Genomic DNA, 144179 nt, shown 5'->3' on the forward strand with positions numbered 1-144179 from the left:
CTACAACCACCGACTGCTAAACAACCTCCGCCGCCTAGGAAAGCAGTCCTCTTGTCTGTCGTTATCCGTAGCGTCGACCCGATCGACCAAGATTGCGAAGTAGAGGAAGAACTAAAGCTAGAGGGCATTGACATCCATAAACGCATGCGTATTTGCAATAATCAAGGCCCGATCTACATGGTGAGAGTGCAAACCAATTTGCAAGATGCAAGTGACACTCTACTTTCCCATGGCGCATACATCTTTAAGAAACGCCACCGTGTAGAACCTTCCGTAGAAAAACAATGGTTCATTAACTTCATTGATACAAACACGACAGCCATCATTCAACAACTCCCATTGCATACACGACCCATCTCACAAACTACCCCAGATATTGTGATTACCTCTTCCTCTCTTCATAATCGCTGTAATGTTACAGTTCTGAGAAATCTGGGAAGTGATCATTTAGCAATTAAGTTAACAATCACGTGCCCGAAATCTGTTCAAATCCGATTCAATTCCACTGCTCGACGCATTTTTCAGTTTCGATAAAGCGAACTGGGTCGCCTATAGAAATGACATAACTACTGCGTTGGCAGAAACTTCTAGTCCTGAAACCGAAGAGGCACTGTATGATACACTAAATGCTATCAGCACGGCAATTAAAATCGCCGGGGAGAAACACATCCCTACTACCAGGGCTAACTTTCCATGCCGTCCTCCGTTACCTCCGCAATACTTATCTCTCATACGACGTTCGAGAGATCTTTATAATGAATATATACATACCAGAAACGAAGAAGCTCTTTGGCATCATCGGCAGATGCATCGCACAATCTCTAATTGCCTTAAAGCATATAAACTCCGAAACTGCGTAAAAGCCTGTAACTCACTTGCTGAAACAGCTCATCTCCACAATAAGGGAAGCGGTTCCATCAGCTTACAGGGAAAAGCACCCGTACTTCATACTCGTTAATAGATAACGACACTCCACTACAAAATGACAAGGATAAAGCCGATGCATTTGCAGCATACCTCCAGGAAATCTTCACTCCACTTCCGCCTGCATTTTTTCAGAGTCATCAGACGGTTGAGAGACTTAATTTCTACACCTTCCGTCTCCAACCTGACATCCATCATACTATCTCTCACATTACTGAACTTACTAAACCAATTACAGTAACTGATATCACTCTCACTGTCAAGAACAAGTAAAATACAGCACCTGGTTTTAATGAGATTACTTATCGTCATATTAAAGAAACGCCCTATCAGTTGTTTTACCTTCTTGCTATCCTTTATATGTTCATCCTTCGTACAGGCTTTATTCTTCTGAAGTGGAAGACTTCAAAAAATCTCATGTTCCTCAAACCGCACAAACCACCAAATGCTGTTTCCTCTTATAGACCTATTCAACTTACTTCCGTGTATCGTAAAATTCTTGAAGGAATTATTGTCCGACGCCTTCATTCTTATCTATCAGAACGTAACACCATCCCTTTACATCAGGCTGGGTTCCGCCCCGGTTTTAGTATCAATGATCAGTTACTCCGTCTGTCTAATATTATTACCAGTCAGTTTAATAGCAAATTTCCATCTTCTCTAGGGCTCTTCCACGTGGAAAAGGCATTCGATAAGGTATGGCATGCAGCTCACATATATAAACTTATCCGCTTGACACTTCCCATATCATACATCACGTTTATCTATAATTTTCTTCACAACCGTATTGCATATGCCGCTCTTAATGACACTCTCTCACACCCCATATTTATTTTCTCTGGAGTATCACCTTTTCTTTTTCTTCTATATGTAGGAGATATGCCGCCGTTGCCACCTAACATACACATTTTTCAATATGCAGATGATACTGCATTTCTTACATTGGGCCGAAGAATCCATCGCATCAGTACTGAAATTAATGCAGCAATTGAACTTTTTCTCACCTGGTGTACGAAATGGCGTTTGAAACCCAACCCAGATAAAACTCAAGCTATAGTCTTTCTCCCGCCAAAACGCAGATCTCGTGTACATCGAAATCCTTTGCTACTTAACATCCAAGTACATAAGACGCGGGTTCATCCAACTAAACATGTCATATATCTGGGAATTATTTTTGATCAACACCTCACTTGGCGCCGTCACCTTCAGAATGTAATACAGAAAGCATATAATAGTCTTAATCTTCTCAATTGTCTCACAGGTATTGCATGAGGACTACGAGCTAATACTGTTCTTAATACCTACAAAGTATTCCTACGACCAGTCATAACATATGGCTTCACAGCATGGATATCCGCCCTCCAACCCCATTATGAAAATCTGAAAATACTTGAACGGTATGTCATACGACTAGCCTATAGAATAAAGCTCCCGAGTCCTACTCAAGAGCTTTATGAAGTCCTGCCTTTTTCATACCTTCCATTTCATGTTGAAGCTTTACGATCGAAGTATATTACTAGCAGATTTGAGTCCCGACATCCATTACTCCTCTCTATTATGCAAGCATACTTCTGTTTGCACTTTAACGATATACACTCCCGAATGATCATCTGGATTTGGACGCAGTTGCAGCATTATCAATATTCATAGTTTCTCCATATATAGCACCATCATTTACTGCACAGTAAGAACCTCATATCTTAACAGAAAACCCATTTTGTCTTCTTTACGTCCAGAGTCGCCTCATTACGTCCAGAGATAGATCACACTTGTCACACTAACCATTACCTATGTGTTACAATGCACTACATGATTCTCATTCTTCCTTCTCCGTGGCTAAGCGGTTAGCGTACGCGCCTTCGGCGCGGGAGACCCGGGTTCGATTCCCGGCGGGAGCTCATGTGGTTCGGATTCCACGTTAATCAGTCGGTCCACGTCTCATATAGCCTCGCTGCTGAACGGGACGTAAAACTCAACATCAATCAATCAATCAATCTCATTCTTCCTTCTCTTCTCTGCTGTTTCAGATAAAGGATACAAATGAACCAGTCAACCAATAATATACAGCTTAAATCCCTTTTAATGAAATCAAACTATAAACTTCTACTCCAGCTCTACGAACATCCCATAGCATATCGAAAATTATAGACCTCCAATAATACGTTTAAATCAATTACCGCACAGAATGCGCAACCTTCTAACGGTTGCTGGCTGATCGCCAGCATTCGGACAAAAAATGATAAACCTCAGGAACTCTCGATCGATTTTTCATTCGACCCTAACAGCTGTGACGTACCAGACGTCAGTACAGCTACTTTTTTCTTCCTTCCTGTTCCTCATCCCGGATTCTTTCTCTTGCATTACTTTTGAGCGCTGTCCGTCAGACTCATCTAGCCAAGGGTGTCCAGTGCTACGAGTTTGGCAAGTCAACTTATCCAACCTTGACGGCTATCCGAATGGTTCGTATCATCATTTGATCAGAGATTTCATACACAAACACACGCCATTACGGCTTCGTGCCACTAGCCTAGTGTTGGTCTTGGCGCACTATGGCAAAAATTCTAGACCACCTTTAGAATGCAGACACGGAGGTTCACCACCTGTTTTCGCAACTTCCTCTGCTAGCTCCACGAAGGTGGAGAGGCAGAGAGAGCACTGCGAAAGACGTCGCCGAGCCTCAGAACGCTCAACTACAACAGTGTCTAATGCCTCAAACAGGCAACTATATAGATCTCCATTTAGTCAGCCCAGCTATGCCAGCAAAGCACAATCTCCTCCTACTAAGAACCAACATACCGCCAATGACTCCGATATATCCGACATGGACGCTGAAAATTCCGCATCATCACGCCGAGCATCAACTACCATAACACTACATTCACAGTCCTCATCTGTTCATTGCTTCCTATTGCAAAAGTACGATTCTAAGTATTCTAATGAAAAGTTCATTATTCTCCAACTTAGGAAATATCTACCCAGTCTTCCACTCCAGGAAGTTGTCAAAACGCGAAACGGATACATATTGAAGTCCACAGATCCACATTTCCTCACGACAGTACGCAATAAGGCATCCTTCGAAATTTTTGGTAACACCGCCAAAATTACTTCTCTCACTTCTTCTCGACGTAAACAGACACCTCCACCTAGACGACCTCCAATGCTTTGTGTAGTGATTTGAGGAGTTGATCCTACATACTCAGACGAGAAAATCCAAAAAGAATTACAGTATGAAGGTCATACTATTAACAAAGCCGACCGTATTCGTAATAACACTGGCCCAACCAATATGGTTAAAATCCTCACTTCATCGCAGGACAGAATAGATACTCTTGTCACTCAAGGCGCCCTCATATACAAGCGACGACACAGGGTAGAACCCTCCCGGTCGCCTGCACCCTTACCTATTTGAAGTGAGCGGTGCCAAGCGTATAACCGCCACGCCACAGCCGATTGTAAAAATGATACTGTTTGTGGTTACTGTTTTGATCCACGTTGCATTTCAGCTCGTTATCTGTACTTTCTCACGTCAGAGTTATCGCCGTGTCTAGCGCATTATAGGCAGTTGACTAAAATTAACATACATCTTTTTCTATATTCTGTTTGAATGTGCATAAATATGAGTTAACTGAGTAATTTTTGAAATGAACTGCCAACCCTTTTTATTTGACCATTGCAACCCGTACCTTGAGGTTCGGTGCTCAGGGAGTTTGACTCCAGGTCTGGAAGCCGTAACCACGCATCTCGCGTCGAGCTGCAAGTCTGACTTTTTGTTAAGGGGCACAAACTATTTAGCCGGTGAAGGACGTTTTCTTACGGCTAGCCCCAACTAGTGAAATCCCAGGTCCGCAGACCTTGTGCGTACATGTAAGTTATACTCGCGCCCTCCAACATCAGCATTCTACTTTTTCTAATTTGCTGAAGACTCACCTTTGCGCTGCAGGATTGTTAGGGCAGCAACTGGATTCATCGTGGGGCGATCCAGACAACTTTTCCCCAGTGCTAACCCCCCAACTGTGTCAATGGTGTGACAGAAGCATTTAAAGTGAAATCCGAATTATAATCTGATATATTTAAAGGGCTATCGCGCACTGAAACGGCAAAGTGTGATTTCAGTAACGAAAATTATTATACATATTCAGTGTTCAGTGTTGTGTTCGTTTCTCATAGTTACTTTTTTTATATATATAATAGTGTTCTAATAAATAAGTATAGTGTCATTTAATCCAGTGTGTTTTCGTTGTTTGTATGAGTGATGTTTGTGTGCGCTATGATCTGGATGACCGTCTGATCGTCCGTGAGGTTTTAGATACGAGACACCCGAACCTCTGGGCGCCTAATGCTCATCTCATTATTAAGACCAACGAGCGATTTGAGAACAGTTTGTAACTCTTCTTGGAGAGGTCTTTCATCGTCCTGTCCAGGTAAGTTCCAGTCTCAGGAGAATACTTTATGGTAGGACCACGAACCACGAACAACGAACAGAAACGGTTACAAATAAATGACGCCCGATACCAGTTGCTCCACTCAGCACCCTTCAGCATCAACCAACACTGAAAAACATGTGGATGATCCGGTCACTGTCGGTAAACTCCACCCCTTCTTTCGCCAGCACATTCTACAACAACTCACACTTGCCGCTAAATCAACTTTCAATGTCTCACTTTATGCTAGATACTCCAATAACTATGTTCATTTTCATACTGCACGATACGAAACAACTGTTTAACTATTTTTCCTCAAGTTCTCTTCCAGACCCTACTACTCGAAGAACACATTAGACCTTTCCTTCTCAACGAAACCTTTCTGACAATGTCTATCTCTTGCCGATTCCGTAAATACATCTTACTCCGCTGTGATAACCCACTACCGTACTTGCGAGCTAATGGCAGAGCCGCTGTCGGCTTCCTACACAACATACCATACAGGCAGGAACAATGTCCTATTTTACATTTACCAGAGCATGTCATTACTGCTCTGTAATTTAAAAATATAACAATCACTTTGGCTACAATATACATCAGATTAGGCACTGCAATTCCTCTGGATTTCTTCTCTCATATACCAGCTACATACTGCCATTATATCATTCTGGCTGATATAAATTTCCATAGTCGCTACGCTCAAGATCGAACCCGTTTTACTGACCATATCACAACTCATACTACAGGCGTTCTTCTCGATCTTATAACGAACACTCGGCCAATATCAAATACTACTCCGGACATTGCAAATACTTCAAACACGCTTACCACACGCTGCACTGTCACAGTTCTGGATTTACTTGGCAGCGACCATGTGCCGTTAAAACTTACCTATCATACAGGTCTTGCTCCTCACCAGCCTCTACCACCACCACGTCTTTCATCCCGCTACAATAAAGCCGACTGGCCTCGCTACCGTACTTACCTCTCTTCTGCTATTGTACCTTATCAAGCACCAACCACTTCAGATGAACTTAACGCTCAAGTTGATCATATTACTTCTGCTCCCCAACAAGCCTCCGCTCTCTACATACCACAAACAGAATCCACACCATATCGTCCAAAACTACCACCGCATTATCTTCCTTTGATTCGTCAATCACGACAAGCTTATCGTAATATCTCCAGATGAACTTCATCATCACCATCAACTACAGAGAACTGTCCGAAATTACCTTCTAGCATATCGGCAAAGGCAGTGGGTGAAAACTTGCAATAATCTCGCCGATTTGGAAAAAGCGAACGCATTCGCAGACCATCTTCACCTCCTGTACAGGTTACTTCCCGCTCACATCCTGTTGACAATGTAAACACGGTTTCACAGCACTTTCAGCCGGATACCAACCATCCATTGCCACCGCATGTCCTAACTGTTCCCATCCAGTCGGATGAAATAACTGCTGTGGTTCAGCGTAAGAAAAATACTGCTCCCGGCTTGGATGGCATAACTTACCGATACAGCAAGGAAAGCCTGCTGCAACTTCTGGCCCTTATATTTACGTTCATACTACGCACTGGTTTCTACCCCACTAATGGAAAGTTTCCAAATGTCTCATGTTTCCAAAACCTAAACAATCTCCCAGTTCCGTCTCATCTTACAGACCCAACCAGTTAACGTCCACACAGTAAAATATTTGAAAGGATCATCGTTAAGCGATTACATCCATATTTAAACGATCGTCATCTCATCCCGACCCATCAAGCCGCTTTCCGTTCTTGTTACTCTATTAACGACCAATTGCTTCGTCTCACGACATTAATCGCAAACCATTATAACATGATTCAGCCATCTTGTTCTCTCCTATTCGATCTCGAAAAAGCTTTTGATAGGTATGGCATTTAGCGCTCATTTACAAGCTTGTCAGACTCCGGCTTCCTTTGACCTATATTCGGCTCATATATCACTTTCTTGTCTGCCGTCTTACTTACGTTGCCATAGATTCTGCGCTTTCATATCCCATTTTTCTGTTATCTGGCGTTCCACAGGGATCTGCTTTATCACCTCTTTTATATTTACTATTTGTTGCCGACTTTCCAGATCTACCGCGAAACGTCCATCTGTTCCAATATGCCGACACGGCATTTCTTGCCCTCTGTCGCACCATTCCGCTAATCAATCTTGCTCTCCAGGAAGCTATAAATCGCTTTGCACACTGGTGCCGGAAATGGAACTTAAAAATTAATGCTGGAAAAACGCAAGCCATAGTTTTCATCCACACGCCACATCCACACGTAAACGCACAAAAGTCCATCGCAATCCATCACCTCTTTCATTACAAATTAATAACGTACCAATACATCCTTCCAAACTGTCACTTAACTTGGCCTCATTTTCGACCATCACCTCACTTGGATACCTCACCTCAACTCTGTTAAAACTAAGGCATATAATAGACTTAATTTACTCAAAAGACTAACCGGAACTACTTGGGGTCTATCTTCCCAGCATATCCTTAATACATATAAAGTATTCCTTCGCCCAGTGCTTACATATAGTTCGCCAGCCTGGATATCAGCATCACCATCCTACTATTCCAAGCTTGCAGTTTTCGAACGACACGCCTTTCGCATCGCCTATCGCATTTCATTACCCCGTCCCAGCCGTAATTTTTACTGTCGTCTTACATTTCCTGTTCTTAAATTTCACCTAGAAACGCTACGCCGTAAATTTCTCACCGATCGCTACTCTCGTCACCACCCACTACTTTTCGACACTATGCACTACCTTTCACTCCACCCATGCAGACCACGTTATTACTATACCCCTTTACACCTCCTCTTCACGCTATATTGTTATACTTTACCCCCTAATCATCTCAACCTAGAACTTCTGGACGTCCATCGTATTCATGCTCAACTCTCTCACGTATTTCCTTCATATACTGGACAGTGATCTTCCTTTGTTTACTCCCCCAGTCTTCCCCAGTCTTCAGCAGCCTAGCGTCGCCCCTAAGCAGAAAATAACAGCATTCGTTGGTCTAACCTTTCTCTTGTGTTGTGGCGTGCTCGCACTTCATTTCATCCTTCACGTTCATAGCCTATACTTATAATTAATTACCATCCTCTATAATCTGCTTTATGTTTATAGTTTCAGAATTTATTTCCAATCTTCCGATTTCATTTTCTTTATGATTTATCTTATATGTTTATATTATTACTTGTGCATCCACCTGTCAGTATGTTTATGATCGCAAAGATCGTAATGTCCATACAAAATCATATATATGTATAGTGATGTAAATAAATGACAAAATAAAGCAAAATAAATGTTGAGACTGTAACTATGCATCCCTTAGATCCTGTCCCGATATCCTAGTTCAACCATTTCCTTTACACCCCATTCCTAAAAGAAGGCGTACCCCTATAAGAGGTTGCTAGCTTAGGAACTACCTTGTAAAAAAAGATAAACCTCAGAGCTGTGCTCTGAAGCGTCGCTAATTGTATGGTGACGGTTTTTGGAAATACCTTCCTGTTCCACATATTGGAACTGACCTTCTGTCTCTTTCTCACGATCCATCTGTCAGACTTATCTAGCCAAGGGCAGCCGGATCCACAGATCGAGCAAGGGGAGTTTCCCTACCTGGACAACTATCCAAACGGGTTGTCCTACCTTGCTCATTTCATTCATATCTCACTTCATACATCACTGCTACATTGTTTAGGCTAACGGCTCACCATTATGGCTGATTCTCCTGGTACCGCTGGATCCTCGTTGGATGGACGCCATCCTGGCTTTCCTACTGTGTTTGCCGTTCCCTCTGCTTCAGCTGCGAAAGTGACCAAGCGGAAGGATATGAGCAACAGACAGCATACGCAGTCAGGCAGTTCAACTGCCTCAACAAATTCAAACGTATCCACGAGATCCAGATCTCCACGTGGTCAACCACTCTATGCTGAATCTGTTAAGCAGCCTCGCCAGCCGGCGAAAAAACATCGTGGAAATGTTTCAGATATCTCACACATGGAAGCCCAGCATACAAACATAAAAGACTCATCTTCCTCACCAATTATTCCGGTACTTCATTCTTTTAGACTCCAAAAATGTGATACAAAGTATACTAACGAGAAATTCATACCCATTCAGCTCCAAAAGCATCTGCCGAATACCCCACTGTCTTAAGTCATCAAAACACACAACGGGATGATACTCAAATCACCGGATCCTAACCTCGCGATCTTAGTTCGGAATAAAGCATCTTTTAAAATATAAGCTACCCTTACATCCCTTAACTCTGTCAAACGGAAAGAAACGCCTCTACCGAAACGGCCTCCACTTCTTTCTGTTGTAATTCGTGGGTTTGATCAGACGTATACTGATGAGGAGGTTCACAAAGAGCTCCAGTAGGACGGGCGTACTATTCACAAAACTATTGGCATAGAAAACAATGCTGGTGCCACCTAAATGGTGCGTATACTTATGCCCTATCAAGACACAATCAACAATTTGTTATCTAAATTAGTATATATTTGCAAACGTAGAAACCGTGTTGAGCCTTCCCGGTCTTCCGCACTTTTAGCACTCCGCTGTGAAAATTCCAACAGTACAATTCACACCACACAACTGCCTGTAAAAATCCTTTCGTTTGCGGCTTTTGTTCTGGACCTCATTAAACTCGTGCTTGCATAAACATGACTCAGCCTCAGAAATGCCCTACTTTCACCGAGCCCCATCCAGCTTATAGTTAAAAGTGTAAAGGCAAACCTTCTGCTCAAGAATCACATCCCGCACTCGTTGTTCCTTTGAAAACCGCCGAATCATTCACTTGCACTGATCTCTCCGTTGACGATCCCGTCAAAGTTAGTAAGTTACTAGAATTAATTTCTCTTAGTTTGCAAAATATTCACAGTTTTCCACCATATCTTACAAAATATTATTACCGCAGCGACATCTACGTTTCATGTCTCATTATACGCAAGCTCCTCTGACAAATATGTTCACCTTCACACCACTCGCCTCGAAACAACAGTATAATTGTACCGAATATGGAAATAATTTTCTTGTTTCTCAACATCTGATCTCTTTCTAAACACTAAGTAGTTATTGAAACACTCTTACCAGAAGAACAAGTCACAGCTTACCTCCTGAATGAAACCTTTCTCAAACCAACTTCATAATGGTTCACATCACGTTACACATTACTTTGCCACGTTAGCCCTACGCCAGCTCTCAGAGCCAAAGGTGGAGCTGCAGTAGGTTTCCGTCACACCATTCCGTACCGCTCTCAAAACTGTCCCATCTTTAATCTCTCTAAATACCTTATCACCACATTGTATTTCCGTAATATCGCCATCACTCTTGCCACCATCTATGCGCGCCACGGTCTTCCTGTACCTCATGCGTTCTTGTCATACGTCTCAAATACGTACAAACACTTCATTATTTTGGCTGAGTCAACTTCCATAGCTGTTCCAATGCCAATAATGCCAATCAATCCTCTTTTACTGACTACATCACAGTTCATACCACAGATAGTCTTCTCTGTCTCCCTCGCTGTCCTCGCCCTATCACCAATACCACTCCAGATATAGCAATAGCCTCAAATACCATCATTAATCGCTGTACTATTGATGTTTCAGACTTAATGGGCAGTAATAATGCATCCCTCAAGCTAATCTATCATTCAGGTCTGGCTTCTGTCAAATCGTCATTTTCACCACGTATATCACTCCGTTACGATAAAGCCAACTGGCACAATATCGTACGTATCTCGAAAACACCTTCGCCGATTCCGAAGCTCCTACAACACACCAGACGAACTTTCACATTAGGCCAACATCATAACCACTTCCATTCAACATGCATCTGCACTTTATATCCCTCAATCCGAATCAATCCCATACCGTCCAAAACTACCACAACAGTATCAAGCATTAGTCCGTAGATCACGCCAATCCTACTGCGAATTTCTTCGCACCTGAAATCCAGAAGATCTAAGACTTCATCATCAACTTCAATGAACGTGCCACAACTGTGTTTCCGCTTACAAATTACGCCAATGGGTTAAATCTTGTAATCAACTCTCCGATACAACTCGTCCTACTCGCGACTGGAAACGCTTCAATGTTCTATGTGGCATACATTCTAAGACTCCATATTCGATTCGACTATCTCCAAACTATCTACACATCCTCAGAGTCCAACAACATTCCTCATTCAGTCAATCAAGTCGATCGTAACCGTCATTCATTTCCTCATATCTCTCATACAGTCCCCAACCGTGCTCTTACCAATCCCATCACAGTCTCAGTAATCACCAGTGTCATTAAGCACAAACGCAACCCCTAACCAGGCTTCTATTCGATCACCTATCACATATTAAAGAAAGCCCCGTTACATTACTCACTCTTCTGGCACTCATTTATTATTTTATCTTACGCAAAGGGTTTCAAAGACCCTCATGTTTCTTAAACCTGGTAAACCGCAGTCCGATGTTTCTTCATATCGACCTATCCAGTTGATGTCTACTCTGAGCAAAATATTCGAACGCATTCTTGTTAAACGCCTATCCTTATTTACAAGACCACCAACTTCTTCCGACTCATCAAGCAGGTTTCTGTCCCTCATTCTCCATTAATGATCAGCTTCTTCGATTCACCAAACTCCATTCAACCTTCGTGTCTTGTCCTTTTCGACCTTGAGAAAGTCTTTGACAAGGTTTGGCATCTGGCGCTAATCTACAAGCTTATCAAATTTCAGTTTCCGCTGGCATACATTAGCGTCATTTATCATTTTCTTGTCTGTGGTATATCTTATATTTCCATTAACGAACAGCTCTCACATCCCATTTTTCCCGTGTGCGGTGCTCCTCAAGGTTCTACTCTTTCCCCACTATCATATATCCTTTTCGTTGCAGACCTTCCACATCTTCCTGACGTCCATCTGTTTCAGTACGCTGATGATACAGCTTTCCTCGCACTTGGCAAAACTATTCACAACATGACTAACTCATAAAAAATAGCCATCAATTCCTTCACGCACTGGTGTTCTAAATGGAAACTAAAAACTAAGGCCACCAAAATTCAAGCTATTGGATTCATTCCGCCCCGTAAACGTTCCAAGGTCCACCGAAATAATCTCTTCTGATATTCCATATCCATAATACAGTCATCGTTCCAACCCGAACCGTTATATAATTAGGCATATTATTCGATCATCATTTAACGTGGAAACCACATCTCAACCGTGTAAAATACTAAAGCTTACAACTTCCTCAACCTCCTGAAACGGCTAACAGGCACAACCTGGGGTCTCTAATCACACACAGTTCTCAACATATACACGGCCTTCCTCCGCCCAGTTCTTACTTACGGTTTTCCAGCCTGGATTTTCGTTCTTTACTCACATTATCAGAGACATGCTTTCCGCATCGCCTTCCGCATATCTCTCCGAGTCCATCTTTAATATAATTTCCTATACTTACTTACCATCTCACAACTCTCCGTTAAAATTCATTACTCCACGCTATACACAACACCATCCTCTGTTGTTTGAAACTATGCATCATCTTGCACTCCAATCCTCTCCTGCACGGTACTATTATACTCCACTTTTCCTTCTCTTTACTTTATATTGCTACACAGTCCCTCCCGACCATCTCGATCTACAGATTCTCCAAGATTATCGATTGCATATTCATGTACCTCATATCTTTACATCATATACACAGTGATTCAATTTCCCTAACATGGTTCACCACGTCTCCATTGGCCTAGAGCAGCCCCTAGGCAGAGGATAACCGCGTTCGTCTTTCTAACAATTCTTGTGTCGTGTTGTGGCGTCAACCTCAACTCATCTCTCATTTTCGTCATGATTTACATATTTCTTACTTATACCTTCACTTTCCATTTTGTTGTCTGATTTCTCACTCTTGTCATATTGTATATGTTCTTCACCATTCTTGCTATATTCTATATTATATGTAGTCATGCATCTTATATTTCGTATATTATATTACATGTAGTTTTTTGTTCTCCCATATAATCATGATTTATGTTCCAGTTCGCCTACAAGTATTTTATGATCGCAAAGATCATAATGTCCTTCCACTAATAAGTTATATAAGAAAAATAAATAAATAAATAAGTAACAGCCCATAGCCTAACCACCCATACCTTTTTTCCATAATGTTCCTTTGAACTCCCTTCCCTAAAAGAGGGTGTAGCCCACTTAAAGGATGTTAGCCTCCGGCTAGCCGTAAAAAAGATTAACCTTACATACTTTCGTTCGCAAACGTTTTAGCTAGCGACAACCGCAAAGCGTGGCTATTGTGCATTTTCGAAACCTACGTTTTCCATATCCCGGAGGCGTTTCTGTGTCATTCCTATGAGCTCTGCTCTCCAAGAAAGTGCAGAGTTATGGTCTATCCGAAAACTTCCTCCTACGTTGGTGGCTATCAAAACTTATCACCACACCTACATAATTTTTCAACACATCGTTGTGCATGTCTTTGGTTCATATAGTTCGTTCTTTGGTCACATTGTAGATCTCCTTGGCGCATACTCCTAATATCACTGGAGCTTCGATGGGAAGTCGTCATAGAAGATTATCCCCCGTCTTTGTCGACCCTTCGGCTTATTCTACCAAGGTTTAAAAGCGAAAGGACGGAAATGGACATCGCAAAGCCTCAGAGTGCTCCAATGCCTCCACCATCTAAAATGCCTCCCGCTGATCGCGATCACCCATTCACACGGAGAACTACGCTGAGTGTGTCAGAAATTCACTACCAGCTAAGAGACAGCGTTTGTCTGAAACGTCGCCTTCAATGTCTAACGCCATGGACCTGCGAACTGCGGATATATCAACATTGGTCATGTTTGGATGAGATTGTGGTGACCCTCGCTCCTACTATATTTTGTGTATTTCATGGGCATTTTTACAACATGTAAACAAACTACTAGTTGCAGGTACGCAGTAGGTACTTATATGTATTTCTGTAACTAAATGTTTTACAAACATAAAATGAGAAGTGTGTGTTTTAAGTGTGTGTGACTCTGCAAACAAAACAAACAAAAGAAAAACAAAAATATTCAGGGTTGGAAACTTTTTTACACGGAGCATACTAAGGCAACGTCAAGATTCGATCTATCGAAATCAGGATGAGTGCTTGTAGTTACGAGAAATGTCATAAGAACGTATCAAGCCAGGATATAGGCTCTAAAGTCGTGTGTGTAGACTGCAATAACCTGTATCATATAAAGTGTGCTCAACTTACGATAGGAGATGTACAATTTATGAAAGCCGAAAATAGAGAATGTTGGTGAAAAGCGTGTTTAAAAGAAAGGCTGAAAATCATGCAGAATGGAGATGGTTTAACTCGCCAAACAACTAGCTTAACAGATATGTGATAACTTTTGCAGGATTTCAAGTGGAAATTTCTGACTTAAAGAAAGATAACCTTAGAATTGAAAATGTGTTGGGCGAATCCTTTAACCTTGTACATGATAACTTAATGAGAATATTAATTTGGTAAAACAACAATCCGTGAAATTACGGTAGTGTTTAGAGAAGATAGAATAATTAACTTCCGAAAATGTACAACCCATAAAGCAAGTAAGGGAACTGCAAACTCAGATGAACTGGTACAATATGGGAGAAGAAATATGTGGAAATTCGTGATGTACCTGATCAGGCGAAAATTATACTTATGAAATGGTTAAAAATATAGGGAAGCCGTTAGATCAGAGAAGAAAATTTAGAAGCATGCTATAGGTTAAAGAGACGACGCCATGAGAAAACTACAGGCATAATTGTAAAATTTGATCATCGTAAAATTAAGGATGAACTAATGGAAAAACGGAAAGTCAAAAGAGATTTCGACGCATGTCAAATTGGTTATGCGAAAAATGAGGTAATATATATTAATCACTCTCTTATGTCATTTTGCAAACGTCTGTTTGGTCAGGCAACAGAATTGCAGAGAGAAGAACAATATGCATTCTTACGGGTTGACCCAAAGGGGTAATTAAATTGAGGAAAACTAGGATTGATCGGAATGTCTTTGTAATTAAATAAGAGGAAGCACTTCGTCACTGTTGTAAAGAATGTGAAGGTATTTTGATTTCTATTTACTATCAGAATGTTAGAGAGTTGAATAGTAAATGTGATGAATTTAAGGAAGGTCTTTTGGCAGCTAGTGATGAATATAATATAATCATTCTGACGGAATCTTGGTTAACAAAGGTGAATATGATGCAGAATTATTTAATAATCACTACCAGGTGTACCGAAAAGAAGGGCTGCAAAGGGAGGGGGAGGGTTTTGTTACCTTATATATTGGATATTACCCAGTTTAAACATTCAATATAGAACTACAGGACCCGAATATATATATTAGGGATCATAAATTTTGGTGGTCCACCTCGTTCCCTATCTTGGGTAAAAAATTACCAAAAATCAAATTTCGGAGGTTATTGATTGAGGAGGTGTAGTACTAAATGACCCTAATATATGTCACCAAACATTTGAGTCGTCTATTCGTTTCCTTTCATGGATACTAATTTTATAAAAAAATTAAATTTCTCAAATTATTCTCCCATTTTATTATCTATAATGAGGGCTTTATTACTTTATATGAATATATGAATGTGTTCAAGGGTCTATTTTTTATAAGGCTTGAGTACATTGAAACTTTCATCCTAAAATTTGGTAGAGGTACAATGACCCGCCCTTTAAATTAAGAAACTGCTCAATTTGGTATGCTAGTACAGGGCCCTAACAAATATGATTATAAATTTCGTTCCTTTTCGTGTAAAAAATTGTTATAAATGTAAATTTTGGAAAAAAATTGAAGTCTTTTGATAAAGATGAATGTGTGTAGGGATCCACTTCTTTTATACTTTGATGCTCACTTTTTAAAATCTTCTGGGTGCATAGGACCATTTCTTAAATTTTTTAAACGTTTTCTAGTACCATTTGTAAATGATGGTATACACCTTATGGAAAAATATTCAAATTTCGAAGGGTATTGAACTATTTTGTCTTCTTTGATGCGGCTCTATTATTGAATAAGCATAGAATTTATTACATTTTTCATAGAAGAAAGGTATATTTGTGCACCAATCTTAAATTTTGTTTGGGGTACATTTCTTATTGTCAAATCAATAGTTGGTAATTGTTCTTAGAGTTGGGTGGTATCCTATTGTTCGGGTAAATCACTGTCAAATATTAGTATGATCACGTGGTCAGTTATTGTCCTATAGTGGGATTATAGGTTCAGGACATTGGTATATTGATACGATCCTCTTAAACTTTGTAGGATAAATTGAAAATTGTCCAAATTAAATTGTATTATTTGTCTTGAATATTCCAGACTATGGGCCAAAATATAAACGTAAGCAATATGTTGTACCACGTGATTGACCTTGCTGAGGTAGAGTACAGGGTTAGGGAGAGGGTCTTTATTCACAGCTCATAGTCTAAAATCATAAGTGGTGGTTGTTTTTTTTTTGTTTCAGCTGTAGAAATGTGATAGGTAACTCTATTGAAACTTGCGACTGATATTTTAAAGGTAATGTGATATCTGATATGATACAATACTTTGAAATGTAGCCACAGTGTGATGCAAGCTGGTCACTAGCAAGGTTATTGTTAATACAATTTGATCGGCTGATCACTATATTCCGTGCAATCTGATTGGTTGATGATTTTCAAATCTTTGCTGCATTGAGTTTAATGTTTTGTTTAGCATTTGTCGATTACTCTCTAAAAATCTTCGTTTGAACATTTGCGTTCACCGTTTTGCACTCACTGATAAATATGATCAAAACCGTTTATTTGTTAATCGAATTGTTAAAACCGGATAAAATTTGATGGTTAACCGTGAAACGTGAAATTTTTAAGTTTGAAAATTTTGTTTTCAACATCCTAGTTTCAAATATTTTGTTTGAATTTGTTAGTTTGAAGAATTTTTTGTTTCACATTTTTGGGATTTTTTTAAAATTTGGTTTGAAACTTTTTCGTTTGAAATTTTTGTTTGAAAATTTGGATTGAAAAGTTGTTTGAAAATTTTTGCTTGAAAATGTTTTGTTTGAAATTTTGTTTTGAAAATTTTGTGAATATTTTTTCGTTTGAATTCTTTTTTGAAAGTTTTTGTTCCGACATTTCGTTTGAAATCTTTAATGCTGATATATTTTTTTTAAATATTCTTTCATTTTTTTTTCGAAATTTTGTTTGAAATTTTTTGTTTCAAAATTTATTTTGAATTTTTTCTTTCAAATTTTTTGTTTCAATTTTTTTAATTTTGCATTCATTGTTAAAGAACGGTTTCGTAACTGTCTAGAGAAAATATTTGGCAACAATGCTTATCATGATGCAATAGTGCACGTCAGAACATGGGGTTTTACTTGAAATGAAAAACACAAATCATTGAAATGGATTATTGTATTATATGTTGCTCTGGTTAATCACATACATCCATACCAGAGAAAGGATCTGGATATTATCGATACAATGTATTTTGAGCTTCTTGCACTAGTTTGTCTTTAGCGTATACTTTTATTTCCAATTGAAGTAATCTAAAGTATATTGCAATATCAATATTTGGAAACTGAATGCCCATTTGATCACAAATAAAATGTTTATCAATAAAGGCATGAATCCATCAACGGTGGTGACAAGCATCGCACCCTGAAGATACATGTTGTACAGTATGCATAACACATTTTTCAAAATAGTACTTCTTCAGGAATATACTTGTTTTGTTGCACACTTCCACTGAATGTTCTGCACACTGGAATACTTTAATGACTTTCGTCCAATCCCTTTGCGTTAAATACACCATGTTGCGAACCCCATGCAATGGACTCTTTTTACGTAACAGCACCATCTTCCTCTCCAGGACTTCTCAAGCACCACTTCATGATTTGAGCCTAATGATTTGACGATAGTCACATTTACCTCATCACGAAAATAATAATCCATTTGGTCGATACGTGTGCATAATAGCTGCCATTCTTCAAAGTTCAATTGTACGCCAAATTGTTCAGCTTTGCCCAATCATATAACAGTTTCAAATGTTATAGCACGGATACCAACAATCGCATGTTTTGTTTTAGATATATTTATCGGATAATAGCTTGCGAAGAGGAATTTTCTATCGTTAGAAGCAAACATCGTTCCTCCTAAAACGCACTTTATCGAATGATTTCAAGAGTTATAGCTGACCGACTAACACGGATTTTGCTGACGTTTGGACTGATGATTTCATCACAAGTCATGGGATTATTGCTGACCTCATTGGAAAGGAATGTGCTGATGTTTGAATTCATTATTTGATCACAATTGCTGACGTTATGCTGACAAAATCAACTCACAGATGAGGCTGCACTAAATTCAAATTGATGACTTCGACCCAAGAATCCATCGTAGCATAAAGATACAAGTTCAGTGTTTGAGAAACGTAAGAGTTCTTCTTGCTTTGATGATTCCGTGGGTAAATATCCTACTCGTAAGATTATATTCTTATCATTTCCAACTTCACTACAATTCTTAATCCAAACTTTGTAGGATCATTTGGCTAGCTAAGATTCTGTAAGGTACGTTCTGTTGTAAATCAGCAACCTTTGTAAATAATTTCATCACATCACGTGTGTTTAGAAACTGTAGACAAGTAACCATGATGACGTTATCACGAATACTAACTCGAACGATGCATATATATGGTGTAAAGCTGATGACGTGTCATTAACATGTTCTGACGTGTACTATTGCATTATGATAAACATTGTTGTCAAATGTTTTTGTTCTAAACAGTTACGAAACGGACATTCAATTTATCCTCCAAAGTTTAAGAGGAACATACCAAACCAACCCAAAGAAAGGGATACCACCCAATTCTAACAACAATTACTTAGTATTGATTTGACAATAACAAATGTTTCCCACCCGAAATTTAAGGTTTGTTGCGCAAATATACCTTTGTCTTGTGAAAAAAGTAATAAATTCTGGACTCGTTAAATAATAAAGCCGTATCAAGGAGATAAAATAGGTCAATAACACTCGAAATTTGAATGTTTGGCGATGGGAGGGACAGCAACATTTACAAAGGGTATCTAGAAAACGTTTTCTGAATTTTGTTATTTAATAATTCACAAATTTAAGAAAAGGTCCTATGTACCCAACAGATTTTAAAAAGTGAACATCAAAGTGTAAAGGAAATAAATTCCTGTATATATCCATCCTTATTAAAAGGGTTCAATTACCTCCAAAATTTACATTTATAACAATTTTTACCAATGAAATGGTACGAAATTTATAATTATATTTGTTAGGGCCTAGTACTAGTATACAAAATTCGTCAATTTTTAAACTTTAAGGGGTGGGTCAATATATTTTTACCAAATTGTAAGATGAAAGCATCAATATACTCATGCCTTCTATAAAAAATAGACCGCTAAACTCATTGATATGTTCGTATAAAGAACATTAATTGTGTCAATAACCTCCAAATTTATTTTTTTGGCAATCTTTTACCCATGATAGGAAATGAATGGACCACCCAAATTTATGGTGATACATATTAGGGTTCTATAGTAATATATTAAATGTTTAAATTGGGTAATATCCAAGTTACAAGGTAACAAAACCTGATCAATGGGGTCAATAACCTCCGAAATTTATTTTTTGACAATGTTTTAACCATGAAAGGGAACGATGTGAACCATCCAAATTTATAGTGATACATATTGAGGTCCTATACTATTGCACCAAATTTTTAAATTGGAAAATTTCTAAAATTTAAAGGGTAGGCCAAGGTACCCCTCCCCAAAATTTAAATTGGTGCATTAATGTACCGCTGCCTTATAAAAGGGAGTGGATCCCTCTTCTGCAAAACAATATAAGGTATTAACATCTCATCAAAGTTGATAAATTAGGTGAAAAACCTCCGAAATTTAAATTGTTTGCAATTTTTTACCCATAAAACCGAACAAAATGGACCCCCAGTATTGGTAGAGGTACGCACCCTTGTCCTTGACTACAATACCCAACTCTTAGATTTGGCAATTTCCAAAATTTAAGGGGTGTCCTAGTACCCCAAGGTTATTGACCCTGGCGAAGGTCATTGACCTACGACCTATGACGTCACTAAGGGTTGGGTGGTAGCATACGGGGTCATATTTAATTCAGTCAAATACGATTTCCGTTTATTGCAATTGAATGTTAGTTTGAACATAGATTTTAGAGTCATCTACTATCTTAAAAATATACTTAAAACTTAACAACAAAATTTACCCTTCGTCCTTGTTGGCGGGTATGTAACAATATCATAATCTCGTGTGAATTAATTGCATGTAAAAGATTATCATTAAAGTCATATACAATGCCCACTGTTGCCACTGTATAGGAAACGTCTTACCTTGGATTATAATGTGAAATGTACTCCCGTTCGTGTGATTCCGATAAAGAAATTCAGAATCCGTCCTCATATGCTTTCAACTTAAATAAATAGACAAAAATTTCCTTTTAATGTCACATTCTCGTAACAACAAATAGAAAAGTAGAGGACATAGAACCAATCTTTAACATTATTAAAAATATTTCCATAATCATAGTGTTCGAAAATATGGTGGTTATAATTAGTAGGAACGAAATATGAATCTTTTTTAAAAAGTCAGTCAATAGGATAGTAATCGCATTGGAAACAATTGATGACTTTGATCAGTATAAATGTGACACTGAGTTCAGTCATATGATCATTGTTATGAGCTAACGCTTCTCACAAGCTTTGAGGGTCGAGTTTGAGCACACGAGAAGCGAAACCAACATACACGTAGCAAGAAAGAAACACATAACATGTTTTCATTAATCCTTCAAGTGTCAATTCCGAAGTAAAGAAGACATAGCCAAGAAGACAATTAATTTCCTTATATGTCCCGTATATATTGTAAGTATATAACCGACAATGTGATTGTACAAACAACAATAATATTTCTGGAAGCACTTGTACTGAGGAATGCGACAAGTCAATCGTAGAAACGTAGTCAAAATATCCATCTTTAATGTTCGGGCGCTTCGACAGGTACAAACTTAAATAATACCGCAAAATGCATTCACTGTACCACAAATCACTTTTACGAGTGAGTTATATATATATATTATGATGCGTGAGTCTTGAAGAGGATATTCTGATGTTCGTGAACTTGAAACTGTGGTGACACTTTGATTGAGGAGAAAAATACTGAAGATGATTCTCACCACTGCAGACACGCTTTTGTGTTTTAATTCTTGCAAATGTAAACGTTCCAAATCATACAAAAACTGTTCCAACATATTCACGGAAGTTTATCGCAATCAATTTCATATAGATATTGACAACTATGTGCGATACACACCTAAAACAAATTATCAGCAAGAGATCAACGTTAACAGTGAACCACAAAGCTGCACATTTTGAACAGAGAAACAGATGATTATCAGCAATTTGAATGGTAAATCTACTTTGTTTGTACACCAATGATTCAAGGCTACCTTAAAATCAATAATAAACTATATCTATAACGTATTGATTAGATTGTTTAAATCCAAATTCTATAATAGTGTGTAAAGATGGTTTTCACCATGAGATCCATCTCCTCAAATGTCTACGAACACTATCCTCCTTTTCTGAGTGATGAGATGTCAACTTTGGCCATCATTTGAAATGTACATATTACCTCTGTGATTTTTCTTCAAAACTGATAACTGTTCAATTACAAGAATTAAAACTGTTTGATTAAATTGCTACACAATGTTCCTGACATAACACTCCGGTCTGAATCTTATCCTAACCTGGTTATCAAGAGCAACAAATTCAAGTAAATACATTCATATATTCTTAAACATCGGGAAGATTAGTATACGCTGCTTCGCAAAGGCCAAAAAATGTATTTTCATATGATTACATTCACATTTACATGTAACATTAAGAATTCACGGAAGTTTCAAGCAAAGGCGAATAAATCCTCGTTTTTAATTTACATTCTGTCAAGGATATATTTTTATCTTCGCACAATAGTTTGGTTTTAGTATAATTATTTCTAATATTTCGAAAATACATATGATTTGAATTATCATAAATACATAAATAAAGAATTAGTAACACGTCTAAACAAGCAAGGATGACAGTGTTATGTTGGTCTTTAATTCAAACCTACTTTCAGGAACATCGGAAATACGTAACACTTAGTTTATAATGTGCACTTAGCACCTAAGCGGCAAAGTCTCTAGCTCGTAAAACATATACTAACGGTTATATTGAATGGATTATTACCTATCATTATGAGAAGAAACTCATATAAATTAAAAAAACACCAGCCACTTGCCTTAGAAACTGGGAAAAAACCGGGAGAGCCCCGAGATAACCCAGGAATAAGGTGTTTGACAACACCAAAGCCGATTTAGCATGAGGTGGTACTGAACTAGAGACCCCCGAACTAGCGGTAAGCGCTCTACCTCTGAGCCGACGTGGCTCCTTCTCTAAGTTTTCTAATCATACATAAAAACATCTGCTCTCATGTAGTCATTTACATTCTGACATGATAGTCTTGCAACTTTAACAATAGATGTCTTGTGATTGTTTCAGTCAAGAATCTTTTGTCACAGAGGTCAATAATCACATTTGAATAATACGCTATAGGATTTAGTTTAAGCTTTGAATTTGGAATGGGTTACTCTCTATTCGTATTTTCATATGCTGTCACATTTTCAATACATACATACTCTACTATTCATAATAAACTTCAATTACTAAAGTAGAAGTACATTTAATCTTATGTTTACATTAAGATAATATAAACTGCAGTTACCTGCTTGCCTGGAGGTTCCAGCCAATGTTGGAAGATAAATAGTATCACTACTATCTTGAGAATTACAGCCATCAGTTTGACAATCACATACAGAATGCTTTTCAACCAGTAGAATAATATTGACTGTTGCATCCAGTTTTTTAACTGAAAGGAAAAACGAACCAAATAAAAAATTGTGGCATCTTTAAGATTTCAAGGTCAAAATGTACTATAAGCTTCATCGCAATAATTCAATCTAGTGCAGAAGGAATTATTATTAACTAAATTCAACAAACTGAAAAACTATTCGAATATTATTTTACAGAAATAATATACCTTATTGAGAAGTATGACATCATGAAATTTTTCCTTTTTTATTTCCTGAAAGAGCGAAGTATTAATGTATATGGTCAATTAAGACAGTGCTGAAAGTGGTTTAAAGCTTTCAATCCTTATATAAAAACGTGAAAGAAGAAAATTTACGCTTTACGTCCCATGGCTATGCCAGCTAGCCTAAAGGAGAGAAACGTAGAAGAAGAATCGTGGCACAAAATATATAAAAGAATATCTTGAATGATATCGGAGATTTACATTTATTAGGTTGGTGTTAATAATAATTTCGGTGTAAATTCTTGTGTACGTGGTGTATGATTATAATTCTCAGTCTAACCCTTCTCTCCACTACTTTATTTCTGTTATAGTCGTAACGCCTAGCCACGTTGGATAAGTAGACCGAATCTGCCTTCGGACAGTAACGGTAACACAAATCATAATATTTGGTAATACAAAAAATAAAACGAAATATTTCTGTTTTACACCTCATAGTTATGACCTTAGGCGAAAAGAGACAAATTATTAATGAATGTCGATAAATGTGAAAAGAATTGTTGGAATGAAAACGTAGGGGGAAACGGAACAATTCCGAGAAAACTGACGGGCACAGAGGATGGTAAATGTCCACCGTATTCGGAAATGTAGTTAATTTAATTGTCCTGTAGAGTACGTCAAGTGTAGCATCTTTGGATATTGGAATCTCCGATAGCCAATGCGTGCACAGCACACTATTGCCGAACTTGCTGTGAGAAAGTCAGTGGGCATATGTTGTGTGATGACAAGGTATTCACCTTGTTAAGAACAATCAGTATGTTATCACTATACAATATAAGTGACTTTTCAGATCCCAGAATGCGTTTTTAATGACCGCATTAGTTGCTAGAAACGAAGCATAACGAATACACGTATATTTCGTTTCGTTCACATGTTTATACGCAAGGCAAAGTAATATAGGGTTTCCCGACTAATGATATTGATACATTATATATAAGTACAGTACATTCAACCTCAGTTGTTAAGACTCCTAACTACGAGAGAACTTTCCTTCTTCATATATTTCCGCATAATTACAATTGCTAAAGTTTATTAGTTATGTTTAGCAGACTTCTCTTCTCATAGGCTTGTATGATATAAAACATAATGACCCCATGGCAGAGTACTTGTTCCATCTTATAAAACGCATTGTTTATCATCTATACACATAATGCTAACTTATTTGCTCCTTTTCTATATATATCATTCTTATAACTTCTGACTAAATTCATCTTATAATATTTCCTTTGGTTGAATAAACAGTCATTATATTCGCTACATGTAAGATCTTTATATGTAATATTTTCTTAATACCCTAAACTTATTTACATTTTTAATTATCAAACTTGCCTTTAAAGTTTTTACCTGTTATATCCATTTGAAGTGCTTTCATAGAGTTTATCTTACTTCTTAAATCTACAAACTCAGGTAATTGTGCCTCTAAACTCATCCTTCATCTTACCAAATATTTGTTTATTTATCTGTGGTATCTTCTATCTATTATCGTGAGGGTAATTACTTGTGTTGAAGTAATCAATATCATTTTTCATGTCCTTGTATTTATCTTTTGTTTGAATATAGTAAATATATATTGATTGAAAATTACCGACATTAATGTCCAATCCAAAGTTCTCGGGGTCACGGGGATGAAGAGTGACACTTCCGATACCGTTTAAATCCGAAAATATATCCCACTAATGCTCCTAATGGGAGACGGTAACATATAAAGATAGTTGAAATTTCTTCCCTTTGACCTCCCTACGGGCATGAAATCAATTTTTTATCATAAAATTATCAGATGTTTGGGCAGCAAAACGGTTATAATTTGGATAAGACTAGCTACCTATTTATTAACATATTAAAAGTATACGAACACACACAATTTGTACGTATGTAGATATTTTGACCTGTGAACTTTGTAGAAGCCTTATATTGAAAAATTCATCTAAAGTTTGATCCATCCTTTTATAACGACTGTATACGGTCGCGTACCATTTTCCATGCTTTTCGTACTTTCATACTTTGGACTTCAGCCGCCGCTTTCTACAATCGTAAATTTAAATTGTGTTCCTCATGTTTTTCATATTCCAAGTTATCAAGAAAACCTAACATGAAAATTATTAACTGGTAACCATAAAACATCGGAAATATAGAAAACGTTAAAAAATTTTAGTTCGCGTACATTTCACGTGTAGCGTTTCGGTCGGAAACCATAACATATATATTAGACAGCGAACCCATGGTAGCCTTATTATTGCAACCGAAGCGACTGTTTGTACTCTTGCCCGGCTTCCTGAAATGGATTTAATCGGTTCATACGAAGGAACAACGGGAGCCAATTAAAGGTCAACCCGGGCCCACGTGATCTATGATTCTCCCTCTCACTCTCTCTTCCACTGTCTTAGCCCGTGTGTGTGATTTCATTCCACAGCAAGTAGTTGGTTGATAGGTGTTCGTGACGTCATACCATAAAGAATAGATGCTAACGAAAGACACAGGCTTTCCCGACATTTTTAGATTCATTATATATAAGAACTTTCAAGAAAATACTAAACTGATTTCAAAAATTCTTTTTGCTGGAAAGATTGTCTAATTCCAATGATAATACTCTATATATTATTCTGTATAATGTGCCCTAGGTCTCTGGGGCCGTCATTTCTTGGTTTATTATATATATAGTTGTTCATTCAAATGAAATCGGCCAATTCCCAGGTCAAAATCTCTTGACAAAATTTATTCTTTTAACCTAAGATTGTACAAGCTTTAGGAAGTTGAAAACGTGTATACATTATTTTTTGTTTGTTGCAGGTTTGTTTGTGGCGGCCATTTTCTTAGGCACCTGAGCGTATACTGCACTTTTCACAGGATTCCGTTAAACGCTGTAAGTTTTTAGTCTTTAAGGACAATTAGTTCAAACCAAGACTGTGTGAAAGTTAATGAAATGTACAACACTGTGTTTTGTGCTATTGAGACATACTTTAGAACTTCGAAGAAAAAGCTCTAAACATTGACGTTTAAACCGTAGACATTACCATTTCGGAAAGTACATTTTGAAACGAAATAAGTAAAATTCACCTTCAATTCTTTGTCTGCATAGAGACTAGATTGTGTACAACGTTCCAAACAAGTTTCAGACGTGAGTACCTTGCACTTGACCTTTTGGAAGTTTTCAAACTTTGCAAATTTTTGAAAATCGTGTATTTTCACCATCAAATATATCAGTACAACAGAAGTGAAAAATTTACACAAAACAAACAATAGCTGCGAAGTAACAAGTGAATAAAATTGCTGAGACTAGAGTAATTTCTAAGTTATAAATTGTTGTAAAGATGTGAATTCACGATTTTAAAAACTTAACAGATGTGCAGAATGTGTGCTGATATAGTATCTCAGGCATACTATTTATCTATGTTTCATCAAAAGAAGTGCGATCAAATAGCAAGAAATTCGAAGTTTGCTACTTATAAAAGAACTATCAATACCAGATCATATAATAGATTTGTAGCTCTGACAAAAACACGAATCAGATGGTATGAATACTCACGATCAGATGAATTTACTGATTGCAGTATATTAGTACATCCAAAACATAACATGTTGTCATTTGCACCTAATGATACCATAGTCAGTATTTATGACAGAAATGATAAATTGGGGAATTGAAGACATCAGTCAGGGAAATAAGGATCTTTCTGATCACTTTTTTCATCCCCATGGCCCAATAACCTCTTTTAATCTATATACGAATGACAAAGTGGGGGTGTCAATCACTAAGGTTAACCGGAAACTCAGACTCTGTAGACAAATAAGTCAACTATTTACCTCCCTGTCTCAAAGTAGCACTATAGGTACAATAGAAATAACAGACGACTTTTGTTTTTTGTACAATATATGATTTATAAATTATGCATAGTTTACTAATTTAACATTACTGTCGTATTAATGTGACTTTTGCTACGAAGTTTATATTCACTTCATTGGCGCTTCATGACATTAAGTCCCAGGGAGGAATACACTTATAACTCAGAAACTGCTCGAGTCTCAGTGATGCAATTCTACCCACTTGTTGCTGCACAAATATAGTCTATTTTGTGCAAATTTAGGATTTTTCACTTCTGTCCCACCTGATATATTGATGGTGAAAATACACGATTTTCGAAAATTTGCAATGTTTAAAAATTCCCCAAAAAATTCAAGTTTTTCAGATCTGGAACTTATTTATGACGTTGTCTATTACCTATCTCTATGTAGACAAAGAATTGAAGGTGAGTCTCATTTATTGCTTTTCAAAATGTACATTCCAAAATTGCAATCTCTAGGTTTTCAATCTCACTGTTCAAAGCGATTTTACCGACGTTCTGAAGTGCATCTCAATGTGCACAGGACATAAGAATAATTGTCCGTTCCATTATATTTCATATTGTTTTGGTTTACACTCATTATCGTAAAAACAAAAAGATACAGACTTTGACGAAATGCATTACAAAGTTAAAAATGTGTTCAGGCGCCTATACAAAATGATGGCTACGACAAAACGTGCGCGGCTATAAAATAAATGAATTACCGTTTTCGACTCCCTAGATGCTGTTCAAACTGAGGTAAAAACTTAATTTAAAGAAAACTAAATTTTGTCAGCAACTGTCATTGGTTGATTTCATTTCGATTGCCCAATAAGCAAGTTTCAGAATCTACTAAACCCGGTTTCAAAAATTCTTTCCACGTCGGAAGCGTAACTAATGTCAGTGAAGACATGCTATAATGTATTTGGGAAAATCGGTCTTTAGCGTCTTACCCGCATTTTTTGATTTATTATATATAAGAACTATAAAGAAAACACTTAACCCATTTTAAAAGTTCTTTCTGCAATGTTATAGCAGAGCTCTGTAGGTATACTGTATATTGTGTGTTAAAACTTCCTTTCACGACGTATAATTTAACTCAACTATATCTAATAGATAAAAGCAAGTGTCAATATTTTCTTTAGCCATTTGTTTACATTAGGAGGACTATTATTGACTGTAGTTAAGGGTTTAGTCATGGACTACAAATGGCTAGAGGATTTAGCTACATCAAGGGTATTTGATTCAGTAAAAGGCATAGATAGAACAAAGAAAAGTTGACTATAAAAGGAATACATTGCTTGCAAATATTCGTTCCTATTCATACGATCCTGTGCTGCTTCTAATGAATGAAGATAATCCTGTAGTGTTTGCATCGTTTGAAAGAACTCTAATCCATTTCTCAACATTTTTTTTGTCCTAAGGATTGATAATATGTTTTTATCCTCTGACGCTTGCAGCATCGCCTGTCTTTTTGCGTATAATTTTATATAAAGTATTATGGGTTCATTCTCCCCTGTTGTATTTGTTAAAATTCGAATTCCGTCTTGTAGGTTAGCAATTTGGGATAACTGAGTGTTTCCAATTTATTTACTTAACTAATTCATTTCGAGATTTTTACTGAAGAACTAGGTCTAAGGCAATCTCCTGTAAGTACATGGAAAGTAACTTCTCCTCAGATCACGACAGCAGTATCGCCAGATGATCAGAATTCATAGAAAAATCAGGACCTTCAATAACGCGTCCGGAATATTTGCAATTCGAGATATTAAATGGGAAGGAGAGTGTCCAGTCAGTCTGGATAAGTATGACACTTCTACCGTGTAAAATTACTTTAACATGCTGTTAGACATAGCATTTTAACCATGCGATTCAGATTTACCGAAGAAATGAAACTGGTGCAATTGAACACATGGTCTCATGGTTAATACACGGTAACATTGAAACATGATCTCATGGTTAATACACGGTAACAAAGCGTATACTTTTACTCACTTGTTGCTATTTATTCATTTGAAATTAATGGTAATAATGTCTTTATTACTTTATGTAAAATATTACGTTCCTATATTTGGGTATTTACAAAATTTCCTGCAACGAATACTCTCGAGAAATTAAACATTCCCAGATTAGAAATCAAGCAGAGAGCAGTTTAATCCTGAAAAAGAACTACATAAAATATTGCCTGGAAAGAGTCTATATATTAATGGATGAAAAGAGTGAATATTTACATGGATGAAAAGGGCCAATATTTTCAAATTTGTATTTTTACAGTTCTCTAAAGTGATTTCCAGTTAAGGCGAAACCTCACTGTTTAACATTTATACTCCACCGTAAACCATCAGTTTAACATCCTGCAAACAGGGATGGTAATTACTGAGATAATGATGTAAAAATTAAATGAACGTAAATAGAGGAGGAAACGGAAGAACCCGAAAAAAACGCACAGCCGGTGTTTATTAACAACAATACTCAATTGCAAACCCATGGGTAGAACGAAGGAACTTCGGTGATAAAAATAAACGCTTTAGCAAATGCCCCATCGAATCATCCAAGTAAGAGTCAATATGCGAAAAACTACGTGTAGAATCTGAAACACAATCGATCCCTTGAATTAGTTTCCTCCATGCATTGTAACACTTGATAATGAACCGTCAATAAGAAAGAAGCTGTTTAATTGCATAGTTCCCATACCCAGGGATTTTGCCAAGACACAAGATACAGAAGAGCAACATATGAGCAAGATGGAGATTCCATTTACGAGTTCTTTCTCGCTGATGGTTAGAACATGCCGACATGCCGAACAGAACATGCCGAACAGATTTTCTGCCACATTATCAATACCTGTATTCCAATTATAAAATATTTTTACACGACCTGTCTGAAATAATCTTGATCTATATAACATTTGATATTTCCCTTCGACACAAAAGCCTACAAAAAGTTTCCTCGAAGAATGATTGGAGAGAGAGAAATAGAGTGTAAGAAGGAAATTTTCTTTTATACTAATGCGAAGTAAATATGGTCAGGAAACTGCTGTATCATTTTCAATGTCAGAATAATTTTAAATGAAAATAAACAATTTACTTTCTTTCTTATCAAGCGCTTCATCATTAGTAAAACATTTCAAATTTGCAAGTATTATGAACAATGAATATATATGGTGGTATAAAGGTATAACAATAAACATTACTTTCAAGCACAACGTAGAAAGTGCATTTGGTGTATATACCAACACATACTCCATATTTAAGAACAACCTGGTGCATACACGATGTGTAACCTATCAGCTAATTATGTAATCTAATAAACACTTTCGAAATAAGACTTTTTGCGAATTTAAAATACATTACAATGAAAACACGGAAGCTTAAACACCAGTTATTTAAAGCTGGAAGCTTAAATACCAGTATTCCAAACCCCTTTTATTTGTTATAAAATTACTTTCGTCACTTACTGTCAGAAAGAAAAATCCTATAAAATCTAATCTGATATGAAAGAAAAAGAAACAAATTGAAAATATACGTTCTAAATTGCATCGTTGATTCAACTGCATTTAGTGGAAGATTTCCCAATATGATATTCGAATGCACAAGGAGAAAGCAAACCATATCGCGCAAAGCCGTAAGTTTGTTACACAACGTTGGTGGAAAATACACATATAATTTAAGTGTGAAATTGCCAATTATAAAACAAGTACTGAACAACACCTGAAATGATCTTAAAATTTTCACTTTTAAATGTTTTTAAAACTCATTCCTCACAAATCCCAATTCCTGACAATTAGTACAATTCCCGACTTATCCCTGTTTCCTCAGAAATTCTCATATTTTGTTGCTTCCAGGTTTGCCGACACCCTGGATATGATATAACATTTTCTATGTAAGATATTTTTATTTTATAGAAAGTCCTGGAAAACATACTGGGTTTTCTCTATTTACATTATATCTATATGTGCTATATTACATATCTCCTAACATATACTGAAATCGAACAGGCATTCGTTTAGGGCTCATCTACAAAATCAGATTAACATATTTCAACCATTTTGTTTTAAACAAAAGTTTTAGCCTTCTGCATGACACATGTTAACTTAGGTGTGGTACGTGAAGAGCACGTGAAAGGAGGAATGCAGAATTCAGAATGTTTCACCACGCAAAAATGGCTCGATAGGTACGAACAACTATTCGAAATTAATGAAAGCCTTCTATAATATATAATCAGTCATAACAGAACAAGTGTGAACATAGAATGTAGTCACAGTTATTCGGAAGAAATCCTTCCCCTTTATTTTTTCTCATGTGAAGTACTAGTATACCCTGCTCTAACACAATGTATTGCAATTTTTTGTCATTGATTATTTCATTTCACGTCCGTCAAGCTGGCCCGCACAAATTTCATATTCAAACTAAAACGGTACCAAAAATTTGTACCCAATATGTACCAATTTGTACCACTAAAATTAGAATTTGTACCCCCACCAATTTAAAAAAAAATTGAATTTTTGATGGCGGGCCAGCTTGACGTCAACCTGGCCCGTACAATTTATTTTTCTCTCCAATTCGAACAAAAACGGTACCAAAAATTAGTACCCAATATGTACCAATTTGTACCACTAAAATTAGAATTTGTACCTCCAACAATTTCGAAAAAAATGAACTTTTGATGGCGGGCCAGCTTGACGTCAAGCTGGCCCGCACAATTTCTTTTTCTTTCCAATTCGAACAAAAACGGTACCAAAAATTTGTACCCAATATGTACCAATTTGTACCACTAAAATTAGAATTTGTACCCCCACCAATTTCGAAAAAAATGAACTTTTGATGGCGGGCCAGCATGACGTCAAGCTGGCCCGCACAATTTATTTTTCTTTCCAATTCGAACAAAAACGGTACCAAAAATTTGTACCCAATATGTACCAATTTGTACCACTAAAATTAGAATTTGTACTCCCACCAATTTCGAAAAAAATTAATTTTTGATGGCGGGCCAGCATGACGTCAAGCTGGCCCGCACAATTTATTTTTCTTTCCAATTCGAACAAAAACGGTACCAAAAATGTGTACCCAATATGTACCAATTTGTACCACTAAAATTAGAATTTGTACTCCCACCAATTTCGAAAAAAATGAATTTTTGATGGCGGGCCAGCTTGACGTCAAGCTGGTCCGCACAATTTGTTTTTCTTTCCAATTCGAACGAAAACGGTACCAAAAATTTGTACCCAATATGTACCAATTTGTACCACTAAAATTAGAATTTGTACCCCCACCAATTTAAAAAAAAATTAATTTTGGATGGCGGGCCAGCTTGACGTCAAGCTGGTCCGCACAATTTATTTTTCTTTCCAATTCGAACAAAAACGGTACCAAAAATTTGTACCCAATATGTACCAATTTGTACCACTAAAATTAGAATTTGTACTCCCACCAATTTCGAAAAAAATGAATTTCTGATGGCGGGCCAGCTTGACGTCAAGCTGGCCCGCACAATTTATTTTTCTTTCCAATTCGAACCAAAACGTTACCAAAAATTTGTACCCAATATGTACCAATTTTTACCACCAAAATTAGAATTTGTACCCCCACCAATTTTGACAAATTTGAATTTTTCTCTTCAGTGTTTATACATTTAGTTTAAGAACAAAGCATTATTTATTCTTTTTTGTCAATTACTTGTTTAATTTTCCCATCCTGGATTTAATTCCTCATCCGTCTTGAGGAATAATTTTATGGAACTGTGGTTCATTGTGAGATTTCACAATCCGAATATAATTCGTCTATAGTGTAATCTTTAGTTTAGTCTTCCATTTAGTTTAGAGATAAGGTTAAAGCTTTTGATTACTTCTATACATCACATGACTTAGCAAGTGCGTACTTCATCCTCCTCCCTCTGGCCTTTTTTTTTTAATCTTGTATCCAGTTCTTACTTCTGTTTAGAGGAATAAAAATAGATCGACCAAGAATTCATCATGCAACGAAAACGAGGCAAACCACCCTCTATTGAGAAGCGTTATATCGAAGCGGAAATCATGAAGTATAAGGAGGAAGTAGTTCAAATGGTACGTATTCACGTCCGTCAAGCTGGCCCGCACAAATTTCATATTCAAACTAAAACAGTACCAAAAATTTGTACCCAATATGTACCAATTTGTACCACTAAAATTAGAATTTGTACCCCCACCAATTTCGAAAAAATTGAATTTTTGATGGCGGGCCAGCTTGACGTCAAGCTGGCCCGCACAATTTATTTTTCTTTCCAATTCGAACAGAAACGGTATCAAAAATTTGTACCCAATATGTACCAATTTGTACCACTAAAATTAGAATTTGTACCCCCACCAATTTCAAAAAAATTGAATATTTGATGGCGGGCCAGCTTGACGTCAAGCTGGCCCGCACAATTTATTTTTCTTTCCAATTCGAACAAAAACGGTATCAAAAATTTGTACCCAATATGAACCAATTTGTACCACTAAAATTAGAATTTGTACCCCCACCAATTTCGAAAAAATTGATTTTTTGATGGCGAGCCAGCTTGACGTCAAGCTGGCCCGCACAATTTATTTTTCTTTCCAATTCGAACAAAAACGGTACCAAAAATTTGTACCCAATATGTACCAATTTGTACCACTAAAATTAGAATTTGTACCCCCACCAATTTCGAAAAAATTGAATATTTGATGGCGGGCCAGCTTGACGTCAAGCTGGCCCGCACAATTTATTTTTCTTTCCAATTCGAACAGAAACGGTATCAAAAATTTGTACCCAATATGTACCAAATTGTACCACTAAAATTAGAATTTGTACCCCCACCAATTTCAAAAAAATTGAATATTTGATGGCGGGCCAGCTTGACGTCAAGCTGGCCCGCACAATTTATTTTTTTTTCCAATTCGAACAAAAACGGTACCAAAAATTTGTACCCAATATGTACCAATTTGTACCACTAAAATTAGAATTTGTACCCCCACCAATTTCGAAAAAATTGAATATTTGATGGCGGGCCAGCTTGACGTCAAGCTGGCCCGCACAATTTATTTTTCTTTCCAATTCGAACAGAAACGGTATCAAAAATTTGTACCCAATATGTACCAAATTGTACCACTAAAATTAGAATTTGTACCCCCCACCAATTTCAAAAAAATTGAATATTTGATGGCGGGCCAGCTTGACGTCAAGCTGGCCCGCACAATTTATTTTTTTTTTCCAATTCGAACAAAAACGGTACCAAAAATTTGTACCCAATATGTACCAATTTGTACCACTAAAATTAGAATTTGTACCCCCACCAATTTCGAAAAAATTGAATTTTTGATGGCGGGCCAGCTTGACGTCAAGCTGGCCCGCACACTTTATTTTTCTTTCCAATTCGAACAAAAACAGTACCAAAAATTAGTACCTAATATGTACCAATTTGTACCACTAAAATTAGAATTTGTACCCCCACCAATTTCGAAAAAATTGAATATTTGATGGCGGGCCAGCTTGACGTCAAGCTGGCCCGCACAATTTATTTTTCTTTCCAATTCGAACAAAAACAGTACCAAAAATTAGTACCCAATATGTACCAATTTGTACCACTAAAATTAGAATTTGTACCCCCACCAATTTCGAAAAAATTGATTTTTTGATGGCGAGCCAGCTTGACGTCAAGCTGGCCCGCACAATTTATTTTTCTTTCCAATTCGAACAGAAACGGTACCAAAAATTTGTACCCAATATGTACCAATTTGTACCACTAAAATTAGAATTTGTACCCCCACCAATTTCAAAAAAATTGAATATTTGATGGCGGGCCAGCTTGACGTCAAGCTGGCCCGCACAATTTATCTTTCTTTCCAATTCGAACAAAAACAGTACCAAAAATTAGTACCCAATATGTACCAATTTGTACCACTAAAATTAGAATTTGTACCCCCACCAATTTCGAAAAAATTGATTTTTTGATGGCGAGCCAGCTTGACGTCAAGCTGGTCCGCACAATTTATTTTTCTTTCCAATTCGAACAAAAATGGTGCGAAAAATTCGTACCCAATATGTAACAATTTGTACCACCAAAATTAGAATTTGTACCCCTACCGATTTCGAAAGAATTGAATTTTTGATGGCGGGTCATCTTGACGTCAAGCTGACCCGCACAATTTATTTTTGTTTCCAGTTCGAAAAAAATGGTGCGAAAAATTTGTACCCAATATGTACTAATTTGTACCACCAAAATTAGAATTTGTACCCCTACCGATTTCGAAAATATGAATTTTTGATAGCGGGCCAGCTTGACGTCAATCTGCCCTGCTCAACGCATTTTTCTTTCCAATTTGAATGAAAAACTGTATTAAAAATGTGTATCCAACATGTACCGATTTGTACCACGAAAAGTAGAATTTGTTCCTCCACCCATTTGGATAAAATTGAATTTATGTAATTTTTAAAACTATACCTTATCTTGGGCAAACCTGAAGGTAGTGGAAGTACCAAATAGACAATATTCTAATCCGAAACAGATTCAGAAACCAAGTAAAGCTCTGTACAAGTTACTCAGGTGCAGATGTGGGCACAGATAACTCCCTCGGGTTGGTTATCGATCTCTATAAGATGACGCGAATATTATAACCGTGAACCAAGTGAAATTCACTCAAACTAAGAAAGATGTCAAGACTCATAAAGAATTCTGGAGAGCGACAGATAGATGAGTTACCACAACAGATACCACAACAGAAAAATATTATATAAGAGGTGCTTAATGGCAGGAATAATCAAAAGCTGTGATGATTACATGGGGAAACAGAAAAAAATAACTACAAGGCATGGATAATTGAGAAATATTGAAATTAGTGGAAAAGCGAAGAAGTTGCAAACTAAACAAGGACGACGAAGTATACAAGCGATACAGAAACCTGATAAACAAGAAAGGCAAGAAAAGAGTGGTTAGCAAATGCAAGGAAATTTATAAAACTATGAAGACTGGAGACATAGAACAAGCTTACAAGAACGTGAAAAATTAAGTTTATCACATAAGAACCACTGCAAATGTAATAAAGGACAAAGACGGAAACGTTTAGGTATAGGAAGAAGATAGAACACATCGATGCAAGGAATGCGTAGAAGTTTACAAAGAAACTGAACCAGGAAGAAGCGGTGGTAGATGAAGTACATGAAGATTACTTGGGACCATCAATTTTAAAAGTGGAATTTGAAAAAGCAGTGCAAACACTGAAGTCAGATGCAGCAACCGGACCAAATGAAATACCAGCTGAAATTATAAAGAATTTAGGATAAAGAGTGAAAGGAGTTTTGTATAAACTAATAAACAAAATTTACGTAACAGGTAAAGTACCAAAAGATTTTGAGAGTTAAATGTGAAAACAATAGTGTTTGATATTACTTGTGTCAAAAATACTTATAAGAATACTTCGAAAACGTGTGGAAAAAAGAATAGAGGAGAACCTGTCCGAAGACTTATTTGGCGTCAGTTAAAGGAACAGGAGAGGCTAACGACTGATAATCGAACAGTTTCTAAGAGTAAACTTTAGTGGTTGCAAAAGCAACGTTCATCGATGTAGAAAAGGCATTTGATAACGCGAAATGGAACACACTGTTTGAAGTTCTGAAGAAGAAAGGAATAGACTAGAGAGATAGACGAGTAGTACATGGACTAGAAAACCAAACAGGTCTTATAGGAAGACAAAGAGATGAGAATAAAGAAAGTTGTAAGACAAGAATGCGGACATTCACCATGGATATTTCGAATATGATCAAATATGATCAAAATGATCGAGTTGAGTTGATTTTAGTTTAGCGTCCCTTTCAGCAGCGAGGCTATATGAGACGTGGACCTACTGATTAACGTGGAATCCGAACCACATGAGCTCCCGCCGGGAATCGAACCCGGGTCTCCCACGCCAAAGGCGCGTACGCTCAAAATGATCGAATATAAAACGAATGACCTACTGTATTCTCAAATACTCTGTCTGCGTTCTTGTAAGCGACCATGTTTTGCAACTATATAGTTCAACAGGCATGGTTATCGTTTTATAAATATTTTAAGCTTCAAGTTTTTCAGCATAATTCATGAAGATCAAAGATTTTGAACTGAATAATAACACGAATTCCCGGCTTTCAGTCAAGATGTATTTTCTTCTTACATATAGTTTTGGTCTGCTAATGTTGATGCTACATTTTTGAAAGTATCCACTTTGTCGAAAATATTATTTCATATTTTGATATATCCATATGCAGTATTATAATCCCAGCGAATTTCCATGTATTTAGATTCCTCTCTATTTACTTCTAAACCCATGTCCCTACAAGCGTCCAATAAAACCTCATTATTATATTTTCATTTCTTTTCGAGTATTAATCGAATGGTAAATTGATTAATAACTAAATTGATCAATTGAACCTAAATCTACAAAGATAATGTCCAGCAATTTCATCCGCGTATGGCGTCAGTCTTGCTATGTTTGAGAGAATTTTATAGTATGTTGACAGAAGACAGATGCCTTGATCAGTGGCGTATTTAAGGGGGGAGCTTCCGAGCTTAAGCCCCTCCCGAAATCTTACTTACTATAGTAAAGTAAATGAAATATCTTGCAGAATTTTCACATTTCCAGGCAAAGCCCCCCGAAACAAAATCGAAAATACGCCACTGGCCTTGATAATTATTACAGTCGATCTTGTCGCCTTTCTTGTGAATCGGAAAACGATCGATGTTATTTAAGAAAAAAAAGAAATAGAAACAAAAGATATAGTGCTTGGCTTCATATATCCATTGCTTTCTGCTATAATAATTGCTGAAGCTTATGTTTATTATATGGAGCGCTTACTACATAGGGCAATCAACCCATAAAGTTGTGAGAAAATATGCATAAAATTTGTACTGTAAGCTTAATTACACGGAAATTTTAAGTTTGGATTGTACGCATAAATGTATGGAAATTTTACACTTTTTTTCCCTTTACGTTGGTCTACTTACCTTAATTTGGAACTTTCAAATTTTATCCTTTTTTCCACTCAAAGTATTGATAATTCAACAAGGAAATAATTATACTATTTGGTCTAGGAATTAATTCGTGCGGTTGGTACGCACACATTGAAGCTGTAGTACAAACACAAAATACATAAATACCTTAAGAAAAATATTGTCCATCGCTAGCCACCACTTTCGCCCATCTGTCAGGCAATGTACGGATTCCGTAGCGAAAGAAGTCCTCATCCTTGGAAGCGATCCAGTCAGAGACCCATGTTTCGATATCTTCTGAAGAAGTAAACCGCTGTCCAATCAAATCGTTGTTCATGCAATCGAACAAGTAGTAGTCCGAAGGAGCAACGTCTGGTGAATACGGCGGGTGGGGTAAAACTTCCCATCCGACATTTTCTAAATAGGTTTTGACCGGTTTTGCGACATGTGGGCGAGCGTTATCATGTTGAACAATAAGTTTATCATGTCTGTTCTCCCATTCTGGTCGTGTTCTGGCCAGAGCTTGCTTCAAACGCATTAATTGTCGTCGATAACGTTCTCCATTCATAGTTTCACCCGGTTGCAGCAGCTCATAGTACACCACACCTTTCATATGCCACCATATGCACAGCATAACCTTTGCACAGTGAATATCTCGTTTTGGTTGTGATGGACCTGGTTCACCTGGTTTCACCCAGACCTTTTTTCGTTTAGGGTTCTCGTAATGGATCCACTTCTCATCACCCGTAATAATTCGATGCAGAAACCCCTTTCTGCTCTGTCGTTGAAGCAGCAATTCGCAAATGGTTTTTCGTCTTTCAACGTCTCTGTCTTTCAATTCATGTGGAACCCAATGTGACATCTTTTGAATCATTCCCATGGCTTTCAAGCGTTTGGAGACTGTTGTTTGATCAACGCCTAATGCTGCTGCAAGTTGTTCCTGCGTTTGACACGAATCCTGCTCGAGCAATGCTGTCAATTCTTCGTCTTGAAATTTTTTTGGCTGTCCAGCTCGCTCTTGGTCTGCCAAGCCGAAATCACCACTTCTAAACCGTGCAAACCACTTCTGATACGGTCGCTCAGCTAGAGCATGGTCACCACCAAAATACGATGACTTTCAGTCGCACTTTTCTGCATGTTAAAGTAATGCAGCAGGACACCCCGCAAAAACACTTTATCAGGCACAAATTGCGCCATGTTCACTTAACTACAAACTGGTGTTGTTGACGCTTTAATCCACTGCCCTATACTACGAACGATACGCGATGACAGGGGTTTGCAACACATGTGTGGATACACGAAACTGTGGGACGCTCCGTTCGTTGCGCCATCTCTTGTCCACCCGCACGAATTAATTCCTAGACCAAATATGATAATTTAATTTAAATTCATCGTAATTTGGCACATGGCAAACAGCAGTGTGGTAATTGAAGCGGAAGAAGGAGGGAAATTCCCATTCATCTCTGAACACTTTCCAGAAACCTCGTTCCCTTTCGCTTTCTAGAAGGGGTAGGGAACTTGGTAATAGCATCAAACCTTCATGTGTAAAAATTAAAATTATAAACAAATAAGAAATCATCAGTTTATCAGGCTTTAATTGATAATTTATTCACAAGATTTCCTATCGAAGGCGTGGTAGATGAAGTTTCAGTTCTCCATGAGTCGACATTGCCAACTGACATGGTCGATATGGAAAAGATGTTGTATGATAATAGAGAGATGATACTTCTTGCTGAATATTTCAAACCTGACCAAGAAAAATCGTTATCAGACTTAAGTCTAACAAGTAGATTGTCGATGAGAAGTTGCAGAAATCGAGTAGAAATATTATCAATTTCCACGACAGAGTGCGAACGGGGATTTCCCCTTATGAATTTACAGATGACTATTAGAAATACACTAAGTGCTCAAACATTGTCTAACTTGTTGCTCATCACTGTTAATGGCCCACCGCTAGACAAGCTCAAAGTAGACGAGCTACTTATTTCTTGGCTGAAGGATGGACATCATTCCAGTGCGGATGATTTACCGCCAAAAAGTTACCAACAGGAAATAAATCCGATTTCAGATTTGTTTTAAGGTGGAAAATTATAAGTTATGGAAAATGTATATGTGTATTACTAATGGCTTATTTGTGTTATTCAACTTTTTACCTAATTTTTAGTAAGTCTCTTCTTTGCTTTAGGTAAACTACTTTGAATAAATATTCATAATAATTTCAATTATGCATATTTGTAATTTAAATTTAACGTGGTGTTTTAGTGATTACACAAATTACAATTATGAACATACTTTATGGAGATGCTCTCACAGAGGGTACCCGAGCACCTTTATACCCTATGAACAACTGATTTTTCAAGTCTTTTGTGAGAAAAATACTGTGAACTGAGAAACCATAACCTTTTCCATATTGTACAGGAGTATTTTCCTGCGAATAGAAGTTTCTTGTGGAATGCGTTCAGAAATTAACACTTGAAAGAATACTCTCGTAGTATAAGTATATTTTAGGCACACACTAATTTCCCCCACCTCGAACTGTTTCTATTTCCTCACTGACAAACACTTTACCATTTTATATCGTAAAGGTCAGATCCACTGTTATTGTAACAGAGTGGTGCTTGAGCGATTGACTAGAACTCCGATCAGTGACAATTTCACAGTCTTGTTTTATTACAAGTGTAAACTCTTTAGTCAGTTCAGAAGAGACCGTGGATCGTGTTCAGAGTTGATGACGATGGATTTTTGTGAGTCAGAGTAGGTCAAAGTGGATGAGAATGGTTCATGGTGGGTGGTGGGTCAGAGTGGGTCACCATGGGTGATGGGTCACGGTGGGTGGTGTGCCAGAGTGGGTCACGGTGGGTGGTGGGTCATGGTTGGTCAGAGTGGGTCATGGTGGGTGGTGGGTCAGAGTGGGTCACGGTGGGTGGTGGGTCAGTGGGTCGTGGGTCAAGTTTTCATTGACCCACGCCAACTCTGGCACGGGAGGTATTGCCTCTCCAACTTCTTGACAAAAAGTAAAAATGCCACTTCTTTGATGGCCATTTACCAAGACCTGTCAAAATTTGCGAGACTGTACTGTAATTCTTTCCCCCCGCAGCAGACGATTCCTAACTCCGCTTCTACATGTTTCTACGTTTTCATATGTGTATCTACTCAAATTTATAATAGGCTATATATTTGATAAGTAATAGAATTTTATCCATTATTACAGTATTGTATACATGCATTTTTATTTAAATGGCTTTTAAGTTGACAGAAACAATTCACGATGTGAGTTTTCAAAACAACTCTTTTCGTACGTAACTTGGTGGTTTTATTAATTAAGAGAATACGTACCATCTTGAACTACTTCCTCCTTATACTTCATGATTTCCTCTTCGATATAACGCTTCTCAATAGAGGGTGGTTTGCCTCGTTTTGATTGCATGATGAATTCTTGGTCGATCTACTTTTATTCCTCTAAACAGAAGTAAGAACTGGATACAAGATTTTTTTTAAAAAAAAAAGGCAAGAGGGAGGAGGATGAAGTACGCACTTGCTAAGTCATGTGATGTATAGAAGCAATCAAAAGCTTTAACCTTATCTCTAAACTAAATGGAAGACTAAACTAAAGATTACACTATAGACGAATTATATTCGGATTGTGAAATCTCACAATGAACCTCAGTTCCATAAAATTATTCCTCAAGACGGATGAGGAATTAAATCCAGGATGGGAAAATTAAACAAGTAATTGACAAAAAAGAATAAATAATGCTATGTTTTTAAACTAAATGTATAAACACTGAAGAGAAAAATTCAAATTTGTCAAAATTGGTGGGGGTACAAATTCTAATTTTGGTGGTAAAAATTGGTACATATTGGGTACAAATTTTTGGTACCGTTTCTGTTCGAATTGGAAAGAAAAATAAATTGTGCGGGCCAGCTTGACGTCAAGCTGGCTCGCCATCAAAAAATCAATTTTTTCGAAATTGGTGGGGGTACAAATTCTAATTTTGGTGGTAAAAATTGGTACATATTGGGTACAAATTTTTGGTACCGTTTCTGTTCGAATTGGAAAGAAAAATAAATTGTGCGGGCCAGCTTGACGTCAAGCTGGCTCGCCATCAAAAAATCAATTTTTTCGAAATTGGTGGGGGTACAAATTCTAATTTTAGTGGTACAAATTGGTACATATTGGGTACTAATTTTTGGTACTGTTTTTGTTCGAATTGGAAAGAAAAATAAATTGTGCGGGCCAGCTTGACGTCAAGCTGGCCCGCCATCAAATATTCAATTTTTTCGAAATTGGTGGGGGTACAAATTCTAATTTTAGTGGTACAAATTGGTACATATTGGGTACTAATTTTTGGTACCGTTTTTGTTCGAATTGGAAAGAAAAATAAATTGTGCGGGCCAGCTTGACGTCAAGCTGGCCCGCCATCAAATATTCAATTTTTTCGAAATTGGTGGGGGTACAAATTCTAATTTTAGTGGTACAAATTGGTACATATTGGGTACTAATTTTTGGTACCGTTTTTGTTCGAATTGGAAAGAAAAATAAATTGTGCGGGCCAGCTTGACGTCAAGCTGGCCCGCCATCAAATATTCAATTTTTTTGAAATTGGTGGGGGTACAAATTCTAATTTTAGTGGTACAAATTGGTACATATTGGGTACATATTTTTGGTACCGTTTCTGTTCGAATTGGAAAGAAAAATAAATTGTGCGGGCCAGCTTGACGTCAAGCTGGCCCGCCATCAAATATTCAATTTTTTTGAAATTGGTGGGGGTACAAATTCTAATTTTAGTGGTACAAATTGGTACATATTGGGTACATATTTTTGGTACCGTTTCTGTTCGAATTGGAAAGAAAAATAAATTGTGCGGGCCAGCTTGACGTCAAGCTGGCCCGCCATCAAAAATTCAATTTTTTCGAAATTGGTGGGGGTACAAATTCTAATTTTAGTGGTACAAATTGGTACATATTGGGTACAAATTTTTGGTACTGTTTTAGTTTGAATATGAAATTTGTGCGGGCCAGCTTGACGGACGTTACGTATTCTCTTAATAAAAACACCAACTTACTTACGAAAAGAGTTGTTTTGAAAATTCACATCATGAATTGTTTCTGTCAACTTAAAAGCCATTTAAATAAAAATTGTATGTATACAATACTGTAATAATGAAGAAAATTCTATTACTTATCAAATATATATTATAAATTTGAGTAGATACACATATGAAAACGTAGAAACATGTAGAAGCGGAGTTAGGAATCGTCTGCTGCGGGGGGAAAGACCTACAGTACAGTCTCGCAAATTTTGACAGGTCTTGGTAAATGGCCATCTAAGAAGTGGTTTTTTTACTTTTTGTCAAAAAGTTGGAGGGGCAATACCTCCCGTGCCCCATAGCTCCGCCCAGTAAATGAAACACAGAAAGGTCTCTGAATTAGCATAAGCAAGTTAAAAGAGGGAGCGAACCAGTTATGATATGGATCGTACTGGCGTCGCAGGTCGGATAACCAACGTCAAGGGCATTTTCCAGTGCAATGGGAAGGAGTTGGAGTGAAGAGAAGATAATGTTGGCCTCTGAGCATACTCTTTGTTATCTTTCCAGTTCTGGGGGAGATGCATGGAGTTCACTAAATTTCATATTACTGCGTTATCTTTTTTTTGGTATTTTACCTAAAAATTCGGGGGGACGCGTTCCCCATCACCCCCGCTTACAGCTCCCATTATCTAAGTCTTATCATCATGGTCAAGTTGCAGGAGGGAAGTTGACTGACGTAGTTTAACACTACAGAATTGAGAGTTGGAAAAATTTCAATTTAGTATAATATATTACAAATATATATATATATATATAACCGATCAACAGGCCTGACGAAATGGTTTCGAGGGCCGGATTTTGTCAGGGACCCGACTGCTTTTAACCGTAATTAAAACCTAAAGTGTATCTACAATAGTTGTAATAATTTTAACTAGATACTTAGTGTCCCCCGGAACTCTGATATGTTTTTCGGGGCTGACATGTTTTCCAGACATGTTTTTTAGGGGCTAGTGCCTCCCGGAGCTCTGTGAGTGCCTCCGAAGGAGACCAGAATAATACGTCTATAATATAATAATAAATAGAACAGTACCATGTGAAAATAATAAGTGCTCCTCCGAATACCGTTGAGCCTCCCCCCGGAACAGTATTTTCTGAAATAAACACTGCTCAGTGTCTGTTAGTTTGTCCGAATTTTCTTACATAGACTGGTGTCTGTACTACTAATAATTATGTATTCTGTGCATAGCTTCGCGTGTTCTATTGAAAGTACCGTAAAACGGGGCTACTTTGACATTTAGGGTTACTTTGACATAGAGTGGGGCTACTTTGACAGATGTGCAATTCGTGCTTCCTGTGAGAATTGTTGCATATACTTTCATAGATAAAGGCTGATATGGTGTCCACGGTGCGAATTGCCGGAGGGGATGAGGGATTTCTCCCATTGTATTTCTACCCCCTCTCAATATCCTTCCTGTCCCCCAATATATAATATGAGGACTTCAAGAAGGAAGCCTACAAAGGAAGATAGAAGGCTATGACGAAAACATCTGTGCCATTTGTATGTGTGACTATTGAAAGTACAAGGGTGGAAGAGAGTGGATTCAATGTGTCCTGTGCAAAAAATGGGTATGTGAGTTTTGTAATGATGGATCAAAAAATCCTCAGTATGTTTGTTACGACTGTGATGTTGACGACTAAGGTTTTTCTTTCCATTGTTACATGTAAAGATAACATACCGATACATATGTAATTATGTTAAAAGTAAAGTAAAGTATAAAAAATAAAGTAGAGTAAAAAAATAAAGTAACAATGTAAGGTAAAGCACCGTGTATGTTCAAAGTAAAAGATGTTAAAAGTAAAGCTTTAGAAAAAATTGTATAGTGCTGTATAATGATGTACCACAACAAAATAAAGATTTCGCGCTTATCAAGTATACAGCATACCGTACCTTACACATGACCAAAACAGTGTTTTATACACTTTACATAAAATCCATGTCAAAATAACTCCATACGTTGAGTAACTTTGACCTTATGCAGCAAATACATAAGATGTCAAAGTAGCCCCACCCCCAGGGCTACTTTGACCGGTATTTCTTAATTTCTTCCCACCAAAACTTACTTGTAGAGACTTAGGTTTAGTAGTGGATGTGATAACCTAGATACCTATTGTTATGATGAGAATAGTATCATTCATTGGTTGCAGAAAGTGTCCCTTGTACACATCTAAACTAGTCCAAAACCTGTCAAAGTAGCCCCGTTTTACGGTATCATTTAACTTGGGAAAATAACTAAGTTAAAAATAATAATTTCGCTCTAATATAAAGCCAATCAGGAAAAAAAAAAAAAAAAGGAAGAAAATACATCTACCACGTCTAAACTACTAAACACATTGATTAAAGAATGGAAACAATACAAATCTCTGGATGTAGACGAAATTCCTTTCGCGTTAAATTTAGCTGGGGGGAGGAAATTGTGAAACGAGTTACAGAAACTCATTTTCCTCAACTGAAAAAAGGGAGGAATTGCCACGAGATTAGAAGGAATCAATCATCGAAAAAATGAAATGAACTCTTTAGCTTAAAATTCTACTTTTATGCAAGCTAAGTGCTAAAGGAGACGGATGAAATTGTAAGTGAATGATGGAAGAAATGGTGGAATGAGAAACAGGGAAAAAACGAGAGAATCCCGAGAAAACCCACGGATACGATTTCGTCCACCACGAATCAATCATTGTTCCGATTCACAAGAAAGGCGACAAGATCGACTGTAATAATTATCAAGGCCAGTGGCGTATTTTCGATTTAGTTTCGGGGGGCTTTGCCTGGAAATGTAAAAATTCTGCAAGATATTTCATTTACTTTACTATAGTAAGTAAGATTTCGGGAGGGGCTTAAGCTCGGAAGCTCCCCCCTTAAATACGCCACTGATCAAGGCATCTGTCTTCTGTCAACATGCTATAAAATTCTCTCAAACATAGCAAGACCGACGCCATACGCGGATGAAATTGCTGGACATTATCATTGTAGATTTAGGTTCAATTGATCAATTTAATTATTAATCAATTTATCATTCGATTAATACTCGAAAAGAAATGAGAATATAATAATGAGGTTTTATTGGACGCTTGTAGGGACATGGGTTTAGAAGTAAATAGAGAGGAATCTAAATACATGGAAATTCGCTGGGATTATAATACTGCATATGGATATGTCAAAATATGAAATAATATTTTCGACAAAGTGGATACTTTCAAAAATGTAGCATCAACATTAGCAGACCAAAACTATATGTAGGAAGAAAATACATCTTGACTGAAAGCCGGGAATTCGTGTTATTATTCAGTTCAAAACCTTTGATCTTCATGAATTATGCTGAAAAACTTGAAGCTTAAAATATTTATAAAACGATAACCATGCCTGTTGAACTATATAGTTGCGAAACATGGTCGCTTACAAGAACGCAGACAGAGTATTTGAGAATACAGTAGGTCATTCCTTTCGATCATTTTGATCATATTTGATCATATTCGAAATATCCATGGTGAATGTCCGCATTCTTGTCTTACAACTTTCTTTATTCTCATCTCTTTTTCTTCCTATAAGACCTGTTTGGTTTTCTAGTCCATGTACTACTCGTCTATCTCTCTAGTCTATTCCTTTCTTCTTCAGAACTTCAAACAGTGTGTTCCATTTCGCGTTATCAAATGCCTTTTCTACATCGATGAACGTTGCTGTTACAACCACTAAAGTTTACTCTTAGAAACTGTTCGATTATCAGTCGTTAGCCTCTCCTGTTCCTTTAACTGACGCCAAATAAGTCTTCGGACAGGTTCTCCTCTATTCTTTTTTCCACACGTTTTCGAAGTATTCTTATAAGTATTTTTGACACAAGTAATATCAAACACTATTGTTTTCACATTTAACTCTCAAAATCTTTTGGTACTTTACCTGTTACGTACATTTTGTTTATTAGTTTATACAAAACTCCTTTCACTCTTTATCCTAAATTCTTTATAATTTCAGCTGGTATTTCATTTGGTCCGGTTGCTGCATCTGACTTCAGTGTTTGCACTGCTTCTTCAAATTCCACTTTTAAAATTCATGGTCCCAAGTAATCTTCATGTACTTCTTCATCTACCACCGTTCCTTCCCGGTTCAGTTTCTTTGTAAACTTCTGCGCATTCCTTCCATCGATGTGTTCTATCTTCTTCCTATACCTGAACGTTTCCGTCTTTGTCCTTTATTACATTTGCAGTGGTTCTGATGTGATAAACTTAATTTTTCACGTTATTGTAAGCTTGTTCTATGTCTCCAGTCTTCATATTTTCATCAATTTCCTAGCATTTGCTAACCACTCTTTTCTTGCTTTTCTTGTTTATCAGGTTTCTGTATTGCTTGTATACGTCGTCGTCCTTGTTTAGTTTGCAACTTTTCGCTTTTCCACTAATTTCAATATTTCTTCAATTATCCATGCCTTGTAGTTTTTTTTCCTGTTTCCCCATGTAATCATCACAGCTTTTGATTATTCCTGCCATTAAGCACCTCTTACATAATATTTTTCGCAGTATCTGTTGTGGTAACTCATCTATCTGTCGCTCTCCAGAATTCTTTATGAGTCTTGACATCTTTCTTAGTTTGAGTGAATTTCACTTGGTGCACGGTTATAATATTCGCGTCATCTTATAGAGACCGATAACCAACACGAGGGAGTCATCTGTGCCCACATCTGCACCTGAGTAACTTGTAAGGAGCTTTACTTGGTTTCTGAATCTGTTTCGGATTAGAATATTGTCTATTTGGTACTTTCACTACCTGCTGGCCCGCCATCAAAAATTCCTTTTTTTCGAAATTGGTGGGGGTTTAAATTCTAATTTTAGTGGTACAAATTGGTACATATTGGGTACAAATTTTTGGTACCGTTTTTGTTCGAATTGGAAACAAAAACAAATTGTGCGGGCCAGCTTGACGTCAAGCTGGCCCGCCATCAAAAATTCAATTTTTTCGAAATTGGTGGGGGTTCAAATTCTAATTTTAGTGGTACAAATTGGTACATATTGGGTACAAATTTTTGGTACCGTTTTTGTTCGAATTGGAGAGAAAAATAAATTGTGCGGGCCAGCTTGACGTCAAGCTGGCCCGCCATCAAAAATTCATTTTTTTCGAAATTGGTGGGGGTACAAATTCTAATTTTAGTTGTACAAATTGGTACATATTGGGTACAAATTTTTGGTACCGTTTTTGTTCGAATTAGAAAGAAAAATAAATTGTGCCAAAAATTCAATTTTTTCGAAATTGGTGGGGGTACAAATTCTAATTTTAGTGGTACAAATTGGTACATATTGGGTACAAATTTTTGGTACCGTTTTTGTTCGAATTGGAAAGAAAAATCAAAAATTCATTTTTTTCGAAATTGGTGGGGGTACAAATTCTAATTTTAGTTGTACAAATTGGTACATATTGGGTACAAATTTTTGGTACCGTTTTTGTTCGAATTAGAAAGAAAAATAAATTGTGCGGGCCAGCTTGACGTCAAGCTGGCCCGCCATCAAAAATTCAATTTTTTCGAAATTGGTGGGGGTACAAATTCTAATTTTAGTGGTACAAATTGGTACATATTGGGTACAAATTTTTGGTACCGTTTTTGTTCGAATTGGAAAGAAAAATAAATTGTGCGGGCCAGCTTGACGTCAAGCTGGCCCGCCATCAAAAATTCATTTTTTTCGAAATTGGTGGGGGTACAAATTCTAATTTTAGTTGTACAAATTGGTACATATTGGGTACAAATTTTTGGTACCGTTTTTGTTCGAATTAGAAAGAAAAATAAATTGTGCGGGCCAGCTTGACGTCAAGCTGGCCCGCCATCAAAAATTCAATTTTTTCGAAATTGGTGGGGGTTCAAATTCTAATTTTAGTGGTACAAATTAGTACATATTAGGTACTAATTTTTGGTACCGTTTTTGTTCGAATTGGAAAGAAAAATAAATTGTGCGGGCCAGCTTGACGTCAAGCTGGCCCGCCATCAAAAATTCATTTTTTTCGAAATTGGTGGGGGTACAAATTCTAATTTTAGTTGTACAAATTGGTACATATTGGGTACAAATTTTTGGTACCGTTTTTGTTCGAATTAGAAAGAAAAATAAATTGTGCGGGCCAGCTTGACGTCAAGCTGGCCCGCCATCAAAAATTCAATTTTTTCGAAATTGGTGGGGGTACAAATTCTAATTTTAGTGGTACAAATTGGTACATATTGGGTACAAATTTTTGGTACCGTTTTTGTTCGAATTGGAAAGAAAAATAAATTGTGCGGGCCAGCTTGACGTCAAGCTGGCCCGCCATCAAAAATTCATTTTTTTCGAAATTGGTGGGGGTACAAATTCTAATTTTAGTTGTACAAATTGGTACATATTGGGTACAAATTTTTGGTACCGTTTTTGTTCGAATTAGAAAGAAAAATAAATTGTGCGGGCCAGCTTGACGTCAAGCTGGCCCGCCATCAAAAATTCAATTTTTTCGAAATTGGTGGGGGTACAAATTCTAATTTTAGTGGTACAAATTGGTACATATTGGGTACAAATTTTTGGTACCGTTTTTGTTCGAATTGGAAAGAAAAATAAATTGTGCGGGCCAGCTTGACGTCAAGCTGGCCCGCCATCAAAAATTCATTTTTTTCGAAATTGGTGGGGGTACAAATTCTAATTTTAGTTGTACAAATTGGTACATATTGGGTACAAATTTTTGGTACCGTTTTTGTTCGAATTAGAAAGAAAAATAAATTGTGCGGGCCAGCTTGACGTCAAGCTGGCCCGCCATCAAAAATTCAATTTTTTCGAAATTGGTGGGGGTTCAAATTCTAATTTTAGTGGTACAAATTGGTACATATTAGGTACTAATTTTTGGTACCGTTTTTGTTCGAATTGGAAAGAAAAATAAATTGTGCGGGCCAGCTTGACGTCAAGCTGGCCCGCCATCAAAAATTCATTTTTTTCGAAATTGGTGGGGGTACAAATTCTAATTTTAGTTGTACAAATTGGTACATATTGGGTACAAATTTTTGGTACCGTTTTTGTTCGAATTAGAAAGAAAAATAAATTGTGCGGGCCAGCTTGACGTCAAGCTGGCCCGCCATCAAAAATTCAATTTTTTCGAAATTGGTGGGGGTTCAAATTCTAATTTTAGTGGTACAAATTGGTACATATTAGGTACTAATTTTTGGTACCGTTTTTGTTCGAATTGGAAAGAAAAATAAATTGTGCGGGCCAGCTTGACGTCAAGCTGGCCCGCCATCAAAAATTCATTTTTTTCGAAATTGGTGGGGGTACAAATTCTAATTTTAGTTGTACAAATTGGTACATATTGGGTACAAATTTTTGGTACCGTTTTTGTTCGAATTAGAAAGAAAAATAAATTGTGCGGGCCAGCTTGACGTCAAGCTGGCCCGCCATCAAAAATTCAATTTTTTCGAAATTGGTGGGGGTACAAATTCTAATTTTAGTGGTACAAATTGGTACATATTGGGTACAAATTTTTGGTACTGTTTTAGTTTGAATATGAAATTTGTGCGGGCCAGCTTGACGGACGTTTTCATTTCTAGTCTTCTACGTATATTTATTGCACACTATTAGAAAATCTTTGGGAGCGCCTGAATGTGATGAAAGTGTACATATAAGAGAAGGCAAAAAGATTATAAAATTGTCCGTTTCTTGCATCCTCACGAAAATTTTAGTCAGGCAGAAGGGGATAATTCTTTCTCAGAATCTTTAGCAGGGTTCATATAGTTGAAAGTTCGCCACATGGCTTATCACAGCCCTTTATAGGCTATAGTAGGAATATGAGTTTTCCTTCTGTAAACGCTTTCCTTAGAGATGTTTTGTCATATATCTTCATATTTGTTATCTCTAGCTGACACATTAAGCTTGGGAAACTTTCTTAGACTACTATTTTATCTATGCAGTACACAGATATTCTCTAGAGTCTCTCGCAAGCGAATTGTCAGTAACCAATCGGAACGTTCCGTGCTTAAATCTTGACATCAGTCATCCTGATCCGAGATTTTCTACTGGTTTTCTCAGACTCGCCAGATAGACGAGTATAATCTTCACTCTGATGTCAAATGTTAACAATCACTATCTCAAGTTCCTATTATCATTAAATTATATAAAGTTCGAAACAACTTTAAATAAAGTACGTGAATCGGGACACTGTACTCACTTCAATAAATGCAACAGATACACATTTTCTCTTCTTCTGGATGCTGTCAACCATAACATGCTTGAAAGTATACGTATGACTGTCTTTTCACATTGCATGAGAAAATATACCAGCACTCTACAGGGCAGAAACGAATTGGCTCTCGTAGGGTGTCTAGGCATTGATGATAGTGCATTTTCTAAGTTCCGTTATTTCCTGGGAAAATCCGAAGCTTGAGAAGTGACGAGAACTCAAGAAACCTACTTTTGTAGCTAGAAGACGGACCTAACTCTGTTCCTAAATACAGGCAACATATTTAAAAGCATTCAAATTGAAGATATTTTTTTTAATTAGTGTACTCTAAAGTATTAGTAATAATAGAGTTTAGATGAATTTTGAATTGTATAAAATAAAAGGATTTTGTAACATTTTAGAAATTAGCATGCCATATTTTATATAGGACACTTCTATTGCTCATCAAGTACTGGACGCAGCTCTAAAGAAATAGAAAGCCAGATTTTTTAAAAGTATATTTTAACTTTCGAATTACCTAATTAATTTTCCATAAAAGATATATAGTGAAACTGTAGGTATTATAAAACCAAGCAGTCTTTTACAGAGTGTAGATTAACTCAGTATTTGTAAAATAGCCGAGTAACAAACACCATGTCTTTTTCCTTTATTCAATTAATAAAACCATACATTTCGTTCACTTTTACCTTCTTACCTTGAACAACACCAATGAAAATCAATGCTACAAATACTAGTCTTGTGTGCACTTACTACGCGGTTAGGCAATAAACAAATTATTTATTGTACAGAAACACACAAAATCACCAAAGCATGTTTGATAAAAGCACGAATGAAATATAAACGCACTAGAAGCACTGCATACAAATCGAAAAGAAAATAATATCTCACCTTCTAGTATTACTGTGACACCCTCACCCAAGATGTGCTTGACTTCTTCCGACTGAAATGCAGTTTCCAGTTGCTGTAATTGTTCTTCAAAAATGTCACCAACATTTTCCAATTTCACTGGAACAGTAAGATCATTGCCACAATTAGAGTACTGTTCCACCGAACTCATTACTATAATATTGTACCTACATGCCACAGCTACACACGGAAAAAGCAGATACTACAAAGATATGTGTTGTCTGTCTAGTTTATGATAAAGCAAGTAAACTGCTTTCCGAGCAGCTATTGCGTCGAGACGAATAGCATGATAAATGCTCATACCTTAATTTGTTTCGAAGAAATCAATGTTTCCAACTGTTCCAGTCAAATTTCCGTATTATATAACTAAGGTGGAAAATTACCGCTCAAAGTTGGAGAACGAAAATGAAAGGAAAAGTGCCTTGGTTTATTGCGAATATCTACCCTAAGATACACGACACGAACATGCGAATAGTACCAAAAACGGCTTCAGTGTCAAGATAATGATATACGAAGAATTGTCCGAAGAAAATGTGTCTTCTTTCTCTAGCCAATTTACCAATTCTCTCCGGACAATACATTTTTAGTCAATTTTTATTCAATCAACTTCAGCATAAATTCTACTCATTGTAGGAACATGAATAGCATCTCGCCTTCTTTGGAATGAATTTGCCTTTTGAAGGGTAGCACTCGCATGTTGGTCTCATGCATTTGAGGAGAGAAAACTCGATAAAAAGCGATTTTAAAAACAAAATCCCTTATTGTAAAAGTTTGGGCTCCTCTGAGCGCTCCTTGTTTTAAAGCTCGTATCTCGAAATCATGTAAAACATACAATATAGTGTATGTAATATCAGTGCAAAATGTCAATCTCTTAGCTTGAAAACTGAGGACGGGAAAATTAATATCCTATATGGAATGAGTATCCTACTCCTCCCTACATCATAAAATATAACATAATGTTATATTAAAATTTCCTAGCAGATGGCTTGTTATCCGAGGTTCATGAGTAGTACCTGGTTATCCTTTGCAGGGATGGCACTTTCCATCTTTGCCACTATTATATCAGTGTCATGTATCTGAGGAGAGAAAATTTCTTCCAAATATGAATTTGGAAGAAAGGATCATTATTTTGCAAGTTTTGGCCTCTTTGGGACGTCCCTGTGTTAACGCCCGTATCTCAAAATCACCTCAAACATACTACATTGTGTATGTAATAGTCTAGAACATTGTAACAATTCCTTCTTTTTACCTTAAACTTAGCTGTTTGGTATTTATATTGTGTCTTTACACAGCTTTTCTTAGATATTTTGGGATGAAACAGCCTTGGTATAAAAAAGTGGGCAAGTTAAAAAGTTTCACTCCATACAAACACTCAAATAAATTTAAGTATTCTGAAATGCAAAGTGAGTGTTAAATTCTGAGTGGAAAACGTATTGTCATTCAGTAACAAAAATAGTAAATAGTCGCAGGAAGCAGGTACGATCATTCCCAAAATGAATGTTGCATATCTCTAACTGTGTTCATGTAAGAATATAATTTGATAATGATTTTGAAGGCTACTTTTAATATTGATACTGTCTGCATAATTGGAAAATGTATACTTTCGGCAAATTTGATAGGAAAAGAATTATAAATACGAAAATTAGAATGAGTAAAACAAAATGTTGCTAAATGAACAAGAAAGTTTTATTTCGGTTTTATTGTTCTTATTTACTGCTCTTTTGACATGAAATTTGCCACTTCCATGCCTTTGTTAATCATACACATACCAACAATATAAGAAATACCGGGCGAATTCGTTATCAAATTATATTCCTACAAAGAACACATTTCTAGACGTGTTTGAAAAGTTTTGTAATTGGGAATAGAATAAGAAATAAGACAAAAGACAACCAAACTAATTTTAATTAGGCACGGCTTCATGGATTCACTTTTATTTACATTAAAAATGGAAATATGTTTTTTTTCAGTTTTGTTGGCAATAAAGTTAAGATATTGAACTGTAATATTACATAACTATTTAAGTGTTGCTGAGACTATTTTTTTTTAATTTGGTAAGTAGATCGAGAGAATGGATTTGAACAATAGCGGGAATATATATTTGCTCAATTATTTAATGTTCCATGGTCTTCCTTCTAAGTAATACCACAAATAGCTTTAGACTTATAGCCTGGAATCTAATTGCTAATCTATAAGTCTTAAAAACTTAAATTGAATAGAAATAATACTACCGAAACGAAATATTCTTCGATCAATTCGTGGTAGCAACAGGATCAAATTCATAGTACTACTTTCTCACAGTGTTGCAATTCGCACTAAGCTAAGGTATGAATGACTCTTTCAAAAGTTCCTTAATTCCGAGCATTCAATACACACAATTCCAGGTTCGGTTCATAATAGGGATGCTTATCTTGGATACAAAACTGGGCAAAAGTTCGTATCCAAACTTAACCCTTTTAGGACTTTTGGTACATTTATATCATGGCGTTGACCTTTATAATCTCTAGTAAAGGTCATTCAAGTTTGGAAGAATCAACGAACATGTCTCATGAGCGTTTTGCAGTCACCTTTGCGATGGTGGGTGTAGTGACGTCAGAAACATTGAAGAAGGAATAAAGAAGTAAATTTAGAGCTTCTTTTAAAAAGAGACATTCCTTACACATCCTTTTTATACTAAAACCACGGTTTAATAGGTCGTGTTCGTAATGAAGGATTGATTAAAACTGCACAATCGAAATTTCCGGATTGAATACCAGAAGTGAAAAACTCGTGTCCAAGTTGAAAGAAAATGGGATTATTTCAGGAATAAGTAACCCACTTTCGAGGTAATATTCTCTCCTCGAGTACATGATACCGATATGGAGTGATACCGCTGGAAAGGGTCGTTTATTCCAAAAAATGCGAAGTACAATTGATGATCCTCCAATAAAAAATAAAACATCTGTCAGGAAACATCATGTTATATTTTCTGATGTAAGGTAGAGTGAGATACTCGTTCCATGTGTTAATATTTCACGCCCTCAGTTTTCGAGTTATGAGAATGACATTTTATACAGATATTACATACACTATGTCGTATGATTTACGTGATTTCTAGATATGATTCTTATCACAAGGGAGCTCTCAAAGGTACTGAAACTTTCAAAAAAAATGTTTTTTTATTTTTCTTTGTAGCAATTATTTCTATTCAAGTATATGGTAAAGACATGGGAGTGGTACCGCTCTATAACCAGATTCATTCTGAAGAAGACAAGAGAGGATTCATGTTCCTACAATGAATAATGTTTGTTCTGAAATAGATTGAATAAAAATTCACCGAAAACGTATTATCCGGGGAAAATTCGTAAATCTGCTAAAGCATCAACACGGTTTTTCTTCGAACCACTTTTTATATCTGATTTTGTATAGAATGAAGCTATTTTTTGGTAACTTTCGCATGTTCTTGTCGTGTATGTGATGGGAGATATTATGGATAAACGAAGACACTTTAATCTCCGTTTTCCCAATTTGTGCGAACCTTTTCCGCCTCAGGTACATAATGGGGAAATTCAACTAATACAGTTCGAAACATTTGGAACAAAACAAAGTATAAATTCGGATACCTTCGTAAATAACCTCGACGCAATAGCTGCTTAACTGAAAGTCTAAAATTTACCTAACAATTGGAAGTGTCAAAAGGGTTAGTGATGAAAAGAGACCTTAAACTCTGATCAATCAACCAAGAATATAATAATAATAATTAGTCGTGTCACGCATAAACCATGTCAAGGAGGTGTTTTACTAGTAGGCTATTTTCTTTATTACTGAAATCGGCGTTGATAGTATTATACTATTTTGGTTTTAGTAGAGATAGAATCTATTCTTGGATATTTTATCAATTTCAGAAAACGGCTTCTCGCTATCTACTACCGACTCCATTCTATAACGATAATCGTTAAAACCTGACTGTTATTGTTTTTGCTCTATGCAGAGCAATATTGAAATTAAAAGTCGTGAGGGCATGGTGGCTCAGCGTTAGAACGCTTACCTCTAGTACGTGGGTTTCCTGGCTTTGATAACCTGTCACGTAAGTTTGTGTTGGGTTTCCTCCTTGTGCTCCAGTTCCCTACCACTATCTCACTCCACCAATTCTTCCATCGTCATTGGCTTACCTTAATACTCAGTCTCTATTAGCCTAATGGGCGAAACGTGGGACGTTAAATGGAAATATTTCGCCACCGCTTACAATTTTAGCAAACTTAGAGTAGGAAATTAAACGTATTCTCAAGATATTTAACCGATTAAAGGAAACAACTTCTATACACTACTGTTTCTACGCTATAGTAACCAACGTGAAAACCGGAATTAAAGATTTTGCTACTTTCTCTTTTAGTAAACAGATTAGCATGGAGATTGAATGTATTCTTGAGACGCTTAAGTCATAGCAGAAAACAGTTCGTTACCGTTCGAAAACAATGATATCATTTTCTCTATATAACGATCAACGTTAAAAACCGTAGTGATTTATATCTGACATTTCTGGTTTTAACAGAGACAAGATAATATGAAATATAATTTTCTGACGTTTAACCCTCGCACGGCCAAGTGGGGTAGATAAGGTCCGGCAGATTATTATTTTTTAGATTATTTTGTGTATTAGTTTCGTAGAACATTGTTTCTTTAGCTATGTTAATATTTTCCAAGTATGCGTATTTTCATATGACCGTCATTCCCACGAAGCCCTTTGTTTATTTGTTATAAGCGCTGGGGAAGATAAGGTCCACCACTGTAACCTTCACGGCACCTAAAATTCTGCATTCACTTTTGGTTAGAGTGGGGGACCCAAGATACCCCGTGAATACTAATGATATTTATGAAAACTTATTAAGTTGCTGATAAAAGCAATTGTTTACATTATGAATTACCCTGATTGTTTCACTTTCAAAGCTCCCGTCGGAGGGATTTCAAAAAGGAATTTGCAAGAAATTAGCTCTCCCACATGTTGTTTTCCGCTTGCATGTCACTCCAAATTTATTAAGGTAAAGTTTTATGTTATTTAATTACAAGTTTACTTTTTATGCCATGTATATATTACAATATTTTTAAGAAACAAATTGACTTTTATGTACAATCAGGACGAAGCACTTGAACTGGCTTGTTGTAAGTCGTTGAGTTCAAAGTTCGAATTCCGGTGTTTGCTATGAAACTTTCCTTCTTGTCTTCAGTCTCACCCAGTAAATGCCAATAAGGTATTTTTCATTAGAATTAGTAGTATATTTTCTTGCCCAAAAAATAACTAAACATCTGTGACTGATTATACCTATACGACAGAGATACACAAACAGGTAGATAGATATATAAACCAAACCACATGGTACAACAACCCTGAAGAGTTAATTCCTGCGCCTTCCAAGCGGCTTTTTGTAGGTGGCACGTGGTCAGGAAACCGCTATTCTCAGTGCTTTATATGTGCCAGGTTGGCTCCACGGTTGCGTCCGCTATGCATTTCTGGAGCTTGAGGTGAAAAGTTAGTAGTATTCACCTTCAAGGAAACGAAACCGCGTTGCTGGATTACCAGCCGGACTCTCCACCGACTTCACTACAGGCCAGCCCAAATAGATATTTAGACAGATGTACGGATGAACTAGAGAACGTACAAACAGATGCAAAGATAGATCGATGAATGAAAATCATGTATTTTCTGAGTTACAACAAAATCTAAGAGGAAAAAACATCTCCAAACATGATGTTTTTCATCTAAAGTGAAGGAATGTTTTAAATTGGACGAGCCGTTTGGGCTGTACACTCTCTATGTGTCCAATGTTAAATGAAAATGCAACATTGACATTTACCGGAATCCAGAACATAAGTCATTGAAAGTACTGTTTAAAATGGGGGCTTCCATTAACATCTTAGCGTAAATGACAGCACCTTCATTCATTTATGTTGCGGGTCCAGGTAAACGGCAACATTGCATTTTCATTTAACATTTGTCGCATAAAGAATGTACAGCCCAAAGTGCTCGTCTGATTTAAATATTTCTTCGCTTTAGATTGAAAGCATCATATTCTGAGAAAGTTTTTCCTCTTACATTTTGTTGTATCTTTGATAATAACAGAGTTATCCGATGTTAGGGGACTTTTGGGATACCTGTATGTATAGCGATTAGAGTTATCAAAAGAGACGTAGAAATGAATTTCCTAGGGCTTTGGTAATGCCTTTTTTAGAACACGCCTAAAATGTGTGTCTGATTATTAAATCGAAACAAAATCACAGAAGGTTAAATGCAAAACCTATAAGCGATGTATATGCAGGATGCAGAGAAAGACTGTAAGAGTTGTGAAGTGTAACAACTGTGCATAGACTGTGATCGAAAAAAGGATAATTTGCGAAGATGGTATGTAGTGAGACACAATATAGACAGGAACAGAAAACAATTGTGATACTAAAACCTTGTTATGAAAGCAACGTTCGGAGCTCAATGTACATCTTAACAGTATGTTATCAAGTGAAAATAGACATATAGACGCTGTAACAGGAGGTTCTTGCAACATTCCCTGTCTTATCACTTGTAAATTTCGTAAAAGATAGGCGTCTATAGGACCATTTCAACCTATTGTATTTGATAATTTTCGAATTCCGCCTTGTAGGGCAGCAACTTGGAATGACTGAGTGTTTTCGATTTATATGTTTAACAAATTGATATTGAGAATTTTACTGAAAAACTAAGTCTAAAGCAATGTCCTGTGAGTACATAGAAAGTAATGCGAGAAGATCAAATAACAAAGAAAATGACAGGATCTTCAATATTGAGTTCGGAAAATTTCAAATTTCGAGATGTTAAATGGGAAGAGGAGTGTCCAATCTGTCCGGATTATGTCTGGCACTTCTTCCATATAAAATTACCTTGACAAGTTGCTACACATAGCTATTTAACACATGGGATTCACATTTTTCGAAGAAGGGTCATTCCATGACAAATCACACAATTTTACACCATGATCGTAATTCAATGTCTCAGATTCTCTTCAAATTTTTCCTACATAAATACTAATGAAATTATGGTAAATAAATCTCTTCCGATATTTTGGATGAGAAATAGCCGGGGAAAAACTTCTGAAAACTGTGAATTTTGCTTCAATTTCACTTTCCGGCACTAAGCATTACGGAACTAAAATTACCACAACTTCCTATTTTTTAAGTTATTTCACTCAACCACGTTTCAAATAATAGTTTAATTTTCGTTCTTTCTGCCGACCATAAGTAATCTTGCGAAAAGTTAATCTGTCAATCATTAATGAGAATACAATGCAATTTTTTGGGTTTTCTACAAATTGTGCCGTTTCTCGAAAGATACAACTATATAACTTTTGAAGTTGTTTTACAGATTCCTCTTAGTATGTACATGGTATACTTAAAAATAAGGAGCATGTTCTTTGTATTTTTGTAATTATTATCTTTTTAGGTATGGAAATATATAGTTTTAGGTTTTTATTACAAATTGTGTCATTGCTCTATTTTACAACTATGAAACTTTTGAAACTTTCTTGAGAGATTCATCTTATCAATTATATGATATGTGTAACAAATAAAAATTCTACTTTTGGTATTTTTTCTGTTTTACAAGTATGGAAATATAAAATTTTAACGTTTTTACAAATTGTGTCATTGCTCATAAGTTGTAATTATGACAATCTTGAAGCTACTTCTTGCAGAATCATTTTATCACATACATGAAATGGTTAAAATATAAAAAGCGTGCATTTGGTATTTTCGCAATTATTACTATTTTTTGGGCGACTCCGAATAAATGCGCTGTTTCTCAAATTTGAGCTAAATCTCACTGGGTGACACCTGTTACCCACGCGCCTTATCTGGGGTTAACTTTGAGCTTTCTTTTATATATGAAAAGGTTCGTTTTCATCTAAATGTTCCATTACGTATGAAGAACTAAATGACATACAAGCATGTGCTGACATTAATACAAAGTTTTGAAATATTGTATCATTAAGTACTTCAATCAATGTTGCTTTTTTCTGTATTTGGTAACAAGCTTTATTATATTAAAAAAGAAAGACACATATGGAGAATTTTTCTTGATTGCAAAGGTTGGCTTGGAGATTCAACCCGGTTTACTTTTTTCCAAAGATACCCGAAGCTTTACTTAAAAAACTTTTGCCTCAAAAAAGTAATAAAGAGTGCGGCTAAGTTTTATGAGACAAGGCTAAATACGAAATGGGGAGCCCACTGTTTGTCCTGATCAAAAAGCTTCACTTGAAAGTAAGAAAATACACATTTTCCACGAACTTAGTTACATGTAGATTCTGAACCGTTTTCATGTAATATCTACAGATAGATCAGAAACTATCGTAAAATGAAATGAAAGCTTTAAATTTCACGACGTCAAAAATCCTGATTCAAGATTCCAGGGACATTCTCAGTCTCACAGAAGACGAGTGTAATCTTCACTTTGAAGTCATATATTAAAAACCACTATCTGAAGTTCTTATTATCATGAAATTATAAAAATATGAAACAACTTTAAATAAAGTACATGAATCGGGAACAGTATCCTCACTTCAAATATAACAGATACAAATTTTGTTTTCTTTTTGGATGTTGTCAGCTATCATATGCCTCAAACTATACGTATGAATGTCTTGGCACATTGCATGGAGAAAACAAACCAACACCCTAGAGGGAAGAGACGCAAGGACTCTTGTAGGGGTCTCGGCATTGGTAAAAGTGCATTTCATATTTCCCATTCTTCCCTGGGACAATCCTAAGCTCACGAACATGAGCTTGAGAGGGGACTGGAAATCAAGAAACCTACCTGTCTTGCTAGAAAGCGAACCTTACTCTGTTGCCAAATGAAACCCACATACTTAAAAGCATTCAAATGAAAGAAAATAAATTTTTAATTAGTGCACTCTAAATTGATAATAATAATAAAATTTAGATGAATTTTGTATTGTATAAAAGAAAAAGTTTTTGTAACATTTTAGAAAGAAACATGCCATATTATTATATAGGAAGCTTGTAAAGCAACTCAGTACCGGACACAGCTTTAAAACATAGAAAGCCACATATTTTTAAAAGTATAATTCAATTTTCCAATTACTTAATTAATTTTTCATCTGAGCCAAATTGCAGATATTATAATAACAAGCAGCCTTTTACGGGATGTAGATTAACTCAGCACTTGTAAAGCAGCCTAGTAATTAACTGTATGCCTTTTTCCTTTATTCAATGTATAAAACCATATATTTCGTTCACTTTTACCTTATTACTTTGAACAATACGAAAGAAAATAGATGTTGCAAATACCAAAGTCTTGTATGCAATTACTACGTGGTAAGGCAACACACAAAGTAATTATTGTACAGAAACACACACACGGTTTGTGTCATAAAAGCACAAATGAAATAAAAATGCACTAGAAGTACTGCATACAAAACAAAAATAAAAGAATATCTCACCTTCTATTACTGCTATGACATTGGCTTGTTCCGACTGGAGTTCAGTTTGAAGTCGCTGTAGTTCTTCTAGTTCCATTGTCTGAAACGTTGCACTCAAACTTTCCTGTTCTTCTGGAAAAGCAAGATCATTTCCACAATTAGAGTACTTTTCAACCGCAAACAGTACTTTTATATTGTACCTACATCCTACAGCTACATACGAACAACGGATAGCACAAAATGTATGTGTTACCTGACTAATTTATGATAGAATAAAGAACAAGCATAAAATGCTTTCCCTCCTCTTAATTTTCTAAATGATTCTACTGTAAATCTGGTATGTTTAATTGTTCCCTAAATTGAATTCAATATAAATAACACTGATACAGTATCTTCTATGTGATCTTCAGAAGTTCACACTTTCACTTTCACACTTTCACAACTTGTTTGACACTTCCTCTTTTTAAGGTAAATTATAGACTTTCTCTCAAGCAGCTATTGCGTCAAGACTCTTTATGGTATGATAATGGTTCATACCTCGTTTTGTTTCGAATAAATCGGAATTTCCAACTGTGGCAGTCAAATTTCCCTATTATGTACATAACGGGGGTGGGTGGGACGAAAATAAAAAAGTGTTCTCGTTTATTTCGAATACCTCCTCTTAGGTACACGATACGAACATGCAAATGGTACCAAGAAATTCGATCATTGTGAACAGAATGAAATACGAAGAATGATGGGAAGAAAGATTGTTTTGATGCTCTAACCTATTTACCAACTTTTCCCGGATAATACATTTTCACTCAATTTTCATTCAATCACCTTCAGTATAAAGGTTGTTCATTGTAGGAACATAAGTCATCTTTCGTCTTCTTCAGAATGAATCTGCCTTTAGAACGGTATCAGTCGCATATCAGTATCATACAACTGAGGATAAAAGTCCCTAAAATTGGTAACTTTATGAAAAAATATGTTGTTTTCAAAGTTTGGGATCAACTTAGCGCCCCTTAACGCGCTTTTCTCAAAATAACATAAAACATACGACATAGTGTATGTAATATCTGCACAAAATGTCAATCTCATAGCTTGAGAACTGAGGGCGGAAAAAATTACTAGTTCAAATGGAAAGAGTATCCCATTGCACCCTACGAAGTATAAATGGGGATACTTCCATAAATAGTCTCGACACAATAGCTGCTTAACTGAAAATCTAAAATTTACCTAGCAATTGGAAGTGTCAAAGGAGTTAGTGTTAAAAAGGGACATTAAACTCTGATCAATACACCAAGGAATATAATAATAATAATTAGTCGTATCACTTATAAACCATGTGAAGGATTTTTTTCTAGTAGGCTATTTTCTTTATTACTGAAATCGGCGTTGATAGTATTATACTATTTTGGTTTTAGTAGAGATGGAATATATTCTTGGATGTTCTTATCAATTTCAGGAAACGGCTTCTCGCTATCTATTACCGATTCCACTCTATAACGATAAACGTGAAAACCTGACTGTTATTGTTTTTCTCTATGCAGGGCAATATTGAAATTAAAAGTCGTGAAGACATGGTGGCTAAATGGTAGAACACTAAATGGTTACCTGGCTTTGATAACCTGTCACGTAAGTTCGTGTCGGGTTTTCTCCTTGTGCTCCAGTTTCCTCCCACTATCTCACTCCATCATTTCTTCCATCGTCATTGGCTTACCTTAATATTCCGTATCTATTAGCCTCACGGGAAAAAAGTGGGACGCTAAACGGAAATATTTCATTTCATTTGAAACTAGAAGTCATAGTGGATTTCCACCGCTTAGAATTTTAGCAGGCAGAAGAAGGAAATTAAACGTATTCTCAAGATATTTAACCAATTAAAGGAAACAAATTCTCTTCACTACTGTTTCTACGCTATAGTAACCAACGTGAAAACCGGAATTAGAGATTCTGCCACTTCGTCTTTTAGTAAACAGATTAGCATAGAGATAGAATGTATTTTGAGACGCTTAAGCCATGTCAAAAAACAGTTCACACTAATACCGTTTTCACTCTGTAACGATGAAAATTAAAAAGGGTAGTGGTTCATTTCTGGCATTTCTCGTTTTAACAGAGACAAGAGGAGATGAAATATAATTTTTTGATATTTAATTGCTAACAGGAAACTCCTTCTTGCTATCTATTACGGGTCTGATCTATGGTGATCCACGTTAAAGCGGGAAGTGGTTAATTTCTGTCAGCTTTGGTTTGAATATAGGATGAATAGAAGCCTTCGCTAAATCAATTCCAAAAAACTGCTTCTCGATATTAGTTATCCTATTTGTTGTATGTAAATCAATATTTAAATCCAACGTTGCAGTGGATAACAAACAGGACCCAAGGTTCTCTTGTAGATATATTGTAAATCTCTGTCCCATATAGATTATAAGTAGGACGTTAATAAAAAGAGTGTCCGGAATCAACTCCCACTTTTATTATAAAATGTCTACTATAAACAGTATTTCACAAAATACAACAAAGTTAATTTCTCTTTATTTGTAAGGTAAGATATAGGTAGTCTTTGACCAAAAGGTCGCAGAGAGCATCTCCACAGAGCCCCGTAGCAGGCTAGGCAGAGTGGAGTTAGCCTTTACTATGCTCCGTATCGAGCAGTGATTTGGTTAGCTGAACACAGAGCCCGGCAGCAGGCTAAGCGGCTGAGGTTAGCAATCCCGACAGGGCCCCGTAGCAGGCTAAGCTAAGAGAAAGGATAGGTCAAGAGTCACGTAGCAGTCTAGAGGTTACTCCTAATGTTCCGTTGCAAAATGTAGGAGGGATAACTGGTACAGCCATCAAATTTAGAGGGTCCACAGACGGCGGAAAACGCTGCTGCTCCGTTGTAGTCGTCTGCTTCTTGGGAGGAGCGAGAAGTATATCATCTGCAGATCGTAGTGTATTGATATGGTGTGTAGTATTTACTCGTAAAACCAGGTGTTGTTGTTTTTAATCATTAGCGTAAAGAGTTGTCTGTACACAATACCACGTGGGACAGTACACCCCCTGGCTTTTTTAAAATGTTAAACCGAAGTGTTATTTTTCTTCATGTGGGGGGTAGCAACAATATGGGATCACAGATACAAAAACCACTAACATCACTAATAACACTATACACACTTTAAGAAATTCACTCTTCGAAGCACTACTATGGTAGTGAAAGAAAGCATTAAACAGTTATTCCCTAAACACTTGCATGATCGTTGCATATTATTTGTCACTTCATTTCCCTTAAAGAAGGGCTGCTTTAATCTTTGGCGTCGGTAAGTTAATATACGTATATAAGCTCTCTAATGGTGAAGGGTGTTGATGATTGTGAAATTTTTTGTTCATAAGGAGAATGAATGTTTTTAAATGTATCCATTGGAATTAGTGGAGATATATCTAGACGGAGTCTTTTGGATGTTTTTGGTTCCGAGCGGAAATTTCGATATAGTATGAGTAAGATAATAAGAGTTGCGAATACTGACAAATTTGCGATTTCCAAGGAATATAAAGATGCTTTATACTGGAAAGTTTGTGACGCAAACGGCGTGATTTCTTTGTCACTGTTTTAGATGTATTATTTCTAAAATATTTGCACTCAGTATGTGAATTTAAACAAAATAAGCCAATTGTTAGATGCCAATAATGATGATAATGATTAACTTAAATTCCTTTACATCCTGTAAAGTGTAGCTGCGATCATGATTTTTGGAACATCCTGTATAATATTTTTGTTACATAAGGTAAGTGACAATATGTAGTCTATAGCGAAAAAAGAAAAATCGAGGAAATGAAGAACTATAGGTCAGTAGTCTTTCTTTAGATTATTTGAGTTTAAATATGAAAGTGGAATATCACAATTCGTTCATTCTGTTAAGAATAATGAATCATTTTTTGTAACTAACAGAGAAGGTGAAGTATTTCTATCGGAAAGAAAAGTTATTTTTCCAACTGAATGCTTGTCTTCGTGTTTCTTCTTTCGAATGGTGAGTAGTTTTTGAAAAGTAAGAAGAGATAATGATTAAAATGTTTTATGATAAACAATGTTCTAGCCAATTGAGTTAAATAATGTAGATGTGCTTCTGTTCTTATCCTTTTCTTCTTTTTTCGTGCTGCCATTGAATGAAAGAAAAATATTTAAAATATGAGCTATACGACAGATCTTATCGTTTACCCTTTATCTTGCTTTCCACCTTCGCAGTATTTTTATTATTTAAAGTCGTCTTTCGTGTAGTCTAATTATCCTCTTGCTGCGTCTTGCCTAGACTTTCACAATACGGCTTAATTCTGTTTACAGAAATTTCGTGTATGGAATGACGATACGAGCGAGGAAACTTTGCCCTATGAAAGTTAGGGTTGATTCTTTCGAGTATAGTGACCGGACCGACAAATTTAGGGGAGAATACTTCTGGTACTCCAATCTGACTATTCGGATAGAATACAGGTACTTTCTGTCCGTTCTCAAAACTAATTTTCTTATGCTTTGCGTCATAATATTTTTTCAGCTTCTTATAGCCTGCACCTATATTATATTTCGCTATTCCCCGTATCTTGTTTAAATGTTCCCAATCGATACATAATGTTAGTGTTGACACTAGCATTATCACAATATCAGAAATATTTTTAGGTTCGTAAGCGTGCATTAACAAAAAAACTTGAATACATTGTTCCAGCCTGGGTGAATGTGTTAATAGCAAAGGTCTCTTCAGGTCATGTACCATACTCTCAACCGCCATTGAAATTGTTCTCATCAGTGAGGAACGCAACCCCAGAACGTTGTCTGCTTTGGCCAAGTACTATTATCATATAAACTAATATAGCATTAAATAGTGGAATATGACCTGAATAATGTTACCAGCAAAGCAGATATGTTGGGAAGACACCACTACTCTTTTTTCTTTTAAATTCCTGTCATAATATTAAAAGTGTGTAGTTGCAAATCGTACAATTTTAAAATGACTAGAAAAAAAATTATTTCGGAGAAGTGTACAATCATAATGGCAGTGTATTTCACTGTATACAAACACAATATAACCATATTTGAATAAAATGTTTCGACGTACAGCTTTTCTAGAAAACGGTTTGCAAAATTAATGCAAGAACCAACACAGGCATCTCACAGGATCACACGTATTATTAGAAAGAAATAAATTGACTTTTTGCCATTTCACCGAAAATAAACATATCTTTTTCGGAACAAAAAATGAATAAATTGTATTTCCTGATCATACAAACAGTGCTACTTTCAGTATAAAGCAAAGAGTATGCAAAAGAAACATACATTTTAACAATTTTCTCAGTTCTTTTCAAGGCATAACTTCACAAGAGAAAAACATGCCGATAACTAATTCTACGCTGATGAAATACTGCGTCCCTTGTTTAGAGAAACAGTTTAAATAAAAACCGTTGTGGTTTTCTACATATATCATGTGCAGACAGATCGAAATTAAGACGTATTCTGACCGATGCAGTAAAATGGTAGATTACAATGCTGCTAAAAACACATTCCTAAAATGTTAAATTGCTGGTAAAATAAATGTGAGCAAAATATAAGGTATATCAGACGATCAAGATATTTATTACCGGTAAATTTAATAGAAATCCCAGGAAAATTTAAATAGATATGTACGAAGCTCGACTGTACGTTGCATCGAATATTTATATTTAGAGGATTGAAGGAAAGTAAACTACTATCTTGTAAAACCTTCTCCAAGAAAGCAAGGACAGAAAAAAAGTCGAAAAGTAGTAGTGGTGTAATGGAGTATTGTGCATTTTCAGAAAGTCATCCCATAAGGTATTTAGTAATCATGCTGGAGAGTTTAAAAGGGGCAAAAGCATTATTTTCTGTGGAATTGTTCACAGGGAACATAATGATAACATGTCCGTAGTGATTTGCAGCTGCATATCGTCTAAGGGTTCAGGTGTTGTTGTTTTCCTTTACGAAACCAAAAACACTACAATGAAACCCTGTTCATTTGAGCGTCAACATGTATCCAAGAGAAAGGCTCTTTCTATACTTTTTGAGGTCCATTTGAATAAAACGAGTCAATTATCTAGCTCCAAAATATGGAACGAAATCAGAAGTATTGAATCTATATTTAAAAATAGAGTTCGTCGATCTTAGGAATGAATCCAATAAAAATCTATAGGGTCTATAAGAAAGAAGAGTGGAGAGCAACTAAACTGCAGATTTGAAACTGTGACTATCGGAGACATTCAAGAAAAATGCCACATTTCTTCTAAAATGTATACTGAATGCCACACCAATTCGATTAACTTGAGCTAAATAAAGTGTCACGAAATATCAATTAATATGTGATTCAATTTTACTGCAGAAATCAGAAACATTACTAAACTTCCATATTCATTTTCTAACAGTATATTTCTTCCCCGCTCAGTTTTCAATAGCGTTCCTTCCAGAACCTGCAAAATGGCATTCTCTGTTTGCGACTTAAACGTAAAAGATATATGAATATTTTTTGAAAAAGCTTTTCATTGCTTTTTACATAAAAGGAAAATGTTTGTATAGTCAGAAACAACACTTAATCCGCCTTATGCAGAGTCATTTTGATGTAAGTTTAGCGTCATGCTGGAGGCCTGACTACTCCAGGAAACATAGGTTAGTCAAAGTCTTTAGTATGACACTAATCACACGTTAAAATGACTCTGCACAAGGCCTAATATTTGCTGCGGACTATACTGTGTTTTATCTCTTAGAAATTGCAAATTATCATTTTAATGCTCCTTTAGGAGCAATAATAGTTATCCTCTAAAGTATCAATCTCTTTCCTTGCAGTCATGTACATTCTCTCTCCGATGAAATAAACAATTTCCCCATAAGTCTTATGACTGATTCCTATGAAAGCGAAATATTTGATCCAAAATTTGTAAGTTTGTATTCCTGATCGTTATGATAGTATACTGTAGAAAGTTTAGTTATGACGTTTTATGCTCAATGATTTAAGGTGAATACTCCTTTATAAGCGTGAAATATAACTAACGTTGTATATTGAAATTTCTTTACACTGTAACTCTAATAAGTAATTCATTTCTTCATTAACTCATTTCTTACGGCTAATGGTACTTAATGTTACAAGGAAACTTACAGAAATGTCACTCACCAATTTCAATGAAACTTTGCATAATTGTAGATCATCGAATAATAATCGACACGGATTTTTTATTGATTCGGCAATGGTAAAGATTTAATGGTTGAAACCACCCTTTGAACATTACGGGTGGTCTTCAAGTATAAACAGGAAACAACCATTTAATAGCGGAGAAACCATACTGCCTAAGGCGTTTTAGGACAAATGACTCAGAATCTGACGTTAATATTACAAACTTCGAAATCGTGGATCCAATGTAGTGATTACAATTACAAAATGTTTTCTGGTTTGCAACTCTGTGCACTTTCCCAAGAACAATAGTCGGCAGAGGTTACTACGAGAAGGTTGGAGATCATTTTGAAATCCCTATCCATTAATTTGATACTCCTTTATTTTAACGGAATCCTAGATTAAAGTGAGTATCTGCCCCTCCTTCTGTACGATATGCTTATGTATAGTGAGTTCCCTCGCCTCTCATTATGTCAGAACTTCGCATATTCTCAATTGTTATAATTATGAATTTATTGAGAAAGACGCTTCACATTAATCATATTTCGTTAAAACAAGTGGGCATAAACATTGGAAAACGCTTCACAGTGATGGTATTTCGTAACGAAAAAGAAAAGAAATGTTGGCATAACGATGCATAAACACCGTTTATGCCAACCTCACCTTATTACAGCAACAAGTGTGACTAATCGCAAAATGCAACATATTTTTCTTCCAAATAACTGTTTTCGTATCAGGAATATCTAAAAGTATTTGCAAATCTCGGAAACGGATTATGAATCTGATTTGGAACTAAATTATATTATTACGGAGATGTAAATTTTTATTGTTGTTGTAAAGGACAATATCAGTAAAATTTCTCAAGAAGTTTTTCAATTGCCTAAAGAAGAGCACATGAAGAGGCTGAATCCTACTAGTTGTTAGTACCCAATGATTTATATTTTGAGGTACTCTTTTGTTCGTAAAATAGGTTGAAAGGTTGATTAATTGTGATCACTGCACGACTCTAATAACAAAATGAACTCTACAGTAGACGCTGATTGAAAAACTTCTTGAAACCCTGATCTCACAAAACATGATGCCAATCTCCTCGAATTTGATGCTTTCACAAGGACATTTTCAAATTAAAAGAAGTTGTTTTGGACTATAGGGCCAAATGTTCCATTCTATCCTGCAAAATAATTAACAACGGTGATAACGGAACACAATTTTTAGAAATTAAAGGCTGTATAGTATAGCTGTGACTCATAGATTTATGGCTGTGCCACACTTTCTACTGTTTGTGTCTCTGCAAACACTATAGTTTCCACCCTTAAATCTTCAACATTGCCGAAACAGAAAAATACCCGTCGATTATTTTTTGATGTTCTACAACTGTTCAAAGTTTTGTTCAAATCGGTGAGTAGCACTTGTCCGTAAGTCTCCATGTTAGAAGAGACATTAATGAATATTTAAGGCATATATAAACAATAGGATATGGATGTTTCTTGCAGAATCATGTCTAGCTAGTAGTATTTTAAGTTACATTTCAAAACTATACTCAAACAAAACACTGAATCAGTATTCCGGGAAAGCATACTTAACATTACTGATATCATTTAATAAAGTATGATATTTCTTATTTAAAATTACCAACTATCATTTAAATCTAATATTTTAATTATCATTCCTTTCAATGTACTAAATTAGTTTTAGTTATATTAAGTTTTACTATTCTAAAAATAAGAGTGTGTTCAACTCAAACTTACTTTCTTCTTCCGTCGCTGGTGTTGTTAGTGTTGGAGACGGCGTTGTAGATCCTAAGAAATGTCCAAAGTGTCAAATTATCAAATATGTTTGTGGAGATTCCAGTGTTGGTTTAGATTATTCAACATTGAGGATAATTATATAAATGTAACATTCTAACTTTATATATTATCAATATTTCAAAAATATAATTACTTTACAGATCGTTTCGTTATTGGAGTGATAATTCCCTAAGCACAGAAGTCAATAATTCATATGAATCACAGTGGTACTTATTACACTATAAGGTAGTTGATTTCAATTTAGATTTCAATTTGACTTGTTAAACACAAAGACTCGTATATGCTTTCCTATTGAATGCATTTGTAATAAAATGAATCTTTATTCATATCAGGAACTGAATAGCTTTAAAATAATCTAATATTTTGAACCCGTGAGGGTTAAGTAAAACTCACTAGCCGAATACGCCTTGCGAGTAACTTTCATAAACCTAGCATATGAAAAATGTGTGTGCTTTATTAATTTGTTTATTCCAGGGGCAAAAGAAATTAGTAGCTTACTATAAGTTATACCTTAAATAAACGATATAAGTTTCAAACGGTACAAATATTTTGGCGCTGTCATGTATCTGAGATGATAAATTCATGAAAAAGGTATTTTTTGAAAATTTGAATTTCCCGCTAATTTTTATACATTTTAAAACGGAATTTTTTTCTCTCAGGTACAAGATAAGGATATGCAAGTAGTACGGTTGAAATTCTAGTTTATTTCAAACAAAGTTTGGTACAAACCATGATCCTAGAATTAACAGTCTTGGTGCTAGAGCTGATTTACTAAATTTCACTCCCCATTTTTGGGTAATAATTGCTAACGTATTATTGTTGGAAAGACTTTAGCGTCAAGAGAAATCATTGTAACATCATGGCTTGTGCTTCATTTTGTTCGTAATGAAGCAAGGTATCAAACTATAGCACTCACGTATGATGGATGGAAACTTCCCGAAAAAAATTCATGAAAAAATCCTTTTCTTAAAATTTTGAGTAAGATTATTCCGCTTGTGGTACATAACTGGGGAACTTGAGTGATTCAATTGGAAACATTGCTTCATTAAAAATAGAACGAGCTACGAATCATCATTCTACGATAATGAGTCAAAAAGTCTTGATGGTAGAGTTTTTGAACAATATATTAGTAGTTATTAGGAAAAAATGTGTCGGCAAAAGGAGTAAATTAATTTTAGCATCAATACTGATTGCCCCAGGGTCATAGTTCATACCGCATTCTGTTCGGAATGATGCAAAGTGCTTTCGGTAGTATTTGCATGTCCATGTCGTGTGCTTGTGGGAGATGTTAGCTGGAAACGGGGACTCTCTTTAAAAAAAAATCTTTGATCCACTTTCGTGGGAGAATTTTCCGCCTTATGAACACAATAGGGAAATTCAACTGGTATAATTGGAAACCTTGCTATATGCAGAGAACAGTACGAGGTATGAACAATGATCCTCCTATAAGTGGTCTATTGCTCAATAGCTGATTAAATGAAAGCCTACAAAATGGCTATAGAAGCCCAAAATTTAAATTGGTTCATAACAATAGGGAGATCCTCCACTGCAGGGATATTGGATAAACAATTAGCTTTAGAAGTTGTAGTCATACTATGTACTGCAATTCTTTGTTAATAAATACGAGAGAAATGAGATCTCATGAAATATTGTTTAGAGGCAATAATCCTCGATTCATACTATAGGAGAATGAACGATGATAAACTGTATTATGTTACTGGAGTCGTTAAAATACTAACTTAATCTAGCTAGCAGCGTGATAATATCAAGTAATGAGTCGAAAGCACACATATATGGAGGTAATGCTACGAAGTGACATCAAATCATCTACTTTGATTCATCCCTTTACATTGTAAACAAAATAATGTTGATAGTATACGAATACTTGAAACTTTTGTATACACTGCAAAATGACTATGAAAGAAATCAGCTTCATTTAGTGTACAATACTTTGGTCGCACATTAACATACCAATTTCTGCCGATGTACACGATAACAATTCAAGTTATTGGATTGGATCATGGATACAATTATCTTTTACGAGTTTACTCCTACAAAGACTACAGAGAGAGGTTTGAAAAAACCATCACAAATTTAATTATTTGGAACTAAAAATAGCCACGGTTATCACGTATATTCCAAAATAATTTGGCTAGAGCCATAGGCAAATGCTGAGTTTGTACAATCACTTTAGATAACAGTGGTGATCATAATGAGACATAAGAAGACAATGAGTTGTAAGCAAAATTCGAACTGTTTTTCTCACTAATTATTCTCGTTTTATAATTTTTTATTTCAAAAACGAAAATAGATTTCTTTTAAGCAGAGACGTAGTGAGATTTATGTAGTAGACAATACTGTGACTGTGTATACAAATGTATTAATATTCACTGTGCATGGGTCAAGAGTATTAGAAGATATATGTGAGTGTAATAACTATATATCAATTTTCCATGAATAAAGTCAAAATTAAAAATTTTATTAAACAGGGCCGTTTTTTAAATTATTTTTCTCACTAGTCTGTATATTCAATACCAATTCGGTACATGAATTAAATGTATGTATTAATCAGAAAATCATTTCGAAATGAGCCCGTCTTACCTTCGGAATTTTCTGTTTCAGTAGATGTTACGGTAGTCTTTGTAACTTCAATAGTTTCCCTTGTCCCCATCATTTCGGTGATTACTGTGATCTCCTTAGACGGCGTTCTCTCTTCTATAAATAAAGAATGTTAATGTGAAAATAGCAAGAAAATAGTAAAATTGAAGCCTTGCATGATTCAACGTCATCCAATCACAAAATAAGACACACAAAACTTCAGTAATAATCATCATAAATTTTCAAGGTATAATAATGAAGATATTGTAACGTAAGATGGTTTGTTTGAATGCTGTAACAGAAAATAGTACAGAACACTAGCAGGAGGTAATTACGATGTTATTAAATAGAAATCTCATGAAATTTATTAAATATAATACTAATTCACTGTTTGAAATTGTCGGTACAGTATAAAGTTTTGAAGGAAAATTGGGTTAAATGTTCTGAAATACTATAATAAATAAAGAAAACTATTTGATAATAATTTTAAAATTCTTGTGTTTTTATATGAATTCATAATATTAGATATATAATAAAGTCATATATCTGAGAATGATTAGATTTTTCTGCTATAAGGTTATCTATGAAAAAATACAACAAAAGTGTAAAATAGTGCAAAATATTTTTCATAACTGCTATAGTAGTAACTCTAAACTGCTGTACAAATATCTTCGATAAAATACATAGTTTTACAAAAAGGTAAAATAGCATTGTACAATATAAATTTGATTTACGCAATATCATAAGATAAATATTATTATCGAGAATTTAAGATATATATATAAAATGAAACGAAAACGATATACTTTTGATCGTTAAAAATAAAATAACTGATACAATATAGAATAATCGTCCAGAATAGTTAACACGCTCTAACAGTGCATATAGGAAGACTAAGGACAAAACAAGTATTTAAATGCATAAGATCTGGTACATTACTTTGTAAAAAGTTTTGTTTTTCTTGCAATACTTCTATAAATATTTATAGTATAGATTTGGAATGAAATAAAACTTTTGATTTAGGGTCAAATTGTTGCAAGAAAAATAATTGCATTTGAACAATAGAAAGTAGGTTCTAACTATATAAAACGTATATTGTGAAAATACAAATTATTGCTGGAGATTTTGATATAATAATAAATAGCATTTGAGTGGAAATTATATATCGACTTCACCAATTTTATATTAATATCACGCAAATTAACACAAGAGAAAGAGTAAATACAGTTATTGTAATAAATATAGCCGTTGTTGATTTAACATTTTGACAATTTGAGATAAAAACTAATATTAGTACAACTAAAACAAAGTGTGTGACGTTATCTATATTTATTCTTACCTTTTGTGACAGACGACCTCTGAGGTAATGAAATAAAATGCCCAGGAATCGCAATATTTTTATATATTCTGATCTTCTTCAACACACTTCAACTTCTTCTGATCTTCAACTTTATACATATCATTGCATTGGGAATTTAATCAATGAACATAATTATATATGCTGAATATGTATTTACATTAAGAAAATTGAGATAAAATAAAATAAGTATAACCATACATAAATATTGATAATTTTGCTGAATTTACATTTCTTTTCATACACATTTGGCTTGAAATTTTTTTTGCTGCGTTTTCTGTAAACATTATAAATAAAACATTTTTCGAGATAATGAAAACATAATTTCAATGTAACTAACTTACTGTAAGAGAAATTAACATAAATCATTGACTGATCTACATATTGAGAATAAAGTAAATCGATTCTGAGCATTAAATACCTATTTATAGTTCAGATAGTTTTGATTGTTTTTAAGTTTTAAAGACTCATAAAATGCTTCGTGTGGAGTGTTGTACTGTATGGGGCGGAAACGTGGACATTACGTAAAGGTGACGAAAATCGACTGGAAGCCTTCGAAATGTGGCTGTGGAGAAGAATGGAAAGACTTAGTTGGGTGGAGCGGAAAACGAAACGAAATGAAATGAAATGAAATCTTTAAGTTTTACGTCCCACGGTTATGCCGGTTAGGCTAAGGGAGACGGTGATGATGAGTAATGAATGAAATGGTGGAATGAAGAAAGTGGGAGGAAACGGGAGTACCCCAAGAAAACCCACGCACACGGTGTTTGTCCACCACAAAGTTCACTTGGCGGGGGCTGGGTTCGAACCCGGGACCCCAAGCACCAGAGGTGAACGAGCGGAAAACGAATGAGAGTATGTTAGAAATGGTGGGTGAAAAAAGAACACTTTTAGATATTATTAGGAGAGGAAGAGAAACTGGTTGCGAAATTGCCTAAGAAGAGATTGTATCATGAGGGACATCCTAGATGGTATGGTGGCGGGAAAGAGAGGGGAGGAGCGAAGGAGACTACAATTAATGGATGATACAAAAACAGTAAGATCATACGCGAAGACGAAGAATTTAGCGGAGGGCCGTGGAGCATGGATGCTTCTCAGCTGCGGCAAGTGGCCTGCCAATAAAGGCAGAAATCTATGATGTTGATAAGGATGATGATTAAGTTAACTTAAATATAGAAATCACGTACAATATTTCATAAAGGTAATTTTGAGAGAAATAAAAAATAATACAGATCTTAAGGGCAAATTAAATCACTACTAACCTACGTATATCAAGTGTTTTCTTCATGCAAATTAGGTACAGATATATTGATGTTTAATATATCTAATTACAATACTGTTGTTATCAATAATTGCCAACTGCACTTAAATCTTTATTAAGTCTTAATTTGTTTCTTAACGAAAATTACATTTATATATAATATCTCTTACGTAGAAGCCAGAGATAAGATTTATTTAACTTTACCTTCTAGCTTACAAGGATTACTTGGTGTACAGCCCAATAATAAAAATAAAATATCATTACCTGTTGCCCATCAATGGCAGAATACTTTCTCCAAATAAAATTACTTTCACAATTAGCCTTGAAGTGTAAGTTCAATTGAGACACATTAAGCGGACACACTATTCAGTGCACTTGACATTTTATTTGTTCTTATAAATGCTTTAAAACTAAGTTAAGGTATTTGTGTTTGAAATTAATACAAAGTTATAAATAATACTTCGGCTCTTTTATTAATTGGGATGTATGCTGCTGCTTATAGTAACCGAAGAAGGATAATATGTTTATCCTGGAAATAGGAGTATATCACATTAAACAAACACACAGTATAAAGTATTTTTAAAAATATTTGCTATAAACACTTATAAGTATTTTCGTTTTTAACTATCTATACTAAATATTCATATTATTCCTTACGAAACAGTGACCTTGAAAGATCTCAAAATGTAACGTCTATTTCACATAAGAGCATTACTAAGAATCCAACTAATTACGATAAAGCAGTCACAGTAAACTTTCGTTTATCGTGAGTACTTGAATATAATGATAGCTTATACATACTTAAATAAAGGAGGAAGTTTACTATTTAAAAATTACATGTGACTTTACATTGAAGTTGCACTAAGAGCATAGTCGGAAGAAAATTAATATTTTAAGTTCTAAAAATACTTCTGTATTTTGCTTTTATTATGGTAATTATTTAAAATTTCTTCATATTTAGTATGAACTAAATTCATATGAAGAATTATTGAACATCATTAAATTAACTACATGTCAGATTGTTGTATGACAAAATTTATTTGTTCAGAAGAAAAAAAAACAAACTCAGAAGCCCTTTTAAAATTTTTGTATGGGTGTGATTAGTTGGCAACCTTTGTCCTATGATTGATGTCTGACGGGTGGTGCCACCTAATAAACTTTGTGGCCGTGCACCTGCCTACAATTCTTTTATGAGAAAGGTAATAAGCCTCAATATTCGTTCTATGTACAGTAATGGAGTTATTAAAAAAAGGGGGATGTTTAAATTAATTGTTTTGTCTTAATACTGATACAAAATAAGAATAAGAAGTGTTCACTGTATATTCAAAGTGAAAAGAATAACTTAGGTATGATTTTTGAGAAACATGAATCAAAATTTGAAAGACAAAAGGTATGTTTTTGAAACTATTAGATGAAGACTTTGGTATGTATATTTATCTCTATTATATTTGCGAGACCTTGGAAATATCATTGTAAATGGATATATAGGGACAATAGGCATGCTCCTTTTTGCAAATAAGCTAATTTTCTATTCATTTTCGGGTAGTGATTTCAATATTCTTGAAATTCAGAACAGTATTTTATTTGTTTGTATTATAATTCTTTTGCTTAACTCTTTAATAAAAGTTGTTATTCTTGTTTAGTTGAATACAAAGCCTTCAACTCTAAATCTAACCTATATTTGAGAAAACACCACAAATCTTCATTCCAATTTAGATCCTATATTTCTTAAGAAATGCATCAAAATAAACAAATTTACCTTTCTCCTAAGAATCGGTGTTTCTCAGAAAAAAGCTAAAAGCTTTAACTTATATATGAAATTGTGTTCGTTTGGATTGTAACCCTATTGGAGAAAAGATTAATCTTACAATTCATAACCTGTAAATTTCAGTCGAGTTTTGCCAAAGTGAAGCACGGAAAAATACATTTATGGTAAGAATGAATTTTATGTACGTTGCAGAGGCATATCAACATTATAACCAATTTTATATGGTTAATTATGTTTCTAACATCTCTGAAGTTAATACATATTTAAATAGCAGTGATTCTAATTCAAGTATGGGAAACATGTGTAAGTTTGGGCATGTGGAACCGGGCAGAAGTAGTCAGATGTCACCAGTATAGGATCTGATTGATTTTTCTGGGACTACAATCCCTCACCACACAATAAGTCATAACGTAGCAAATAATAATCCAGATTCAAATAACGTAACGATGTGATTTCAGTAAATTTAGAATTCAAAGTTCATTTAAAGCAGTAGAAGATTTCGTAAATAATATTCCCGTATTAAATTCCGTAGACGCCTACGGCTAAAAAAGAATTAGCAAGTGTTAGTTCTCTTAATAGATACCATTACAGGTTCATTATTTTTAGATTCTCAATAAATCATTAATGAAATTGTGAAACAATCTAGAAAAATATCGAAGTACTATTAAAAAAACGAAATAATTATAGAAACAGTGTACAGAGTAATGACACAGAGGAAACATTTAAGGAATTTATATTAGAAAAGGAAAATGTTAGCGGTTAGCGTACGCGCCTTTGGTGTGGGAGACCCGGGTTCGATTCCCGGCGGGAGCTCATGTGGTTCTGATTCCACGTTAATCAGTAGGCCCACGTCTCATATATCCTCGTTGCTGAACGGGACGTTAAACTCAAAATCAACTCAGAGGAAAATGTCTTATATATTTTTAATATGCATATGAGTGAAATAGAATTTTGTAATATGATAGTCAACTTAATTGCACGTGAAATTCGTAATATATTTTTGTTAATATCTACTCCGAATCAAGATAAATTATTATTGTCATTTGCCGAAACGTACGATTCAAACCGGAAATATAATATACATTATGCTAATGTACAGCCACATAAACCTAGTGGAACCTTATCCCCTAATGTTAGAGTTAATCGTAGTGAAAATAGGCAGTGTTATACTTGCCGGCATAAAAAAATGTTTTTGGCGTCAATGCAATTTAAGAAAAGAGAAAAGCTGAAAATATGTTATTAAATAAAAGGTGTTATATCTCCTATACAAAGCAGGAATATATGTTGCAAATAATGGTTTCTGTGGGCCATATTCCTGTGCTTTGTTATATAGACACGGGCAGAACTACTAACTATATAGCAAAATTTTACTGGATCAGATTAAGTTAAAGTGTATTAGAAAAAGAAAGTAAGATAACCACGTAGTTACTTCCGTCATTCAATCACCCATTTCGATAAAAGTAGCAGTGGTAATTCATTTCTTCAAAAAACAAAACGAAATTTACGGACTGATTTCATGTGATAGACTCTCAGGACATTTATTTATTAATTGGTGCTCAATTTTTACAATAAGAAGATTTTTGTATTTTATATAAGGAAAAAGATCTGTGTTTGAGTAAGGAAGATATTACAGTACAATCTAAATTGAAAGAGAATAGTGGGTCGAAAACAGGAATCTCGCAGATTCGAAATTCTCGTTCCAGGGTTACCGGCTCATCAGTTATGTCGACATGCAAGCTAGACATTGCTCAGGGAGAGGATAAACAACACTGGACAAACGAATCATCAAACATCTACCTTCGGCGCCCACAGGAGAGAAAGGGTGGCAAAGAAGAGCGTGAAAATGAGGCTGTTTCTTCACATGGTTAAGACAGCCCGTGTTCAATCCAGTATAGAATAGCATACATGACAATAATCTGGAGGATGTCTGTCAATCACAAGTTAATAACGAAATTATAACCGATATTTTTGTGGAAACTTTATGTTATTATGTAAAGGATATAAAAACTAAATAGGCAGACGTAATTCCAGATAAATTAGAAACCATAAAAAGAACTTTAAATGTGAAATTTTGTTAAAGGATGATAGTCTTTGCACCAGTAACCTTATGCTCTTCCTATGCAATAATTGCAAGAATTAAGCAATTATAGAAATGAATTAACAAAACAAGGTGCGGCAGAAGAAATTAGAAATTCTTCATATATTTCAACATGTTTTCTAGTTAATAATAAGAATAGTAATAAAAGACTGGTGGTAAATTATTCTTCTTTGAACTCCAAGGTAGGCATACAGGCTTTTCCAAACCTATTGTGAAAGAATCATAGGCAATATACACCAATATAAAATTTTTAGTGTCCCTGATGGACTGTTTATTAGACGAAAAATCTAAAGTGTGCAAAGTCTTTTCTATTCCCAATAGATAATTAGCTTTCCCAAGACTCCCGATGGGCATCTGTTTCACTTTTGTGTTAGCTAACCACATTAATAATATTTTTAAAGCTCCATTAGCTGATCAGTTTGACATATTATGTAATGATTTTATAATGCATAGTCCCTATGTAGAATTTCATAAGACAACTTTAGAAAATTTTTTTGAAAGATGTAGAAAATGTGGAATAGCAGTATCTCCCAAGAAAATAACTTGTGTTGGAAAGATGTAAAATATGAATTAATAAAGGGAATACGTATATTGATGAAAATAGTGTTAGAGTGCTACGAAATTACCAGCACCTAAGTTTAGAAGAGGTTTATATAAACTTATATAACTTTTAGGTTATTATCTTAGAAATTTACGTAATTATTTTGAATTAATAGATCCTTTGCAGAGATTACGTTTGGAGAGAACACCATTGAAGTGTGGTCAGCAAGAAAATCTAATTTTAGAAAAAAATAAAAGAGGGAGTGTAAAAAACATTTTATTGTGAAAGCACCCAGGTTTTGAATCTCCATTCATAATTTGCATAGATGCTGGAACCAATATTTATAGTAGGATTCTTAGACAACATTACGAAAATGGTAACCTTAGACCTGTTTATTTGTATTTTCAATTAGTTACTGACACAGATAGGAGGAAAAACGTTTTCGAATTAGAATTAAAATCATTAGCTTCAGCCCTATCAAAATTTGGACCTTTTGCCATAAAAAATACCAATTTCACAGATTCGGAAGCTTTAAACTGAATTTTGAAAAATAACGATAGACAGAGATAACATATTACTCTTATAGAAAGGATAAGTAACCTTCCATTCGATATAGTTTGCCTGAACTTTTCTGTCAATAGTCAAACCAACTTTATAACCACAGTTTACAATAAAGCTTATTTTCACCTACTTCTCTGGAAATAGAAGAAATTTCATTATATGAACGAAAAAGAGAACAATATAATTTATATATTTTTGAAAGCTTCATCATTCAAATAAGTGTTTACAGGAATTACAATGTGCAGACGCAGAATTTATAGCGTTATCGTTATAGCTCCTTGAACAACTCATACACGGAAGAGGATTTCTTGGAATTAGTGTGCACCAAGACAAAATTCTTGGAATTGGAATGCTTCAAAGTCTCTCGCTCAAAAGTTTCTCTCTCTGTGTGTGGTTGCCCACCTACTCTTCTCTTCGTATGGACCGAAATCTAGTATCGTCATAGAATGGATCTTTGGACTGTGTTACATCTTACATTCAACGCCATTTTATTAGTTTCATATATATTGTGTATTTCACTTTAATAGTGTGACATTCCATCTTATAATCGCTACGACCTACGAGTTATAAGCACTGCTTAAAGCAATGAAAAAGTTTTCTGTGGAATTACCTGAAAGGAACCAACTCACGCAAGATAATCATCTTGAATTATTAGACAAGTTGATATTCTGAAAACAGAAGTAGTTGAATTCCTTGAAAAACATGTCGTGTCAATACAAGAAATTGGTAACGGTATCCGAGGAATACAGATTCCAATTCATTCAAATTAGAAATTAGAACCCAAAACCGATTTAGACTATCGATTTATTCAAAGTAAGTTACAAACCAGCGATATATTGTTAGAGATGCGGAATGAGTTGTCATTAACGATTCAACAAATTGAATCCCAAAGTAGTTGTTCTATAACACAAGTTAAGCATGAATTCAAACAAATTCTTGAAATTCATGGTATTAAAATCATAGATCTTTAAAAGGAAACATGTTATTACCAAAGCATGATGGGAGATATTGAAGGTAGAATTCAAACTAACCAACCACATGGGCCGAGTGCATGCATAAGATAGCAGTGAATGAAAGTAATGTGAGCAATAGGGGCATGGAAATTGGCCGCATTAAACAATCGTTACATTTTCTCAAGAATACTGTTGATCTCAATAGCAGTAGCGTAGTAGAACTAGAGATAGAGAAAAGGAATCAAAACAGCATATTCAAATTCAGAGTACTGTTTGGAGGTTAAAAACGTTACTGGTAACCTCAGTCAAAAATTGCGAATGCCAGAAACCCAAATAACTTTGATACAAACCAAATCCTAAATTTGCATGTTGAATTCAGCCCTGATAGTATCAAAAACACTCGTAGCAATATTAATTCAGGATACGATAGTGTATCAAATTCTCTTGTAGTTCTACTAACCGCAGGAGTAGGGAGATTACCAACAGCATCTACGAAACCAGGTTTAAAAACTAAAATCTAAAAATACAAACCGCAATCGCACTCATCATAGGGAAGCGGTACCGATTAAGATGCTATTTCCATTAAGCGCACTTACATTGAGTCTTTTGAAAAAAATAGGTTATGAAAGCGCGAAATTACTCCATCTAAGTTTCTGGAAATTCTTTAAAAATTATTAAACTCATGCAAACCCCAAAAGCGCAGTATTTAGATAATTTGGATTTTCTAAACCAAAGCTTTTCTAAATCTTGTCTTATTACTCGCAAATTAGATACAATGACTTTGTAATTGCTATTAATCAACAGTTGGAATCCCCTCAAGTAGTAGCTGGAAAAATGTCCGTGTTTCAATCAAAAGGATACGACCCCAAAGTTAACGGTACAGTTTACCAATTTGTAGCTGATCATTATCACAGAATTGGGGAATTGAATAGCAATGTTAGTGAGGAATTCATATTGAACAGAATAAAACTGTTGTTGTCATATTACTTTAAAAACTAATACAACAAGTCTTGCTGCAATCGCTTGATTTACAGACTTTGTTAGATGTTGTTCGAAACCTTGAAACGTTGTTAAAGAACAATGAACATTCTAAAACAAATGCTGCCTTTGACAAGAAATCAATGCGTGGGAATATGGTTAATGTATGCGCGAATCAAGCTAATGGAAAACAAATGAATCAACAGCAGCACCAGACTAAAAAGCCAACAAAAAAAAACAATTCCAAGGTAAAATTAAAAATTAAAATTCTACGCATAACGGTAAACTTAATAATATTTATTCTAAACAGTATTTTGAAAGTGGAGGTTTTCTTATTCCAAATAGAGGTCAAGAAAATAGAAACTATACTAAAGGAAGGAGCGCAGGAGATGGTGGGCATAAGCGTAAACTTTTCGCAGTTCCTCATTTTCGGAATCAGCCAGCATTTTCTGCAAATTTTAGTCAACAACCTGCCCTTCCTCCTCCTTCTACACCAGGTAATCATAAAATCACTCTACCGAGAGAGTGCTTCTGGTGAAGCTAATGAAATTGTTGTTAATGTTGAATATTTTTGTGGTGAAAACGCACTCACCCCAACTTTTCCTGTAGAATATGTAGTGTTAAGTAGAATATTAATAATGTCATCAATTGGGACATAGAAATTTCTGAAGATAAGACTGAAATATTTGATCATATGAAAAATTCACGATGATGATGTATTCGAACTGCAGAAATTTATCGTAATATATGGAATACACAACTAAAAGGGTTGGGCGATACAGGTGCCTGTCTCTCTTCTTAGTTTTAAGTCGTGGAAACGTATTTCTTCCGTAATTTCCAACCCGCAATTAAGACCTGCACTACATATTCTCCTGTAAATTATTCAGGTAAACCAAAAGAGCAGGTGGAAGACGAAATAAATATGTGTGTGGAAATAAAGCATTTACTGTTCGACGAAAGAGTTTTGTTTGTATCTGAACTGAATACTGAGTGTCTTTTAGGAGTTAATTTCCTCACATATGAAGAAGCTATGATAGATTTTACGGAAAACGTAACTAGTTCTTCTAAGAGAAAGAAAGATGTTGTTTTCCCAATCCTCACTGAAAGTTATGTAGTATGGAAATCAGGAAATATCGAACTAAGAAAATTTTGACACATGCTGACCGAAAAAATAAGCCTGCTAATAATAATTCTGGTTTTATTGTAGAAAATGGTAATCTTTCAGAAGAAAGTTCTGAGTTCAAACTTTATTACAACCACTCATCTTCAGCACGTCTTGTAATTAACAATTTGGTTTTAGAAAGAAATAAATTAGAGCGAAAGTGGATTCGTGTCTTAAATGAACAAAACCAAGTATACTCTCAATTTAACAAAGATTGTAAAGATTTTAGTGTAAAGGATTTTATTATTAATAAACCTGTAGAGGAAAATTTATTATTTGTATATTACGCTTTGCAAATATCACTAATTAATGACGAAATTAGAAATGCACATTGTGATAGACAAGAAAAACATGAAACTAGTGGGGATAATGTGTTAGAAAAAAAAATAACGATTTCTAAAATGTACATGCTGTAGCAACCATAAATGAAATAAGAGAAAGGGTACATGAATTTGGTCATTTCAATAGTGAGAAGCAACAACAATTATTTGATTTTTTGGTGAAAAATAGAAAAATTTTTACTGATTACCCTGGTAAATTCCATCAATATCAATATTCCATTGACGTTGATGGTACTTATCCCATTGTTAAACGACAGTAGACACTTCCCTATCATTTTATAGAAAGTATTCACAAACAAATTGAAGAATGGTTAAAATTAGGGGTTAGTGAGGAAGCTGTTTCAGTCATAGCCATCCCATTTTCTATGTTGCTAACAAAATTAAAAGTTAACCAAGATAGTAGTTGATTTCACTGAGCTGAATCGGCATGTCAAATTAAAACAATTGAAAGTAAGTAAAACTGATGATTTATTACTAAAATTCCATGGTGGTAAGTACGTTAGGTAAATTGACCTTGTATCGTCGTATTCACAATTTGTTGTCTATTTTATTGCCTTTTATGGAACGGGCATATATATAGGCTTACTGTAGTCGCATTTGGATACATAAATGGTTCTGTTTCTTTAATTGATGCACTACGAAAAGTGTTAGGTTATGCGTTATATAATAAAATTATCTCGTATATTGATGACCTCAGTATCCCATCATTTTCTTTTCAAGAGCAATTGCACTTACTAGACCAGTGGTTATTGTGTCTAGATGTAGTGTTACATTATTCGACACCAATATGACTGTAAACCTTTCAAAATCTTCATTTTGTAAAACTTCATTTAACTTTATATGTTTTATTGTAACACTTTAAAGTATAAGTAAGGATACTTGGTATCGAGAAGTTATTCACCACTTGCCTCGGCCTTCGAATTTGAAACAATTACAAAAAGTATTAGGTCTTTTTGATTGATATTCGAAATTTGTGCATAAATTTGCAGAATTGGCTTCTCCTTCATTTGAACTTACCAAGAAAGGGAAAAACGTATTTGGACTCCAGAACATGAAAGTAGTTTTCAGTCTCTGAAAGACAGTTTAGTCAAAGATGTCGTTCTCAGTCATCCGAAGCTTGATTCTGATTTTTCACTGATAATTCAAAAATCGCATTGGCTTGTACAATTTTTCAGGTAATTATTGGTCAGCGTCATATCATTGGATTTCATACTAATATCCTAATAGAGCGCAATGCTCCTACACAACAACGGAACAGGTAGCTTTTGTTGTAGTAACCGCAATTCGTAAATGGGGAAATTTACTATATGGTAAACATGTCAAAGTGAATACACATCACTATTTAGTGTATTTGCATAAAATGATGCATTGGAATTTTCATTTGCCGCTTTGAAACTCGGAATTAGAAGGTTTTAACTTGGAAGTTGTAGATATCCGAGGAATTGATAATAGAGCCAGTGATTCTTTCTTAGGTATCGTTTTGGCACCAGGAGTGAAACTCATACGGTGAATAACCTACAACTGTTACCATCATTATCGGAAATATGACCATACAGGAATTATTTAAAAATCAACGTGAACATTCAGAATATAAGTGAATTTCTTCAGAATCCCAATAATCCATATTGTGAGAAACAGAAACCTTGAAAAATTCTATAAGTTAGAAAACGGTGTACTTTTGAATAACAGTTTTCATTTTCCAGATTACTGGAGAATTTGTATTTCAACTTCATTAGTTCCTATTGCTGTAGAACATATGCATTGTGAACGAGGGCACTTTCCAATTGAAAAAAAGCTTTTGGTTTTTTGAATGAAATTTGTTATTGGAACAAAACAAGAAAATATATTAGTATTTTAATTAATTATTTTATTGTATGTAAGGTAACGAAAGTAGAAACTTCTTCCCCGGCAAGACCAAAGGAAAGCATTACTGCGAATGGTCCACGTTCACTTCTTTCCATTAACATTTTAGAACCATGTGTTTCTTCTTCATCAGGTTACATATATGCATTGTCGATCACGGATATTTTACCAGGTATTATGCATTGTATCCGATACGAAAAGTTTCCACAAAATGTGTTTTATGTTGTTTAGAATTATTGCTTTTTTTGCATTTACTTATTCCTAATGTTCGTTTTGTAGACAATGGTAGCTATTTTATTTCTCGAAATTTTAAAGAAAAATTTCAAGAAAATTTAAAGAATTTATCATGCTTCTTCTAATCCAGTCGAAAGGATCCATTGTGGAATTAGTCGTTTGTTCAAATTGTTTTGCAGTGAAGACCACACAACTTGGAAATGAAATGAAATGAAATTTTGAGTTTTACGTCCCACGGTTATGTCGGTTAGGCTAAAGCAGACGGTGATAATGAGTAACTAATGAAATGTTAGAACGAAGAAAGTGGGAGGAAACGGGAGAACCCCGAGAAAACCCACGCACACGGTGTTTGTCCACCACAAAGTTCACTTGGCGGGACCACACAACTTGGGAAAAGTCCATTCCCCAAATCATGATTTTGCAAAATTATTCAATTTCTTGTAGTTTTGGGGTAAGTCCTGCTCTTCTGCATTTAAACATAAAACCATCTAAATCCATATTTAAACACTTTGGTGTTGTTGTAAGTGAAAAAGGTGAAGATGAACATGTATTGTGGGACAATAAATTCGTCATTGCAGACTTGAAAAGAAATTAGATTATCGTAAACGAAATGTTACGAATAACCTGAAAGAAGAAACTTAGTATGAGGTAAAAGAAAATGACATAGTCTTCTCAAAACAAACATATTTGAGTTAAGCAATAGACAAATAAATCTCAAAATTTCTTTATTGTCGCATATAGTAGTTATGGGCCAATTTCTTATTTACTAGAATATATTGTTTATGTGACGAATGTACTTATGATTCCCTTAAGGTTAAAATATATGCATTGAAAATAGTTATCGTGAGTGTTAATATCTCTGTCGTGAGTGTTAATCTCTGCTTTAATAGTATAACTTTGCGTATATTATAGCGATATTTTCTTCAATAGGATAAGTATTGTCGTATTTTGCATGAATTTATTAATATTATTTTTATCTTTTTCAATATTTCTGCGGCATGGTGCACTGGTACATTTATTCCTCTATTCAAGGATGAGGTCTTTAATCTTACGTCCAACTACCCATTTAAAGATCCTTCTCGAGACTACAAGAGGCGTTTAGAGACACGAACACAATGTATATGAGACCAAGAATAAGGAATGTTCTGTTTGATTTCACAATTTGATGGACTCGTCAGTGACGATAAGAACGTGGCTTAAACCCTTGGCTAAATCCCTTTCACGAATCTTATAACACCCGAACGCTAGTTCCGTCATAAGTTAAAATGGAATTATTATACAAGTAGTGTAAGGTAAACTGCACCAGGTTTCGTAATCAGAGACAGGGTTTTGTTTTAAAATATTGAAGGTAAAGGAAATAAAGTCCCAAGAGCAGTAGTACAGAAATGATGAATACTGTAATGATGAATACTGTAATATCACCAAGACTTTCTAGGTTCAGGATTACGTCAAGGGATAAAACGTATGATAGGACGCATCGCTGAAAAGTTCATGTAGTCAGGAATGTCCAAATAAATCAGAGATTACTAACAGAGTTGCAAAATCTAAAATAATAAACCAAAAATTCGAAAATGATGGGAGCTTATTATTCAAAAACATTAAAGATAACTAATATCGCTTTTACATTGACGTACAAGGTCCCCTTCCAAGTAGTTTAGTCTATAAACATTTCTTAATACTAACAGATATTGCTAGTAGATATTCCTTTTTAGAACAATTAGAACAATTTAATTCTTGATTATTAATAAATAAGTTACAGAAAATTTTGTACCATTATGGATGCATACTGTAAATACTTTAGTTTTAGAGAGGGCATCATATTTTCTCAGTAATAACTTTGAGACTTACTTGTACAGTCAAGGGATAAAAACATGTAACTAATAGCCCTTATAACCCTAGTCAAAATTTAGTGGAAAAAGCGAATTCTATTGTAAAAGAAATATTACATTATTATGTTATGTTTGGACCAATAATCAAAGTAATTGTTCCACACTTCTAGAAAAGATATAATTTACGCTAAATTCGAGTATAATTAGTGAACTTGGTGTCAGTCCAGCTGAAGTTTATCTAGGCCGTACACTTTTTAGTCCACTAGATTGTAATTGGTCTTCAAATAAATATAATAATAGATGAGAGAAACATTGAACAAAAGGAATATGAATTGAGCTCATTACTGGTAATATAAGTAAACCAAGAAAAAGAGAAAAACAAAATTACAATAGGAAACGAATTTCAGCTGATTTTACAACAGGTTTGAAGGTACTTATAAAGAATATGAATAAGGCATCACTACATAAGAAATACCAACCGAAATAAGACAAAATCAATCGAGAAATGTACGAAATAATACATTTCAGAACTTCAATTACAGTCTGTGATAACACTGGTCGGCATGAAAATCCTCCCACGAGGGTTAAAGTGTGTACCGGATAGATTTCGAGACGCTGATCACGGATATCTCATCGAGACAGTTCCAGCACGTACGGTTTTTCTTTTTAGCGGGGCATTGTTTCCATAATTGACAGAAAAATCGTATTTTTCGTATTTAATATGTGTTTTCCATATTTGGAGTCCATAATTCTGAATTTTTTTTCTTAATTCAAGAACTGTTACTAGGCTGAATCACAGGAACATTTTTCTTGTAGCTCACAATCGCCCAAAACGTACCGCTTCCTTTGGATTGCAAATATTTATTGTCATTCCACCCTGCATGCACTAAAACCTAGGCGTTATTAAAGAAGAAATGTTTCATAGTCAACTTGCTATAATTCGTCGGCTCTCTTCTGTGTTGACGACAGACATATCGTTGAAAGAAAGGCGCCAAGACATACACCACGTTGTCGCGTGGAACAAATATTCCAGTTTGAAGTTGATCTTCGTGTTAGAAGGTGGTGTTACGCTGTGTCTGTGTATAACATAGGTGAAAAATATTTCTGCGTGAAATATTGACGTTTGTGTTAAACGAACATGCCGAGAACTTGCAACAATTCGACAGATTCATTCCGCTACATATCTGGGGAAGTGATTTTCAAGGGACAAAGTATGCAAGTGTCACCGTTCCTGAAGACAGTCTACCATCTGTACTTCGGGTGTAAAATCGGCGAACAAGATCTGGCGTAACTGGTGTGCGCATATTCTCACAGCACGGTTGAAAGGTACACATAAATCGATGCAGTTTGCCGTAGCTATGGTTTGGCGCGAGTACCGTGATCATGTTTCAGACTGTTATTTCTGCCTGACTAATATAAAAGGTTCTATAAAATCATGAAGCATAAAATAAAGTATCCTAACCTGTATTCCGCGAGGAGACCTGTGAGATATGCTGTTTTTCTGCCTGTACCCGTATCACCAGACTCATACACCCTGTGCAGTGCTTCATCCGATGAAGAACCTGTTGCATGAGAGGATGTTGCGCAATCTTCGAGTACACAGATAGATCCCAATTACGCTGCAGTGCCTGACACTAATGAACCACATGTGATAAGTAAGAAAGAGCTGAAGGATCTGATCAGACACTTAAACCTTCCCAAGTCTAAAGTCCTGTTGCTTGCAACATGACTTCAACAATGGAATCTACTAAACCAAGGTGTGAATATATCGATGTATAGTAAAAGAAAGGTGAGCCTAGTTCCTAATTTTACAAAGGATGGTGATTATTACAGTGATACTCCATCACTTTTGAAGTTAAACAACGACACTGAAGATTGGAGGCTATTCGTAAATTTCTCTAGGATAACTCTCAAGGCAGTGTTACTACACAATGGCAATGTAAAACCAGCCATCCCTATTACTCACGCTGTACATATGAAAGAAACATACGAGAACATGCAAAACCTATTCCAGAAATAAAGTAGGAACCATTCCCGTGGCCTGTATGCGCTGAACTTAAGGTTATTGCCACCCTCACCGGTTTACAAGGAGGTTACACAAAGCACTGCTGCTTCTTGTGTCATTAGGATAATCGAGGCAAAGATCAGCACACTATCACAAAACGGCCACCAAGGAAGCAACTGGTCCCAGGGAAGATGAACGTGGCTAATGTACGTCTTGTGGATCCGGAGAAAATATTCTTACCACCCTTTCATACCAAATTAGGGCTTATGTTGGTCTTCGTCAAGGCCATGAACCGCGATGGTGAAGTACTTAATCATCTCAGAAAACTATTTCCAAGACTCAGCCAGGCCAAGGTGAAAGAAGTTGTTTTTACGGCACCTCAAATCAGAGACTTTTTAAGGATACTACATTTTCTTCTAAGCTTAATGAAGTGTAACGTGAGGCCTGGGAGGCCTTTCGAGAACTGTGCAGTAACTTTATAGGGAATTATAAGTCACCTGATTACAAAGACATTCTGGACAGGTTAATTACTTCATTTCGTAACATGGGATGTAATATCTCCCTAAAGTTACACTTCCTGCATTTCCACCTGGACTTCTTACCAGAAATGTAAGTTCCTTGGGGGAGTTCTCTGGCGAACACGGGGAAAGATTTCACCAGCAAATAGCTACCATGGAGAGGCACTACAGTGGTAAAGGGAGTGGGAATATGTTGGCAGACTTATGTTGGTATGTGACACGCGAGACACCCTGTAGTAATTACAAGAGGAGTAGGAAAACTAAGTGACACATAAGTGTTAAACTTTAACTTTTATGCAATTTTATCTGCATAATGTATATCGATATTTAAATTATAAAGTGCAAGTTATTATGGATGAAAAACAGCATTTTTGGTCTTATGTTGAAACACTCCCCTCATCCCCGAAAACTGGTACTTTCCGGAGAAAATGGATTACGGATTTGAACTCAGGAGCTCGAAACCTATAGGGATAACCTACTTTCGTTCGTGGGGGCGAAAAAGGTTCATTTTGCTGACCAGTGTAATACAGTATAAAATCCTAAATAAAATTTAAGAGACATGTAAATTTCTTAAAGAAATACTTTGAAAGTAGGAAAATTGTAAATGCTAATGCAGGAACGATAAAAAACAATGCACATAATTTGCTCTAGGATGCTCTATTTATAGGTAGAAATATCAATATAGGAGTGATACTGTTTTTGTTTAATTGTTTTACAGCACGGTTGTAACCTTGCGAGCTGCCAATGAAAATGGGAGACCTGTCGTTAGGAGGAGTGGTACCGCCTTCTGATCCGTGGCACCTATGAATACATGGATTGAGAATCTTCAGCTGTCATCATTGCATTTCTACGTAAGGACCCTGGAAATACAATCAGGTACAATCCGTGAATCAGAACTCAATGATCTGGAAGAAGATCTGGCGAAGGTGAAGAAGTGAAAAAACAAATTTTTTAATGTAGTGATGGATATAATTTCTTGAGCGCCTACCAGAAATTTTGTTGTGTGATAAATTGTATTTTTTCACATGAAAATCTAAAATTAGAAGCCCTTTTAATTTTTTTTGTATACGAGCGAGTAGTGGGCTACTTTTGTCATATGATTGTTGGCTGATCGGTGATGCCACCTACGAACCTTCGTGGCTGTGCACCCCCCAACCTTTCGTCATTATTAGGTGAAAGGTAATGCTCAATACTCTTTCTATGCATAATAGAGTTATTAAAAGAAGGGGCATGTTTAAATATATTTTTTTTATTAAGAGGTATACAAAATAAGAATAAGAAGTGTTCAGTGTATATTGAAAGTAAAAAAAAAATAGTTAAAGTATAAATTCTCAAAATGAATCAAAATTTGAACCAGAAAAAGTTTTTTTCTTCAGACTGTGAGACTAAGACTTTAGTGTGTATATTTTTCTTTATTTTACTCGTAAGGACGTTAAAGCAGCATGCAATTGGGAACATAAGTTTGAATGTTTAGGCATGCTCCTTTTTCCAAATAAACCTATTTTCTATAAATTTGCGGTTAATGATTACAATATTCTCGAAATTGAGAAAAGTATTTAATTTATATTTGCATCATATTTCTTTTGGTTTAATATTTAATAAAACATGTTATTCTCGTTTTTATTGTCGTTTAGCTGAATCCAAAGCTTTCAACTCTAAATTTAACCTATATTTGAGAAAACACCACAAAAATCAACTATCCGAGTTGGTTCCTATATTTCTTAAGGAATGCAACGTAATGAATATTTAGATATGAAACATCTCATTAAAAATAATATTCGTAGGTATATAAACACTTGTTAGTAAGAAAATAACACTTGTGTTTTAAAACAAGTCATAATTTCAAATGTACTAGAAGAAATTACAAATTGAACAAAGTTAAATGATATTTTTGAAATTGAATTTACCCACCTTCTATAGACGATTGTATTCTGGTTATAACGTTAATGTAGTTAATAAAAAACACAGCGTGCCACTGAGAAATATGCTAAGCTAAGAACACGTTTATAGTAATCGCATATCGGTTTTAACAAATTGCACACCTTTAAGCGAAATTTAGCCTTTACCAAATGGAAATAATTTTAATGGGAAGAAAATCCATGCAACTTAATGAAAGGAATCAGATGAAAGCTCGTACATTGTTTATGAATAGTTTCTGTTCGAATTTACTTAAATTTGGTTTTGTGTCGTATATGATAAGGATTAAATTATTTTAATTACGAGAGTTCTTTCATTTTCCTCTACTTCCCTGATTTCACCATTTGATTCATTTTTCATAATCAACGTCTCTTTTCTCACACACAGCAAAACCGTCTTACCTGAAACAGAAAGATATCGATACTTAAAAAAAAAAGAGAAAAACTTGAAGAAATACATCACATTGTGGCCTCTAGCAACTCATTTGAAGTAAGCCATAAAACTTAAAAATTTTAATCGCAGTCAGAATTTTACAGAAAGGAATGTTCAAGATATTTTACATATGGAAGACATTGCCGTTCATAACTGCACACTGTGTACACATAAATACATTTTGATCCTCAGAGTTGCTTCCAGTTAACAAAAAAACTATTAGTTGGAAACGTTGTTTGAGGAAAATACAAGTTAAAAAGGACTGCCTGAGACTAAATAATGATATTCATTAATATAGCAACCATTTTCGCATATAAAAATTATATTTCTGCGATTTCATTGAAAACGATTTAATTTAGGGACTTCCTTCCAAGCATTAATATTACGCCTTTTCCACGAGGTAAGACAAAAGATATTATAAACATTTACTGGTCATATTTGAAAATGATGTATTATTGTATATGACGTTCTTTATGATATTTGAGAAAGTAATACAAATATCCCTTATTCACAATCAGTGATGTGCCGTAATCTATAATTTTACGTCTACACGATTGTCTACTGCAATCTATACGTAATCTACATTACACATTTTCCCGTGTAGACTATGCAGACAACCACTATCAAATGTAAGGAAGAATTTTGTTGCTCATTTGTTTATATTTCCTCATTCAGTTGTTTTGCTTCGGTACAGCGAAAGATTAGGGAAAAGACTAACATATAAAAAGTAGAGGGAATTATCTAATCTGTATGTTTACTCGGCTCTGCACATACCACTTCCTTAGATTTTTCACTTCGAGTACTGGTTTTATAATGAAATTTACAAAACTAATTCTCACCTGTGGGCTTTCAGTCCTGAATCTGCTGTATTTGCCAATTTTTTTCTTGCATATTTTACAAAATGCATAATACTTTTCATTTTCCTTCATCAAGACCAAACTAAGTATTCGAAAGTTACTATTCGCTGGTCTAGGCATTTTATTTTGTACGCAATTTCGCAATGTAACGACAGAAGAAAGCTCCTTTATTGTCCACGACGCCATATTAAATTAGGTGTTTTTGACATAGTCTACATAGTATACGTTGTTTACATTGTCTACGCATAGTTGACACATAAACGTAAACTATTTTTTTTACGCGTAGACGCACATCTCTGTTCACAATACAGTGAAGTATCTTATTGTTCCTCATAAATTTTCAGCTTCTTTTAAACTAAACTCTAAAATGAATATGTTCTTAATCTTAATGTCCAAATTACATAAGAACATCGCTACTGCTGCAACACGTTACTCCAAACCTGATGCAGTTGCAATTCTCTTTGGACTAACAGCTGTAATTCGAAAACCTGTCAAATTTTATTTCTTTTTTTTAAAAAAAGAAGATTGGTAAATAAAATATGATTCAAAAAGTAAATACTATGAAATAGCTTTTGTAATATAACCTAACAATATAAAGAGGTGAACAGAAATGGAATTTGCCGAATATCATGCGTAAGGTAACAAACAACGTTCGTATTTTTATAATGTAAGATGCAGAGGTACAATCCACGGCTTAGAAATTGTTACGAAATTTCTAAGTCCAAATTAATAACAAACTCTTGCCCCGTTTTCTTATGCAATCCAGAAATACATGTCTCGATCGATTATTTATTTCTTGTCTTCAATCCAACTCCCTTCCTCCTTTACCTCTACTTGTCTAAAGGAGATGTGTGTGACGTAGTACACTCTTTCCATTCAGACGAAAAAAACAGGAATCAAGTTTACAATGCTGTAGCTCTAAAATAGCCTTTTTCATTCGTTTCTTCTGAAATATCTTTAAACAGCCCATTTTTTTTAATTCAATCATTAAAGAGCCTATTTATATCTTTAAACAGTCATACACTCTTCCCATAGCTTCATGAATACCTTTAGTTTCATTCTCTCACTTCTTTAAAGACTACAAGGTAGTAAGATGCTCCCTAATAAATCTATGAAATTAGCAATAACAGCAGTAAGTTTTGTGCTTCCTAAAGTCTGTAATGCACACACAGAGCTCGAGAATATCTACTGACAGAAATGAGTGTTATTCAATGATTCATTTAATTTCTTTTCAGTAATTGAAACAAAGGTTCCAAGAGCGTCATTTGGGCAGAACACGAGGATGTAATTTCAGCTACCTTGAGCTTCATAAATACATATTATTTCAGCAAATATATAGTAATACACTAATAAAAAAGTGAAAAATTTATGTCGGTGGAGACTCTCCCCCCAAATGAACTCTAAAATGACGCTGCTTTTATCAACAAACCTACAGAGTTACGATTGCACATTGCTAGAGAGCTTACATTTGCTTTCAAGGGTCCAAGGTTTAATCTCAAGCCACATGAGTTCCTGGGGGACAATGAGGGAGATACAGACAGAGAGAGAGATTGAAATATGGAGAGAGAGGAATGATTTATATACACAGATTCAGAACTGGAGAAAAATGATCGGACAGCATTCGTATTACGACGAAAATTGTGATTTTGTGAAACACAAGAAGGGAAAGTTGCAAGAACTGCGAGGATCACATTAGGCAGTTGTCGAATTAAGGTGGAGAATACTTTTGAGAGCATCAGATGATACCGAATGAAGAGAAAAATCTTGAGAACTGAGGAATTAAGAATTTAAAAAATCGGAAGCTTCCGAGACCGGTTTCCAACCGCGAAACTTGTAGTAATCAAACCTTGACTTTATCAATTCTGCTACGGAGCACTCTATATTCATGCACATACATCTCCTTGAAAGCACGTTGAAAGCTAACTTAATGGAATATTCCAAAAGTTGAATTGATGGATGAGTCGTTCTGATAGGATATAAAACTTTGTAACTTAGTTACAATGTGCATTATGAACTTCTCCTTCTTCAGAAACCCTTCAGGCAGTAAATGTGTTATTATCGTGTTAATTAGGTTACACTTCACAGAACCATCTGATAAAGTAATGAGATTCTGTGCGTCATTGTCTGTTAGATGAATGGTTAATGTAAGTTACTCCTACGTATATGGTCCAAGCTTGGAGTCAAGACCATTCTTATTGATAATTTTCTTTGAGCTACGCTCATACTCTGCATTCTACGAGTTCAATTTTGAAGTAATGTAGTCATAGCTAGTTTAATTCGAAATTATTTTCAAATATGACATTTTTATTACATGCGTTTCTTTAACTTGCGATGTTTCAAACTTGATATTAAATCTTACAATATTAATCCAACTCATTTCCCTACGGCATATCATCATGAATGTTTGCACAACAACGACAGCCAGGAGTTAATACCAAATTCTTTTCATACTGTAATGTATGCATATATATTTAGAGAGTTCCACTCACAAAAGAAACGTACAGCGAAACATTGACTCTTGGAGAAATTTCAAATGAATTTACTATTATTATAAATTACAATCACAACAATCTACTTTGAGGCCTAATACACTGAAACCATTCCAGAGAGGGAAAGGGGATTTAAGTAAAAAAAAGTAATAGAATAAAAAAATTTTTTGTCAAATTCGTAGTTTTCTGATTCGAAGAGATGAATAGTGGCTACCAAAGATCACTCCTTATTTGTTTGTAGCCTCGCATAAATGGAAAATTGTTTTAAAAGTATATTTTACATTCAAGTATGATTGTTGTTGTTGAAAAAAGCTACTCCTTTAACATTAATTATTATAATTATTTTCTACTGTAGTTCTAATTTGTAATAACATATTTTCTATATATGTTGTAATCTATGATATACGTTTCTTAACATTCCTACATTTGTACATTTTACGTCCTATATTTGAAGAGGAGCTTATGACAATTCAGAGCAGCAGGGACATACCAGAATGCAGGCCTTGACAATCCAGAGCTCCTATCCCACGAAATCACAAGTTTTCTGAAAATTGTTTCTAATTTTAGAGCTGATGATTGACATTTTAGTGAAACATGCAATCAAACGCCTTGTATACGCTCCTGCAGAAAAGTCAAAATCTTAGAGTGCGAGCAGTTAGTAATGTTTCCCCAGAAGTTACATCTTCGATAATTCCGAGTGTGATATCAGTATTTGTGTATTATCAATTTTCAAATCCCGTCCATTCTTGTTGCGTTTTTTTTTCTTTTAGCTACATTGAGTTTATGCATTCCAGATCTTCAAGCTTGAACCAAATTTAATAGCAGTTAGTGAATTAAAAGTAACTGACATTATTTGTAAATACGAGACGTTATTACGTGCTTTTCATTAGCTTACAGTACTGAAGTTTGATATCAACTTTTTCATCCTTCATTTAACTCATTTCGTGATGTGTTTTGTTACAAAATTCATGAATCCTAACGGAAAAATTCCTTTACCACTTAATGGTGACTGCTTTGAAAGCAAGTGCAAAATATAAGAATCAAATGCCATATTTGTAGTTTCGTGTGGGGAAGAAACAAACTTGTGAACCAAAGGTTTAAGAACAAGTCAAGTTATTAATATAAACTTTGCCGAAGGTAATTTACTTATATCATCATAAAAGAAATACGAAAGACGTTCTGAAACGAAGAAATACTACATACAACTTTGCAAGCGGACGCGAAGAAAACTAACGTAACAAGAATAAAGACGAAATATTTACTGCATAGTGATCGTGGTTGAGTGGTCAAAGCACTGCATGAGTAATCTAGAGGTTCGTGCTTTGAATCCGCATTGGACACTTTTCTACTTTCGGATTTTTGATGGCGATTGATCGACGGTTTTATTATATTCAGATATTTGATAACTCGGATGTTTCAATGCTTGAACTATCATATCTTCAGGCATAATAATAGTAATAAAAATACTTATTATTATCTCGTAGAAGGTTTAAAGCTAGGAGCAAATTACCGCTCCGGTTATACCGTTAGAAGCAGAAAAGTGACATCTGGAAAGATTATTTGTGGTTTGTTTAATGTTGCCCACAAGAAGAAAAATTTCTCATCATGTTTCTAAAACAAACAAAACAACATGAGAATTAACATTTTCATTCGAGACGGGATAAGGGTAACTGAAATTATCATGTCGCTTTAGAGATGAGAATCGAGACGAGATGAAAAATATCGTAAACACTTCTCGTTTTGTTACGATTCTCGAAAAAGTGCATGTCCGTTCTTTAAGTAACAATTGCTCTGTAGACGGAATCTTATAAACTTTTTGTTACTTTGTATTTTACAGCTCATTGATTTATGATCTGTGTGGGTAATTTTAGCAAAGCTTTTATAGTTACCTCTGCATATCCTAAATCTTAGTATATTACATACCTTACTGCTGAGTGATATTAAATTATTTCTATTACATTTAGTTTTCTTAAAACATACAGTAGAACACTTTCTACATGAAGCATTAGTGGAAATCTTCTTTTTAAAATGTGGTTAGTTGCGGAGATGTATCTTGAAAGATCTGAAAACTTTCTCCGAAGTACCTACGTTTAAGTAAGTTTCTCCAAATTTTAGACCTACTTTAAAACTTTTAATACCATTATTATTATTATTATTATTATTATTATTATTATTATTATTATTATTATTATTATTATTATTATTATTATTATTATTGTTATTACTGAATACTTAAAACCATAAACATTACGTCTTATTGAAATGCAAATAAGCATACTGAAGTTAAGAAAAATCAAAAGAAATTTGTTGGACCCCCATAAGTATGAATTGCCTTATGGGAGATACTTTGGAAGGAAAAGAAGGGAGGGAAAGAAGGTGTCAACTACTGAAGAATATAAAAATCGAACCTTCGGTTTCCTTAACAGGAACTAAGTTTGACTTCTCTTCATCGCGATACATAGTAACGCCCTTTTTTTGGTAAAATACATTGGGTTTGTTTGCGTTATATTGGTATTTTAACAAAATATATATACAAAAAATAGTTCTTATTTACCACTTTTGGTTGAAAGAATATATGTAACGTGTTTGAAAATGACGAACGGAAATATTATTATTTTAATAGGAGTGGAAGAATGTAGAAACAATTTAACAATGTCGTTTCAGAGTAATTTATGACTCATACTACACCATAAGGATGACGTTTTGTTTTCGTGAATGGTTTGCGAAACACGCCGTTCTCAGACACTAGGAATCGAGAGTGTAGACTGTAACGTCATGATAGTTATCCCCCTGTGAAAGAAGTCGTTTCATATCTAACTTGTAAGAATGAGAGAAATAGTCTATGTTTTATGTTATTATGCATCAGAAATATCAACTTTGTAAATTATAAAATATTTCGGAATTTCGGATTATTTCGGAGACTCCAACCGCGGACCCTTGACTCACGAAACGACTACCCAAGCCACTGCCTTAAGACTGCTTTTCTAAGTAAGAGTCAAAAAACACTCGTCTATATAAAAAATTGAAAACGTTTACGTAATATTTTATTAACGATGAAAAACTGATTTCGGTCATGATAAAATGTTATAATCCACAGAATTTAAGTTTATATATTTTTTACAAAAAAGACCGTAACTTACGTCTGCATAACTTACCTCTATTATATTCGGTTATTCTCGTTTTACGTTTATTTTCAGTAGCGTTGAACGACAAGGACACGAACACAAATACATCGAGGACATTTAATATTTCAAAGGTTCTCCCATCGAAAATCGAAACTGAGACCCCGCTAACTGAACTATCTGATGTGTGGGGTGCCTGGTTCGTTCCCAAGGCAAGTAAGCTTGAGACGTACAACATCGTGCTCGTAGGTCTTCTCGGCTTATATTAAAATCTGTAAAACCACCCCTAGCGTTAGGCGAAAGTTAGAAAATAGTCGGGATTGGAGACGATTTTAAGGACCGTCAGGACATACCCTCTGCATTCGTCCCTACAACTAGCTAATGTTAAACGGAAAGTTTCCAGGCCAATCTCATGTAGAAAGTAGGGATACTGAACTTAGAAGAGCCATACAAAACTTTGCTTTTAAGTAATGGTTATGCCGGCTAAGCTACAGAAGAAGCCCATGATGAGAATGAAAGAAATATTGAAATAAAGAAACAGGGAAGAAGCGAAACTTGGAGAAAACTGCACACACGCTGTTAGTTCAGCACAATACCCACTAGGCTGTAGCTGGATGGAAGAGCGTGAACTACTAAATTAACAACACCTCAGTAATAATAATAATAATAATAATAATAATAATAATAATAATAATAATAATAATAATAATAATAACGGTAATGAAAGTTTTAAAGTAGGTCTAAAATTTGGAAAAACTTACTTAAACATAAGGATTTCGGAGAAAGGTTTCCGTATCTTCAAGATACATCTCTGCAACTAACCACATTTTAAACAGAAGATTTCCACTAACTTTTAATGTAGAAAGTGTTCTACTGTATGTTTTAAGAAAACTAAATATAATAGAAATAATTTAATATCACTCAACAGTAGGGCATGTAATATACTAAGATTTAGGATATGCAGAGGTAATTGTAAAAGCTTTGCTCTCCATTCTCATCTCTAAAGTCACATGATAATTTGAGTTACCCTTATCCTGTCTCGAATGAAAATGTTAATTCTCATGTTGTTTTGTTTGTTTTAGAAACATGATTAAAAATTTCTCTTCTTGTTGGCAACATTAAACAAAACAGAAATAATCTTGCCAGATGTCACGTTTCTGCTTCTAACGGTATAACCGGAGCGGTAATTAGCTCCTAGCTTTAAACCTTCTACGAGATAATAATAAGTATTTTTATTACTATTATTATCGCTGAAGATATGATAGTTCAAGCATTGAAACATCCGAGTCATCAAATATCTGATATAATAAAACCGTCGATCAATCACCATCAAAAATCCTAAAGTAGAAGAGTGCCCAATGCGGATTCAAAGCACGAACCTCTAGATTTCTCATGCAGTGCTTTGACCACTCAATCAGGATCACTACGCCTAAATTATTCGTCTTTAGTCTTGTTCACTAGGTTTCTTTGCTTCTGCTTCCAAAGTTGTGTGTTATATTTCATCGTTTCAGAACGTCTTTCGTATTTATTTTATAACGATATAAGTGAATAATCTTCGGGAAAGTTTATATTAATAACATGACTTGTTCTTAAGCCGTTAGTTCACAAGTTTGTTTCTTCCCCACACGAAACTACAGATATGGCATTTGATTCTCATATTTTGAACTTGCTTTGAAAGCAGTCACCATTAAGTGGTAAAGCCATTTTTCCTTCAGGATTCACGAATTTTGTAACAAAATACGTCAAGAAATGAGTTAAATGAAGGATGGAAGAGTTGATATCAAAGTTGAGTACTGGGAGCTAATGAAAAGCATGTAATAACGCCTCGTATTTGAAAATAATGTCAGCTACTTTTAATTCACTAACTGCTATTAGATTTTGTTCAAGCTTTAAGATCTGGAATGTACAAACTCAGAGTAGCTAAAAGAAGAACGCAACGACAATTTACGAGATTCGAATGTAGGACTACCAGCAGAAACCCCGTTCACTAACGCCTCATCAATCAAGCCAACACATTTTATAAGTCATTAATTTGCATGCAAATGGTACAATTATATGTTTGTGAAATCAATGTTTTCCTCTTTTTCTCTTCAAAAACGTAACATGTATACGACGATTCGTTACGTTTTCCATTAGAGCTTTAAAAGACATGATTTGTGGTTGAGTGTAGGATCTTACTTTTTAAAAAAGCAATACATTAATATCGACAAAGTAGTTAACGAATTCCTCTCCGAAAAAGATCACGTGTACACTTATATTTCAAATCGTAATTTATAATTTGGGGAAGGCGTTGTGCCTGTGAACACTGTTAGAGTCTTCAAAATTTTGGTGCTAATATTCAGCACTTTTCCCTCACTTTTTGTCGTATGTTTGAAGTGCCATGTCTTTTGCTATCAGATAGCATGATTCTTAAACGTGTTATATAATTACAGTAGCTTTCATAGGATATAATAAGAACACATCCGTTTTGTTCACAGGTAGATTATGGTCATGTACTATGGAACAGACCCTCCTACAAAAAGATAATTACAACGTTCCTGCGGCAATAATATAAAAAGAAGCCACAAATATTTATAGTTATAAATTGCAATAAAAGTTTTAGCTATAAAAATTTCCCAGAATTAAAATTTTATTATTTACATTAAAAATTGAAGAGTATTTCTGACAAAAACTTGTGAACAATAAAGTTGAGCATTTACAACTCTTAAAATAACCTTATACAATAAGCGAATATTTAGAAACTTCTTAAAGTTATAATTAATAAATTTATATCTTAACCTAACCTATATAAAATATATCAATTGCTTTAACTACTTACATTGTGTAGCTTTAAACAGTATAATTTACCGTTCAAAGGTACACGATGCATTAATGTTCAAAGGTACAAGATTGTCACTATTACGAAAAAAAAATCTCCACTAGTTTAAATATTGAACCGAAGTTAAAACTAAAAATATTACTATATTCAACAATGATTCTGCCTTAAGTTTGGACAAATAAATATCACAATTTGTGAAAACCAAAGAGTACAATACTCAAAAGATAACTACAAAAAATCGTCGCTTTGTGGGTGATAAAATTAAAAAAGAACATTACGCGGCACAACATTCAGTAAACAAGAGCAAAACGGGTTTGTAGTACTTCTTTTCATTTACTCTTTCATACAAATTTTTATCATTGCACCTAGATAGCGCAGGTGTTCATAGGTACATTGTTTCAAAGGTACAACGCCTTCCCCTATACCTACGTTGGTTGAAATTTCTCCATAAATATGGGGCGAGACACTGAAACCACCCCTACCAAAAGGTGAATATGACATGTAAAAGACGTTAAATACGAAAGATATTAGTGTCGAATTCATGTGCAAAGACGAATTTTGATACTGTGGCTGTTGCGTAAGTCCAAATTAAGCCTTGGTTGGCATGGTGTTGACAATGGGCAATTGATAGGCAAAAATAATCGAAAATATCCTATATTTGCGTTGAATGGATAGTTTTCGTGGTCTCTGATATAAAAGGTTATATTTTAGATGTGGATATGTCCAAGGTTGACCCCATTGGCATGAGGTCATAGGGGAAACCAGTGAAGAATGCGGAACAGTTTTTTTAGTACGTTTTAATTTCTGAGGGTGAAAAGTCATAATGCACAAATACTGATACCACACTCGGAAAAATCGGAGATATAACTTCGGGGGAAACATTACTAACTGCTCAATTTCTAAAATTTTCACTGCTTTGCAGGGGCGTAGACGAGGCTTTTTGACGGTATGTTTTACTAAAATGTCTATCGTTATCTCTAAAATTAGATATAATTTACAGAAAAAGTAGTTATTTTGTGGGGCAGGGGATCTAGATTGCCAAGGCCCAGCTGTTCTGATCTGGATTGCCAAGGATTCTGTGTATGTCCCTGCTGCTCCGAATTGTAATAAGCTCCTTTCAATTGTAGGACGTAAAAAGTAATTAAGAAACGTATAACATAGAATACAACATATATAGAAAATATGATATTATATATAAGAAATATAGCAGAAATAATTATAAAACACAATTTTGAGGGAGTAGCTTTTTTAAGCAATCATACTTGAATGTAAAATATACTTTTAAAACAATTTTCCATTTATACAAGGCTAAAAACAAGTGAGGAGTGTCGTCTAGTAGCCACTATTCATATGTTTGAACCAGACAACTATGAATTTGACACCAATATTTTTTTGTAATCTATTACTTTTTTAAACTTATAACCCATTTCCATCCCTGAAAGGGGTTCAGTGTCTTAGCCCTCAAAGACGATTGTTGAGATAGTAATTTATACGTATAGTAAATTCGTTTGAAATTCCTCCGAGAGTCAATGTTGCACTGTACGTTTTTTCTGAGTCAAACTTTCTAAATATATATGCATACATTCCAGTAAGAACTGAATTTTGTATTAACGCCTGCCTGTCATCGCTGTGCAAACATTCATGATGATATGTCGTACGGAAATGAGTTAGTTTAAGGTAGTAAGATTTAATATCAAGTTTGAAAGATCCCAAGTTAAAGAAACGCATGTAATAACAAATATCATATTTGAAAATAATTTCGAATTAAACTAGCCGTGACTACACTACTTCAAAATTGAATTTGTGGAATGCACAGTGTGAGCGTAGCTCAAAGAAAATAATCAATAAGAATGGTCTTGGTTCTGAGCTCGGACCATACAAGCAAGAGTAACTTACATTAGCCATTCACCTAACACAGGGTTTGTCACTACTTTTTCAGATGGTTCTATCAAATGTAACCTAATTATGACAATAGTAACATATTTTCTGCGCTAAAGTGTGTTCTGTATGAGGAGAAGTCCATTATGCACACTGTAACTAAGTTTGCTAAGATAGGATAGCTTTATATCCTATCAGAACGGCTCATCCACTAATTGAACTTTTGGAATATTCCATTAAGTTAGCTTCAACGTAGCTAAAGGAGATGTATGTCCATGAGTACAGAGTTTTCCGTAGCAGAATGGATAAACTCATGTTTCGAAAACTATAAGGTTCGCGGTTGGAAACATGTCTCGGAAGCTTCAGATTTTAAAATTCTTCATTTCTCAGTTCTCAAGGTTTTTCTCTCCATTTGTAATCATCTGATGCTCTCAAAAGTGTTCTCCACCTTATCCCGACAACTGCCTAATGCGATCATCGCAGTTCGAAACCTTCTCTTCTTCTGTTTCACAAAATCACAATTTTCGTCGTAATATGAATGCTCTCCGTTCATTTTTCCTATTTTTAAATCTGTGTATATAAATCCTTCCTCTCTGTCTCCAAATTTCAATCTGTCTCTCTCTGAATGTCTATCTCAATGTAGCCCAGGAACTCATATGGATTGAGATCAAACCTTGAACTCTTGAATCCAAATGTAATCTCTCTAGCAATTATGCTATCGTAACTCCATATGTTTGCTGCTAAAAGTAGTGTCATTTTAGATTTTTTCTGGGGGAAGGGAGAGTCTCCGCCGACAAATAATTTTCACTTTTTTAATAGTGTATCACTATAAATTTGCTGAAAAATAAGTTTTTATGAAGCTGAAGGTAGGTGAAATTACACCCTCCTGTTCTGCCTAAATGACGCCCTTGGAACATTTGCTTACAATCACTGAAAGAACTGAAATGGATCATTGAATAGCATTCATTTCTGTCAGTAGATATTCTCGAGATTTGTACGTGCGTTACAGACTTTAGGGACCACATAATTTACTACCGTTAATGGCAAATTCCATAGATTTTTAGGGAGCATCTTACTAGCTTGCAGTGTTTAAAGAAAGGAAAGAATGAAATTAAAGGTATTAAAGAAGCTGTGGGAAGATTGTGTGACTTTTTTAAAATATAGTGTCTTTAAAGATATTTCAGAACAAACGAATGAGAAAGACTGTTTTATATTGTAAACTTGATTCCTGTTTTCGCTCGTCTGAATGGAAAGATTGTATTACGTCGCATTGGCTGCTTTAGACAATGCTAGGTGGAGGTGGGAGGGAGTTGGTTGAAATAACTAATCGATCGAGACATGTAATTGTGGATTGCATAAGAAAACGGGGCAAGAGGTTGTTATTAATTTGTACTTAGAATTTTTGTAACAATTTCTATGCCGCGGACTCTACAAGCTTTTCATCTCCAATACTCAATAAGAATTTGAATGTGGAAGCACTGATAAATAGTTAATGCAGTCGCATGACAAGCTCATATTTACATACAAAATATCTTGAAAAAGTTCAATAAGTGTGTGTACATCTGTAACTGGTTAAATTTTTCATACATATATACACACAATTTCTCGTAAATTTAGGATTACAACAAACTTTTACATAGACTAGAAAGACATGAAATTTGTGTTGCAAAATAACGTATACACTACCTTCTATCCTTGGTGGTGCTCCCGATGGAGACGTTGATGGTCCTATTAATGTAAATAATATACAAATAACGTACATTATGAATTTGAAACAAGTTCCTAATAAAAGATATCAATCAAAAATAATATAGAGACTCTTCCATAATTCGTGTAATTTTCTACAAAGTTTTCACACCATTAATATAATATTTGTCACTCTTATTGAGAAATATCTGACTTTTTCGAATTTCTAAAGAAATAGGAGAAAAGTACTGTTGAGTCCGCCTTTTGGGGATGTAAACACAAAAGTTCAATTTCCTTATGGAAGATTCAATGTAAAGTTTTGGAAGCAGTTTTCTCCAATAATTATTCTTAAAGATTTTGGGGCAAATGAGTTGTATTAGTTACAAAACGGAACAATACTCATTCACAAAACTTTTAAAGCCGTCTCAGATATTATTTTCGGAAGGCCCCTTTTTGGGGGGAAAGGGGCGTAATAAGATGGTGGGTGATGTCTTACCAAAATCCCGAAATTTATTTTCGGAGTGCCAGTAAGTGTCAGATTAATGGCGAATGTCACAGAATTAATGCTCCAATGCTCCTTACATGTAAGAGAGACTGATAATGGGGCTACAGTCCCTTTTCAAAAATAAAAGAATTATCATAAATATCCGTAATAGGGACATAGGAGAAGAAGGTATTTTTGTTAATTAATGTGTAATTTGTAGTCGTTGTAGCAAAAAAAAAGTATGTGTTTTTCATATCTGTAATTTTTGGGAACCACCGCCTTAGAGGGGCACAGGGGGCGAAGCAAAAGATGATTGATGTTTACAAAAATTTAAAAAAAATGTACCGGAAATGCCTGTGAACGTCAGATTATTTACAAATATCAGAATTAATTTTCTAATGCTCCTTGTATGTGCCAGTGACCTATATGGGACTATAGCCTCATTTTAAAAATTAAAAAAAAATCATCATAAATATTCTTAGTATTGACATACGGGAAGAATTGTTGTTTCGCAATTAATGTGAAACTCGGCGTCGGGTTAGCAAAAAGATGTGGGTTTACCAAATCTTGAATATTATTTTGGTAATGTACCGCCTAAGGGGGGCACAGGGGCTGAAAAATAAGTTATTGGATTTTTTAAAGTTTCAAATTTTATTTTGAAAATCCATAGTGTATCAGATTGATCACAAATGATGCCAAATTAATATTCCTAAGCTCTTTACATGTGCCAGTGATTGATATGAAGCTACAGCCAACTTTCAACAATTACATTAAAAATTTATAATAAATATCCTTGCAGGAACATACGGAAGAAACTATATTTTGTCAATTAATGTGAAATTAGGCGTTTTGCTAGTAAAAATCTGGAATATTAATATTGGTAATAGGAGGTACAGGCCACGGAGGATAATTTGGTACTTTTGGAGGTCACAGGGGTAGGACTGATAGAAATTCCAAATTTTATTTCGAGAATGCTCATGAGTGTCAAATTAGTTGCAAGATGCACATAATTAATACTCCATACTGCTTTTATGTACCAGTGACTAATATGTTACTACAGCTATCTTTGAAAAGCATCATAAATTCAATATGATTATTGTTACGCAAAGACCTACTGGCAGAAGCATTTTTTAATAATGTGATATTTGCGATCGTTTGTAGAAAAAATGTATTATGACAATAAGATATTAACCATTTATGTATTTCATTTAGGGCGTGGACTCAGAATTTCTTTTGCCTAATGGGAGTGTGAAATGGGTAAATTTGCATTTTTAGTTAGAAAATGCAATAATATTCTTTCGCTTGTACCTATGATGATGCATGCGTCTGGAATTTTATTACGGCCATTCCTTCTTATTGGGAAACATTAAACAAAGAATTGTCCAGAGTGTAGTCATCCAGATATGTTGGAGAAGGTGTTCACAGTGGCTCTAGTAAATCGCATTAATTCATTCATGTCTTACTCGTTCACGAGGCCATGCTGAATAAAGTAAGTTCATTTTATCTGTCTTACACTTAGATTAATGAAATATTTAAGCAATGTAGTTAATGACAATTGAGCCAAAAGAAAAGTGTTGTTTTTGGAAAGGGATAATATGTTTTCTTGGGTTTATAATATAACCTGACTCACCGTGATCCTTATTCCTCGCGAGGCATTTGTTTTTACTACAACCATGTGTTCATAGTATACGATTTCCTGAAGTGCTTACGTGTGATGTATACGAGTAGGCTACTGCGTTGAAAGTGGGATCATACAGTTATTGTGGAAGAAGCAGGGAAAAGATACGCTTTTTCTATAAATTAGAAAACAATATTTTAATTTTTAAAATGTTACTTCTCATTCAAATCTTTTCATTCGTGGTACCTGCGGCATTTTCCATTGTCATTTTCTGTTCTATTTCGAGCTGGTTTGTTTAAGTGTGCAAAAAATATGCTGGTGACTTTATGTGTGATTTTATGCTATAAGAAGAGATCAATTTGGTTTTAAAAACGCAAAATTCTTTGATTATATTCCAGTGCTTCCAAAAAATCGAAACTATATCATCAATCTGTTACACTGACAGACGATATTCATTTACACTAAAATCGAAATTTTAAAAAAAATCAAAACATTCTTCTACAGGGTAATGACAAATTGCACATTAATTGTAAATTATATTTATCTCCTTCCCATACGTCCCTGCTAAGGATATTTACCGCAAATTATGTAACTTTCGGAAGGGTGCCTGTATCTTAATATCAGTCACCGGCACATGCAAGGAGCATCGGAATATTAACTTTGTATTATTTGTGATCACTCTGACACACAATGAATTTTCGAAAACGAAATTTGAAATTTTTATAAAGATCGAATAATTTATGCTTCACACCCTGTGCCCCCATAATACGTTGCATTACCGAAATAATATTCCAGATTTGATAAATGCATAACTTTTTGCTAACCCGAGGCCGAGTTTCACATTAATTAAGAAAAAATCATTCTTCCCGTATGTCAATACAAAGGATATTTATGATGATTTTTGAAATTTTTGAGAGGGGGTTATAGCCTCATATAAATCACTGTCGATGCAGGGAGCATTGGAATATTAATTATGTGACATTTGTGAATAATCTGACGCTCACTGGCATTTCCGTAACAAAATTTTAAATGTTTATAAAAATGCATAATCAGGTGCTTCGCCCTCTGTGCCCCCCTAAGGCGGTTGTTCCCAAAATAACATTCCAGATTTGAAAAACGCATACTTTTTTGCTATAACGACGCTAAATTTCACATTAATTGACAAAAAAATACATTTTACTCGTATATCCCTACTAGGGATATTTATGGTGATTTTGCAATTTTTAAAAAGGGCTATACCCCATATAAGTTACTAGCACATACGGGGAGGATTAGAATATTAATTATGTGACATGTGTGAAAAATCTGACGCTTACTGGCATTTCCGGAACAAAATTTTGAATTTTTAATAAGATCTATCATCTAATGTTTCGCCCCTGTACTCCGTAAAGCGGCGCGTTACCAAAATAACACTCCAGATTAAAATCAATACAAAATCTTTTGCTTCATTGACGCCAAATAACACATTAATTGACAAGAAACTTTTTTCTCGTATGTCCCTACTAAGGATATTTATGGAATTTTTATTTTTGAAAGGGGCTTTAGCCCCACATACATCACTGGCACATGCAAGGAGCATTACAATATTAATTCTGTGACATTTGTGAAAAAACTGACGCTGACTGGCATTTCCAGAACAAAATTTTGAATTCGTATGAAGATCCATCATCTTATGCTTCGATTTCTGTGCCCCCACCCTTAAGGCGGTGCGTTACCAAAATAGCATTCCAAATTTCAAAACGCATACTTTTTGCTAGAATGAAGCCAAATTTCACATTAAGTAATAAAAAATACGTTCTTCTCATATGTCCTTACTAAGGATATTTATGGTGATTTTCTTATTTTTGAAAGGGGCTGTAGACCAATTATCAGTCACTCTTACATGTATGGAGCATTAATTCTGTGACATTCGTGATTAATCTGATGTTTACTGGCACTCCGAAATTAAATTTTGGGATTTTGGTAACACATCACCCACCCCCTTTTTACGCCCCCTGCCTTCCAAAAGGGGAGGCCTTCCGAAAATAATGTGCGAGACGGCTTTACTAGCTTTGTGAATGAGGGTTTTTGCATTTTGTAACAAATACAACTCATTTGCCAAAAAAACCTTCACGAATAATAACTGGAGAAAACTGCTTCCAAATTTAACACTGAATCTTCCGTAAGGGAAATTAACTTTTGTGTTTACACTCCCAAAAAGAAGTTTAAGCAGAAATTTACTCATATTTTCTTTAGAAATTCGAAAAGTCAAATATTTCTCAATAAGAGTGCCAAATTTTATATTAATGGTGTGAAAACTTCATCCACTCCCAGTGATTTAGAAAATTAGACGAATTATGGAACAGTCTGTATGTCATAAAATTAAATACGTTTTTAATATAATTTAATATTGGCTAAATTAAAATACGCGTTTATCAATAGGAACGTAAAATGAGATCCCTTCAAAGATTCTGGTATCACTAATTCCATTGTTCCCAAATAATTTTATATTCAAATTCTATTAAATAACTTGCTGAATGACATGCGATTAAAATTGTTAACCTTAGAAGCATGATTAACATTATAACACTTTTACGAACCGAAACAATGAACAAAACATTTTTCATTTTATACAATATAATTATATATCATCTCTCTCTTAAATTCTGCTAACAACAATTATCAAGTTATGTAGTATTGAATTCATCAACGACATTCAGTGTTTCACAAAATTTCAATTTTATGTGGTTCATACGTGAACATCTGCGCGGTTATAAGAATATATATTTTGGATACAAACTGAACAGAAACAAGAAATGGAATTGAACGTATTACGCACAGGAAAAAGCAGATAGTTTAAGTAATGTATTATGTGAGAGCTCGAAAGATGCTCTATCATCATACATTGGAGGTAACATAATGTGAAACAGAGGAAAATGAATATTTGAAATTAACGCCAAGCCCAAAATTCAGCGAATTTATCATGTATCTTGGAAGATGATGAAGTGTGGAACGGAGGTTAAAATGGTTAATACAAAAGTATTTAATTTAATTTGAATATGTGGAACGCTTAAGCACACTCTTCTAGAATTAATCTGCTAGTTCAGCAAGTGAGAAAGGTAATTGCAGATGTTGTGGTTGAGCGTTCACCTCTTACGCCTGATATTCTCGGTTCGATACCAGCTCGCGCCAAGTGAACTTTTTAGTGGACAAACACTGTATGCATATTTTTCTCGCGGTTCTCCCATTTTATTTATTCTTGCATTACATTCGTTTCTAATCATCACTGTCTCCTTTAGCCCAGATGCATAAGAGTAGAGTAAAAAGTGAAATGTTTTATTTCTCTTTTTTAAACAAGAGAAAATAGTATATTTATTTTGTGGTTTAAAAATGCACAAACGTTTAAAGTACTGAGTTCTATATGTTTTCAGTTTGTTTTGAATAAACGAAATGAGATTTATTCCACAAATTATTCTGCAAACCAGATTTTGGAGTACTGTTTGTGTCACTTTCCATCAACATAAAACAATGAGTGAGTTCCATATACTTAAATATATCATGAAGATAAAAAATGGAAATCAATTTTGAAAGTTTAATTTCAAATTACAGTAACATACATTAAGGATTTATTTTACTTATAATCGTACACTGAATTTACATTCTTTACATGTTTTGTTGATCATAAAGTTAAAGCTTTTAGTATCTTACCGTTTTGATCAGAAGGACCGCTTGGTGCAGAGCCTAACAGTAACATAAAAATATTTTCAAAAAATCCATCTCTAAAGACTGTGTACTATATAATGTTATAAACCCTTAACTTATAGAAGATAAATCGCGTTGTGATCTCTTGTAGTAGAAATATATTAACATATCACATTGAAATTATCATGATAAATGTTTTGATGCTTAATTAAAATATTTGCTTTCGAAATTAGAAATTTCGAACATGATTTGGTATTAGTGAATGTGAATGTGAATATTGAAATATTTTATTTAAATGAAACTGTACCTATCAAAAATTGTAAACTCTGATTAAAGAAACACGCTTTTATCTTCAAATTATTTCGCAAACAATAAATAAACTCTACAGAACATAGCTGTCTTTTCGGAAGATGAAGTAAAGAAATATAATACATTAATCTGATTAAATGAATTCAGTATATTACAATCCGAGCCTAATAAAAGTATTCGTCTGCGAGTTCAATCAGGATTACTTAAATGAGAGTTCTGCTTTTAGCAGTACTACTTTTCTGTTTTTATCCCGAAACTAAATAAATATTTTTCACTTAATCTTATAGTTAAAATAAAGACTGAAATAAAATTGCTCTGACGACCTCAATTACGAAACATGAGAACCTAACACAAAATATAATTTTCTCAGGACATTATTCGTTTTCAATATTATTATATATTTTGTATTCAATATTATTATATACATTTAAATGTATTCACTATGTTTCAAACTATACCCTTATATAAATATGTTCCTACTAGAATTTACAAAAACATACTAGAATTTACAAAAACAGGAAACGGTATGGTAAATCAGATATGACTGATAGCGTAAAATGTTCGAAAATAATTACTTGTAATATTGGTGAAGATGGAGTGGAAGTTCTGGCCTCGGAAATAAATATTATGTGCAGGTTTTCAAGCAACATTCGTACGTTAAATATAGTGTGATTGTGATTGAATTCTTTTCATCTACATTTGAAATCAAAATTTGTCTGGAAGCACTTACACATACTTAATGAGCGGATAAACAAAAAAATATTGAATGATACGAACATAAGAAATGATTTTTAAGTAATATCATAGCTTATGATTATTAATATCAGAAAGGAGATCAAGTAATTGCTGCTTTAAGCAGAGAGAAAAAAACGTTGAAAACACAACTAACGTATCACATTGTTACAGTCAGAAGGAATAATCAAAATCCAATCTTATGCAGAGTCGTTTCGACGTGTGATTAGCGTCATACTAAACTCCTGACTACTGCAGGAGACTTATGTTAGTCGAACTCTTTAGTATGACACTAGTCGCGCTTCCTAACGACTGCACAAGGCCCAATATCTCTAATTTCAAATATAACATATTTAAATTTTCAGAAGAGTGTTATTGAGTTCTGCATATACAGCAACCTATTAAATGGCAATAAAGTCTTGCTGAAAATTAATTTAATGACATTGTATTGCAATCAATTCACCAACATAGTTTTGCGTTTTAATGATTTAAGTTAATTTCAGTTCATAAGTCAGAGTGTGGTTTCTGACAAAACTAAAAAATGTTGCAAAGAAACTAGTGTAAAAGTAAGAAATGAAGGAAAATTCAGTATTTTGTTGAAAGAAATAGATTAATGAAATGAAACATATGAGAGTTCGTAAGATGCAGTAATATCTAATGTTAAAAAAAAGCTCTTTAATAAACAGAAAAAGAAGATAATTTTTTTTAAAAAAAAATCTTTGAATCCAGGTTTCAAAATTCAAATATAGTGCAAAAAGTAACTCTATTAACTTAAAGTTTAAAAACAAAATTAGTACATAGGGAATGTAACCATATGATGTTTGACTCGAATATGTGGGATGTTTAAGTAATATTGGAATGGAAAGTGACCTACCTTAGAATTATGATTGTCAATATACCATAGTAGAATTTTTTTTATTACTTGTTTATCAAAATTAGAACAAGGGTGAAAACTGATTTCTGTAATATTATACCGATCAGGTTTAAAATGTAACGCAAATGTTTGACTAAATTATTCACGAAATGAGACCAGAGAAGATCATACCACCTATAAAGCTGTGAGTAAAATAAGAGTAAAAAAGATATTATTAATTTAAACAACTCCTTTAGGGAAAAAATGAAAATCATTTCATTAGCATAAATATATAAATTGCAGTAATTGTGTCATAAATGGTCTTAAAATAAATCTTTTTATGCTAACAGCCATTCATTTCTTCTCTTAACCAAAAGTGAATTTACATTCTATGGTTATTGTACAGATAACAATATTACTATTTCTATTACTTTACCTTCTCGCTCAGAAGAACCACTTGATGTAGAGCTTAACAATAAAACAAAAAAATCGTCAATATCTTTTTCCCAGGACTTGTCAGTTTACAAACATTTAATTGTTTACAAGAAACACCTGTTAACAAGTTCAAACTACAACATCAAATGAGATTTAAAATTTTAATCCGAGAATTAAAAGCATAATTCTGACCTCTGCTAAAATACTAGTTTTTTCAATGTAGTTAATGAATGGTGGGAACATATCGGCTATTTTATGTACGATTAGTTGTTTCGCGCAGAAGCAGATTATTCACAACACAGAACTATAAGTTCATCTCCAAATGTGTATATAGTTAATGATGAAACACAATTATGTATAACCGTGCAAAATGAATAGTAAACCAAACAGTGTTTTGATAAAATTAATAATAATAATATGCTTTAAATTACGAATCCTTTCCTAATATAAAAATGTCCTTCTCCGGTTTCAGTTAAGATTGGTTGGAACTGGTAAAAAAAATATTTTCATCGTTTCCCAAGTAATACGATTAATTCTTTTAAATTGACCTTCTAATCAAATTTTAAACTCAGATATTATTTTACCATGATATTGGAAATGTAAGGGAAAATTGGTTGTAATTCTTAGGAATCTTAAACATGTTCCTTTCCAACATTTAAAACAATTATCTATAACCTTACAATTTCATTCATACTCATCTCAATCTTCAATATAATTTCAATTTTTAGGTGGAATTTAAACGATATCGTCGTCTCTAATGTGAAATAAATATTTATAACCTGATGCAGTAACTGCCCATTTTTATATGATGCATTTCAATGAAATGCTAGACTATAATTTCAAAAGAACAAAAATATAATAAGTACAGTGTATTTCATGGACTAAAAAGTGTTAAATAGGTATTTAGTATATGGTATAATATTAGTAGGATTTGAATACAACTTGTGCCTCAGTAAACAATCTAGCGCATATCTTTGGAAAATTGTAATACAGAAACCATGAAAACATTACATTTATATAATCATTATAATTCATTACATTTATCTAATCAATATCGGAACAGAATTAAAAGAAGAATCCTTGCTGCAAAACGAAGCAAATATCATGTCAAAGGAATATGAAAATATATAGTTTTTTGCAAATATAATGGAAAAATTTATTGAACTTTGTTACCGATGAAATTATTCATATATTCATTTTGAAAATACTACGTAATTTTAAACCTACAACAAAACATTATCGACATGCAAAAGTAGAAAATAATAGTGGCATTACTTATTGAATATCTTACACATACATTCTATCGATGGTGGTGTTCCTGGTGATGGTGTTAATGAGCTTACCAAAGTACGCAATATTTAGACTACTTAATTAATAACTTACTGAACTCTTATATGTTCAGTTATAAGAGTCAAATAATTTGTTAAGAATATAAAACTGTCTACCATTACTTAGACAGAAACAAATACTTATACTTAATAAAATATATAAAATTTCGGTAAATGCAATATAACTTTATGTTGAGAGAAACATTCAAAGATAGAGGAAGAAAGGACCAACAGTAAAAACTTACCTCTCCAATTTTAACCAATTATTTTTCCATTATAAAGCAAGATTTAATTAATAACAAAAAATTTTGAAATGTGACTAAAGGATCATACTGTATGAGAAGGTATATAATCTTGAAAGAGTAATAAGCTTACATTCATTTTTACATTTTCTCAAGGTAAAAAGCAACTACTTTAAGCTTAAATTGATATATTACAGTAATTGTGTCTTAAATGATCGCCAAGTGACTGTTTTACTCCAATAGTGACTTATTATTCTTTTCAGCTTAAATTGAATTTATAACATTAGCTAATTCGATAAATAACAATAATATTGTTCGTATTACTCTACCTACTCGCTCAGCAGGACCAATTGAATATCAAAAAAATATCTCCAATACTTGTTTCTCCACTGTCAGTTTTTTCCCATAGAAACTTTTTCTAACTATTTTTACAAAAGATATCACCTTGTTGATAACTTTAAAATAGAATATCATGCAAGATTTGAAATTTTAATCTGAAGACATACTTCGAAAGTCTGTTAAAACAGTTATTTTTGTAATGAGTATTTTCTCATTAGGAAATATGACCTAATGAGAAATAAGCAATGGAGGGTATATTCCGGCTATTTTATTTACAATTAGCTGTTGGTGCAAGTAGCTTATTGGCAACAAGCAACTACAATTTTATATTCGAAATTTAATAAAGTTAATAATGAATACCTGTTATATATAAACGAGGGAAATGAATGGCAGAACTATACAAAAAGTATTGAAAAAATCTAATTAATCATACTTATTAAAGCACCAAGCCATTTCTAATACACAAATAGCCTTCAGCGATTTTAATCATGATGTATACTTTTCTCTTAACATTATTGCCATTAGAAATATTTTCACCATTTACCACGTAATAAGGCACTTCCAAGTGCATCTTCTAATCGATTATCACACTGATTTGTTATTATTTTAACGACATCACTATGATATTTTAAAACGCAGTTCAGATTAAATTCGTAGGAATTTTTCGTTTCAACTATTATTAAAGATATCATTTTCCAGAAGTATTCAAGATCCTTTACAAACCTTCGGTTTCATTGACACTTATTTCTATCCTCAATGTAGTATCAAATCTGAGGTACATCCTTTATATTCTTCACCATCTTATCCATGACACCCTGAAGCAATTTTTATCACTGTCTCAAAAATGGAATATGGGATATTGAACAATGTCAGCATATAAAGTACTGTTTCTGTTTTCTGATTATTTTTACACCTACATGATTGATTCAAGGATTTCATGTATTCAATGTCAGTATTGGTTAATTTTGTATATTTCAAATATAAAAATCATAACAGTGTGAGCAAGGAAATTTGGATGATTCATGTCTTGGTATCGAACTTTCACATTCATTACACGCACTCATGTTAAGGTAGTGCCTTGTCCGTTACAAAATTACCGACAACATACTGATGTCAGAACGCACTCCAAATGCTTGTGCTGCCATTTTAACTTTAGCTACGAATCATTTACAGCTGAAAAGCAGCATGTTTCTAGTGTTTAACAGCAAGTTACAATTATGAATGAAGTGTTGAAGTATTTCAAACTAAGCTATAATACGTATTGTTTATATTAATTCATTTCACTTGAGAGAACAACATGGAATACCATCAAATTTGAATATAAAGTTTGGAACAAATACAAAACCATGTTACCTTTGAATATTTTTTGTTCCCGTTTATGTTTTTATAAAAGTGCTATGTAGAGTAAAACTTTATATTTAAAGCGCAATGACAAATATACCTGACTTTAGTTAATTAACAGTTGTAAATTAATCTTATAAATACCCTGGGTAGTCATTGTTAATCAAGTTTAAATTGGCATATCATTCAAACGGTTAGTCCGTTTCTAGTAGATATAGAATGAGTATAAAATCAAAAGTACTTAATATAATTTATACTTAAGCCTCTCCAGTAATCAATTCGTAGACACTGCAAAGTCTCTATTAGAAATTTTATAACATTTTCATGATAACCAAAAGTTTTTACTTACCTCAGTCCTTATGAAACCCGATATGTGTCTTTTCATGTAGCATAAAACATTCAATTCTTTCTTGTGTTATCATGTACGTTTATAAACATGTTATTATTATCACATCAGAAATAATAGACTTACACTTTTGTTTATGATACTTAAACAATACATCTCCGTAGGCAGTATCCATAACATGGATACTAAAACGCACAACGTTCATATCATGAGTTAAACATGGTTCATTATTTCAAGACATAATAAATATATAATTGCTTGTATATGTTTAAAACTATGAAACTCTACTTTCTATTCTGAGAACCAGAATATCCTATAATTTGGGTTTAATTTTCTTCGAAAACATTAAAGTATTACCAAATAAAGCATTGTTGGCATTAGCACAAAGAGCGTCTGTCCATGCCGCTCCTTAAGTGCTCAAAGGATCCAAGTACTGGAAAGAGGCAGGCCAATCAATTTAAGTAATATTCTCTTTTCCTAAATGTTGTGCGATCTGAGATGTTCGATACGGTCACGCATTATTTTCGGTAAATATTAAATCATTGAAGATTGTGCCTCTATAATGATGAACGCCGGATAGGTGCAAATGTGTACAGCTAATAACGTTATCCAATGACTATATCCTGTTTAAATATTTAGAGGTTTTTATGTCCATGGAATATTAGCCCATACTGCACACAACAACATTCCACCACAAAATAGATTGGTTTGGAAATGTTGATAGATTATTTCTGAATTTCTCCTTTTGCTAGAAAGGTGTAAATGGTAAATTATTATTCAGATTCAGTATACTCCAATCCCATGACAGAACTACATCATTTCTACTTCCAGTTCTGAAGAATTTGGTACCATTTTAAATACGGACACTGACGTGCAGATGTCCATGTGATTTCATCGGCAAAAGGGATCACTTCCATACAGGGATATTCCATTATAATGCGTGGGTTGCGAGGGTTTTCATTGGTGTTAAATGCGTTTCTAGAAGGTTATAAAGTTTAAGTCCTACAGTGAACTTTAGTAGCTCTCTGGTTCAAATGATGTACCATCCCTTTAATTCAATTACTTTTTTGTTAGAAATTAGACACATTCCGTGCTATTCTCACTCTGATTTTAGGACGTGCAAAGTCTCCCCACTTTTATGAATAGTAGATGTTTTGTAACATTTATTTCCATCTATTCTAAGAACCACACATGATGTTATGTTACCTTATATGTCCAATCCTAAAGGTTTCCCCATGAAAATAAACGCAAATGTGCAATTCTTCAATTAAGAAACCCCACTTTTTTGTAAAGAAAGCAGTTTCATAAAAGATTATATTGCTGGTGCGTATTTCTCCTTATCAGAATTAAATAAATAAATTGTGTAAATTTAGCGCACGCACATTCTTATATGTTGTGCATTTTTTACGCATAGAAAAAGTGGGCATTAGGTTGAATTTCAGGAAGCATGTAAAAACATTTATTTGTCTAAACCTTTTCCAAGTGTAATTGCTATGTTCATTTATTGAACTTCACTTATTATTTAGGTATTTCACGATGTGATTACTGAATATTTAGTTTATAATATTTCTAGCTCATAATCTTGACACTATGTATATGGAAAAAGTTAGAAGTATGAATGCTTCTACAACACTGTTAAGAATCAACACTATTAAATAAAAGTGCAGTCAATGTAAGGGTTATATCCATTTCATTTCACTTATACATAGTCTTTTCCCGCGGGAAAGTTTTCCTGTAAGGGGCACGTAGCCGATTCTCCTACATTATGGAAACAGTTATACACATCTAGTTATTGAACTCGGGTATGGTGTTAGAAAAATGCGTGTTCCTAGATCAAGTGGTGATGTAAGATCTCGCGCGTAGGAATTCAGGCTTCAAAAATGGGATCCCGAAATTTCTAACACTGATCCCTTAAATTTTCTTATTAAGAATGGTGTAGCTAGATGAGGGTGGTTGCTTCCAAATGCCCGAATCTGCTAAGAACAGCAGTGATGTTAGTAATTATTACCTGGCCCAGAGATGGAGTCCTAAAATCTTTGGCTCGGCTTCTTTCTATTACCCTATTGAACATGGAGTATTTGCATACGGGTAGTGGCGTTTACAATGTGTGGTTTCCCTTTGCAATCCGTGATATTAAAAATAGAGTCTTGGACTGAGGCCCAGAAATGCAGTTCCAAAGTTTTGTGCTAGTGTCCATTCTATTTCCCTATTAAATATGAAATTGTTGGATGTGAGAGTTGGCTTTAAAAGATTCAAATCCCTGATTCCAGCGGTCACATCAGAAATCGGACCCTTCTCTCGAAGCTTCAGAACGAAGCTCCCGAAATTTTCGACTGAGGTCTCTTCTGTTTCTTCCTGAAATATGCAATTGTTGGAAACGGCTGTTTGTATTAGAAAGGTCCGGGTCTGTCGAGCAGCGTCTGATATCACACATCCTAATCTGGTTCCAATTCCCTAGAAATTGAATCCTAAAGCTTTCTGATAATTTTCGTTTCATTCACCTTTCCAAGATGAAGGTTTTAAATGCAGATGGTGTCTCTGGGAAAGTACGTACGGATCCCGTGAGTACAACGGTGATGTCAGAGATCATCCTATATCAGAAGGCCTAGAAATGTGTTGAGAAATGCCTTTGGATCGGATCTTTTCTAATCGGCTATTAAACATTCACTTTTCGACTAGAGCAGGGTATGGATTGATCCAGGATATCATGAGGGCAGAGTGATATCAGTAGTCAGCCCTGAGGCACAATAAATAGTTTTCGATAATTTAAATTTGGTTCAATGACTGGTAACATCAATTGTTGACAAACCAATTAGAGGTGGTAAAGATTGTTTGGTATTGTGGAAAGGAGCGAGTGAATATCAAGCCACGGATCCACTTGTTAAAACAGATATCAATTCTAAATGATTACTTGTACTCCATATATACCTTGTTACTTTGTAACTTGTGAAAGAGCCTAAGCTATGATAAAGTTCAGTGTCTTCATTTCAGCCAGAAGGGCTTCGATTTCCTTTATTATGTTCCCTGCAACATTTTCAACAGCCACCGAATCCGACCTCTTGCGAGATACCCAACTATGCTAAGTATTATGTAATTGTGGCAGTCGAGCAAGGTCAGCAGGAACTTTTCGACATCGCCATGTTATCAAACCGACATCGCCTATGTAACCATTAGATGGATATGATTCTTTTGCGAACTTTGTTACTTCGGGTTTCCTCCCACTTTCTTCATTCCACCATTTCATTCATCTCTTATCATCACCGTCTTATTTAGCGTAACCGGCATACTCGTGGGACGTAAAACTCAAAAAATTCCATTTCATTTTTTTGTTACTTCGGCTCCTTTTAGAGCTGCAAGCTAGATCCCAAATTACTGATTTAGTTTGCGGCTCTCAAACGAACAGAAGTAACAAAATTGGCAAAAAAATCATATCCATCTAATGGTTACATAGGCGATGTCCATTTGATAACATGGCGATGTCGAAAGGATCCTGCAGACCTTGCTCAACTGCCACAATTACATGATATGCTCGATCATATTATCCATTAGAGCCAGGATCGTGTTCGAATGGAGCAAACGAAAAATTTGATTATATGTCTTGGAGGCTTCATAAACGCCATTATTATTATAAACATCAGCTTTATTTAATGAGATTACATTAATCAGTTGTTAGGATACAAAGATACTGTAACTCTGGATCCGTTTAGTTGTGACACTGGAAGCTTGTACGATATCGGCAACTGGGTAGGATATGTTATCAAGCCCATTCCTTTGTATTAAATTTAATGGTGTCAACATCAACGGAAGCAACTTGGTTATCATTATTACCCGTTATCATGCGATCCAGAAGGAGCTGGCCATGGCTGTATTGACCTGGTTCTCTTTATCTTAAGAGAAAATTTGCTGAGAAGTGGGCAAGCAATTTCGAAAGTTAGAAAGTCTTCTTTTGGAGATCCGATGAAAAGTGAGATAGCAAAAGAGCGAAGAAATTGCTATCAAATATCAGTTAGAGAAACCTTGATGACTCGTCTTTACTAGTTGGTTTTCTCAGTCGACTGATGTGCAGCTCAAGATGTACAAAAAGGATGCCTATTGCCTTCACAGGGAGAGATAACAAACAGTTTATCACCCGGTTCCAAAAATATAGGAGTTTGTTTTAATAATTTAATTTTAAATGGCGGTATCATTCTGTTTTGCAGGACAGCGAGCATAAGATGTGCCTCTCCTGCACGAACCATGTTTTGCGCTGAAAGTAATCGTGTTTGGAGTTCACAATTTCTCGATCTCGATTCGCATTGGGCAGCAGCCGAACTTCAGTAATTTGAAACAGTATGTTTATAAAGAGACTGGTTTTCTTAAACAGTGAAGTTCGATGAGAAGTATAGTCTAGCTGAACCATAATATCTTGCATTGTAGTGACTGCTGTGCGAGCACAATAGAGAAGCAATATTTGTGTAGATGATAAAAATCGTGATTTTGTATAGAATCATGCCTAGATGAGAGCTGATGCAGCAGGTGTAGATATTTAGAAAGATATCCATAAACTGTTCCTTGTTGAAATGAAACCAGATCTCACAACTTTCGTCATCTACGATTTCAAGGAGATGAATATCGAGAATCTCCTGGTGGTTCCATTTACACATCAACCCTGTGCCTATGGCACTTGGACCTTTCTAACGCTACCACACGCGCCCAACACTCCAAGTCAATAGGCGGACAAAAGAAAACACAGCCAGATCATTTTGACTCCATTGATGGGGATTCGGTTTTTGTTCGATATTAGACATCATTACTGTGCTTGACGGACCAACACCTTTCCAAAATTGCTACCCGCTGAAAACGACCCAATGTTCAATAGTATTACAAGGTTACGAAGACAATCTTCTGACCTTATTTCTGGAAACTTTTGGGAAGAGGTTTCTTTTCTGGAATTACTGCTGTGATCATATGACGTTGACCAGTTCAACGCTATCATTCGTGTCCAACAACTCTATGTTTAAAAGAGAAATAGTAGATACCCAACAGCAAAATAACGACACTCAATTTCTTGACTAAAGAGGCCAGGACAATCTTGCTGACATTACCGCATCGCTCAGACGTCTCTGGAAATTTCGAATGTCGCCACGTTCGCCTAACATCTCAATTTTCAATAGGATATTAGAAAACATTCATCCTAAAGTTTTGGTTCTCTATTTTTGGTGGTTCGGGTCCCCGGTTCCATTTCTGAAATCATGGGTGTGTTAAGGGTTCCCAGACCGTTACAACGTCAACACTTGCTTCCAAGTACTCAATGATTAATCTTCAAACAAAAGGATCTCTAGCCTAAAATTTCCTCACTGTATTTCTGTATTGTACTCAGAAATTACAAACCATTCCAAAGCCAACATTTCGTTCTAACCACTGTATGTTTAGTAAGCAAATGGAATGGATTAATGCAAAATACTTTAACATCCGTTGAACAGTTTCAATGCTATTTCCTAAATGCACTTTTCGCACAACGTACAACAATAATAAAAGTCAACTAACAAACAAATGTTCCGTATTTACTTGTGCACCTTTCGATGTGTACAATACATAAAAGTTAGATTATGGCAATGCCACATTAGTGTCTCTTGAATGAAAGACTTATTCGCATCTGTAAGTTCACATTCGACTGGACATTTAATTAACGTATGCCGTCTAGAATCCTTGAAAGAGTATAACGTTAGTATAGTGCGATCTAGTATTGTCAAAGCCGTACGCAAAGGTCCTTTCCGTGCCACGCTTCCACCACTGGATTTTTTTTTCAAAAAGTGCATAGACTAAGATCTCTTCATCATATCATTATAACGTTCTTCATCATATGAAACAATATGTGAATCATTTTTTACAGTAGTTGCGAATGTTAGTTTTGGAATACTTTTCTTTTCAATAGTTACAAGAAACAGACATGAACCTGTCATCCGGACATCCGAAACAATCCAAGTTTATTCGATAAACAAGAAATCTATATTAATGTGCAAAAAATTGGTGTGATAAACAACGGAGTAATCCCAGGAGCTCATTAACACTGTTTGTATATAGAAAATCCAAGATTCACAGTGAAATATCAATTGTACCAACACTGTTCATTTCAATGTAATTTTCGGGGTGTTTTTGGACACCCTGAAATATATATTCGTATACAAGATTCGCCCTAATATCTATTCCGTCTATCAATACAAAACTTGCTACAGTCATTTCCTATCCCCTCGAGATACATTTGAATTGTGTGGTTTTACACAGGGTTACTCCAAGAGGATCGAAACCTCATAGTAGGGATGTCTGGCGGAAATTTTCCTGGCATTATCCCAATTTTCCCTGGTCAAGAACGTTATGGGCCCCAACACGTAGCACCTTTGCAAAGCTTGTATCATTCTGAAGGGAATAAATTATAAACTACTACTTTCTAATGAAAAGTGTTGATGCCATAGCTATTTTATTGCTAGTCTATAATTTTCTCTATACGAACAGTTAATGGGCCCCATGGAATTACTCCGTTGTCCGTGGCACCTATTTTTTGTACACTAAGAAACCTTTGTTATGGTTACTGAACTGAGTAGATGGACGGATGCCCGGATGAAAAGATCATGTGCATTCCTTGTTAGCATACATACTCGTTTTCAAAGAGGGATAAATATGTATTTACATTCTAACAACATATGAGGTAAGTTTCTTATAATTTTACGTTGCAGCTTCTTATTATTTACGGAAGTGAATATGTACTTCGAAGTGGTAATTTTAGCTTTCATGTCTCTGTTCGTGTTATTTTAAGTTCACAGATTCATTTCATAAAGTATGAACTTTACATATTTCTGAGCTTAAATTTGTGTTGTTCAAAAGATAAAATTTTAATTTTTTCTTTAATTTATATCGTGAATAGCTGGGTGTAATTTTCTTAAAATGTTACATTTGGGAAGTATTGGTATGTAACGGTAATGTATATGTTTCCAATTTTCCTAATTTTTTTTCTTTGTTTATTGAATTACCAATTTCAGTGCGTCCTTAAGTATGCTAGACATCATAACTATCCTTCAGACTACTCTCAAGATTTCGCTAAATGGGGCTAAGATTTCTAATTCTTCAGACTGATGAAAGTGCAGTGATCCCAGAAGAAATAAGGAATGTGTTCATGACTGAGATTCAATATTTTATTACTGAACCTGCGTTACAAGAGAAGGACGGACGCATTTACCATAGGATTAGTTGCACATCTAGTGCGCCATCTAGCATTTTCATTGATTAAGAGCTCTTAGATGGTATTCGTATTTTGCCCCCAGAAATAGACGGGATGTTTACAAATGTAGTTCTCATCTGTAAAGGAGATGTCTATTAGGGAAATTCAAAGTGACATTTATGGCATTTAAGTACAATTGAATGATTATTTAAACCAACTGAATGAAAATATTCTTGAAACTAAAGTAATAAATACTCTTTAGAAAACAAGACATGTGCAGGAGATATTGATTCTACTACAATGTATCAAAAATTTCACTCTGATAGAATTTCAACAGACATAGAGAACAGAGAAGCTGTTCCTACCAAATACACAAAATGTATGAGTAGTATTGATATTTAAATAGATTCCTTCGCTCGCTCAGACCTCGATTAAGGAGTAAACAGATGATGGTGAAATGTTTGCAAATTATAAAATAGTCTCATCACTAACATGGTGACGATGTGCAGGTCTCTTTTTGTTTACTTAACTCGTTAAATTCCACATAATGTAGAGAACTGCTCATGCTAATTCCGTAGCGGCTGTCGCAAAAGAAATATAAACAAATTGCACGATGATTTTCATGGGAAAAGTGGATTAGTCTATGGGAATGAAAACATAAATTTCTAATTAGTTAAATTTATGACATACTCAAAATGGTAATATACAACAACATTTAATTGAATGAATCAACAAGAGTAATTCGATATCTGATAGTTCATTTGAGAGTTAGATACCTTAATATAGATCGATTAACAGGCAAGATATTCAAATATTTAAGTTATTGGAGATGGAAGATGAAATACGACTATGGGACTTCAGTTCTTAACCTTGAATGTTTTACGGTAGGTAGACAGATCATTCTGAGGTACTGCATGACATCTGTAAACTTGAATTTTATGATGCAACAAGGGCTTATACATACCCTATGGTAATATTCTTGTAACTCTTAGAAGCTTTGACGATGATTCTGTCTGCTCACAACCGACGTCTCGAATTTCTTGAACCTCTGCACCTCTGGACTTCGGAACTTCTGAACAACATATGGAAATTTATTGCTCTTTAGCATTCTGATTGGCTCTTGACAAGGGCCGCACCCAAGATACGTGGGGTGTCACACATGTACACACGTGTACTGTCACAGCCGGATGAAATCAATAGCATGATTTCTAGACTTATTCATAGATTCTTAACTACTTAACCAATTTCCGCACATTAATGCGGCGTCACGTTGTCAAAATCATGATTGTATATCCTGTATGATGACTATGAGTAACCTTCGACAAGTAAATTTCCCACAAAATTGCACAACAAAAGCAACATCAGTCATCTTCAGAACGTTTTACGTATTTCCTTTCTCTGTTACTAGCTTGTGGCAAGTCAAAAGAGAAAAATATCTTAAAATGCATATTAATTCACAATAATCTTTACAATTCCTTCAATAAAGAACAATGTAACCATACGTTTGGATTCAGCGTCACACATATTTTTGGATTCAGCGTAACATCTAGTCCCTGCAGGCATCTGGTCTCTATTGTTCAAAATCCTGAATTCTTAGTAACTTCGTGAGTGAAAATTGAATTTTCGGGAAATTGTCATAGCAGTTTTTGGTTTTCGTTTCAACACAAATTGAGTGATAGCAATCTAGTCACTGACGCCTGCGCATTCCCATTGCCCCAAGTCCCGAATTGTTCTCAATGTCCTTGGCAAAAATTGTTTTTCTTGGGGGGGGGGGGGGGGAATGACATGGCAATTACTGTGCACTCGCCAATTCGGTTAGAATGATACCCATCCCGTCCCTGTCGACAACTGGTCTCCATATCTCAAAATTCCGAATTATTATTAATTTCCCGAGTAAAAATTTAATTTTCCTAAAATCATACCAATTATTGATGTACTTGTTATTACCATAGCAATAAGCATCTCCTTCCATCCGACAATCGGTCCAAGTTGTTCAAAAATTCCAAACTTCTATGAATTTCCAAGGAAAAATTGAATTTTCATAAAAATGTAGTACTAATCAGTGATGTAAATGACAACAAACTCGAATAATACCCATCTAATTCCTGTCGACAACTGAGCATCATTGCTAGACACGTAGGAATTATTATTAACTTCCCTGGTAAAAATTGAATTTTCGGGTAATAATCATACAGTACTTGATCTTTGCTTCAATAAAAAAAAAATGAGTGATATCCATCTCATTACTGTCGTCAACAGGTCCACACTTCCCAAAATCCCGAATTTATACTAATTTCCCGCATAGAAAATGAATTTTAGGAAAAAAAAATGTGACACACTAGTTATTGGTTTACTTGTCAATATGAATCGACTGATAACCATTTCTTCTCTCTCGACAACTGGTCCCCGTTGTTAGAATTCGCAAACGTTTATGGATTTCCAGGGTTCAAATTGAATTCTCAGGAAATCATAGTACCAATTGTTGATCTAGTTATCAACACAAATCGAATGATACCCATCATTGTCGACAACTTCCTCAAATTGCTCAAAATCCAGATTTTTCTTTAACGGGTAAAAATTGAACTTTGAGTAAAATATCATGTCTATCTGATTGTCAATACGAATCGAATCATACCTATCGTCGCTGTCACCAACTTGTTCCCATTGAAAGAAATCCGTTTTTTTTTAATTTGCATGGTGATAATTAAACTTTCGGTACAATGTAATACTAATACTCCAGTGCAATCGCGCCAAAAATTGACCAAACCTTGACACTTAAAATGAAACTTGAAACCTATTGGAATATGTTCTACGAACAGGTAATATTAACCAGCAAGAATCCAGTTGCAGGTTTTCCGCCATTTTGAAAAAATAGCCTGCCATCTAGGATTTCTCACATGCACTTAGTTTGTGCCTAATAACTTCTAAACTAATTAATGTAGAAGGTTCCATATTTCTTTATTATACACCTAATGTTATAGCCAATGTAGCAAGTTATTATAACTTTTCTCCGATTAACGATTTTTGCATAATTTTAAGGTAAATTTAAAAAAAAATGTGAGCTGTGTTGGAGGACATATTGTTCCATTATCTCATACAACTTACCAGAGTAAAAATATGAAAACACTGCTAGAATTAAAGTTGTTGAAAATTTCATAGATTTAAAAACAATGTATGCATACTATCAACATATACTATGTGAGAGATGCGCAAGGAAGCTTCAAACGTTATTGGACTGCACACAATTTCATTAAAAACATATGAATGAATCATTTGACATGTAGAAAAACGTATTTAGTGATTTGAGGCGGCTTTTCATTGCAATTTCCAGTAAGTATTAACAGGGTTGAAATTGGGATTGTTTAAAAATTTTTTTCTTAAACATCTGCGTCATCAGGATATGCGAAAGAACCCTGAAAAATAGACTTTCGGGCTATCTTCCTGTATGTAGATCTACTTGTCAATTGAAATTAATGTTTGAGATAAATGTTTTAAAGAAAAGATGAAATGTATTGAAATATGCTTTACTGATGTTGCCCTGCAAGAAAAAGCGGTTGTGGGATTTCGTCTTTTTAAATAAATAACCTTAGTTTAGTGCAATTACGAAAAAAATCGTTCAAACTTAAATATTTTTTGTAAAAAAAGATTAAACATGTTAAAGTATGTTCTATGTATTGATAGTATACTTTAAAAAGTCCCAAAACTCCAGTTGTTCGTTTTCCTACATTTTTACGACCAATTACCTGACTAGTGTTTGAGATATATCATAAAACACTATGGTAAGTAACTATAGGTATTTCATGACTATAATGGTGGATATAGCCACTGGACACTGGACTTGGTGGACATAGAACGCTGTACATGATGAAAGAAAACATGAATACGCGTAACCGTTGAGGATAACATCCACGTTCGTTTATTTCAACACAGTAAATAAAACTTTAGTTTTTTACTAACACAAAGGACAAATCCGAATCAATATCACTTCTGAAGATAGGTATCGAGAAATCTGTTTGTACCGTATATTAACCACCAGAAGATATAGACACATTAGTTGTGTCAATCGCAACAAATCTTGCAAAATCTGGCTCATTAGTAATAGTGGGAGAAGGCATTTACAATCGCCAGGCATTTGCGATACCATATACACTGATCAGCTGTTGAATTAGGAACAGCAGGACATGTGCAGATACCACCCTGCAGACGTTCCATACGTTCATGTAAATGTAACGCGTCGCGAGTGTACTACTGCCGTCTACCTCAACTCTCTCGGTAACAGTGCCGTGTGAGTGCAGTGTGTAATGGCCAATACGAAGAACTAAAGTGCACTTAAATCGTAGGGGCAAGATTTCTTAGTGGCTCGCTTTCGGATGTATCGGCTCACTCAGATCTCAAAGACAACTTCTCAAGGAAGTATCGTGAGTACCAGCTTTCCGCTAAAACCGTGCCGTTCTCAGGCTCGTGTCGAGGTCAGGGGTGGGCGCCGACTGGCTCACATCGTATCATCCGATGCTTCAAGTCGCTGAAAGGTTCAATGCAAGACAATAACGCCGTGTCAGCAGCTACACAATTCACAACCACATATTCGACATGGGGTACAGAAACCATTAACCCACGCTAGTATACCTTCTAACTGCACAATACAGCGAACAACGTCTATCATGGGGAAAGGAACACCGCCAATGGATAGTATAAATGTGGAAAAAATGCCTAGACAAATGAGTCACGTTTCAGATTTGTACATGTCAATGAACGAGTAAGATGCGTCGCCAACCACAAGAGGCAATGATCCATCTCAGCAGGGAATTCTGCTTGCCGGTGGTGTGGTATACTCATCCGGGGCATGTTTACGTGAACTGAAACACGAAATAACATAATCCCTTTACAGGTGAACGCTACCGCGCTCTTCTGGACGACCATTTCTTGCCATTTGTTCGGATGCAACACCCGGATGGGGAATTCATCTTGCAGCTGGACGATTCAGCGGCCCACCACTCTAGGATGGCAGCAGACTATTTTAATGAGCACTCCTCTAATCTGACATAAATTTCCTTGTAATTATGGTTAGCGGACCTCAATCGGGTTTAACACACCTAAGACGCCATGAAACGACGCCTCCGACTATGGAACGTCTTCCGACTAACCTGCAGGTCGTAGGAGAATATGCAGCAGATAAGCATTGAAATGTAACAACAACACTCAGGAGCCTTTGGTATAGATGCTGCAGGTGTACCTGCCGTTTTCAGAGCGAAAGCTGGTGCTGCAGGCTATTTGGTAGGTTTCTCTAATTCAACTGGTGCTCAGTGTATATTGTCTAACTATTTATAACTACAATACTTTTAAGTTTAGCAGCTGTAGAAAAGCTAGTATGTATGGGTGATTATTTAGTGAAATAATGGAAACCAGGAAACTGAATATGATGATACTTGTTGTAAATTAAAAAAATGCATCTCAAAATTTTTGGCAAATTATATTTACCTTCATTTTTAATGATTAATCCCAAGTTTATATCACTACTTGTATTTTTCGTAAAGTTATATTTTCAAATATTAATAGATAACATTTAAGGTGCACGGAACATTGGTAACACGGAGAAAAGTGATAACTTATTTTATACTCAATATATATTATTATGAGTATAATACAGAGAGAATGATACTTTTACACTTATTGGATAACAAGCAATGGTGCAAAAAGTATGTGGGGGGTAAAATATCAAGATAGCGTACAGTTTATTAAAACTAGTGCAAAACCAACAACTAGAGTCTTACGACTGTTTTAGTGTAATATCAACACATAAAACATATTCTAACATGTTTAATCTTTAAAAAAGAAAACTTTAAGTTCGATCAATTTTGTCGTAATAGCTCCTTACTACATATGCTCATTTAAAAAAACGGAGAATCCGCAACCGAATTATTTTTGTAGGTTAGCATCAGTGAAACACGTTTCAATACATTTCATCTTCTTCTTAAAACATTTATCTCAAGCACTAATTTCAATGGAGCCATAGGCCTACATATAGAAAGATGCGAAAGTCTACATTTCGGGTTCTTTCGCATCTCCTGCGACGCCACTGTGTACGAACTAATTATTAAAGTAGCGAGATTCCCATAAGTATTAATACCTACTGAAAATTGCAATGAAAAGCAGCGTAAAATCACTAAATATCTTTCTCTCCATGTTCAATGATTCATTCATACGTTTCCATAGCAATTGTTCGCAGTTCGATGACGTTTGAAGCTTCATTGCACTCTCTCACATAGTATATAGTAACAATATATACATCGTTTTAAAGCTTATAAAATTTGCAACAACATTTATTCGAGCCCTTTCTTCATATTTCTTCTCTGTTAAGCTGCATGAGGCAATGAAAGGAATATGTCCTCTAGTAAAGATTAATTTATCATGATACCGTTAAGTTACGCAAGAATGGTTACTCAAAAGAAAAGTGGTACTAACCTGTTACATTGTCTATAATATTGCAAGTATAATAAAGAAAAAATGGCCCTTCTACGTTAAATACTTAGAAGTTCTGTGACATAAACAAAGTGCAAGTGAGAAATCCAAGATGGCAGACTATTTATTCAAACTGGCGGTAACCCTGCAACTGGATTTTTTCGACTTTTTTGCAGGCAAATAAGACATGTATGAAGAACATATTCCAACATGTTTCTTTTTTCATTTTAAATGTCTACCTCAAACGCCATCATCTGATTTTCAACTCAACTCGAAGGATACCCATCTCTTCTTTGTTGGTAAGAAGTCCGACTGCTGAAAATCTCGAATTTTTATTAACTTTCTGGGTAAAAAAGAATTTTCGAAAAAAAGCCACACCAATTATTGATCTACATGTCAGTAGAAACCTAATGATACTCACATCGTTATCGTCAACAACTGGTGCCCATTGCACAGAATGCCGAAATTTTTATTTAATATCCTGGGTAAAAAATGATTTTTTTAGAGAATTACATACAAATTACTATGTACTTGTCATTTCGATTCGGATCGACAAGTGCTCCCCATTTCAAAAAAATAGAAAATGTAATAGATTTTCAGAGTAAAAATTGAATTTCAGTAAAACGAAATACCAATAATTGATAAACGTATTAATACGAATCTAGTGATAAATATCAAGTCCCGGTCGGTAAATGTCCCCATTGATCGAAATTCCGAATATCTATTTACTAAAATGGTGAAATTTGATATTTGGTTAAATGGCATACCAATTAGTTATCTGTTTCACAATACAAATAGAATGCTACCCATCTCGTCGTTGAAGACAACTTTTCCAAACTGCTCAAAATCCCGATTTTCTAAAAATTTCCCGGCTAAAATTTTTATTTTCATTATAATGTCGTACCAATTATTTATTTACCGGTCATTATGAATCGAATGTTACGTTCCTGTCGGAAAGTTTTAAACAATTCCAAGAGTCACTAATTTGTATTTGTTTTTTGGGTTAAAGTTGAATTTTCGGGAAACTGTAATGCAAATTATTGACTTACAAATATGAATTAATCTCACCCATCTCCTCAGTAACGAAAACAGGTTACCACCGTGCAAAAATCCCGATCTTTTAGAATTTCACGAGTAAAATATGAATATTCAGGAAATATCGTATCAATAATTGATCTTCTTCCCAATACGAATCAAGTAATTCCCATCTTGGCCTTGTCGACAAGTGGTCTTCATGGTCCAAAATACCGAATTTATATTACTTTCATAGGTATCATACCAATTGTTTATATGCTTGTTATTACGAACCGAATAATACCTATCTCGTCTGTCGACAACTGTTCCTATTACACAAAATCAAGAATTTGTATTAATTTCCTGGGTAAAAATTAAATTTTCGGGGACATATCATACCAATTACTGATCTACTTGTTAATACGAATAATATGATATCCATCTCGTCCTTGTCCAAAGTAGGTTACCAATGAACAAAATCACGATCTTGTCAGATAAAATGTCAGATAAAATTTGCATTTCCGGGAAAATTATATCCCAATTTCTAATCTACTTGTCAATAGGATACATATCTCCATAAGACCATAAGATACATATCTCGTTCATGTCGACAACAACTAATCATTGATCAATTCCAGAATTTTGATTAATTTCCGCGTAAAAATGATTTTCTAAAAAAGAAAATACTAATTATGGATGTATCTTTCAATTCCATCCGAAAGATATCCATGTCGTTTCTGTCGACTACCGGTTCCCATTGCTAGAAATACCAAACTTTAAAGACTTTTTCGAGTAGAAATGGAATTTTCAGTATAGATTAATAACAATTTTAGATCTAGTTGTCAAAATAAATCGAATGATAGCCATCTCGTCAAAGTCAACTTATCAGAATTGTAGAAAACCACGAGCTTTTTAATATAACGGCTAAAATTAAATTTTCGGAAAAGTGTCATATCAATTATCCATATACTTGTCATTACAAATCGAATGATAGCTATCGTCCTTCTCGGCAACTGGTCTATACTGCCCAAAACACCGAACTTTTATTAATTTACATGGAATAATTAAATTTTCAGAATTTGTAGCACTAATTATTGATCTAATTTTCAATACAATTGATATGCACATCTCGTGCACGCCAACAGCTGATTCCCATTGTTGAAAATATCGCATTACTAATTATTTCCCACATAAAATTGAAGTTTCAAGGAAATATCATACCAATCATTGATCTACTTGTCACTTCGAGCCGAATGATACGGATCTCATCCCTTTCGAAGACTGCTCAATATTGCCAAAATCCCATACTCTTATGTATTTCCAAGGTAAAAATTGAATTATCAGAAAAATATAATACCAATTATTAATCTACTTGTCAACACAAATCGAATGATAGCATTCTCATAATTATTGACTGCTTATCCCCATTGCTCAAAATAACGGGTCAAAATTAAATATTCGGGAAAGTATCACATAAATTATTAATCTACATGTCGATACGAATCCAATAATAGCTACCGTCCTTGTCAGCAACTGATCCTCAATGCCCAAAAAACCCAGATTTTTATTAATTTACTGTGTGAAATGTGAAAGTTTGAAAAAATGTCATACCAATTGCATATCTACTTCTCTATACGAATAGAGTGAAAGCCTTCTCTTCGTTGTTAACAATGATATCGATTGGACAAAACTCCAGTTTTATTAATTTCCCTTGGAAAAATTTGAGATGTTGGAAAATGTCATACCGAGAATTGATCTATTATGTCATTATGAATATAACAATAGTCTTCTCATCCCTATTGACAACTGATCTCCACTGCCCAAACAATGAAGTTTTACTAATTTCCCGGGTAAAGCATAAAATTTCTGAAAAATGTTATGTCCGTTATTGATGTACTTGTCAATTCGAATCGAATGATTCCTAGACATTCCTATCGCCAACTGGCCCAAATTTCCCAAAATCCAGAATGTTTATTGATTACCTGTTGAAAATAGAATATTCGTTAAAATATAGAAACAATTGATCAGTTTGTCAATAAAAATAGAATGTTACGCAATTGTTGTTGCCGACAACTTTACCAACTTGCTGAAAATCCCAAAATTTTATACATTTCTCTGGTAAAAATTAAATTTCCACAAAAGGTGGTACCACATATTAATTTACGTGTCAGTATGATTCGAATGTTATGCATCTCATCCCGGTTGGAAAATATTCCACAATTATCACAATCCTTAATTTTATCATTTTTTATAAAAGTAGAATTTAAGGGAAAATGTCTTACAAATCATAATTGACTTGTCAATAAGAACAGAGCTATCCCAATCTCGTAAGTGTCGACAACTGATCCTCATCGTTCAATTCCCTATCCCTTTAATGTAAAGGGTAAAAATTAGATTTTAGGGAAAGTGTCGTATTAATTATTGATATAGTTGCAAAACGAACCAAACCATATCCATCTCGACGTTATCGAAAACTGGTCCCCATTGCTCATAATTCCGAATTACTATTATTTTCGAAAAAAATATCATAACAATCATTGATCTACTTCTCAATAAAATCTGAATGATACTCATCTCATGCCTTTCGACAACTGATTATCATTGCCAGTATTCCCAAACTTTTATGAATTTCCAGGATTAAAATTGAATTCTCAGGACAATATAATACCAAATATTGATAAAGTTGTCAACACAAATGAAATTGTATCCGTCTCGTTATTGTCGACAATCGTCCGCATTGCTTAAAATTCACAACTTTTAACAGTGATTACGATTTTCGTTAAAATTTAATACTAATTTTTCATGTAATTGGCAACACAACTCGAACGATACCCCTCTCGTTCCTTTAGATAACGTACGAATATTTATTAACTTCGTACGTATAAATTTAATTTTCGGAGATAATTATTGATGTACTTGTCAATTCAAATCGAAATATAACCATTTTCACAAAGTCGATAACTGGTTTCTCTATACAATGATCCTGAATTTGTATTAATTTCCCGGGTAAAAAATGAAGTTTTTGAAATAGTAACAAAAAATATTTTACTAGTTGTCACTACGAGAAGAAAGATACTCATCTCTTCCATGTCGACATATGGTCGTCATTGCCGAAAATAGGTAACTATTACTCATATCCTGCTAAAAAAAACAGTTTTTGGGAAAATAACATACCAATTATTGATGTACATGTCAATTCCATTCCGATGACAAATGCGACGTCCATGTCAACTATTTCCCATTTCCAAAACCATGAATGTTTAAATTCCTGGATAAAAATTGAATTTTCCGGACAATTACACACCAACTTTTGATCTACTTGTTCATACAAATCGAATGATGAAGGGCTCGTCCCTGTCGACCAATCCTGTGTGAAAATTAAATTTTTGGAAAATGTCATACCAATTATTGATCCATTTGTCAATACAAATTGAATGCTACCCGTCTTGTTGTTGTGAACAACTTCTCCAAATTACTCATAATCCCGAAGTTTTAGTAATTATGGTGGAAAAGATGGAATTCTCATTAAAATGTACCAATTATTGGTCTCCTTGTCAATACGAGTCAAATCGTATCCAACTCACCGTTGTCGACAACAGGTCCGCTGTGGAAAAAAATATTTTTTTTTAATAATTTCCCTCGTAAAATATTTTGGGGAAATGTACCGAGTATTGACCTACTTTGGATTTTAACGATACCATTATCGTGTCTGAAAAAAAAATAGTCCCCAGAGTCCTAAATCACGAATTTTTTATTAATTTTCGTGGTAGAAGAAGTCTCGGGAAAATCTCATATGTGTTATTGATCCACTTCTCAATACGAACCGACTTAGAAATACCTGTCAACAACTGCTCCTCATTGATCAAATTCACGAAATTTTATTACCTTCTTTGGTAAAACTTTAATTTTGGGAAAAAGCCCTTACAATTTTTTAATGTGTTGTTTAATACGACTCAAATGATACACACCTCATCTCTATTAACAACCGTTCCCATTGCCTATGAACTTCTATGAACTTCAGGGGTAAATATTGAATTTGCAGGAAAATATGCTGTATTGAAAATTAATGATCTAGCTGTCAACAAATTGAATGATACACACCTCGTCATTGTCGACAATTTCTCACCATTGCTGAAAAACCTGAAACTTTTATTAATATAGCGGGTAAAAATTAAATTTCGAAAAAGAGTCATATACATTATTGATTTACATGTTAATACGAATCAAATGATAAATATCGTCCATGTCAACTACTGGTCCCAATTGCCAGACGTCCTGAAGGTTTTTCCATTGCCATGGCATAAATTAAATTTTCACGAAAATGAAATCTAAATATTGATGAAATTCTCTACATAACTCGAATTATTCCTATCTAGTCCCTGTGAGAAACTCGAACACATTGATCAAATTCCCGAATTTTTAAAGTAATTACTTCAAAATTAAACTTTCGAGGAAATGCCACAGCAATTGTTAATCTACTTATCAATGCGAAAGGAATGATACTCATTTCGTTCCTGTTGACAACTGGTGCCCATTGCCAACTTCATATCCTAGGTAAAAATTGAATTTCCCGGAAAATAGCATATAAATTATTGATCTACTTTGAAATACGAACCGAATGATAACCATCACATCCCTGTCCACAAAAACTCCCCATTCTGCAAAAACCCGAAATAGTATTAGTTATCTAGATGAAAATTGAATTTTCGGTAAAATGTCTTACTAATTATTCACTATAAATATAATACTACCAATCTGGTTGTTTCCAACAACTGTGCCAAATTGCTCTTAACAAGGATTATAATCGAACCCCCACCGTGTTTTACAATAGGCACCGAATACTAAAGCAAAATATTTTCTGAACATGTACTGCTAACGTAAATCATGCGTTTTGATACACATGCAACAGACTAGCCCCTCTCACCATGCTCGTTATACAAATGAGCATCAAGAATTTGAGATCCTAGCAAATCAGAAAGGACTGACTTTTACACAGTCGCTTCCTCCTGAGTTCACTACACAATGCCGTTCTCCTTTTCCTCGTGTAATGCGGGATTTGCCTAAACAGATCACCATCAAAAACCGGCACTTCGGTCTCAGTCTTACGCCTATCAACACGGACATGTTAAGTTTTTCCCACTCAAATGTTTCTAATGTTTAAAACCATCTGTACATACAGGTCACCTAAACACGTGTGTATGTTTTATCAATGTCCTAAAACAACTACGGTACCAAGGCTAAAAGCCAGAGCGTAATTGAGCGAGTGGAGAACGTATTATGAATAACAGAATGCAACTCTATATCTGCTCTATGTTAATATATGTAATGTTTTTGTTATTTTGTTTAAAACCATTTTAGTGTAAATCTAATACTTCAGTCTGGGATGACCAAACTTCATCGGAATTCGACCAGTGTCAAGAAAAAAAGCTCACTCAATCTCTAATATTGCTTTTCAAACTTCACTCAACCTCAAGTTTCAAACCTTCCATTAACCTAATTTGTCTTCAGCGTCAAGCTACCCAGTACACCTCAAGCTCATGGCCATCTTACCATCACTCACCCACACTCTCTGACCCACCAACACTCAAACTCTCATCCTCATCTTCAAAGCTCTTTGTATTATGAAGCTGCCCGTAATAAGAATAGCTCCATTGTTACCGGTCAGGGATGCATAACATTCCCCACATTTAATTGAATTAATAGAAATACGGACAGTTGAACCATCTACTAATACTGGTATTTAATTAACTATGCAAATCTTTGTAACAAAATAAAGACAATCTGGAACAAAGGAAAATCTAAGTTCCAAAAATATCCTTTATAAAATACCGAACATGATAGGAACAATTTTGACAATATCTGAATAAACTGAATTCAACATCTAAATAGAATCAAATACAATATACATATTAGCCCTATATATGGCTCAACAACGACTGGGTACAATCAATTTATCCTGTTACCATTTGACCTTCATATCAATTTCAACCCCATATATAATGAGCATTAATATCTTTGATATAATATATATAACAATACTTAACTCACCAGATATTTTACAATAATTTTCACTATTACCTCTAGGCATCCAATAAATATATAACAGATATAGACACGTTAAACTTTTTTCTTCACCGGTTATATTCTTGTTAGCAACTGACGCCTTTAATCCAACTTCAAAATCACGAACGCAATAATTTCGAAACTCGCCAGCCATGGCGCTACACGCCTTAACAACAATAACGGGTAAGATTTTTACTAATACAAGATCACTAATCAAACCTATTCTTCAAAATTGAAGCATAATTACAAAATTAAATATCTCAGCACACACATCAGCGCCCCTGGCCAGAAATAAATTTATTTATTTTAATCTACTGCTATGAATTATAGGATCAGCGTATACCCTGCTCTCATAATTACTAATTACTAAGCTATTGAAGTCACCAGTAATCTCTAATTCCTATACAGAATCATACGACTCATTCACCACCCCATAAAAAATTTAAACTAAATAACCAAAATTACCCCAAAATTCATTCATTCACTCACTCATACCACCGATACATAACTCCATCTAAGCACCATCATCTACTCCCGAATTAATCTACTGGGCCATATGTCTATGAGCACATAATCCATATGCAATTTACAAAGCTTATTTCAATTATAATAACTCATAAATGCCTGAGAGATTTTTTAAATACAAGTACTCCAAAATTGGCGGCAAGAGCAAATAACTAAACAATATAGGCAAAGGATCGAAAAAATAACAGTTACAGATGTCATCAGGTACAAATATAAATATTATTTGCAATTACTAGTCAAATTCAAGGATAGTTTCATACGGCTCTCGATCGGTTGACATTCCTTTCTAGTCAAATTCTTGTTACAAATATTTACAATACGACATTAAACGACAAGCACGCGGACATCATTGAATTCCAGACCTGGAATACACAAAGGAATAATTAACAAACATACCTTAAATGTGCATTTCACATATTTACATATAACCAAAATATCTGGATGCCGTCAAATAATTTATTTAAATGATAAACAAACGGATCATTTTATTGATACAACCTAAGTAATATACCTCCTTTCTAGATAAGGCTTTGTTAAGGAAACATGAGTCTTTCTTACATCACGCTCATTACTGATATACCATACTTGAATTCTATTCGGTCCTAATAAATTTATAATTTGAAATGGCCCCACACGGCGAGGAAGGAATTTTCGAGTTATCTTATCAGCTAAATATGATTTAAACTCAGCCTAAATTAAAATTTTATCCCCTAACTGGTAATTTGTAGGCACTCTACGTTTATCAAATATCTTTTTCTTTCTATACCATGCTCTTTCCATATTTTTAATAGTATTTACCCAAACATCTACCTTTCGTGCATATAAGTCAAGAATTCATACATTCCATTTAACATCAAATGGGTCCAAACATTATAATTATATACCATTTCCATCGGTGAACATTTCAATTCCGAATGCCCTGGACAATTGATTGAAAATTCGATCTCGCAATTTCCCTTATCCCATTGAGTTTGTCATGGAAATGAATTTTCAAACATTTTTTTAAAAGACGGATTTATCTTTCAGCATTGGTCGAAGAACTATGATAACGAGAAATACGAATGTCACGAATTCCTTGACCAAAAAGAAAATTTCGAAATTTTGCAGATTCATATACACCATGGTTATCGGGTGCTATTGAGAACAGGAAACCATGTCTTCACATTAATTGATACAATTTATTAATAATTTTTTGACTATTCAAATTCCTAAGCGGTTCCAAACACATAAACTTAGAACAGAAATCTATTACAATTAAACAATATCGACCAGATCTAGATTCTGTTACTGGCCCATTTACATTAGTGTACCAAATCCTGTTTATCACCTTCTCAGAAGTTGATACCAACTGACCCATTTGTTTACGATTTTTACTCTTCGTATGTTAGCACTGGTCACACGTAGATACATATCTTTTAATAACATCTACCATTCCCGCCCATGAATATCTGGAACATATCTTCGCTATAGGTTTCCTCGTTCCAATATGAGCTCCCGGTATTATTGAATTATGATAAAATTACAAAATAGTATTAAATAATTCGCTCGGAAGACAGATCTTATAAGGGTTTCTTAACGCTTTAGTTTTTTTATGCAAAATATCCTTAACTAACTTATACCATTCCACATATTCTTTTGTTATCAACTTATCTATTACATTACTCAAATCTGGATTCCTCCTTTGTTATTCCTTAATAGACACACTAGCTAAAGGCATATTCCACATGTTAATCAAGTACATTTTTTTTACCTTCTCCGACAAAGACGGTTCCAACACCACCTCTTCAAAATTTTCTCTATCATACAGCCTAGAAATACAATCTGGTACTACATTTAAATTAGTAGGGACATGTTTAATATCAAAATCAAAAGCAAGAAGTGTATACAGTAAATTACCCTACTTCCTAACCCGCTTTAAATTTTTAATAGCGTACGCAAGACCTTCATTATACACTGTCAACTCAAAACGAGAATGCAAATATGTCTTAAAGCGTTCCATTGATTCGATAGGTTCAATAAGGTCAAGAAAGAATATAGACTTATGTAAATCATAAGGTTTTAGTTTACGAGAATAAAAGGCTACGACCTTTAAGTGCACTATATTATCATATTGCTGCAAACAGCCTCGAACGCTACGTAATGTTGCATTGCTGCTAAGGACGAATTTTGCATGTAAATCAGGCAATTTCAAACCAACATGCGTTTCAAACAGTTCCTTAATTATATTGAAGGCCTCTTGTTGCTCCCCCGTCCATCGAAAACCTATTTTAGGTGACCTTATTACTTGTATTCTTCCAGGAATCCACCTTCTTTATTACTTCCATCTTCTTTATTACTTGTATTCTTTCGGGATCCATGTACACCTTGTCTCAAAAAGGTTGAGCGCATTCTTTATTGGTGTTTTGAGGCAAAAATTTTCTAAGTCCAGCTTCGGGTATCTTCGGAAAAAGTAAGCCAGGTTCGAACCTCCAAGCCAGCCTTTGCAATCGGGAAAATGTTTGCAGATGTGTTTTTCTTCTTTTAAATATAATAAGACTTGTTACCAAGTGTTTAAAAAAGCAACATTGATTGAAATACTTAATGATACAATATTTCGAAACCTTTTATTAATGTGAGCACATGCTTGTTTGTCATTTAGCTCTCTATACGTAATGGAGCATTTAAATACGTTAAAGAATCTTTCCATATGTAAAAGAATGCTCAAAGTTAAGAAATATAACATAATTATCGCCTGAGTACTAAAATAACAAAGTAGAACAGAAACAGCGTTTGTAATGGATATGAATGTCATAATTATCTTGAGATCCGTTATACATCGCTAGAAGCTTAGTTCTAGAAGTCCTTGTGTTAGCTCATTGGTAAGCTGTCGGATTTCAAATCATAAGGTTGTGAGGTCGAATCCCATCTGGGTCAATACTTTTTTAAAATTATATTTTCCGCAATGCATGAAAAATTATATAAAATAATAACATTAAAATACATAAGTTGTTTATATATAACACAATAATTGCAGAACATAGTAATTATTATGTTTAAAATATAACATCTGAGGTAATTTTCACAGTAGGTCGTTATTATATGTGAGAATGTTAAATACAAGTTAGGAAAATCGTTTAATAGCAATAAATAGGTTATGTAGTGTATTTATTTGCAGCTATTTGTCATACAGATTTAACTTCTCAATATTCTCATTACAGTATGTTATTTATATTCGTGAAATACAGTATATTCCTACGGATATAGAAAGTGTATAAACAGAGTATCCAAAGTCATATCCTGCTTCAAGACACATAACTTTTCCCGATCCCCTTAACGTCACGGGAAGAAACACAAATTCTCTTTAGAACGGAATGTCGTTACTTAGAGTCTCATTCGAATACGTTGAATATGCTTTTGTGTATTCATCTCTCTCTCTCTCTCTTTCGCTTTGTTTATGTGTGTGTGTGTGTTGCGGAATATCCCAAGTTGAATACAACATTTGCAAAGTATATGAGGATCATTGTCATCGAATACCAGAAATTGAAAGTCGTGTTTCTTCAGGTTAGGTTTGCGTGTTCATGTTAGCTCACTGGTAGAGTACGGACTTGCCACTGAAGAGGTCTTGAGTTCAAAGCCTACAGCTAATTATCATTCTTTTGTTAGTAGTATTACATAGAAATCGGATACAAGGAGTGGTTTACTTCTAGAAATATTTTCAGAAGCGTTTAGTTAGCCCTGAAAAGGGCTGTATTCGGGAGTTAAGGCGGGGACATTAATATTGTGTGCAAGACCCTTCTGAACTTATTACACGCTCCATTCTTCTGGGCATGGAATGTATTACATGGGTGACAAATCTATCTCCTTCCCCTACCTTCAGCCATGCTTCGGAAACAAGATGCCACAGGTCATCCTGAGTTCTTGGTGGATCTCATCCTCAGGCCAACTTTCCCTTAGAGTACGCTTCACTTCTGCTCACATATTTTCCATGAGATTGAGGTCTGCTCCACGAGGCGGCCAGTCGATTAAATCAATCTCAGGGTGCCCTGCGAACCATTCCTGAACCACACGGGAATTATGTATTGGTGACTGGTATTGCTGGAACTGAATTACACCATCAGGCTGAAATACTCGTACAGATGGCATCATGATATTTCTGATAATGTCTAAGTACTGAGCATTGTCCAGATGTCCTTCAATTCTATGAAGCTGTCCTGCTCCGCGACTGGAAATCCAACCCCAACATAAAATAGATACATGGCCACTGCGATTGCAAGCAGCCACATATCCATGGTCATATCGGGTGCCTCTCGGACGATACACAAAACGGCGTCCCTCCTTTGATGTTATGAATATGGATTGATCTGAGAAAACTACGTTTTCCCAATAGAGACCCACATTCGCCTGTGCAAACGCGAGACGGTAAATTTTGTGGTCGTCTGAGAGTTTTTAATTCACGGCAGCAACACGGCCACGTAACCCAGCATGACGAAACCTTCGCAGAGCTGTATGCTTACTACCAGGAAAGAGAGAAGCTTCCCTTATCTGTCTAGACGTCCTTAGTGGGTCTAACGGGGCTTCGTTTACTAATCTCGCATCTTGGGCATCGGTTGACACATGCGGACGACCAGGAGATCGTAAATTACCAGTCTGACATGTAGCACCATATTTCCGAATCCATTGCCTTCCTGTAGAGGCCGGGACATCTACTCGCCTGCTAGCTGCAGTTGCAGAATAACCTTCCAACTCCCATAAAGTAATTACTGCTGTACGTCTATCCATAGTTACCAATGTTCTGAGCTGTAAGAAGAAAGCAATAGGTAAAAGCTAGTACCTGACGTGTGATTGGTTACTTGCACGACACGCCTATTGTGGGGAACATCGTTGCCAGATCTAGCATAATGATGCTAGATCTAGCATAATTTGCATGTCTCTAGCACCTAGCATCTTGCTTTTAGCATCCTGCCCAAATCTAGCACAATTTCAGCAAGTTATCAAAAAGCCGTAAAACCTGGAGAAGTTGGTCGTGGGAAGAAAAAGAACGGCAGAAATGTATCCTCTTCCATTGATTCATACACTCGGTAAACCATACAGGCAGTCTTATTTTCCTAAGTAAGT

The 144179-nt window shown here is 34.9% G+C and overlaps 1 protein-coding gene and 1 long non-coding RNA gene across 2 annotated transcripts; both read right to left on the minus strand.

Annotated features, from left to right (window-relative positions):
* Positions 1-11181: 11181 nt before the first annotated feature.
* On the minus strand, positions 11182-74906 carry LOC145682733 (uncharacterized). Its single transcript, XM_081754119.1, has 7 exons — positions 74793-74906; positions 73457-73570; positions 70796-70846; positions 61945-62055; positions 52469-52585; positions 23187-23330; positions 11182-11354 (listed from the first exon to the last, which is right to left on the minus strand). Exons 2-7 carry the CDS (start codon positions 73527-73529, stop codon positions 11182-11184), a joined length of 669 nt encoding a protein of 222 aa, XP_081610245.1. The 5' UTR covers positions 73530-73570; positions 74793-74906.
* Positions 74907-106120: 31214 nt separating this feature from the next.
* LOC145683301 (uncharacterized) lies at positions 106121-114272 on the minus strand. The gene is made up of 3 exons (XR_014131005.1): positions 114235-114272; positions 111911-111943; positions 106121-106163 (listed from the first exon to the last, which is right to left on the minus strand). It is a non-coding gene; the product is annotated as an uncharacterized LOC145683301 (long non-coding RNA).
* Positions 114273-144179: the final 29907 nt, after the last annotated feature.

Source organism: Thermobia domestica, chromosome 4 (genome assembly GCF_964235325.1).
Source record: "Thermobia domestica chromosome 4, izTheDome1.hap1.1, whole genome shotgun sequence".
In the NCBI taxonomy this organism is placed as follows: Eukaryota; Metazoa; Arthropoda; class Insecta; order Zygentoma; family Lepismatidae; genus Thermobia; species Thermobia domestica.

Coding starts and splice junctions, on each gene's coding strand:
- LOC145682733 (XM_081754119.1), bottom strand. CDS start 73,529: ATGATGGGGACAAGGGAAACTATTGAAGTTACAAAGACTACCGTAACA. Junction 62,056..70,795: donor ACCAGCGACGGAAGAAGAAA/GTAAGTTTGAGT, acceptor TTGCTTTTCCAG/AAGAACAGGAAAGTTTGAGT. Junction 52,586..61,944: donor TGTCATAGCAGTAATAGAAG/GTGAGATATTCT, acceptor TTACTGTTCCAG/TGAAATTGGAAAATGTTGGT.